The 144179-nt window shown below is 36.7% G+C and overlaps 4 protein-coding genes, 3 long non-coding RNA genes and 1 pseudogene across 21 annotated transcripts; 3 read left to right on the top strand and 5 right to left on the bottom strand.

The window, feature by feature from the left end:
* Positions 1-31686: 31686 nt before the first annotated feature.
* Positions 31687-33839, bottom strand: LOC128030434 (uncharacterized). The gene is made up of 3 exons (XR_008187894.1): positions 33752-33839; positions 32913-32996; positions 31687-32320 (listed from the first exon to the last, which is right to left on the bottom strand). It is a non-coding gene; the product is annotated as an uncharacterized LOC128030434 (long non-coding RNA).
* A 148-nt stretch (positions 33840-33987) lies between these two features.
* Positions 33988-43309, top strand: LOC128030404 (probable C-mannosyltransferase DPY19L1). Of its 2 annotated transcripts, none has more exons than XM_052617998.1 (22): positions 33988-34333; positions 34814-34838; positions 34921-35008; positions 35271-35408; positions 35528-35648; positions 36069-36162; positions 36319-36376; positions 36465-36556; positions 36762-36861; positions 39363-39440; positions 39525-39611; positions 39867-39926; positions 40006-40086; positions 40195-40296; positions 40373-40444; positions 40663-40733; positions 40841-40865; positions 41053-41172; positions 41294-41468; positions 41552-41651; positions 41749-41874; positions 41954-43309. In XM_052617998.1, the coding sequence occupies exons 1-22, from the start codon at positions 34126-34128 to the stop codon at positions 42123-42125; spliced, it is 2193 nt and encodes a 730-aa protein (XP_052473958.1). In that variant the 5' UTR covers positions 33988-34125; the 3' UTR covers positions 42126-43309. The 2 variants fall into 2 exon arrangements, with proteins under 2 accessions (XP_052473958.1, XP_052473959.1); XM_052617999.1 differs by having other exon boundaries at positions 34195-34333; positions 34751-34838.
* Positions 43310-43799: 490 nt separating this feature from the next.
* Positions 43800-91983, bottom strand: LOC128030393 (sodium bicarbonate cotransporter 3). 14 transcript variants are annotated; one of them, XM_052617966.1, is made up of 26 exons: positions 91822-91983; positions 70454-70535; positions 66296-66439; positions 66042-66180; positions 65344-65504; positions 65068-65256; positions 62380-62769; positions 59826-59941; positions 57850-58007; positions 57637-57724; positions 56785-56931; positions 54199-54302; positions 53306-53480; positions 52981-53114; positions 51888-52133; positions 51703-51808; positions 51166-51327; positions 50979-51092; positions 49967-50128; positions 49641-49892; positions 49496-49564; positions 49212-49385; positions 48413-48544; positions 48192-48310; positions 46532-46639; positions 43800-45947 (listed from the first exon to the last, which is right to left on the bottom strand). In XM_052617966.1, the coding sequence occupies exons 1-26, from the start codon at positions 91864-91866 to the stop codon at positions 45866-45868; spliced, it is 3798 nt and encodes a 1265-aa protein (XP_052473926.1). In that variant the 5' UTR covers positions 91867-91983; the 3' UTR covers positions 43800-45865. The 14 variants fall into 14 exon arrangements, with proteins under 14 accessions (XP_052473926.1, XP_052473928.1, XP_052473930.1 ...); XM_052617968.1 differs by lacking the exon at positions 91822-91983 and adding an exon at positions 91637-91806; XM_052617970.1 differs by lacking the exons at positions 46532-46639; positions 91822-91983 and adding exons at positions 47981-48032; positions 75566-75992.
* On the top strand, positions 76348-82531 carry LOC128030432 (uncharacterized). Its single transcript, XR_008187893.1, has 2 exons — positions 76348-77993; positions 80124-82531. It is a non-coding gene; the product is annotated as an uncharacterized LOC128030432 (long non-coding RNA).
* A 9376-nt stretch (positions 91984-101359) lies between the features above and the next one.
* LOC128030409 (ankyrin repeat domain-containing protein 34A-like) lies at positions 101360-112403 on the bottom strand. Its single transcript, XM_052618014.1, has 2 exons — positions 112173-112403; positions 101360-104883 (listed from the first exon to the last, which is right to left on the bottom strand). The coding sequence occupies exon 2, from the start codon at positions 104789-104791 to the stop codon at positions 103217-103219; it is 1575 nt and encodes a 524-aa protein (XP_052473974.1). The 5' UTR covers positions 104792-104883; positions 112173-112403; the 3' UTR covers positions 101360-103216.
* A 5051-nt stretch (positions 112404-117454) lies between these two features.
* LOC128030187 (DNA-directed RNA polymerase III subunit RPC7-like) lies at positions 117455-120248 on the top strand (annotated as a pseudogene).
* A 5593-nt stretch (positions 120249-125841) lies between these two features.
* LOC128030417 (thioredoxin-interacting protein-like) lies at positions 125842-129032 on the bottom strand. The gene is made up of 6 exons (XM_052618032.1): positions 128481-129032; positions 127927-128002; positions 127692-127839; positions 127243-127602; positions 126695-126997; positions 125842-126595 (listed from the first exon to the last, which is right to left on the bottom strand). The coding sequence occupies exons 1-6, from the start codon at positions 128734-128736 to the stop codon at positions 126587-126589; spliced, it is 1152 nt and encodes a 383-aa protein (XP_052473992.1). The 5' UTR covers positions 128737-129032; the 3' UTR covers positions 125842-126586.
* Positions 129033-129982: 950 nt separating this feature from the next.
* Positions 129983-131601, bottom strand: LOC128030435 (uncharacterized). The gene is made up of 3 exons (XR_008187895.1): positions 131296-131601; positions 130459-130554; positions 129983-130109 (listed from the first exon to the last, which is right to left on the bottom strand). It is a non-coding gene; the product is annotated as an uncharacterized LOC128030435 (long non-coding RNA).
* Between the last annotated feature and the right edge of the window lie 12578 nt (positions 131602-144179).

Genomic DNA, 144179 nt, shown 5'->3' with positions numbered 1-144179 from the left:
AATACATACACATGCAATCGACTGGCCGCATAGTGACTGTCTTCCTGTCAGTGCTTTGTTCTGTTTCCTTCAAGGTTTATGATCAAAGTGTGCAGAAAAGGCCATCAGCACCTCAATTAAATTAGTTTGAGATGTAGCACAGCCATTGGCGACCACAGCTTCAGTCCTGCCCGCGGTGCATGTGTGTATGTCTGTCAGAGCGAGTGCATGTAAACACACACACGAGGGCTTAGCTTTGCCCCTATAGAGAGGTGACAGCGAACACACTTGTCACTTTCTGCATTGTCAGCAGTGTTGCTAGTGTTCCTGACACTCCATCATATGTTTTTTGGGCTGGTCCGTGGGAATGGGCAGGAATAGCTTCCTCTATCAGTTAGTTCACACAGGATCCTGTCACCTTCCTAATCACACACCTAACCGCTGCCATTCTTATCCCAGCAGGGTCCATGGAGATCTGCATGCCACTATATGGACACTGTCCATACTGACCACAGGACCAGAAGCCCAGAGCACTGCATTGGGCACCACAGATAAGGGCACTCTGCTGCCTGAAAGCTTAAAACAGAGACTCAAAACAGTCTCAGTTAAGTCTAAGTCATTAAAAACTTTACACAATTAGCAATGAATGGTACTTTTGACATTTACTTTGAAGTACATATGCATACAATTAAGATGAAGCCATATTATTTTACAATGTGGTAGTCCACCATGTCTGGATCACATGACCAGCTGATTAAATAACCAGCTTTGAAGTAGATCAACAACTGACGCAAAAATGAATAAATTTCACAAACCCCTGGGGTTAATAAAGAGCTAATAATTAATTGGCAAATTAAAAAAAAGGAAATGTAATTAATAAAAAATAAAAATAATAATTGAATGAATCTCTGCGTGTGAACCGCTGAGCTGTCTGCATACAGCTGAAAACAAACAGAGCGTCGGAGCGGGACTTCTGTTGATAAACACTTCAGCAGCTGCCATTCTGCCATGTAGACCCTCAGACAGACTCAAGGCAACTTAATCCCGTCCCACTTATCTTCATCCCTCGCTTTCAATCTCTCTCTCCATTTAACTCAATCTCTCACTCTCCCTCTCTCCTCACCAAATTTAGAAGAGGCGTGTGAGTGAGCGCAAGGCGGGAGGGGGCTGTTTGTCCTCATGAATCACTCCAGGGGGGTATTCCAGAAAGCAGGGTTAACTTACCGTGAACTAAACCCTGAACTCTCGGTTGATTAACCCCAAACCTTGCTTACTCGAGGTATGTGGTTCCAAAAACACGTCCGGGAGTAAGTTCATTCAACTCAGAGTATGTTCCTGGTTAAGACTCAAGACATTCTCAACAGAGCAACGAATCAACGAGTCACTATAGAAACGGGCGCTAAGAAAAAGCACGCCAAGCTGTTTCTTTCTTCTTCTTTTGTTCATTAGTTGTTTACCTGCTTAGTGCATATCGCCACCTTACTGATGGCTGTGCAATCATTTACATTTTTTTTCCAATCCTTGAGAATGTAAATTGTATTATTTGTTTTATGCTAATTATACATTAAGTCATATCAGATATGTATTTTGATTTAGAATTCAGACATTATAGAAAATACCACTCCATGTGTGAGATATAACATGTAATAAATAAAATATATAAATATGTTAAACATTACCTTGTCATATTGTTTTATAATTTATGCATACCTCTTAATACATAATTTATAGATAACTCTTATATATGCCAATAAAATAAATAATCATATTAGAATAATATATTACCTTATTTATTACTTATATTAGCACTTCCTCATTAACATATCATATATATATATATATATATATATATATATATATATATATATATATAAAAAATAAAATAGGCTATATTACATATTGTAATAATCTGTCACCCCATTGAAGGCTCGCTGTAGTGAACTAACCCTGGAACATAACCTGCTCCGGAGCAGGTTAAGTTTAGAGAGTGAGTTGCTATGACTACTAACATACCCTGAAAGTTACCTCTGTTTTTGGAACCCAAAGTTGAGGTTGTCCACTTACTTACTCTTAAACATACCCGGGTATGTCACATAACCTGCTTTCTGGAATACCCCCCTGGTAACCTCTGGAAGCCTCCTTCCCCCGAACCACAGCTGACATGCCACAAAAAGAGATGATTGCATAAGCACCGAAACACTTGTCTTACCTGCAGGGGTCACGTAACATCCTCACCCATGCTTTTTTTAATGCAATTTTAGTCAATGGCTGATTCGAAATAAAACTGTATTCCTCTTACCATTTCTGCCATATATTCATGGTCTTCCGAATTCATCTGAAACTATCTTATAACTTACTGAACAGTGCAACGTTTATACTGTTTACTGCATAATGTTTTATTTTTATTTTTAATCTGCTAGAGCTAAAAAAAAGTTCTAGTGATACAGAAGTTATTTTTTGATAACCATCAATATGGTTTGTCAGTTGACATAGTAACTTTGCATATTCAATTCAAATGTAGCTCTAATCCCTATTCAGACCCTCTCATTCGATAGCAGAGCAGGATCCTGAGGATTAGGGGCGAGTGCAGAGTGGCAGCTCTGTTTTCTGTCCCGATCTCCCACTGTTCGCAGACACTTAAGTACCTGGGATCGCGCTGCTAGTAATAAATATGTGGAGGAATTTTGTATAGTGTAAACATGTCCCTTGTACCAGAAGGTGTAAACCTCCTCTCGGGCGGAGTTAAAAAGATGAAGGGGACTTGATGAGAAGCCTGTCTCCACCTTGTTGATTTACGGTATATTTAAACCTGTGACGTCCATGCGCTTACATGAGCACCTTGACCTCTCAGATGTTTATGTCTCTATGTGAATGAATATTAGTGTCAATGTTTCTGAGTGCACAGGAAAGTTTTTCCCACATAGATCTTTGTGATTTAGCATTAGCTTACTCGTACTGCAAGCCATGGTGTGAGCAAAAGGCATGATATAGTAGGCCTTTTAACCCCTAACTTATCTCATGCATAGATGCTGTGCATCACTCCATCAAACGGTGGTGATTGGTAGAGGACCAAGCCTCTTGACCAAGAGCAATGGTCGTCCTTCTACTAAACGTAACTATTACTGTTGCACACACTTATTGTTATGGATTTAAACAAAACCCTAACACTAAGCATTAAACTTCGGCTCATAACTCAACCAACACTGTGCTCTGGACATGAATGAACTCTCAAATCATGAGATTTTTTTTTACAGCAATCTGATATATATATTTTTGCCTGGCAGACAATAAAATGGTTCAATAAAAATAAACATATATTTACACTAAAGGAAAGATCCAATCCATGGACCAGTTGCATAAACGTAGCTGCTGTTAATGAGACTAGTTTGTCCAACTAGTAGCTAGCCAAAAGGTAATTAGACCAACTTTTTGGATTGAAATTAGACCTTTTTATAATTGACTGTAAAAAGTTATGACCAATCTTACAGAAAAAAAAAAAATAGATGAAAAACTTTTTAAGACTACTCGAAGCAGTTTATACAACCGACCCCATATCTAAAGAACAGAATCTCCCTTAGAACATGTATTCTAGCAACCACCCAGAACACCCTAGCAACCTCTTAGCAACCAACCAAAACACCCTAACAACCCTGAACGTCCATACAAATGCATGGCATTTTGCTAAAAACCTTAAAAACTGCATATCAACCCAAACATTTGTATAACTTATAAACATCCTGGCAACCATGTAATGACCTAAAGTTGCAATTCTATCTAAGCTAAGAGGAATGTCTGTTTTTGTTTTGGCACCCACTGCAAATATACCCAATAGTACTTTGTCAGCCACGGTTGGCAGCTGTGGAAAACCACAAGTATATACAGCCATGGAAGCGATCAAACGAACTGGCTCAGAGATCATGGATTCTACCCGATGTTAAAATGCAGATAAAACAGCTCATAAACTTACAGTGTAAGGCTTGTTGCCATCCATTGTCAACTGCACTCTTTCCTCTTGCATGTCCTCAATCTGATTACTCACGTGAGCATTGAATTTTGAATTCAGACTGCAATGCCCATTTCAAACACTAGCTAATGGACGAAGTACACAAATCAAGTACTAGAGTAACAGGAGATACCCTTATTAAATTATCACTCCAGTAAAAGTATTACGTACTCATTTTCAATATTACTTGAGTAAAAGTACAAAAGTTATTGATTTTTAATGCGCTCCAGTATTAAAAGAAACAGTACTGATTGATCGATGTTTAATTTGCATGAAAATCTTTTATCTGTTAAAAATAATGAGGGATGTCGTGTTTTTATAAATTGTACATGTTTTTGTAAAAAGTGTGACATTACGCTTCGGAATGTAGTGAAGTAAAAAAAAAGTGAAAGTTACCAAATATATAAATTCTCTGTAAAGTAATTGGGGCACAACTGGTCGGTGATTAACAGAGGAGGCCTGCTGATGGCTATCAGACGTAATTACCTCTGCTTATGCAACACACTCTTTCCATAATTTCACATAATCTCCAGGTGTCAGAATTATATCAGTTGAGCTTCACGCACATGCAGGTAACATTTGGTTCTTGGCTTAAACACAAAGATTGGAGACTCCTCACATCCTGAGGTGCTATTTCTTTGGTATGAATTTAGTAATGTAATGCCCACAATTATGAGACCAAAGTGTCCAAATGGATCATCTCAAAAGTGGAGTTTCTCTGCCCTGTCCCGGGGGCCTTAGTGAGGAGAGGAGAGGAAATGTAAACCATGCTTCTGTATGAGAAAGTGCAAAGTGTGCTCCATCATTGTCTCCAAATCCTCCCAGAGCTTCAGCTGTCATTACTCTGTTCCTGTCGATGTAAATGGCATAATTCCATACATCAAAGTCTCTAAATGGAAATGATGACAGTTGGAATCATGGGTAGCTTATGTTCTTACTGAGAGTGAAGTGACCCCTGAGGTACAGCAGAAATGTGATTTATATTATTAAAGTAAGAACGTTTGAAGTCTAACCTTATCTTCCAGTATGAATATAAATGTAAATGTTCATTCTAACTATCAGAAATAAAATAAATGGCTTGCTTATATCTGTTAATTAACACTTATGAGTGGACGTATCTGTTAAAAGCAATTAACATCATGTCAGGAATGACTTTTTGTGGTTTGTTTCAGAGGGTTTTATTGGTAAAACTGTATTCTTGTCACAACACAGATTTCTGAGTCCTCAGGGCAGCGTGGAAAGCCAAATGCTATAATTACTCGCTTTCACTTGTGTTTTTTGGCAATTCCAAGACAGTTTTCCCCCTCTGTTTGTTCAGACACTTTATTGTGGTGGGTTTATGCCTCCTCTCAGTGGAAAATAATTTCTTAAAGGAATATTTCACTAGAAAAGTGAAAAATATGACACTATCCTAATGTCACGTCACAAACGTTGTAAAAACAGAGTTGCAAGTAAAATAAAGATTATTGGAGCGGGTTTTACAAGAAAATGCGTTTTCAGTATTTCTTTTAATTCAGTGTGTTACTTTACATTTATTTGCAATTAGTTGTGAAATGTAGGAATTTCTTTTCTATTTATATGATTTCATATGATATAGTTCACAAAACCTCTCTGAATGATTCATTTAGGAATCAAACTGATATGGTTCTTGAGTTCAACTCATTGAATCAATGAACCAGCTTCCTGGTCACTGAAGAAGTATAATGATCACTGAATACAAAATAGTTATTACTCAAACAAAACTATCATTTTTGTCAGATGAACCACTTTTACACTGATACTCTTAAGGTGATTTGCTGTCATTTTGTTTGATCCTGAAATCTTCAGTCCCCGTTCATTATAATTGCATAAAAAAGTACAACCAGCAGAGTTACGAGCTTTAATGACATAAGGTTTGTAAATTATGACAAAAGAAAAAATTCTTAAAGTTTTTTTTTTTTTTTTAGGCAAGAGGAAAGTAGCCTGCTCTTTTGCTCTTGGCCATATGAGGAACTGTCAAGTTCTGAAAAAGAGAGCACTAACAAGGTTATTGACAAAGGGCACTTTCAGTTCCTTAGCAAAACAGTGTTGCAAAAAGGTTTAAGACAACACTCACATACATTAAGTAGCATGTAAAGTGTAAAAGCAGCAGCCTTTTTGATTCACAGTGACTTTCAGAATGTGTATAAAAACGGCTAAAGAAATTTATAAATGTTTTATGCTGTGGTCTGCAGAAGACAGAAACTGACCAAAAGAACAGAAAAGTGTTTTATGCTTACCAATGTTGCATTTATTTGATCACAAATACACTAAAAACACTCAAAAATATAGCTGCAAGCAGCAATTACGGGGCCAAGCACTAAAACTGCAAATTTATGAGGTAAGCATGGCATGGAGGACCACATCAAATGCAACAGTGAGCAGTTACAGCAATTGTAGGATGATTGTAATTAAAATGGCTGAAAAATCATAAATACAACCACTAGTAATAAGACTAAATGGCCTATCACTCTTGACCAACATGTGGCGCTGTAATTAAATCATATTGGTGTGTTCTGTCAGTGACGACAATAACACACAAAAAGATTAGTGTCAATATGCTAAAGCATTGCAGAGATACAGCCTGAAGTGTCATTTTGGCATTGTGCCTCAAATTCGTTGCGGTGGTATACGAGAACGGTTTTATCTATCGACACAAAATCTATAACATTTTGTCAGCACAGTCTAAAGATCGTCTGATTCAATTTTGGTGAAAATCGGACTAACAGTTGATGAGGAGTTCGCAAAAGTAGGTTTTAAACATTAATCAAAATGGCGGACCGGAAGTTCAGCAAACACTGGCATATTTGGTATGTATGTTATCGGCATAAGCCAGGGAATATTTTGAGACCATTCATTCAAATAGGCTAATGCAATAAAAAGTTATTAGCATTTTTAAAAGTGTAATTATTCATTGTTAATTAATGGTTTATTACTCTTGACCAATAGGTGGCGCTGTTACCAAATTTATGTGGCATGGTCAGTGTGAGGTGTTGATGACACATACAAAGTTTGGTGCAAATGTGTCAAAGCGTTGTAGAGATACAGCCTCAAATGCATTTTGGCACCCTTCCAGCAAATTCGTTGATGCGCTAAATGAGAACCGTTTCGTATATCGACACAAAATCCATAACTTTTTGCCAGCATGGTCTGAAGATGATTCACGTCAAATTTGGTGAAAATCGGACTAACGGTCTAGGAGGAGTTCGAAAAAGTAGGTTTTCAACATTAATAAAAATGGCGGACAGGAAGTATGGCCAATTTTTGCATAATTGGTATCAACGCTCTCGGATTGACCCACAGAATGTAGTGAGACCATTTTAATTTTAATAGTCTAAACTTTTTGAGTACCTTCAGGGCATGGAGCCGAATATTTTTGTAATTATTTGCGAAACGATACGATGCTGCGTTCAAAAAATACAGCATTTTGAAACATAATTCAAAATGGCCGACGCCTAAAATGGCCGACACGGGAAAATTGGATATCATTCGACTCGACATGACTCACTGAATCTAAAGAGACCAGTTTTGTGATTTTTGACCAAACCATTCAGAAGTTATAAGCCAAAATATGCATTTTTCATATCTCCTGACCACTAGGTGGCGCTGTGTCGAAACACTGCAGGTAGTCTCAGGTCATGCTGATTATAACACACACCAAGTTTGGTCTCAATATGCCAAACCGTTGCCGAGATATAGCCTCACGTGTATTTTTGCGTGCTTTTCGTCATATTTTTTCACGTGTCATTCGAGAACGGTTAGACGAATCAACTTGATTTCCATAACTTTTAGCCAGCATTGTCTGAAGATGGTCTGAGCCAATTTTCGTGAAAATCGGACTAACCGTCTAGGACGAGTTCGAAAAAGTAAGTTTTTCAAACAATCGAAAATAGCGAAAAAACTAAACCTTGCGATTTTTGAATTTTGGGGTTCATTCGACTTGGCATGAGCCAAGGATTCAGAATTTCAATTTTCTGGCTTACGGTTCAAAAGTTATTAGCATACAAACATTGAAAGTTTGGACAAGTGGTGGCGCTAGAGAGTAGGAGTTAGAGACTTCAAATTCGCTATACTAAATGTTGGGACTGTCCTCTGTCAGTGTGCCAAATTATACAACTTTCCCGCAAACGGTTCTATGGGCTGCCATAGACTTGCGGCGGAAGAAGAAGAAGAAGAAGAATAACGCCAACGAAAACAATAGGTGCCTACGCACCTTCGGTGCTTGGCCCCTAAATATTACAATTTAAAAGAACTATGAACCAATTCTTCTTATTATTGTTGAAACTCCCTGTGCTGCTTAATTATATGTATATATACTGTAATACTTTTTAAGGATTCTTTGATAAATTAAAAGTTCTAGAGTACAACATTTTGGAAATGCGTATTCTATGTTATTATGTTTTAAAGGCTTCCTTACTGAAAAAAATCATAATCTCACAAACTCACATAGTGTTCCAAGGATTGTCTTTCCATAGCAAAAAATACAAATTACACACCGATCTATTAAGTCTGAAGTCCTAACACCCAATGCAACTAACAAATTTAGATACTTGAATATACTGTTCAGTAGATATTTAAAAACCTTGGATTGCGACGGAGCAATATCATAATAAAACTGAAAAAACAATAGCCCCAAAATTTTGATTTTCATAGGCAACATACATGTTGCTATTATTTCCATTTATATTCAGCCAGCACTTCTTCAAGTTACGAGCAATTTCTAATGTAATGTATGCATGTTTAAGTGTGGTTGGTGCCTCTGAGAGATGTAAGGAATGCAAACAGACATTCAGCTTTATAACTCTTTGGCTCCAGTTCTTATCTGCCAACCCCCCAACACAGCAGGGCCAGAGAAACATGCAGTCCAAGTATGTGAGCAGGGTTAGGGTTCATATTCGGAGGTGATTTTACTCACTTATAAGGATCTTCGGCATGTATAAGGTTGAAGAAGCCTGGATGATGAAACATGAGTTATTGTAATGCATTACACCCAACAGTTCCCATGAGAACTAGAAGACTAGGACATAAATCTTGGACAATGCTTTCTGCACCAGGACTGGAGGTTCTTTTTCCGAGCCGATTCTTTACATATTGACTCTCATTCTCCTTCCGCTCAAGATGATGTCATCTGGGAGCTGCTGTTTGTTCCTCAGAAGGTGGATTCGGATCCCAGGTCCATCTGACCTCTGGAGCTTCTCACCCAAACTGTTTGTGGAGCCAGACTTGAGATTAGAGCGGCTGCGTTTCACTGCTTTCTTGACTTGCTTTCTTTTCTTTCTGCTGAACTTGTCCTTCGCCCCTTCCTCCCGCCCACAGTTCATGTTTTCCAGACATGTCACTCCAGCGGGGATATAAAGTACTTGAATAACTGTATTTTTCATGTATTTAAGGGGGATTTGTACTTTGATTGTTACTGAAAGTGAATTGCACTTTTGCTGAATCATATTTATGATTAAAATTGTTTTATTATATTTTTTAATCCTGGGTTGGGTTGGACAGTGAACAAATAAATAATGGACAATGGAAAACAGTGTTGTACCAGTGAGTCAGCATAAGTAAAAACACCCACATTACTTTTACACTACATCATTTATTTATGCATGGTATCTAACACACAATGCATTCATGTGCATAAAGAAAAGTGTAAAGTGTGAGTCATTAGCTTTAAAGTAGATGTTAGACTTTCTTTTGTTATTAAAGTTGTTTTAACTTTTTTTAACTTTAACTTCATGGTTGTCTTTCTGAGCAAACTTATTTCAACCATCTTTCAGTTGGACACCACCCCTTCTGATGTTACAAGCCAATGACACAAATATATATATATATACACACACTTATTGATATAATAATTTATAAATAATTATAAACAAATAGTTATATATTATTTATCAAATTAAAAATACATATATTTTATAAACCTATATACTGATTTGTTTGATGATTTATTAATAACATATATATATAAATATTACATATAAAACATATTTTTAATATGCATATTTATTTATTTATTTATTTATTTATTTAAGCACACACACACACACACACACACACACACACATATATATATGTATGCATGTATGTATACTTATTTATTTATTTGAAAATTAAATCATTCTAAAATTACAGAAGTTATTTAACATATGTACTTTCACTCAAATATGTTTTTGGCTGGATATTTTACTTACATTACGGTATAATTTCACAGTATTTTATACTGACTTGTGTGCCAAGGACACAAAGGCTGTAGTAATTTGATTTTCTGTGGCTCTAACCATGTTTAAAAGGGAAAGTGTGTGTGTGTGTGTGTGTTAGCCTATAAATGCATCTGTTGGCTTAATTAAAAGAGGTTAGATTTGTGGTGTTAAAACATGTTTACGTTTGTCCCTAAATAAGTGGTTGTGTTGATTTTTACCATAATTGTGTTATGTGTTTGAAAGTGATATAGCTCTCTCTCTCTCTTTCTCTCTCTGTCTGAGTGTGTGTGTGTGAGAGAGAGAGAGAGAGAGAGTGAGTGTTTGTGAAAGCAAATGACCAGGATAAGAAAAGGTCCTTGGCGCCACTGTGCTGATCTTTTTGTTCAGTCTTTCCTGACACCCTTCCTTCAGTAATAGCAATATCTAAGTATATCTATGCAACTGATCTTACAACTACTCATCTTTCAGCATTCTCTTTGTTATTGGGCACAGCTTCAAAGCGTTCCCATGCGACACACTGTATCAGCTCAAGAGACCACATATCTTTAATAAAAACCTACTCACCCACGGCTGTCTGGATACGACAGCTCACAAGTTCATTTTCCCTAATACGCCACGCAAATCAACTCGTTGGTCCTTAAAGCACTAGAAGACACTGGATACCGGCCGTTTGAGGATCAACACAGATAATCACCACGACAGCGAGCACGTGGAGAGCACAATCGATAGCCGGACCTCACACCAAGGTCAGACCGTGACATGCAAACTAGCCTGGACGTTCCCGTCTCGCATGCTAAGTAGCCGTGACTGCTACTTGGGAAATGTTTGTCTCTCGGGAAAGGCTTCGCAGTGCCATTGTCTGTGAAATCTAATAGGCTTGTGTTGTGTTCGCTCGCTTTATGCTGAGCTTTATTCCCTCATCGCCTCAGAGGCCTGTTTGTCCATTAATGCTCCATTAGGGAAATTAGTGCTGTAATTGGCGGGGCGAGAAGAGACCAGGAGACTAAACTGAAGGAGACATGATTGTAAGTCTTAAAGGGCTGCTGGATGTGGTGTGAGCAGAACCTGTGTGATTCTGAGGGAACTAACTAAATGAAAATGTCAGTTGATTTACTCTGAAGCTGACACAGAATGTTAGAGGAACATTGAGGAAATGTAATAATAAAAGATTTTCTTAAGATCATGGTTGGCTTAAAAATACTGTGCATTATACACAAAATGTAAGATGCTAGTGGCCACAAAAAGTATTTGGACATGCAAGACACACTTGAAATATACAAATGTCATTGCATTAGATAAAGAATCAAAACTAATGGCATTTAATTTAAAGAAAGATAACACTTATCTCTTTAAGTTTATTTATGTTAGCTTTGAAACATTATACCAGTGTTGTAGTTTTTTTTTCATTAATTTGCCCCAATTTCCTGTTTCAAAATTATTTCTAAAATGTACAGTCTTTCTTTAACTCAGGAAAATGTCCTGCTCTCAATATTTGTTGTTTGTTTGTTTGTTCATTCCCCCAACTTCCTGTTTCAGTAGGAAAAACATCAACTTTGGAAGGAGAACTGCTCTTGTCAAGCCATTTTATGGGGTTTCATATGGCCACTTTTAATATTTTGTTATCTAATTCAGTGACATTCATACATTATTACATTACTGTTCAAGAGTTTTAGGTCAGATTTTTTAAATACTATTATTCTTTGTTATCTCTTTGTTATAAGTGTTCTTAAAGTAGCTGTCAGAAAAGTGCTCTTTTTGATAAACTGCAAATTATTGAAAGCTAGATTAGAGTAATCCCCATTTATAGACACTGGGATATTTGCTGTAGCAATTTAAATTCAGCAACCTGAAACCTGACTTTGATAAACGTAAGCATTTGGAGACAACCATCATTATTAATATCACCTTTTTCTGTCTATTAATACTGCAAAGAATCTTTAAAATAATGGTTCCCAAAGGCATTTTGTAGCAATGCAATAGAAGAACCATTTTGAGTCCCTAAAGAAACGTTCAGGAAACAGTTCTTAAAAGAACCAATTTAACCTTTGTGTGAAGTACATTTTAATAATCTAAAGAACCACTTTCTATGTTAAATAACATTTGTGGAATGGAAAGGTTCCAATATAGATGTCACACCACACAGTTCTTATGCTTTTTTGTCTTAATAATTAAAGAACTGCAGGAAAATTCTGCGTTTGTTTTCTACAGAAGAAAACAGGTGTTAGTCAATTTGGAATGTTCTATTTTTGGTGTCAAATGAAGGTTCTTGATTCTTTCAAACATACTGTCACTGATGTGATATCATTCTCTCAGGTCACTGCTCTCTGTCCAGTAGCCGTGTCAAAGGGAGTCGGACCCCTGTGGCTTCCTGCCAGACTAATTTCCTCAGGCTTTTCCTGAAAAAGACATCAGTAGCACATTTGGAATGAAATACAAAAGCTTCTTCCTTTGCCTGGTGGTGGCATGTTTAAAATAGCTCATCTGGTGTCACCAGTTTGTCCCGCCACCCTCGTGCACGGCCAAAACTCCTATACATGATGATTCATGCTCTGTTTTCTCTTGAAACAGCTCAGCATCCTGGCATTGTGAGGATGACCTAAACCTTGGGCCGACAGAAGCGTGAAGACCATGGGTATGGATTTTCCCCTGTGGTCAAGGAGATATCTGTCACCATATCAGAAAATTATTTCTACTCATTTCCACCATGTATTTTTATAAGTTTTTGTTTTTTTGGCTAGATAATTGACCCCAGATCGGTACTCTTAAATTCCACTGACCCCCCTCCACCTGTCTTGTCCCGGGACTTTTAACACCTCAGACTCCAAGCTTTTCCTCACATTTGAAAGCTATTGATGAGCCACTAAAGGGATTAGTAGCATAAAGGGTAACTGTATTCAGATATGATTATTCCCGAGCAGGACCCACAGGACTGAGACGTGTCAAGTCAAATCGTTCGATAAGGCCTCCATTAATCTCCCTTCATAGACATCAGCATAATCAGACCAACACATATCTGGAAAACAAGTCATTTCAATTAACATCTCCTCATCACATTTCCTTTCCTTTGGAAATAGTTGCTGCACGTACTATGACTTTATGCTTTATGACTTTATAACAGGTTTTCTTTAGAATGCAAACTCTGACAACTATTTACAATAAATAAATAGATATATATTTAGAAATAAATTAATTTAGAAAAATATAAATTTGTTATAAATAGTTAAGAAATATCATTATATATTCTTGCTGTATTCCTCATTTGTAAATCGCTTTACCAAATGAAACGTAAATATTAAAAATAAAAACAACTCGCTATTTTATTTATTTATTTTAAAACATATAGATTTTAATTCCAATAGATTAAAAATCCAAATATAATATAAAGGAAATTTTACTGTATTAAAATTACTACATTTTCTGAAGAAAATATAAAACACTAAATAAATAGATTTATATTTAGAAATAAATTAATTTAGAAAAATATAAATTTGTTATAAATAGTTAAGAAATATCATTATATATTCTTTCTGTATTCCTCATTTGTAAATGACTTTACCAAATGAAACGTAAATATTAAAAATAAAAACAACTCGCTATTTTATATATTTATTCAAAAACATATAAATTTGAATTCCAATAGATTAAAAATCCAAATATATTATAAAGGAAATTCTACTGTATTAAAATTACTACATTTTCTGAAGAAAATATAAATATTGTTTATCTTGTCACAACCCTAGGGCTTCTTTTTAGTGTTTGCTAAGGTGTTCTTAGTTGAAATGTGTTGGTATGGAGTTTAATGGAGTTGCTAGCAGCTTTTTGGCCCAGTTCTCTTTAATGTTTGGTCTCTAGTTTTGGCTCTGGTCCCTCTTTCAGTGTAAGTTTATGGGAAATGGTCACATTGGTCTTTGCCGAGTAATGTTTTTGAAATGGAGTGGGGGGATTTTGGGAAAGGGCCTGTCACTTTGATTCCATTAGATGATGACAAAAGGGATTATGTGTTAAGAGGAGTGCCATTGGATGGATATCAGCTATTAGACCCTTTTCACTTTTACTGTCCAGTTTGCTGATTCTCTGAAATACTATTAGGGGGTTTGGTGGCAACACTCACCACACAGGGCTTCACTAAACTGTATGGGGGCAACAGAGCTGTCATTATGGGTGTGAATAGGGATATTATTCCATATCTGACCTTTTTATGAGATGGGGGGGGGGGGGGGATTATAGGGGCATTTTTTAGTTTCTGCGATTTAAGATTTGTCTATGGAGGATTATTTTAGGCATGACATTTTTATCGCACAATTCTGACTTTTTCCTTCACAATACTGACACAATTCTGTTAACTCAGAAAGATATATACCTGTATAAAAAAATCTGAATTGTGCAAAATAAAAAACTTGCAATTTTTAATCCCATGACAGAAACTAGCTTTTCTCTGACGTCTCAGAAAATTAACTTGAAATAAGACTTTCCTTCATGCAATGACTTTTTCTCTCAGAATTAAAAGTTAATATTGCACAATTTACCCTTTTTCTTAGAATTGCACGGGAAAAAAACATTTAATTGTGAGATAAAAATCAGAATTGCATCAGAATATCGCAATATTGCAAAAATCAGAATATATTATTATTATTATTATTAAAAAAATATTCCATGGTCGGAAATAAGTTTCACACAATTTGTGCACAGGTCACTGTGATTAAACTTTTCTATCAATACTAGCAGCACGGTAAATATAAAGTTCTTCCTCTGTTTCACGAGAGTTAAAAATTCATATAGATTTTTAGCGTAACATTTATCTTTTGTTTATCATGCAGATTCTTGTGCCATTTACAACATCACCGTTCCACTCCAGACAAATGAAGGATGGCTGTGATCCCAGATGTGCTGCAGTCATAAGGATAAAGGTGCAATTCTGCCATGCTCTTGTAATAGAATAACTCAATCCCTATAAAAGCAATCGTAAGGTTATTATCTTCTTAGGGTCCCATTTGTAGCGAGTAGCACTTAGGGAACGAGAGCTGGGGTCTAATCTCATAGTTGAGTTTCTTAGTCATCAGATTTACCTTCTGCCAGACACACTGAATGTCACTGTGGTTCTCATCCGTCGCTAATTTTAGTGGAGCGTTAGTGATAGTGGGAAGGTGAACAGTGGTGGATGACCCTGTCGAGGTGTGAATGTGTGGTGTGTTCAGATGTGTGTGGGTGATTGTCTCTGCTTACTGTAGCCTACATTTTTAAATTCATTAAGTTGCACCACTTTTTTTCTTAGTGAATTTCATCTATTCATGCAGACAGTGATTTGCGATGTGACTTTGTTCTTCTTATTTTCTTATTTTCTTTTTGTAACAATAAAAACTCCATAGTCGTCGGGAAGAAGGAGGCGGGAACCGGCGCACAATCAAAATACATTTTAATAATCACAAAATAAATACAAAACGGCGCACCAGCCCCTCGCGGACGACTGGTGCGCGCAAATAAAAGCCAAAACATAAAATATGTCCCAGGCCTGGTCCTCTCTCGTCCTTCACGGTCGTCACTCCAGTTTTATATCCTTCCATCTCCTACGTGGGACTCGATACCGACGGTGGGGCTCAGGTGTAGCTCATCTCCAATCACTACACCTGGCCTCACTCCTCGTGCCCACGCCTCTCGGCCCCGCCCCACTCGCCACACTTTTTATTTTGCTTTATTTTTTATTAAAAAATTATTTTTTTATTATTATTATTTCAGTTGTAGTTTCAGAATAGGACTGCTTATTAGAAATTAACACAGCAACATTTAATCATTGTTAGTATGAGTGGGGCTTTATACTCTGTCACTTTACACTCTCTCTGAAATGTTGTATAAATGTATAGATTAATACAAGTTTTATAAAAGTACAAAAATCATTATTTGGGCATGTTGCCATGTTTGTCGTGTGCTTTGTATTTCCCATGTAAAACTGGAAATGCTACTATGCAATATTTTCCATCATTTTTCCTTTAACTGAAATGTTTCATTTCCTATTAAATGTACTTTTTATTGCCTTTTTAAAATGTGCTGTTTTAATTGAACTCACTGGTACTATACTATGTTCTTCTTAAGGGCCGGGGCTGTCACAGGGGCTTTTATGGACGATGGATGTCACAAGTGTCAGACTAAATAAACGGAGGGCAGCTCTGCTTATTTGTATGGCGTTAACAGGCGCGCAAAACCCCAAAGAGCCATGAAAGAGCCGGGCCGCCACCCAACAAGCAGGTAAGCACGGGAGATGGCCAATTCCCACACACAGAAGAATTCACTGGCAAAATATACAGCGGACAAACGCGCACCCGCGCATACAAGCGTTTTAGCAAATAAAAAAGGTCTATGAGCGAGCCAGGTCGTATTGATCTTTTAACATAGGATTATACAGTCTGGCTCTATGGGCTTACCCGCTTTAATTCCCTCACAAAATAGATAGACTGACTTTGGCTCTATACATATATGGATCAATGCAAATGTACTTATGCCCCCATGGTTCAATTTTAAACGAATTCCATTAGCCATAAGTAAAAGTTTTCTAGTGTAATGTGATTAGGGTCCCCTCACCAACAGACTTTCTTCTCTGCAAGCGGTGAAATGTTTCTCTTTTTTTTTCTTTGCGCCAGGAGCAATATCCTCCTGAGGGGCGCTCCTGTGATTGCGTAGTAGTGCCGTTAACGCCACCTGTCTCCTCTCCTCTGTCTTCCTCTTTTTAAACAGCACTTCCACTCAGTCTCACAGGCTCTCTGGTGTCCTCTTTGGTTATTCCCCAATCAGACTTCTCCATTGGCATCATCTAATAAAGGCTACTGGTGTGCATCCTCTCTCCTTCCCTGAAAACTAGACTTCGTTATTGGATTAACTGTGTGAGTTGGATGTCAGCTGGCATCCTTGACTACATCTTAAATGCTAAATCCCTGAGCCAGCGTGGCAAGTGAGACACAGAGCAAAGCTCTATGTGACTTTGGAAATGGCTGGCCACTTTTTTATCTCTTTAGAGTGTATTTATAATATTGTAGAACTAGATTTAGTGCTGTTTTCAATTGATTTTAGCAGACAAGAAATATTGGTAATTTAATATAACAAGTTGTTAATGGTCTAAGAAAATCTGACCTAAAAAGGTCTCAAAATTATTTGTTTGTTTACATTTTTATTTATTATTTATATTTATTTATTTACATTTTTATTAATATTACTATTATTATTAACTTTTATTAGGCTATATTTATTTAGCAGGTGTTATTTTTCAAATGTATTAATTTGAATTTAAACATAATTTTTTGGTTTCTTTTATTAGGCTGTTTATTAGTGTTTTCGATTGATTTCAGCAGATGTGAGATAATGGCATCATACAATGCGAATTAGCCATAAAAACTTGTCAGAAGATATTTGTTTTTTTAGATTTTTAGATTTTTTTTAGATATTTGTTTTTTGTTAGTTTTTTGTATTTAGTTGATCTTTTATTTTTATTTTTTTATTTAATGATTTCTTTTCTTTTATTAGGCTCTATTTTATAATATTTTCTATTGATTTCAGCAAATAGGAAATAATGGTGGCAGAAATTATAATTTAGTAAATAAAAATAAAAAACCCTGCTCAAAATATTTATCAATTTGTTTGTTTAAATGACTAATTTTATTTTTAGATATACGTCTTAAAACTTAATCCATAACCCCCCCCCCCTTTATTAGGCTTTATTTATTAATGTTTCTGCCTTCGCCTGCATTGGTTTTATGTTTACATAATTCATCTCATCTTGATAATTTCAAATAATGAATAATATCTGCAAGACCTGTTACTCTCTACTTCTGATTCGATCACACAATGTCTTTTCCCACATGAAAGTGTTGATCATTATGGACCCCGATTATGATCGGTTCAATAATGAATGCATCATCAACGCATTGCTCGTGCCCTTCACCCTAATCCTGTCATGACATCAGACATGTAAGTTGTTTAACAGCAGCTGCCAAGGCATGCAGCTAACCACTGACTGTTGTCCCCGGCCATTCAGCAAATGAAAATAAACAGTCCAGAGGGAAGCTCTCCCACCCTCCCGGACCCTCGGCCTGACCCGGAGCGTGTGTGAGAGAGAGAAGCTGCCCATGAGATGGAGAGAGAGTGATGCAGCAGATGATGAGGATGATGGCTGAGGTCGCTCTGTAATGGGAGCTATACTGTGCTCTGCAACATAAAGGCCTGCAAAAAACCTCATTGTCATCGCCAGAAAAACAGGAGACAGCTATCCAGTTGTAAAAATTTGCTGACAAGGAACATTGTCTCTGTTAGAGTCGAGAGGATAAATGTGAAGATTGATTCAAGTCATTAGGCTCAACATAATCAGATCACTCCCGGCAATTCATAGCTCCTCGGGCTTGAGTGATGCAGACAATTGAAAATAATTTTCTCCCTACATCACACGCATGCCAAATTGTTAAAAGGAATGAAGAATAATTTTCTCCTTTTTACTAAATTAATCCACATCTCACAGCATTTTCTCCCTCTTTTGACTGACAAGTCTTTCCTTTTCTGCAGTGAATAGAGTGAGAAACGTCAATTGTTTTACTCTGAAACATTGTAAATTATAGCGTTTTTTATTTATTTCATAATACAGTTAAGGTGTCAGTTAAATATCACTGGCAATGTAACTAAATAAAATTGCTCATTCTTGTGATTCAGTACTCTGGATAAAATACTAAACTCAGTTCATATTGAATAGTTATTTTATTCCAATATAACAATTAAATTGTTTTATATCATTTCTCTGCATTGGTTTGAGGATGTTGTTGTTTTTAATCACCTTCCTTGGTGCTGCAACTACACTAATATCTAGCATGAAAATAGTCAGTTAAGTGTCTTTGTGTTTCCAAATATATATATAATATAATACAAGTATATAATCTGAAATGACAATACAAGGAAATCCATACACATTCAGTTTTAGAAGGTGTCATTCAGGTTTTAGAAGGTACTGAATCTATAAAAATGTCATCTTAAGGTATATAACTGAGATATGAAGCAATATTCAGCCGGCTTGATTTCATACTCTACTTCTTTTCCGTTGTCTTTTCTCTTGTTCAGTCCACAGTATCTGCGTCCAGTGTGAGAACAGTCTTGACCCACAGTTACTGGCATTGACTTCAATATAAACACCACACTAACCCAAACACGGCATCTGCTGGTGACTCTGCTCAGTAATGCTCATTACTATTTATATTAGCCATTTATTTCCTGACATATACTCCAGGTCCAACATCCCTGCAGCTTTTGGCGACATACAATTTTTCCTTTTCCCGAACGTATATGTGTCTCGGCGAGATTTAGAATCAGCAATTGCGCAAAAACAAACACACAATGACCCACAAATCACCATGTCCAAGTGCGACCATACCAAGCCAGAGGTTTATGTGGGAGAAGATTGTGATGCTGTGTGTGTGTATTTCTGAGAAAGGTGCAGGTCCAGCTGTGGGTGTTTGTTTGTCTTTGGTCTGTGTGACCCGGGACACTGACAGACGGCTGAAGCTGGTGGACGCCCGTGTGCTGCGGCCATGAGAGATATATGCTTCTGTGAACACTTCTGTGAACACTTCTGTGTCCCTCCTGGCAGCTGGGTTCAGACTAGCGCATGTGTTGGTCAACGCCCATTGCCTGTCATGTCTTGGTTTCCGTCCAGTGTAGCCAAGGTGTGAGTGTGTATTATTTTTCCTCATTGCTCATGACATTTACAGTCTCAGTGAATTGCTGCCGTTTTATGATGCCATTGTTCAGTTTTTCTGTGAACCTGGGAAGTGGGAAGTGACTGTTGTTGACTGATGCATATTGACAATTGAACACACAGAAAAGTGTACAGTATATCCAACTGCAGCAGTTTTGGCCTTATATTTCAAACTGTCAGAAGTGCACAATAGATCCTACTAAAAACACCGGTTCTACCACAAAACAGCCAGTAAGAGTAAACGACTGGTGTTTTGAAAGGCTTTTCACTATTGATTGGATTCGATTAGATTATGTAACTTACTTAACATTTTAAATGTATATATCTTTATTAAGAAGCTAAATTATCATTGAAAAGAAAATATTTCACTGTAGTAATATTGCAGTAATTTTAAATATCAGGTAGTTCATTATATTTATATTTTATTTTATGATATTATATTTATACATTAGTTTTCTGTCAAAAAAAGGCAGCCACACACACATTCATTTAAATTTGGCTTTTTTTTAAATATATTTTTATACATATTTTATATACAGTATAGCTAAATATTTCATATTTTATGTGTTTATAATATATATATATATATATATATATATATATATATATATATATATAATTAAATTATATTATATTATAAATATCATACAGTACATACAAATAATTGTATATGAATGAATTTTTGTCTATTCAGCTATATATATATATATATATATAAATATATATATATATATATATATATATATATATATATATATATATATATATATATATGTGTGTGTGTGTGTGTGTATTATTGTTTTTTTGTACGTTCACATGTTGTTACTCATTTTTAAAATCAAAATCAAATACATTTGGCTAAAAAAATTGACTACGTAAAGTGCAGTTTACTTTAGATGAAGGTTTAATTTCCAAATGAACATTTGTGGAGGATGATAGTGGAGAACATAAAAAATTACCTTATTGATTTTATTCGTAATAAATGGCTTAAAGGGAGATGTAATTTGCTCTTAAACGCTCATATGTGCGCCTTCTATCTTTTTTGTGGGCTTGATAATTAATACTAATCACCTCATTTGTCAGTACCACTAATTTCATAATAGCCTTCAGAAGAATTGCTCTGTTATTTTGGATAATTAATTAACGTCTGATTTTCCATTGACTCCGCATGTCAATATTTGGAGCAAAACAAGCATAGCTCTTTTACTCAGACTGTTTCGTACATGCCAGTGTGCATAACAAAAATGAGACACCCCGTTTTTCATCCTCCCATATAAACAGGACGGCCAGATAAATGAGTGCGGTGAATTCATACACAGGGAAATAGCCTGTGTTCCGGGAACAACTATAATCTGTTTCTCTTTATCATTCGTCCAGAATGACACCGTTTAGCATCGCTCCCCGTTCAAAAGGACTCCAGGACTCAGAATTCCAGGGCAGGCGATCCGCCTTCGGATGGCAAAACTAAATAAAGATGTTTAGTGACAGGCTAATGAACAAATGGGCCCTCTTGATTTAACCTTGATGAATGGTCCGGCCAGGTGTTTTCAATATCGACAATAAGCACTGCAAGCCACAGGCCCACTGATACTGGTATAATGCATTATTAGACCATTAGAGGCTAGGGATGGGAGACCACTTACGCGCTGCTCTATCAATAATGCTGTGTCCCAGTCTGCATTTAGGCCCGGGGAATTAGTCATACTGATATTCTATTTAATAAAAAATCACGAGAAGACGCATAAAGAATCTCATTACATTTTAACAGGGTTACAGTAACCCTGGAGGACCGCGGGTTTAATTTTCATAAGAGCATCCATTCTTCAATTATGTCAAGCAGAGAAAATGTAAATGGCAAATGGAATGCTAACAATATCTCTACAAGCGCATTGGCAGATAGAAACCCAGGGTTCGGATGGAGAGGGACAGTGCCGTGCACATGTGTGTGTACGTGTTTACGTGAACGTATTTCAGAGAGAGGACAGAGAAGTGCAGTATGTTTTTGTTGCTTGCATCAGAATACACTTTTAGAGGTGTTTTTAGTTCAGTTAGAGATTGGACATGAAAAGAATAGCATGCAAGAAATGTGACAGTTTGGTAATGCTATCAGGTTTAGTTGTTTCATATGTCAGCGGGGGTGTAAGTGAGAGGTGTCAGTCGCTCAATTCGATGCCAGCCGCCCCCAGTGACAGCGTTTACCCCTGAAGTGTCAGTAGCAGTATTGGCATGTGGCTATCAGCGCCCGGTGCTGTGGGGCCTCTGCAATAATAAAGTGCTAATTGAAAGGCGCTCTCAGAGCAGGCCTGTTAGCGGGGAGCCAAGCTGCTGAAAGATTACTGCAGCACGCCGCCTCGCTTAAGTGCTGAAAGAGTCTATTAAGCCTCTGCTCTCTACCTGTGAGGGAACCTGTGCTCTCACTTTCTCACTTTTTTAGAGGGGACCAACAAGTGAGCCTAGTGTCAGGATGGAATCTGGGAGTAATGTGGCAAAATTTTCATACAAAGATTTATGCTGAGACTCAAACACATGGTAACAGTAATAGCATGCATAAGTATAAACACATAATTATAGTAAGTTTTGAGATTTCTAATTATTTGAATCTTACAGGTTTATATGAAGCCATTCATATGTAAGAGTAATATTCACCCCCAAATCAGATGCCTTTACTTTTGATTAAAAGTATAATTGATTTTCATAAATTCTTCTTTTAATTTTTTTGTAACCTCTTTTTTTTTATTATTAGGGGAAAACATTGTTTTAATTAATTAATGACAATTAATGTTTTTATATTTGTGATCATTTCATGGCAATTAAGCAAGTTTTTTTTTTCAATAAAATTATCCTACTGAAATTACAGATTTTTTTTTAAATGATCATATTATCTTAAAATGTATAGAATATTTATATTAGTATTTTGATATATTGCCTTGTTTTTTTTTTTTTTTTTTTTTGCAATGAAGCTGCTAAGTTACAGAATATAATTTCATTTTTTATATTAGTTCATGTATATGATATTTTAGTTTTTTTGTGTTTAATATGTTGACTTTATGCAGGTAAAAAAAAGATTTAATGTTATCATTATATTATTTTTAAATCATTATTTATAATGCTAATACTAACAAAAACAAACAAGAAAAGAATTAAATTTGTTTAATTGTTATGAATATATATTCAGATATATCTTCTAGCCACCTCAAGTCAAGCTCAAAGCCCCTGTCACCCGCCCCGCCTGGGCCTCCACATGTCCCAGGGCCTTTAGAAAGCTGTAAAACAAGGGACCGTGTGCCGTCCAGCCATGCAGGAAACTCACAATCTTTTAATAAGCACTGAGAAAGGACAGATTAAAACATTTGGGTGTTGACAAGTCACAGGGAGTCTCTTCTGTAAAGCATTCCGATGGGGTTCAAGATCAGGTCCTCCACTTTAATGAAAGTAATTGGCTTTCCACATTTCTATCTATAGATGATCAGGTATACCTCTGAGTAAGAGGCTTAAAACAAAAATATATTTTGCATAATTAGCTGCTATGGGCAGCAGGACACCGTTGGCTGGATCGTATGTCAGACAAATGATAGATTTCAAATTGAAATCCTCTCTCAACCTATCGCGTCTGCGCCACCCAACTACTTAAAAGTTTGTTCTCTGTGCTTGTTCTCTTTATTAACTAAAGAGGAGCAGCTGCGACTTTGTAGAAAACCTTCTGTGTATTGTGTTGGGTTTGAATGAAAAGTCATCTTGTAGGAGTAATTGCATTACAGACCCAGTGTGTCTCAGCTGTGGTGCCATATGTGTTTCTATGCGTGTAGGGGAGGAGGTTGTGTGCTATTTCAGCAAATAATATTGTCGTAGACTGCTGACAGAAATATCTTTGCTTTTGCGGCATCAGGCCCAATGTTAATATCTCGTGGTAAATTATGTTGGGTTTTAACTGCTCTCTCCCAGTAATTACGGTCTCTCACAAAGCCTGTTGCAGTTCATTTCTCTTTATGCTCACACCCACTGACGGCTTGTGGCATAAGCCCATCACATGACGCCATGTTCTGCACATCGGTCTAATCGTATGGAAGAGATGATCACAGGGCAGGAAATCACTGAACGGGGCCAAAGGAAACAATCTTTCTGCACTGAACTAAGCCAATCATGTCCTCTCCAACCTCCAACCACATCTTACAAAGAGCTTTTGATACAAATCTGATTAAATGTTCAACTGAAAGCGGCCAGCATTTATCTCCAAAATATCTTTATTTATCAGAATTTTTTATGTAAGTGCCACAGATTGTTGTGAACGCAATAAAGTTTAGTTTAAGTTAATGGGCTATAGTTCACCAAAAAATGAAAATTCAGTTATCATTTATTCCCTCTTATGTCATTCGAAACATTAGGTATGTTGTTTGTGTGTGTGTGTGTGTGTGATTATAATGATACATTGTAATTTCTTTGGTAATCAGAGTCATTAGTGAAAAAAAAAATAGTATAAAATAAATAGTAATTTAAGTTTCACTGAAAAATAATTTTCAAAATAATTTCCCCCAAATGTCAATCCAAAATAACACTGATAAATAAATTAAATATATATAGAGATTATGTAATGCAGTTAAAGATTATTTCATTTATTGCCTTAATGTAGATTTAATATATATTTTTTTTAATAAGTTAAGAATTTGAAAAAAAAATACTATATTATGGTAGTAAGAATCACGTTTAAATAGTAGAAATAACACACACAAAAATTATTTTCTAAATCATTTATTCCCTCGTATGCCCAAAACAACACTGATGCCTAAAAAACTAAATAGATAGTATAGTAAACATTATGAATACCTGAAAAATATATCTAATACAGATAAAAAATATTTGATAATTTTTAATTGTAGTTTTTAAATGGTTTTATTTTTAATTTTCAAAATAATTAATAGGACTAAAAAAAAAAAGATAATTTGGACATTGTATAGAGAAAAATGAAAAAAAATTATGATATTATTTTTTAAATAAAGAATTACAACTCTATGGTATTGAGAATCATTTTTTACAAAATATAGGACTAACACACATACACACAAAAAAAAACTATTAAAAATATATATCTTTTTTTTGGTGATCCGTAGAAATCAACATATGAATGGTTTATTTAGAATGTATACAAAGAAAGGATAGATGGAGCTCTTGTAGCATTTGGACAAAAAATACACACACCATATACTATTAAAATAAACAAAAACAAAAAGTCTATCACCTCAAAGAGACACAATTTGAAAGTTATCTTTGCATTTGTGTGTTTTAGCTAAACATTTATGATGATTTGAGGTACTAGAAATCACCATAAGAACAAGCTGCTTTTCCTTTTTCACAGAAAAGCCCATAATAGTCATGATGTGTATCTTGGGGATAAAGAAGAGGCTGACATAACATGTGTGTGATCACCTTGGAGAGGCAGCAGGTGACTGTAGATAGTGAGAGGAGAGAGCAGCTGTATCTGGATTAAAGCAAGGTCTGCAGACTTTACACATCACTCTGAGCAGGTGTGTCTGTACAGACAAGAACAGAGAGAAACCTTAAAGGAATAGCTCACACAAAAATCATCATTCTGTCATTATTTATTCACAAAGGGTCACTTTTGAAGATCATAGTTTAATAATCAAATGAATGATTGATAAAGCATGTCGTAAAGGGAATTAGGAGCAGACACACGTTTCTTGTGCTTTGCTCAGACAGCTGATAAACTCTCAGTGTGATTGATGTTCTGTTCTCTCAGATAAATGGCATCTGTGCAACCCAGGAGGGCTCTAATTGAATTGGTTTCCAGAGAATACTAATGGGGCGTAATGTTGAGATAACTGAAGCCCTAAGAATAAGTGATCATTGACAGCATGTGTTTCTTGCCAGTAATAAACATGTCACACAGACGGGCAGTCAGTTGCTGCAACGCAATTACATCACTGCACCACACACACACACACACACACACACAGAGAGAGAGAGAGAGAGAGAGATACACAGCACTCCAAACACATCTTACACAGAATAGCACAACTATTTGTTATCACTAAAAGTGTGCAAAAACAGTTTGGGGTCAGTAAGATTTTTTTTTTTATCTTGGCAACATTTAAGTAATAAAACTAATATTGTGAAATATTACTGGAAATGCAGATGCTCAAGAAATATTTTCTGACTTCTTCATCAGTGCTGCTTAATATATATATATATATATATATATATATATATATATATATACACACATATACATACATACATACATACATATATGTATATGAATTGACTTTTATGTTTTATAATTAGATTTATTAATTTATTGCTTTAATGTTCATTTTAGTTAAAGTTTTAGTAATTCTGTTATTGTAATTAGTTTTTTTTAAAATATATGGCTATATAGTTTTATTCATTTGTATTTCCGTTTTAGTTATTTTAGTACATCAAATAAATTAAATGAGATATTGCTCTCTCTCTCTCTCTCTCTCTCTTTCTATATATATATATATATATACATATTTTCACACATATTTTGGTAACATTTATTTTGTATTGTTTCATAGTTATCTCATAGTTTTAATTACTTGAATTTGATTTTACTCATGCATAAACTCTTTTGACACTCACATTCATACTTATAAACTTAGCTCAGCAAGTGAGAGAAAGTGAGCCAGTTTTCACTGTCCCATGATTATACTGGCATGTCTTTAGCCCGTCTGGGAAATATTTTTGCAGAGTTTTGGGGAACCTTCAGGGCACAAAAGCCCTTTACATAAACACTGATCCCTGATTCACTCTTCAGTAGGCCATTCGTACATGTGGTCAGTGGGTGGCTTTGCTGAATCTCCTTTTGATAATGGTACATTTTATCATCAGACTGAACTCAAATGTGATGTCATCACCTCTTTAGGGCATTTTTGCAGAACAGATTAGACATATGCAGATGAAAATAGCATTTTAAATAATATTAAATGAGAAAGATTTTTTCATGTTATACAATAAAAATAATATTAGTATACTATGCTTTGTCATGTACTTAATTATGCATCAATTTTCGATCTATGTGCGTAACTCAAACCACACAAAAATGTGAATAAAAAGCCTCCTATTCAACCTGCCTTCCAAATGATGATACAGCTGCCTCTGCTTGTTGGCTTTCATGATGGGCCAAGTGTACTGGCGACCCCAGCGGCTGGACCGGAGAGGTGTCATCAGCTAACAGCAGAACCCATGCTCTCACCCTCCAAACGGGCCAGATCTCAGCTATGTTTGGTGAAAAAACTAATTCCCTCAGTGTGGCCACAAGCTGTGCTAACAACCACCGATATTTCAGTGGCACCCATAACCATAACTTTCAAGATGGGCACAGAGTCTCGTTATTGTATTTAAGTTATGTCTAGTGCCAATGATTCACTCAGAGGCCATGAAGGGCCATGGTGAAGATCAGTACAGCAGTGGAAAGCAATTCATCACATGGCACCCAAGACCATCACTGTCAAGTCAAGTCAAAGAGATTAAGTAAATTGTAATACAGTATATAAGGTTAAAAAAGCACTTTATTAATGTAAATCTATGATATAATCCACAATCTAAAATAAAGTACTTTTCAAATAAATAAATTAATTGTTAATTTGACTTTAATTGGATAATCTATCATTTTTAATAATCTAGAATTATCTTTTATAAAGTTATTTATATTTTAATAATAATTTTTTATAACTAATATAATTACTTTTTATTACATATTGATAATACATGTGATGTTATATAAATAAAAACAGATATTTTGTATTAGATCATTTATAACAAGCTATTTTTTTCTTCTTCTAAGGAAACAAGTCAAACTGTGAGTAAGACATTGCATTTGTCAGGTTCTCATGCATGCTTTCCAGTGAAAGTAAGCATCTTTCTGATCCCAAGGTCTACAAGTAAAAAAGACAGTGAAAACAAACAGTTCCTCCTTCAGATGCCCTGTTGAGATGTCTGCTCTGGCGGTCTGGAGATGAAGAGAAACCTCACAAGCCTAATTCTCAGCATGTTCCAGACTAAACAGATTCCTGTTGCTTTAGTTCCTTCAGCTTCACTTAAAGAGCTCTATCCAACTTATTGTGGTACCATCAAGAATTTCATAGTAAACACACACCACTTATTATAGGAGCATAAACTTTTCACAAAAAGTATTTTTAAGACACTTAAGCCACACTTAAAATGTATGAATTTTAATGCATTTGAAATAAATCTTAAACAAAATGGCACCTGAAACCAGTGATTCTATACATTTTCTCAGATCTTCTGAGATCTAAATGTACTTTTGTAAGCTATTTTAAAATTATAATAACTGGACCCAAAATCATTTTAATGACTCTAAATCTTTTTTCTTTTTATTATTAATTTTAAAACCAACAAACTAATTATGCGAAATAAACTGCTATTTTCTTCCACATAAATGTTTTGTTATGTTATGCAACATTTATACATTCTTAAGTGTGCAACTTCTAATTGTCCCAAAACTTTTTGTCGCAACTGTAGATTTTGTTTTAAAAAATAAATAAATAATTTACATATAGTGAACACGTGCATCTGAAAGTAAATTACAATTATTTGAGTCATTCCTCTTTTTAATTTGTTATGTATTAAAACAACTAATCGTGTAAAGACACTTAGAACCGCTTAAATATTATAAATATGATTGAATATGCATTTAAATCAACAAGTTTACCATAAAAGCCTAATATATCAATTATAGCCCGCTTTCAAAGCTCGTCTGGCTCACAGCTGAACTTGCTGTATCACAGCGACATCTAGTGGTTGTTTTATCTGAACGCATGGCCTCGTGTCCATTCTCCAACGGATTACTGAGCCAGTAATTTAGTGAATGAGTGAATGAATTCGATATAGCATTACTTACTATTTCTTCAATATCTTTTGGTTAGTGTATATATTTTTGTCTTCGTTTTTCAAAGGACATTTTTTTATACAATTGGGCCTGTAGTTCAAGAAATTATTAATAGCAGTTTGAAGATATTGTTCCTTCAGATTTTAAACATGCTGTGGTTCAACCTCTGATTAAAAAAATACAAAAAAAAATCCAACCTGGACGCTATTGTTCTCTGTAATTATAAACCAATCTCAAAACTCCTCTTTCTTTTTTAATACTAGAGAAAGGTGTCTGTGTAGGCTACAATTGTAGTCTTTCTTAGACATGCACAGAATTTTTAGAAAGCTCTCCATGGCACAGAAATGGCACTTTCAAAGGTTTTTAATGACCTTTTATTGGTCACTGAATCAGGAGATTAAGCCATTCTTATGATATTAGATCTTACTTTTGCATAATATCCTATTTTCCCGGTTGGAACATGTTGTCAGTATTAAGGGTACTGCTCTGGAGTGGTTCAGCTCTTGACAGGACTTTTTCTGTCCACCTTGGTGACTTTGTTTCCTTATCAGTACCCCTTCCATTTGGAGTCCCTCAACTTGAGGGAAACTAAATGTTCTGAGAATGGACCCTAATGGGAGCATATACATGGAAAATAGCAATGGGCCAAGAATAGAGCCTTGAGGTTCTTTCACTGTTATGCAGATGACACATAAATTTATTTGCCATTGAAACAGAAACATGCCAATCTTTTAAAGGTCCAGTTTTTCATGCTTTTTTGAAGCTTTGATAGTGTTTACAGTGTGCAATATAGCATGTGTTCATGTTTCAGGTGTAAAAAAACACAGTATTTTTCACACAATTCACCTTCATCTTCACACAATTCATCTGTATGCCGCTGTTTTCACTGTCATAAAAACAGGCTGATGTCTTCCTTGATCTATAAAGTCCCTTCTTCAGAAATACGTAACGAGTTCTGATTGTGCCAGCGTTTCCTGTCTTGTGATTCGACACCAGCTGAGCGCACGCTGACCTCCTGGAAACGCGATTGGACTAGATTTGATAAGCAAGAGGGTAGGATTTGTTTTGAAAACCTGGCAATCCTGATCTGAACCATAGACAGTAAAAGAACGCACATGCTGGAGATGTAGCTACTTATAATCACAGGAGCGCTTTTACTGATGAGATGCGCATTAAAATCGCATTTGATTTTTTTGCACAGCCCTAACATCTAAAGTTAAACAGGGATGGTAGGATGTAGTCCAAATGGGTCGTTTTTTGTAGGCGAATTCTGTTAAATAAAATATCTCGCTTGGCATTGAACTTTGAGCTTTAGAATATTACAGATATTATTTATACTCTAACAACAACATTATACACTAACTAAAGTTTAAAACATGGGATCACGAAGAACGGGACCTTTGAAACTTCTGTTTGCCTGCCTCAGAGACATTAATATTGGTTTTTATATTCTAATGAGACCAAGACTGAACTTATGATATTTGGTCCAAACTACTAATAAGGCCTCTAACATTGATCTGGGCACTTTGCTTCCCCATGTTAAATCCACTGTTAAAAATCTGGGTATAATAATGGACATGGATTTTAAACTTGACAAACAGATAAATTCTGTAGTAAAGTCAAATCATAAAGTTTTATCAGTTAAGGCTTTTATCTAAGATTAAGGCTTTGTTAAATGTTTTTATTTCATTTCGTTTAGACTATTGTAATGCCTTCTATGATGGTTTCAACTCTCACACATTGCAGTTAGTGCAGAATACTGCAGCTCGACTTTTAACTCAAACACATAAACGGGAACATATTTCCCCCATATTGTCTTCCTTAGCTTCCACTCTGTTTAACAATGGGTTTTAAAGTTTTAGTTATTGTTATAAATCCTTAAATGGCATAGCCCCAACCTGCCTTTCTGGTCTTATACAACTGTACGTTTCATCCAGGTCTTTGAGGTCTGCTGACCTGCTAGCTGTCCCAAGCACAGGGGAGATTTTGCATTTCCAGTAGCTGCCCCTAAACTCTGGAATTCATTACCACTGTCAATTCCCAAAGAATAAAATAGGCTACCAATTTATGTATGTGCTAAGTTACCATGGGTTATTCAAACACGTTGCCATGTTTACTCGTCGTCAAGCGGACAGTTGAGCGCAGCGTCCAGACGGGGGCGATGGCCGCTTCATTCAACAGATCAGTGGAGTCCCACAGCACCAAGTAGGTATCGCTGCAGCCCGGAGACCTCCAAATGGGAGGAGCTTTTGCCGCAAGTGGGCTGGACTTCACGGAGAGCTCCAAGTAGGAGGAACTTTTGCCGCTAGTGGGCGGGACTTTACAAATGGGCGGGGTTTAAGCGGAAATTTCACATTGCGTCATTGCCGGGGTGCCCGCGAATGAGGAGGGCATAAAGTAGCGATACTAATGAAAAACAGATTTCATTGTAGTTTACATTTTATTAACAAGAGGTTATATAATTTTGTGACAGCTGCAAACATTCAAGTATATTAAATTATATAAATTTTATAATTATATCAGTATCAAGAAAATGAATGAGTAATTTAGAGCAATAAAATGTTTACTTTATGTTAATGTTTTTCTTTAATGCAAGTTTGAAATCTGAGGGAGAAATTATATTGTTTAGATTGTTACAACCCCCTTGGCTCTAGGTGAAACAACATTATAAAAAGCCACGCGTGGAAGTAAATGTACAAATAAACATTTAATTTAAAAAAAAAGAAAAAAAATCTAAATAGTAATACAAGAATTAATAATAATAAAAAAAACATTCCAAGACTTAAGAGGAAAATATTATTGGTACCAAAGTCCAATTTAAGACACTCTTTTCCCCATCTCCTTTTTATCACCAACTCAATCACAGGTAACACTCCACACCATTAAAAATTCAAGTTTTATTTGTTATATGACATGCAAAAAGCAGTGAAATGTAGGTCTGGCATACTCTTTTTAGACTGTGCAAAAAAAAAAAAAAATAATGAAACAACAGGAAAAAATATACTGTATAAAATATACACAATATACTGTATTAAACTACTACACAGATGATTTGTAGAGATGCTACATACAAACTGCTACACAGATGATGTGCAGAGATGTAGACAATGTGCAGTGAGGATGAGTTGCATAGTTAGGTTGTCAAAAAAGCAGTGTGCAGAGAGTTATTGGGTAGCCCTAAACAACCAGTCTATAAAGTTCAGTGTGTTTAATGTCCATGTTTAGTAGTCTGATAACATGAGGGAAGAAACTCCTCCTGAGCCTCTCTGTTTTTGTCATCAGACTGCAGAAGCGTCTGTCTGACTGTAGCAGATGAAACAGTGGATTTCCAGGGTGGGTGGGGTCTTTAAGGATCTTAACAGTCCTAGATTTACATCTTCTGGTGTGGATGTCTTGCAGAGAAGGGGGAGATGTTCTGGAGATGCGCTCAGCTACTCTTTGCAGGGCATTTGAAGGTATTGAAGCTGCTCATTCTCTCCACTGGGGTCCCGTTAATGATGATTGGGGTAGATCCACTGCTGCCTCAAATAGAAAAGAGTTATTGTAAAATATTATTACAATTTACAATATTACTGGTTCTACTGCATTTCTGAACAAATAAATGAAGGCCTGGTGAGCATCAGACTTCAAAACCATTACAAAATCTGTCCAGCCCCATACTGTCCGGTAGAACAGATATTTAAGGAATCTGAGGTTTTAACCAGCTTGATTTTTATCAGCATTGGAACACTTTGCTGCTGCTTTCACTCCAAGGCTATGGATTATATTTTTACTGGAATGAAGTGTCATTAATCACTAAACATTCAGTCCAATGACATCCTAAAATAATTCACTGTTGACAAGTTAACATTAACTAAAGTACAATGCACATTTATGTGAGACTTCTACAGAATGTAATGTCATTTACATTCCATCATTTGTCATTTAGGACAGTCTCGGACCATACCCCTGGAGCAATTTTAGGGACAAGCGCTGTTGCAAATGTCCACCTTTAAAGTATGAACATAATTTATCCACACAAAGACCCACATACACACACATTAGTCAAAAATCTTCAGAAAAAATAAATGACACATCTTGATGCATAGAAAGAACAAAAAAACAGTTTACAGGAAAGTGATCCTTTGGGTTTGCAGAGAGAGGCGGTAACCAGGTCACTGAAATGTAACTTCTGGCCACCCAGACTTGAACTTTCTGTAACACAAAGTTTACACATAAGGTTTTTGTTTGTTTGTGTTTCCTACAATGACAAAATTAATTCTACACCTGTTGATATGTAATGCATGGTAGTGGACACTGCAGTTAGCCTCATATATCCACTGTTATGATTATTAAATTGAAAAATGAATTTGGTAATTAAACCAAATGTTTCAATTACATTACATTATTTGGATTAACGTTACACGTAAAAATAGATAACATTTTAAAAATATAACAGCAGGTTTTGAAACAATGACCAGCTTTGTTAAAGTCAAGCATTATCAGTTAGGAGAAGACTCATGTAAAGACTATTGTAACGAAGACTCATTCTTATGGAACACTGTACTAAATCTATTAATAGTTATTGATCGCTTAAATATCAGTGCAGTTATAATACATAGGCCTGCATATTTTACGTAACGTTAGTAACAATGCTTGCTTATGGTCTTCAGTGTCCGTAATCTGCAGCGTAAATCCTATTTGTATTGCAGAAATATTTAGCAGAAAAGGGTAACAGACACAATAAAGATGTAATTTATCTGTGCTGCTAATGCTGTCTTAACGTGCTCTCGGAATAATCGTAAATATGAGCTTTGAAGGTAAAAACTGCACATGAATGTCCTCCAATTTTCAAACTTGAATGCAATGAGCTTGTAATCATGATTTAACTACGTCAAGACTAAAACATCTACCGCCAAGATACTGCACTTTTTCACAACTTGTAATACGTTGTACAACTCTAAACTTACCCCTTCAAATTCCTCTTTCTTGACGCTGAAAAGCCTTGGGAAGTTGACGTCGTCTTTTTTTCTTTCTTTTTTTTTTTTTTTTTTTTTTGGTGGGGGGGGGGGGGGGGGTTCGCAGCGTGCATTAACCCTGTGACATTAAATAAACCAATCAAAAGGCTCTGGAGGTTTGTACAGCCCACTTGGAGCTAAAGTCCCACCCATTTGGAGCTGACCCGCCCATTTGGAGCTGGCTCCGACCTCCGTTTATACCTATCTCCACAGCACTGAAACTGTGCAGAACCACAGATGTGAGGCGCTCGGAAGAGTCAAACAACTGGTTTTATCGCGTATCTACGCTCCTGTCGCTCACCTGTAACAGACAGAAATATGAAAACATGGTAGTTAAAACCAGAAAACCAAATGCCAAGGACCAGAGCAGCGAGAAGGATAGGAGTCAGTCCATGTCGGGGACCAAAACCAAGCGTGTGAAAGATGCAAAGGGCTCGGCTTTGAGTAAAAATGGACTTTTTGTAGGGTTCATTAGAAACAAATTAGGTTTGAGCCCGTCCGCTTTTGCAAGAGGAATTTCAGTATTGGTCCTCGGTAAGGCTTTTTTTCTTAGCCGCGAACGTTAGCTAACGGTTATTCAGATTAGCATCTAGCATGATCTCAGTGTCAGTTTTGTAGCCTCTCGCGTGTAAACAACAAAGATGAAACGCTATAGAACTAATATTCGGATTTATTCTTAAACTCCAAATGACCAGTTTAAACTTTAAGGTTATTGGGGAATGCTCACATGTTTACTCTAGTTAGCAACCAATCAAATTTCATTCATAAAACTTCAGTTATTAACCAATGATGACCCAACATCAACACATTTATTTGTCTGTAACATATAAACTACCCTCAGTTTTAACACAGATATTAACTGGTTGAAATTACTGACCAGAACTACTGATTTGTTTTAAAGTAGGAAGCTTCTATCACATCATCTAATAGAGACTCATTCTGTTTGGTCAGATAAGAGTCCCGTGGCGATCAGTCTTTGGACAGTCACCTAACCTTATGTGTTTATTTCCACAGCTCTTATTGTGGGATTTTTACACTGGTAAGTAGCTTTAGATCTTTAAATTCTGAACATAGAGTAGTTCCTCGTTGTGAGAAAATAAATACTGTCCTGTGTTTCTCAGGTATCATCTCTCACATATATTTGAAAATGACAGACACTTTTCCCACATGTCGTCCTTGGAAAAGGAGATGGCCTTTCGAACAGAGATGGTTATTTTTGCCTCCTTTTTTTATTTACACATTTCCAATATGATTACTATATAATTAACTGTAATATACTATGTTTGTCCAGATAGGTTTGGGTAATTTATTGCTATTGTGATGACTGGGTCCGTATTATCCTGAGTTAGCCCTACAGTGTATATATAGCTCTCCTTCACCTTGCAACTCATTTGGTTAAATACATAGCTTGAACTTCTTGCTAAATTAGGTAATTTTCTCAAAGCAGCATTATCCTATTTTGTCTTTTTAGGGACTGTATTACTCATACTTTAAGACCATCATTGAGGCTCCTTCTTTCATGGACGGTCTTTATATGATCATGAACGACCGCCTCACTGAATACCCTCTGGTGATAAACACTCTAAAGAGGTTTAACTTGTACCCTGAGGTGAGATGAGCTCTTTGGCATCTTCTGAATATCAGTGAAATCTTTTTGTTCCCATGTATTTGCTTAAAGTCTTGAGCTCTGAAGTTAAAAACCTTTATTGCTCTGTTCTGTACTTGCAGGTGGTTTTGGCCAGCTGGTACAGAGCTTACACCAGCACAATGGATTTCTTTGGGATCCCTACTAAGATGTGTTGGAACATCAACAGAGGGGAGGGTCTAGATCCGGTGGAAAGTTGTGAAGGTGAACACATCTATTTGTTGTTTAATTTTAAAAGCATTTAAAGTACATTGTAAATAACTGTAGAGCCCCCCACACATGATATTCAGACTCAACTCATTTTAGTTAGATTGTGGTCCACATATGAAGTATGCATGACCTGTTAATTAATTTAATAGTTTTTCTTTATAAAAATCACCTTTAATTTGTCTTGCTGCCTTAGAAATAGGTCTTGAACCTTTTTTTTGTTTTTGCACTCGCTGACGTTTTTTTTACAGCTTTCACTTCTGCTAACACACTCATCATGATGAGGGTTTATTTTTGTAAAGTGTTATTAAGCTGCACAAAAAAGTGAAACCAGAAGGTGCTTTTTATTCACCGTGTCACTGACTGCCAAAAGTTCTTAATTTCATGGATATTTTACTTTGAGTGGCTTTTCCACAGGTTTGGGGGATCCCGCATACTTTTATGTCACATTTGTGTTCCTGTTAAATGGGGCAATGATGAGCCTTTTCTTCATTTATGGAACATATCTGAGGTAAGGCAGCCTAGATGAAACATCTCAGAGTCAGTTAATTGATATGGAAAAAAGTGCATATTTGAGTTAGTTTTGATTATAAATGAGTTGATCCTGATAGCATGGTTTTAAAAGCTACATCATAACATGTACATACTTTTTTGGCTGTTCTTGTAGTGGCAGTCGACTGGGTGGCACTGTTACAGTTCTGTGTTTCTTCTTTAATCATGGAGAGGTAAAGCAGATTGTTTTCTAAGCATCTCAAGCGAATTTATTTTTTCACTACAGACTTTCTGTCTCTCTTTTGAACCCTTGAATCCCAGAGTACTCGGGTCATGTGGACACCACCTCTGAGAGAGAGCTTCTCCTACCCCTTCCTGGTTCTGCAGATGCTTCTGCTCACTTACATCCTCCGGTAACTTGCTTTCTTCCCCAAATTTGGTGTAATCATAGCAATTTCACGTTCATATTCAACCTTTCATGCTCATGTTCACCCTTTTTGTTCGTGATTTGAAATCTCACCAGACATATTTAAGCAGTGTTTGTGCTAATGTTCATTCAAAGTTTGATTATTTTGTACAATTAAAATTAATCTTATTGGATTTTTTGATTTTTTTAAGGACAAGGAACCCAAGCAAGAACACCATGATGGCTCTGGGAATCTCCAATATTTTCTTCATGCTGCCGTGGCAGTTTGCTCAGTTTGTTCTTCTTACTCAGGCGAGTTGTTTGAAGAAAGCAGCTGAATATTGCATTTTGCTTCTGCAACCTTTCGTCCCTAACATCCATGAATAAGTGTTCGACTAAAATACACTAGTTGTAAGAAGTTTGGGATCAGTAAGATTTGAAAAAAGTTTTTGAAATACACTTTTTTTCATAGTTTGGCTGGTCCTGCGACTTATAGTCAGGTGCGACTTATTTATCAAAATTAATTTGACATGAACTGAGAGAAATGAACCAAGAGAAATGAACCAATAGAAGCCACGAGAGGGCGCTTTATGCTGCTCAGTGCTCATTTTGGACTGATGCGACTTATAGTCCGAAAAATATGGTAAGTCTATTACAATCACCAAGGCTGTATTTGCTTTATTTGATCAAAATGATAGTAAAAAAAAGTGACAGTGTAAAATAATTGTACAATTTAAAATACCTTTTCCAGTTGAATGTGTTTTAAAATCTAATTTATTCCTGTAATGGCAAAGTAGATTTTTCTCAAATTTTTGCAGAAATTATATATATATGTATATACAGTATTGTTCAAAATAATAGCAGTACAATGTGACTAACCAGAATAATCAAGGTTTTTCGTATATTTTTTTATTGCTACGTGGCAAACAAGTTACCAGTAGGTTCAGTAGATTCTCAGAAAACAAATGAGACCCAGCATTCATGATATGCACGCTCTTAAGGCTGTGCAATTGGGCAATTAGTTGAAAGGGGTGTGTTCTGGGATTTAGCAATCCTGTGAATCACTAAACTAATATTTAGTTGTATGACCACAGTTTTTTAAAACTGCTTGACATCTGTGTGGCATGGAGTCAACCAACTTGTGGCACCTCTCAGCTGTTATTCCACTCCATGATTCTTTAACAACATTCCACAATTCATTCACATTACTTGGTTTTGCTTCAGAAACAGCATTTTTGATATCACCCCACAAGTTCTCAATTGGATTAAGGTCTGGAGATTGGGCTGGCCACTCCATAACATTAATTTTGTTGGTTTGGAACCAAGACTTTGCCCGTTTACTAGTGTGTTTTGGGTCATTGTCTTGTTGAAACAACCATTTCAAGGGCATGTCCTCTTCAGCATAGGGCAACATGACCTCTTCAAGTATTTTAACATATGCAAACTGATCCATGATCCCTGGTATGCGATAAATAGGCCCAACACCATAGTAGGAGAAACATGCCCATATCATGATGCTTAAACCTCCATGCTTCACTGTCTTCACTGTGTACTGTGGCTTGAATTCAGAGTTTGGGGGTCGTCTCACAAACTGCCTGTGGCCCTTGGACCCAAAAAGAACAATTTTACTCTCATCAGTCCACAAAATGTTCCTCCATTTCTCTTTAGGCCAGTTGATGTGTTCTTTGGCAAATTGTAACCTCTTCTGCACATGCCTTTTTTTTAACAGAGGGACTTTGCGGGGGATTCTTGAAAATAGATTAGCTTCACACAGACGTCTTCTAACTGTCACAGTACTTACAGGTAACTCCAGACTGTCTTTGATCATCCTGGAGGTGATCATTGGCTGAGCCTTTGCCATTCTGGTTATTCTTCTATCCATTTTGATGGTTGTCTTCCGTTTTCTTCCACGTCTCTCTGGTTTTGCTCTCCATTTTAAGGCATTGGAGATCATTTTAGCTGAACAGCCTATCATTTTTTGCACCTCTTTATAGGTTTTCCCCTCTCTAATCAACTTTTTAATCAAAGTACGCTGTTCTTCTGAACAATGTCTTGAACGACCCATTTTCCTCAGCTTTCAAATGCATGTTCAACAAGTGTTGGCTTCATCCTTAAATAGGGGCCACCTGATTCACACCTGTTTCTTCATAAAATTGATGACCTCAGTGATTGAATGCCACACTGCTATTTTTTTGAACACACCCCTTTCAACTAATTCAACTAATTGCCCAATTGCACAGCCTTAAGAGCGTGCATATCATGAATGCTGGGTCTCATTTGTTTTCTGAGAATCTACTGAACCTACTGGTAACTTGTTTGCCACGTAGCAATAAAAAAATATACGAAAAACCTTGATTATTCTGGTTAGTCACATTGTACTGCTATTATTTTGAACAATACTGTATATATTTTTTTATTATTATTATTTTTTATTATTATTATTTTTTTAGGATTCTTTTATGAATAGAAAGTTAAAAAAAAACGTTCATTTAAAATCTAAATGTTTTGTTCCATGTTTACTGTTTCTTTTGATCAATTTAATGCATTCTTGCTGAATAAAAGTATTAAATTATTCTTTAAAAACAAAAAAATCTTACTTATCCTAAACTTTTAAACAGTATTGATAGTTTCCTAATAGAAATATAAGACAGTTCACCTCCACCTGAAGAAAACCTACCGTAGATCAGCATAACATGATTGCCTGTCTCAGGAAAATCATGCAATGCACTTTTCAATTTCATCCGTAATGAGAAAATTGTTTTGCTGCAAGATAGCAAAGGATGCTATAACAAGAATGTTTGCATGTTTTACAGGTGGCATCACTTTTTGCTTCATACATCTTGGGATATCTGAGTCCGGCAAAAATGCAGTCCGTCTTAGTGACACACATGGTAATGTATCGTGATCTAGACTTGACTGATGGAGCCACAATATTGCTCATGTTGTCTTTCTGATTCACCGACTGCTCCTCACAGATCTCCCTGGCTGTCTGTTTTCTTCTGATGTTCGGGAACTCGATGCTGCTGACGTCCTTCTACGCCTCTTCACTGATCTCCATCTGGGTGAGTTGGACAGATAAAGGCTCATTTGCTACTTGCTCAGGAAAGCACACTGGGACGTGTAATCGGTTTCTAGGACACCAGAAGCTGATATGATTAATGCTGTCTCGTGTAGAAAATGCTGGCAAAATAGTGCCATAGTCTGGCCAAATAAGTATCCACGAGTAAGTACAAAATACCTACAAATAGGTGACCTCAAACACAAACATACTGTGAAGAAACATGTCAGTTTTACTGGATGGTCTGCTTTCATTTCAGGGCGTAATTTCACTCAGGGATCGTTTGGTCGGTATATTCAAACCTGGATTCTTCACATGGGTAAGAGCACCAGTATTGACTAATGCCTCAGTAAAATGTGCCTGAACTGACTACCAAAAAACAACTGTGTTCGTGTTAGGTCATGCAGTGCCTTGCATGGGTGGTCTCCACTGTTGTTCTGAAGTTCATGCTCTCAGTGATTTTTGGGGCATCAGATGATGTGAGTAAAATGAGAGCAGTGCTGTTTTCTCTTGCTGTGAACATCAGTTAGCTTTAGCTTCAGGGGTCCGTTGGGCTTTTGACATTTTCATTTTGTTTTGAAATAAAGGCCCACATCAGCAGTCTGATCAAATCCAAGTTCACAAGTTACAAAGACTTTGACACAATGATGTACACGTGTGCGGCTGAGTTTGACTTCATCGAAACAGAGGTGGGTAATGTGATCTATTTCCTTGCAATCAGCCATCCGTTTCCCCTTTTTTTCATTGTGCTTGATGTATTTGCAGACTCTCATCCGGTACATCAAAACCATGCTGCTTCCAGTTAACGTGCTGATTGTGGCTTTTATTGCTGGAAGGGTGAGTTGTTTTCACTTCAATAATGGATGATTTCCCTCTCTTAAGTTTTGGTGTGCGTGTTCTGCTTTTATCTATTTGCACCGATATTCTATGTTTAAAGTTTTCTGTCAGTTTGGTGTTTATCAGTTGGTTTAGAGTTTAGCCTTTTCTCATAAGCATAAGGAAATCTACACACTAAAGTTCTCTCCATATGCTTCCTCCTTGTTTCCTGAGTACAGACTATCCAGGACATCATTGGGTTCCTCAGAAATGAGAAGACCGAAAAGTCAGATCATGATGAAATGGAGCAGTAAGTATTTTATATATCTTCAGCACTTCACTGGCATGCTTGATTTGAACAGTAAACAGACAATATGTGAAATACAAAAGGAAAAAATATAACTGTGTCTTTTGCAGAAGCCAGATGTTGGCAAAGGGAGTGGTAAGATACTTCAGTTTTATTATGTATAGCTTTTTGTTTTTGTTGTATTATTTTTTCCTTCTGAATTTTTATATATATATATATATATATATATATATATATATATATATATATAAAGAAATGAATGTGACCCATGGCACACAAGTTGATATCCAGAGGCTGTATTTATCTTGTGATGTTTGTCTAGCTGGTTTATCACAGTCTGCAGCTGGTGGCGTTTGCAGCGCTGGCTGTGCTCATCATGAGACTGAAGCTCTTCCTCACTCCTCACATGTGCATCATGTCCTGTCTGATCTGCTCCAGACAGGTGACTGACCGTTCACGCTCTGTCACTCACCCAAAAATCTCCACAATGCAAGGAAGCTGATTTGAGCAAAAGCTTTTAAATGAAAAATGTGATGTGACTAATGTTTTGATTTCGTCTGCAGCTGTTCGGCTGGGTAGGAGAGAAGTTTAAACTCCAGCTGACTGTCGTGGGAATATTGTCTATCATGGCAGTCCAAGGAATCGCCAACCTGCAGAGTCAATGGGACATCATAGGAGAATTCAGTAACTTACCTCAGGAAGAGCTCCTGGAGTGGATCAAGGACAACACAAGGCCTAGTAAGAAACTTTTGCAGTTCATCTGCACAGAATGAAACAATTGAACAGTGTCTGACTCCTGCATCCATGTAATATTCCCGTAGATGCTGTGTTTGCTGGTGCAATGCCCACCATGGCGAGTGTGAAACTGTCCACAGGAAGAGCCATAGTGAACCACCCGCACTATGAAGATGCAGGATTGAGGTAGACATGATTTAACATACATTTTTCCCTAATATTTAATTCTTATAGTAATGTTCTGCCATTGTAAAGCGTTTGATTTAATTTTGTCCTTATTCAGAGAAAGAACAAAGATGGTGTATGCCATGTACAGCCGAAAGCCAGCTGAGGTAGTGAAGCGAAACTTGATAAAGCTGCAGGTGGACTATTTCATCCTTGAGGACTCGTGGTGCACCAGACGCTCCAAGTAAATGCCGCATACTTTGACTTAATACCAATGTTTGAGCATTTCTTTTATCTCATGTGTGTTTCTTCTTCACCTCCAGGCCCGGTTGCAGCATGCCTGAGATCTGGGACGTGGAGGATGCCCAGAATGCAGGAAAAGTGCCACTTTGCACCATCATGTGGAAGGATTCACGTCCTCACTTCTCCACTATCTTTCACAACAGCATTTACAAAGTCCTACGAGTTCCCAAAACCATGAGAGATATGAGATAACAGCAATTTTTCCATCACCTTGCTGTTTTCCTGTCTTTGATATGGTGTGTGTGTGTATATACACAGCTTTTTTTCAGGTCAGATGGGTTTTCTGAAGCCCTGCTTCTGCCACTTTGGTGTCCGTTTTGTTTTGATAAGCTGTAAGAGATGTTTCAACCGCAGCGAGAGAGTCAATCAGTATTGAATCAAACCCTTTTCAATTAAAGGAATAGTTCACCTAAAAATGAAATTTGCCAAAAATTTACTCACCTTCAGCTCATCCAAAATATAGACTTTTGTTTTTGAATATAGAGTTTGTTTCCATCAAAACATATTTGTTCAAACGCATGCTCATTCACTGCTGAGGATCCATTGGTGAGCAAGTGATGTAATGCTAAACTTCTTTGAATCTTTTCTGATGAAGAAACAAACTCCTCTACATCTTAGTTGGCCTAATTTTCAGCAGATTTTCAGTTTTGATGTACTATTCCTTTAACCATCTGCTCTCATGCTTGTTGAAATGTCTTTAATGGGATGACTGTGATTCTTGCCATCGATGGTGCTGCTGTTTGACAGTTGTGTATTGGTCTGGAGAATTGTTAACTTAAATCCTGTGCAAAAATGTTTTATTCAATCTCTTTTCAACCTGTGAAGTATTGTAAAACACTTTTCATGTATAGTTTTAACATTTACATTTGTTGTGGTCAGATGCCGTTACCAAAGTGACCTACAAAAAAGTTATATATATAGTTTGAGGGAGGATTATGATAGAAATCTGAAAACTCAATTTAATTAGTCAGTGGTTGTAAATAAACTGCTTTTTACTCTATATGTGTGGAAATCATGGTCAGTATTAGAGAATCTTAGAGTATTGTTTTGTTTTTTTGATCTTTTGAATGTCTTGCTCAGCTGTATTTTAATTTAGATCATGTTGGTGTCTGTACTGAGGTTTACCAATGCTAGCTAGTCTTGTGCTCATTTCCCAAGAGTCAGGAAATATTAACAGAAAAGTTTTTGTCCCAGGTTCTTATCTGATGTCATGTAATAATAATCCTTTTAAAAACCAAGCTGAAGGTCTGGAATCACTGCCATAGTATTATTAAAGATATCAATTTGTACTGTATTCTGTTGTAATTTAGAACTCGATTTTTCATTTCATCTCAGAACATTTTTTATTGCACCAATTAAATGTTATTTGAATCATTCATTGGATCTTTTCGTTGTTTCTGAGTATAATGTTGATGTTAAAATTGATGCAAAGTGTGTGTTTTCATCCAATGACCACAATGTGGTCAGATTATTTCTCTGATTAAGTTTGTTCCTTTTTTATTTGTATATTGCTAATAAGAGTAAAACAATTTTATATAGTCCCCATTAATGCTCAGAAAAAAGAAAAAAAAATTTTGGGCTAGTTATAGTGTGACTTATCTTATTAACTTATGAGTTCTGCGGTTGCACTTCTGTTTTTTTTTTCTTTTTTTTTTTTCGTATATGTGGTTCGAGGCACCGGTGAATGCATGGATAAAAGTAATCTTATCAGAGCATGTTCAAAACAAAACTATAATCAGGAACTTATTTTAAATGCTGCCATTTTTAATGATCTATTGTCGTTTGAAGATTCATGCAACCCGCAGTAGAACTATGGATTATTCAGGAAAAATCCCACACATTAAAAACCAACACAAACGCTTAAGACACATTTCCATTTTTCCTTTAATAGACAACTTCAACATTACAAAAGACAGCTCTCTCCCCTGTGTGTGTATTTTGTACAAATTCAAAACTAAATGTTCTACATTTTCTTAAATATTGATTTGGCCAAAAGGGAAACATCGGTCTAAACTGAGCAGATTTCTGTCAAATTACATGTACATTGTGCAGACAGAAGCTCAGAACACCACGGCAGCAATACTTGTTCAAAGTCTTACTTCAAAAGGCTAAAGGAAGGTACTAACTGCATATGACTGAAAATCTGAAGGAGGATATTACATTTTTATTCCCACCCACAGACTCCAGCATTTATTGGTCATCATTTAACAAGCAACTTGCAGCAAGAATGAAAGTGTACAGAATGAACCTACTGATTTACAAATCAAAGAGTGCTTTCACATACAGTATAGCAGTCAGAGGTATTTCATTTTCACTGTGGGATCTATGAAGGGCTGTGAGCAAGCTGGTTTACTACTGCATGTATACCAAAATACAAATGAGCTATACTTGTCAACTCCTAAACCTATGGAAGTTTTCACCACAGACTAAAAAATACAAAGTAGATTCTACCTTTTATCTAACAATTCAGACTTTTCCCCCTTGCAATTCACAATAATTTTTTTATTTTTTTTTAATTGCAAGAAAAGAAAATCTGAATTACCTTTTTTCTTTTTCTTTTTTATCCATGGTGGAAATAAGCTTTCACGCAGTATAAACCAGTTCAAAAGAAATTCTCTCTCTCTTTATATATATATAATTGACACTTTGCAAAAAAGGTCAACATCTGTAGACTGTTAAATGTTTTTGGCATGAACAAAATGGCAATGGCACAACTATTTTGTCCAGTGTAATATTAAAAGACATGTCTCATTAAAATGAAGAGTAAAAAGGAGGACATGTGATTTTTTTTCAAAGTGTGGGGAAAGAGTGCAAAGTTTCCTGAGACTACTCTAGATTAAATCAGTTGTTGTCAGGCCTACAGCCGCGATGGCAAGCCTACCTAAAGTGCACATTAACACCAGTAACAGAAGAGGAAAGAAATGACAGGCCAACAACACTGCAGCAGTCCTTCCTCCATCATACCTCTGCATCGCCGGCTTAACCATTAAATGACCATTAATAAATTAGTTGATTAACACATTGAACAAATCATAAGTACTAACAATACAAAATTCTCTTTTACAACACTAAAAAGAGAATTAATATAAACACTTAAAAATAAACGTGGGGGAAAACTCTCAATTTACATTACTTAAGGTTGAATTTTCTGAACTGCTATTTATTTTCAGAGTGACTGCAAGAATTGATCTCACTTTGTTCTCAATCTGACTGTTATAATATAGAATTTGTACATAAATCAAGTAATCTGTCAGACCGTCAATTGGAATGACATTGTTACAAAGCACAATAATAATAATTTACGTTGTAATTCATATTTAAATGTCCTTCATGTGACATTTTGAAGTGTTCGCTTTGCACACTCTTTTTCCAGTAGTTCGGAAGGTCTGTCATGCAGCCTAATGTCACCAACTTTGGTCTCAGTGAGACGTTTTCTCATATATGCATTTATATATAAAAAAAAAAAAGCGGCACCCTGCAACAAACATCATTTTAATGTACTTGAAAAACATCCAGGGTGATAATCAGAAAACTGTGGTACCATGAGAAATAAGATTTTGGAGTGTAAAACTAATTCTAAAAGACTTCGTCTTCATATCTATCTCAAGAAAAAATAAATAACAAAATGAAATAAAAATATGAAACCTAAGAGTCTTGAGTTCTACATAACATACCCTACAGTATATGCTAGAAATCATGGTGCTTTATTCATATTAAAAACTAAAAGTACAAAATAAAAAGGTTTGTTGGTTTGGTTAAAAATAGAAACTTAGATAAATATACCTGGAAGTCATTTCTCAGCCCTCTTTCGGGCATCTCTACCTTTGGCTGGACTTAGGCAGGTTGGTAGGGCCAAAGGAACAGAGCAACAGATTAGAGGATTCTGGGAAGGGCCCTGCAAGTGTCCACAGTGAGCTCTTAAAGTCTGTCTATCATAAAGATGTCTCTGTATCCACACATTTATCCCCTTGCTCGTCTTCTACATTGATCTTAATACAAACCATCTTCTCTTCTCTGTAAAACAAAAACAAAAGATTAAGGAAACATTTATTCGAAGCAGATTCCCAGCAACATTTTTCTAAATGTTAATATCGTCATACTTGTAACACACAATATCACAACCAATGAAGCGCAAACAACGTCATTCAAAGGAATATTTAAAAGCAAATCCAGCAAATTTATAAACAATGGATAGAGGCCTGGTCACATGAAGATAATAAATAAAAACATGATCAATAAAAATAAGCAAACTAATATTTTTTATAAAATGTATTTTTTTTATTTATTTAAAAATATACTTTTATAAAATAAATAAACAATATTATAATTTTTAGTTTTAAATTGATGTTATTGTTTTCCTTTATGCCAAAAAATTTAATATAAACTAATAAACTTTATGAATATAACATTTTTATATATTTAGAATTAAATAAACTATTCATAAACACTGTCCTGTATAAGTAGTTGCACTGAATCAAATTTAACAATACAGATTAAAATGTAAACTTGGGCAAACAGGCTGATGAAAAATATACCATTGTTCTGTACAGCTATGCAGGAGAAAAACAGGCACGAGGTTAGAGGGACAATGGCTATACCTGGCACTAGGTTTCAATACTTTGGCACTGTCAGAGCTCATGGCAACAGCTTTCCACACAGCAGTTTTGGGCATCTCATCAGATATGTTAACCATAGAGGGGTCAGTGCTGCAGAAAAGACACACCAGAGCACTTACAGCTGGTCGGCCACACTTTAACACACTCATTTCTCTTCCTGTTCACCAGCACTGTGCTTGATGGCCTTTTGATTAATAAAGCAAGGAAATCACATGAGATGAACCAAGGAAAGCCTTCCCAGCGCAGAACCTGTGTGTTATTTCAGAGGTGAGCATTTAATGTTGTTGTGATGATGTTCATGAGCAATTGTCATGTTAGTAATCAAAGCACCTTGATTGAGTCATCTCCACCAGCAGATAGACAAAGGTCTACTTGCTCCCTTGCTGAAAGCAAATCAACCGTTTGGAATAGTTTTTCTTCAATAAGACCCCTCCAGATAAGATAAAGTAACTATGAAATGAACACTAAGCAGATCTGAGACAAAATGGACCGAACTTCCCAAACAAGAACAACAATCAATCCTCGGACTCTCAAAGAAAAATCATATTCACAGTGCAACCTATAACTGAAGTAATGGTTTAATAACACCAGACCATTTAAAAATGTGTACATTTATAAATTGTAATTTATTCTTAATGTAAAATCAGAGTATTTTCTAGATTTTTAGCTCAAATTTAAGACTTTAAGAACTTTTTTAAGACCTTCACAAATAAAATGAATGAAATTGAAATATATCAGTCTGTGTGTAATGAATGAATTTAATATACAAGTTTAACTTTTTGAATGGAATTAGTGAAATCAACTTTTTGATGATATTCTAATTATATGACCAGCACCTGTACCTAACCACATAACTGCATAAACTGACTAGGGCTGCAAGATTAATTGCATGCAATTGTTATGCGTGTCTCTTTAGTAAAGCTGGTTCTGTGATTAGCAGTTAATATCATCACCTGTTTTCAAATGGAGTGGCACTTAATATACAGAGCCGTAGTTCGCTAACAAGCTACGCAATATCGGGTTCATAATCGCAGATGAATCACATTAGATTATGAACGTGATATTGCGTAGCTTGTCAGCGAACTACAGCTCTGTGTAGTAAGTGCCGCTCCATTTGAAAGCAGGTGGTAAAACATTTACTGCTAATCACAGAACCAGCTTTACTGACGCGACATGCCTGACAATCGCATGCGATTAATAATGCAGCCCTACAATGTAAATCATGAGCAACAAGCATCATCTGAAGCTGTTCTGCATTGGGAGACGATGAGTGGAGCTGAGCTGTTAGAGGAAGATTTGACTCTTAACAATGCACTCACACAGTGTAAAATACTCTGCGTTAATTAAATGTAAGTGATGATTAATAGCTGTAAAGAGAAAGTATGTGGTAACCAGAACTCAAGCAGGCCTGCAAGTAGACAAAAGACCAACCAATCTGCTCGTGTCTTCCTCGTATGAGGTGTCGGAGACTACGCTGTCAGATCTGTTTCAAAAGAAACAGGCCAAAACTTACTGAATGAGCCCCTGAATGAGGCCAACACAGGGTGTTTGAAAGAAACCCACATCAAAGAAATGCCTTAGCTGCAATATGTAAGACATCCTGTGAAATCTAACCATATATAAGCAATCTACTTTCACCAACCTGACTTTAAGGCTCTTCACTGGGATTTCCAGGTGATCACCATTATCATAGGGGCCCTCCATTGCTCCTTCAGCCTCCATCAAGCACTGTGCTTCCTGGTTACACACATCAAGAGGTCTCTTTTTTTATCAAGAGAAGATAAAGTTAAATGCCTATGAAAAGGGAATGGGACAGCTATCTCTAAACTTTCACTGTGCAATATCCACATCCTGAACAAGTACCTCCTTAGCCTTTTTCTTTTTGTCGTCTTCCTTTTTCTTCTTGCTTTCTGGCATTAGGTCATCCAACCAGCTAAGCTCCCTCTTCAAAAAGCAGAAATCCAGAAGCTTCCTCACAAATACCAGAGCAAGAACCTACAGAAGGCAAATACAAGACCATGTAAAACAAACTAAAACATGTAATAATTGATTATTAGCAGTAGAATCTGAATGAAGTTTAAAAAAATAATAAATTCTAAATGTACTCTACGAGCATGCATAGATTTGATCGAATTTATGTGCTTAACTCTCTCTCTGAGATAAATCAACTTATGTAGCAAGAGCAAAATAAATTCGATTTTTTTTTTATTATTAAGAAAGCTGCACAAATAATATGCAATAATGAGGTTATGCTACAAATTATCATAAAATGTACATCACTTTGATGGAGCTGTCATTTGTATTTTATTCTTGCAATGTGAAAAAGATATCTAATCAACAATATTTCATTATATATTGTAGGACTTTACTGGATTACACTTGAAATGCAATTTTTCTACCCAAAAATAACTCTTTAAAACCATTCCAATCCCTTTGAATTGTTTGTAAAGAAAAAAAAAAGCAGCAAGAAATGACAAACTATCATTTTGAAGTGTTTTGAATATCGGTCAGGGTTTCAGTTTACACAACATCTGAAATGGTGATTTTTTTTTTGTGCAGGTAAGCGTTATCTAATCACACTGGAGACACAACACAATATCAAATACACAAAACGCTTGTTAATACCAGGTGTAAAGGGGAACTATGTGAATTTTAAACGTACCATCATAGGGAAGACCACCGCGGCAGCAGAAGCTTTGATGACCCACAGCAGTACCAGGCAGGTGAGCTGAACTATTGTGAATATGTGAACCTTCCACAGCGGCACATATCTCAGGTAGATCAAGTCAGGCTGGTGCTTTGCAGGCATCCCAAACAGCTTAATACGGTCAAAGAACTGCAGTGCAACGAATACACAAACAATATGACCCCCATCCATCATAGCCTTCGTTTCAGCTGCATGTATAAGACGTGCATCAATCCTGTAATTAAATAAAGTGTGCTAACCTGTATGCCTTTGAGTGAGGACACACCCATGTAGAGGAACACTCCATACAACACGGGCATTGGGATAAACTAGAGAGAAATTAGAAACAAACTCATTAAGAAAAATAAAAATGACAATTAAAAATACAGTTAAACAGAGGCATACCTTTAGAATAGATGTCATGAAGACAGACAGACCCATAAGCACGAAGATCATGAGCCCAGTGACTCTCTGCTCAAGAATACCCAAAAATTTGGGCTGTTCTCCCGGGGCCGAGCACTCAGACTCCACCTTTAAACTGTTGACATGAGAGATGGAGAGGACGGTGGCAGCGACAAACCAGGGCAAGCCCATCACAGAACACACACCGAGCATCACGGCCACCACTAGCAGGTCAAGATGATACCCACAGCCTTTCTGCAGAAGAACAGAATCATGAGCCCCAGGATCACTGCAGTACTCTGACAGACAGGATCGGGGCCCGAACTGACCTTGAGCTTGTGTTCCTTACGGTTGATGATGACAGCGGTGATCTGCTGATCCATGAAGATGAGGATGGTGCACAGAAGGGCAGGAATGGCTGCTGCAAACAACGTCCATGTGGGGTTATCGCCCAGAGGAGAGATCAGCCAGCCCCGGCTCTTAGAGGTGGGCTTTTGGACAGAAGGAAAACACTTTACATTAATGTTCTTTACTTTATAATAAACATAAAATGTGTTTTAATGTGGGTGCACATTTATTTGTGTAATATCAGTTATCAGTTTATATTAGAGAATGCTTACTTTATTGGTATCTGTATTGTATTTTCAATTTTATATATGCTTATTTGTCCTATTTTTACATTTAGACCACCTTTGCCATTATCTAATATTCAAATAAAGCTAATCTTTAAAAACACACACAGTTTAATGACATTTAATGACCAGCATTTATTTGAAATTGAAATAGCTTTTCTAACTTTATAAATCACTTTCTGTCACTTTTATTCAATTGAAAATGTCCTAGCGGAATAAAAGTATCAACTTCCTAACATTTTAACATTATTAAACTACTGAGCATTACTGATAAAGGGCAATACTTCCAAAAAAAGTGAAGCACCTGGTTCATAGGCTTTACAGAAAAACAAGAGAGGTTAAATCAACAGTCAAAGCTCAGCAGGATAACAGAAAGCAGAAACAGCTGGAGTGGCTTAGAGTCAACGAAGACCTGCTAAGTGCCTTTTCTGTTTATTATGGACTATTTACAACAAAGTTTTGCCTCCATTCACATGATGATGCACTCATTTAAACTGTTTTTTCGAAGATATATAGCTTCTGAGAAACACTGTACCAACTTTTCTTTGTAAAATAACTACTGGGCAAATTTAGAAGAGTGGAAAGGTCAAAGGTCAAAGGTCAAAAGTCCAAAAACCAGACAAACATGTTTTGTTAAATCTAGTTCAACAACTCATCAAATTAAGATGACCAAAAACTAACTAATAATAGACAATTACATTTATAGTACCTCAAAGGTATCTGGGACGTGTAGTTTAGGAGAGGGGACGCCCACCAGGTAATCAACCAAGACCATAATCAAGATGGTTAGAAAAACTGCAAAGTCACTGATTGAAGAGCGGACCTGGAGGACAGAAACTAAACGTTAGAGTAAATAACACTCTATCAGCACATGATCTGCACATGACTCTGCTGACCTTAGTGGGGAAATAGCGCTTGGTCTTGAACTGCTTGAGGAAGGATGACAGGAAGAAAGTGGTGAAGAACAGAATGACAGACCAGAACAATACGTCAGGGATGTACGGGCCATTATGCCCGCAAGCAGGACCCACAAACTCGCCATGGAGTTTCTTGCAATCCTTTAAAAAGAGAAAAATGAATAGCGAGTGATAATTAAATATATTCGATAAAGATGTTAAGCTTTAATGATAAAAAACAACAGTACAAAAAAAAAGAAAAAAAAGAAAATTAGTTTACTTTTGTTAAAAGCTCCACAGGCATTTGATTCAGAAAAACAAATAGCTGTAAAAAAGTTGTTTCTTTTTCATTTACTAAAAAAACATACTTAAAACTGTCCTTATTCTGACTGTCCACTTTATTTTGATGTCTTTTGAAACTGGACAGGTAAAATTAAGTCAGTGTTTAATGCCTTTATCATACTTCTCCTTCTAATGTTAACTTTGGCAGCATTGTTAAAAACACTTCAACCGTAGTCTGACGAAAGAAATGCTTACTGGCACATCGAGCTCACTCCAGTTTATGGTCTCAGGATTAAAATCTGACTGATTCCAAGCCTGAACCATCTTCTCTGTGATATTGGATGGAGGTGAACACTGACATCTAAGAAAAAAAAAAGTAACACATAATAAACATACTGCATAACATAAAACAATCAAAAGCAAGGTAAATATTTCCTTACGTGTTAAACGTGAGGTTGTCCAAATTGTCGTGCATGTTGAAAGGGAACATCTCCCCCAGCTGGAAGAGTTTCTCCAAGGCCTCATAAATGAAAATGAGGCAGATGAGAGCAGCGAAGGCTTCCTCTGTGAATCTTGTTATATAGCACACTAGAGAGCTGGCGTCTGTGGCAACCAACACAATGCACAAGAAGGCCGTCCACAGGCCAATGCTAGTGCGCAGAGGGAGGTAGGACAGACCGTAGTCACTGAGGAGAGACAAACAGATGTTATATATCACTATCTGGATTAAAGCATCTGCTAAATTAAGAAACCTAAGTATCTTCTGTGGGATTCATATAACCAGCAATGTGTTTTTGTATAGAGAAGGGATAAAAGGACTTTTGAAACCAAACAATTATGCATTTTTATTTATGTATTGCTGCAAAAAACATACAGACACTGATGGGTTTGGATAATTGCACAGTAGGATCAAAATGAGGCTATACTGAACTTAAAATGTGTGTTGCTCCATCAACTCTTTCCTGTACCAGCAGATGGCGCTATGGTACTCATAGTATAAAAATCAACCTTTCACAAAAGAAGGCAATCAGAACTGTATTTATATTCTAAATTGTAGTTATGTAGTTATGTCATATGTTATTCTTTTTGATAATTTTATATACTTTAACTTTTTTAAACAATTGTTAGTTAAAAGCCAATAATTTGACTGGACAAACAGCATGACAAGAGTGCTGATATTTCATAAAAATTTCAGGGTGAAGTACTCAACATTCATTAATATGTAAGTTTGCAAGCTAAATAAAATAAAGGATTCAGTTAATCACAATGATATTCATTAGATTGTTATTTGGCCAATACGTTGGTAATGTAAGTTTGGTTTAGTTCGAGTCAGTTCAAAACTGTTCATCTTAATGAATCATTTCATGGAACGTAATACAACAGCTCAAATTTAACCACATAAAACTTCAACTACATAAAATAGTCACAAACTTTTCCAGTTTTTCAGCATAACCTCTAAAATGTGAGAATAACATATTAATGTAATGTAAAATGAGAAACATTGTGTCATTCATGAAAGCGAGTCTCCCTCACCTGCAGAACTTAAACAGAATCTTCTCAAAGACTAGAACTGGCCCAGTGCTGCCCAGGATAGTGAGAGGCTGACCAGAAAACAAGGAGAAGGCCACACCAGTCAGTGAAGCTCCAAACAGAGACTCGATGGCACTCTAAAACAAACACAGACAAAAAAATGTTAGCGACGTGGGAGAGTTTCAAACAAAGAATAAACACATTCTGTGGAAGCAGAAATGATATCTTTTAAGGCATAGATAGGGAAGGAGTATGATCAATGCTCAGAGTTCCACTCAAGAGAATGATCCTCCATTACTCTTTCCAGACAGAGGCAAGTCTGACTCACTATGTTGTTTTTGGTGGCTTCCCCCAGAAGGCCTCCGAAGGTGATGACAGGGGACATGCAGGCACAATAGAGGAAAAGGATGGAGGCCAGACACTGCAGGCTGAGAGCATCTCGCACATCGCTCCAGTAAAACGGAGCTTTCCTCTTAACATCTAACACCAGACCCCCAAATATCCTGTGATAAAGAAAGAAAATAAAAGGATAAAATGTAAAAAAAAATTGGTTGTTAAATGTTGTTGTTATATATTTTGTCTTTTTACATATCCACTAACTTCTAATAAATAGAAATGATGAATGACTGTTGGGTATAACAGTGAAGTTAACTATGTAAAATACCACCGTTAAAACACGTCTTAATGGACGTCTCTCTTACACAACTGTCTCCAGCCGACCATTTTAAGCTGCACATCAAAGGATGGGCGCCACTGTTAAATATACCGCCTTTATTTAATACCTCCAACATGAAAGGCTTACAAAATTTGCACCATAAAAACATTTTTACCCCCCTCCATTTAATGCCCATTTAATAAGGTTCTCCTTCATCAAAAGAGACTTAAGTAAATCCAACACCACCCCCTTCTCTCTCTCTCTCTCTCCCTAACACTTTGTTCACCAGGGTTCAGGTTTGACACACATTTATACATGTCCTCAATGTCCAGACACCTTACTGGCTTAATATAAGAGAACAACACCTCTAAGTAAGTCATGTATATAATCCCATCAGCCATATTTAGGGCATGAATTTCTCTGTGCTTTGCACCTCATATGGATCCAAACTTGTAGTGGTACCTGCTTTAAATATAGATAAACTCAAAAAATAACATGGCTTATGCAAAAAAATAAAATAAAAAAGCATGCAGTATAGAAATGATGGAGGTTGGACTAGCTCTGACCGTCCTGTCCTCTGGAGTTCAGGACCAGTGTGGTGTTCCTCTTCTTTGATAATCTCTGATAGTGGAGAAGAGCCATTAGGCATGGAAGGCATCTTCCTCTTCTCCTGCACACATGAAAGAAGACAACAACAACCCCATTAACCCTGTTGCTCATAGCTGGTTTCTATGGAAGCATATGGGTAGCATTATTCAATTTGGAATGTAATATGCAAAATGACAATGCAATATGTAAAATGGCAATGCATTTCTGTATTTACATTTACATTTTCCAATACATTTGTGCAACGTTTGGTGCAAAATGAAAATGAAAATTAAATTACATAATTTTCATTTGCCATTTACTACACCAGTTTTAATATGTAAAATGAATATTAATTTTAAAGCTTTATAAGTTGCAAAATTAAAATGAAAATGTATTACAGAAATTATTAGATATGTCTAACATGTTAAAGCAAAAACTGTGGCAAAATGATCATTTAAATGCTATTTTTCTTAATTGCATTAACACTCACAGTCAAGACACTTACGATTGCATTTTCATTCGGTGTCCCGCAATAAATGTAGCAAAATTCAATGTGCACATTGAAAATGCATTCCGAGCCGATCACGTGTCCCCGCCCTCGCGCCACGTCAATCATTGTGTGAACAAGGCGGGGCTTACAGAAGGTCAGAGACTCAAATCTCAAGGAGCGGATTCAAGTGAGACAAGATGGACAAGACAGTTGGTCCGTGTATGTTTTGATCATTTCGGTTTATGGCTTCAATATTTCATTCGCACTTGTGGGCAGAGCTGAAACGCTGCTTTCATCTGATTGGTGTAATCGCTCCACCTTCAGCTGGGTCTTGTCATTCTTTCAGACAGAATAAGAGTCAGTGCGAGTGAAGCACTGTAATGTCTGAAAGCACTCACTGTTAATTAGCATAATATTTGAATCAGATGTAGCTGGGCACATAATTCGTGCTGCTGAGACCTGCAAATTATTTCTAGGTCGTAGTATTGTATGAATATTGTCCCACTGATAAAAACAGTGCAAATAGTTCTGTCCTTTTGGATAACAGTGAAGTGGAAATAAATATAGTTAAATTTATGAAATAAAATTAAATAGGATTTTTTGGGAAGGTAAGTCTGGCCAGTTATACAAGCAACACTAGTCAGACGAGTCTGAAGATCTGAGCTGAATTGGGTGAAACATTAAAGTTCTAGTCTGTGTCAATTACTCTCATAATAAATAATAATAATAATGTTACCTGTATTTTTCGGTATAAGTTACATCAGTCCAAAAATACGCCATGACGAGGAAAAAAACATATATAAATCTCACTGGACTAAAAGTCGCATTTATTCAGGACCAAGAGAAAACATTACCGTCTACAGCCGCGAGAGGGCGCTCTGGGGTAGGCTACAGGAGCACTGAGCAGCATAGAGCTAATTTTAGTATTTTTATTTAGAAATGTAACTATATTCATTTTTACAATTATTTATTAATGTCACACACACACACATACACACACACACACACATACCTAGTGCCTTATGACTTAAAAGATGAGAGTGGTAAATGTTACAGACATGGAACTGTTCAGTCTATTGTTGATTTTTATTTCCACTTCACTGTTATCCAAAGGGACAGAACTATTTGCACTGTATTTATCAGTGGGACAATATTCTTACAATACTACAACCTAGAAAATAATTTGCAGGTCTCAGCAGCACGAATTATGTGCCCAGCTACCTACATCTGATTCAAATATTATGCTAATTAACAGTGAGCGGTGGTTTCAGACATTACAGTGCTTCACTCGCACTGACTCTTATTCTGTCTGAAAGAATGAAAAGACCGAGCTGAAGGTGGAGCGATTCGACCAATCAGATGAAAGCAGCGTTTCAGCTCCGCCCACAAGTGCGAATGAAATATTGAAGCCATAAAACGAAATGATCAAAACATACACGGACCAACTGTCTTGTCCATCTTGTCTCACTTGAATCCGCTCCTTGAGATTTGAGTCTCTGACCTTCTGTAAGCCCCGCCTTGTTCACACAATGATTGACGTGGCGCGAGGGCGGGGACACGTGATCGGCTCGGAATGCATTTTCAATGTGCACATTGAATTTTGCTACATTTATTGCGGGACACCGAATGAAAATGCAATCGTAAGTGTCTTGACTGTGAGTGTTAATGCAATTAAGAAAAATAGCATTTAAATGATCATTTTGCCACAGTTTTTGCTTTAACATGTTAGACATATCTAATCATTTCTGTAATACATTTTCATTTTAATTTTGCAACTTATAAAGCGTTAAAATTAATATTCATTTTACATATTAAAACTGGTGTAGTAAATGGCAAATGAAAATTATGTAATTTAATTTTCATTTTCATTTTGCACCAAACGTTGCACAAATGTATTGGAAAATGTAAATGTAAATACAGAAATGCATTGGCATTTTACATATTGCATTGTCATTTTGCATATTACATCCCAAATTGAATAATGCTACCCATATGCTTCCATAGGTTTCTTTCAAACCTCTGGTTACACTACTAAACATCTGCTCTAACACCACATCTCTGAGGCGTTGATTACCTGAGATGGGACACTCTTTGGCGGCTCGATTCGTATCGTTGGGTCCCATTCTCCTGGAGGCAGCACTGTCACCTGGTCCAAGAACTCATCTATGCCAGACAGAAGGTCATTTCTGTCTTTGGCTTTGTATGCTACATCATGAAAGATCTGGCATTGTGTTAGAGAAAATGTGGAAATGTGATTATGAAGAACTAAATGGAAGTGTTGCAACCATAAAATTATGATTATGACTAAAGACAAGCTGAACTTTCGTCCTATTATAATATATTTTGATACAGTATGTAATATTTTCTTGTGATGGCAAAGCTGAAATTTTCAGCAGTGATTACTTCCAGTTTTCAGTGTCACATCATCCTTCAGAAATCATCCTAAAATGCTGATTTGGTGCTCAAGAAACATTTCCTACTTTTACCAATGTTGACTGTTATCTGTGTAACCTGATCATTTTGAAGGATTTTTTGATGAAAGTTCAAAAAACATAATTTTGTAACATAATAAATTGTATTGCTTTCACTAGTGGTAAATGTATGTATACTTGTATAAATAAATGAACAGATTTCTTAAAAATAAATAAATAAAATAAAATAGAAAAAACACCTTACTTACAGTATAACCGACTGAACTTGTACTTTTTTATCTCTGACAGCACTCCTTTCATTCATTTCAAATAACATTATTATTTACATTTATGCCATCCACAGATGTTTTTTTCCCTATTGTAATCAAGGTATACATCTTTTTAGTTCATACGTTCTTTGGTAATTGAACCAATGCTCTACTGTTATAGCTATACTACTACTAATATAACTATACGCTAGAATAGTAAATACTTATTCAAAGTTGATACCTCACCTCATCTGTCATTAAAGTAGCTATTGACCTGCCAATCTCATGGTATTGGCCCCCTTTACCGGAAGGTCCCAACAACAAGAACAGAAATCTGTATAAAAAAAAAAAGTTGCATAAAAAGCTTCACATACAAAGCCAGCAATAAGAGACAGACTGAAGCCATTCATGGTTGTTTGTGTAAAGCAAGCCATGTTTTCAGGGGTGAAAGAGTGCTACCTTGTTGAAACGGGCACTTCAGTCAGTCCGGTGAGAAGAACAGCAGGTGAGAGACGGATAAAAGCAATGATTGGACGCTCAAGGAAATCAACCTCCCCCACCAAAACATTTGAAGCCTCAGCGCCTGGAGGAATTTTCTTCATGAAATTCATGTCCACCTAAAAGAGCACGGATAAGTAGAAGATCAGGTGTGTAGTGCTTATGTGTTTATGAACCTCAAGAATGGTTTTGGTTACTGGGGTTATGTAGTTACAAAAGTTACAAAAGCTGGCATTTAAAGTAGTCTACTGGCAAATCTGGTCATTTCTGGTAACCATGCATCAATTAAAACAGGTTTCAAGACTCCAGGAATTGAATTTCCGCATAACTCTGGTTAAGCCAGTTTAACATGGTGATCAACAAACTTCAGATGAACTATGAAAAACACAAATATAAATGATGAGAAACAATTCTATGATAACCATTGACAATGAACAAAAACATCAATTGCACAACCACGTCATACACCAAACCACTGACACATGAGAGAGAAGTGATATTTCACAATCCACAGGACAGCAGAATCTAGACCAGTTTGGCCTGGAGAAATGTTTTTCCTCTTAGCGAGTCACGTTTTTCTAACCAGGATAAGGCTTCATGGGAAGATGTCACTTAAATCCTAACAAAACAGGCCATCATCTGAAGTGCAGGACCAATTGCAAAATCAAAATAAACTATCAAATTAAACCAGGTAAAGAACACTGCCCATCTTCTTCCAGTGAGGTTATTCATCCAGAACCAGGAAGACATTTGTTGAAAAACAGAAACAAAAAAAACCAAAAGATATCGGTCTATAGTTTGTTTTATTTTGAAACAAAAACAAACATAAGACTGTGAGATTTTCAAACCAATAATTCACAATGTTTTAACAGAAACAAATTATTTGCTAGACTTATGTTACCCTACTGGCAACAGAAGATTTAATACAGCCTCAGATTTAGAAACACAGTACTACAATATTGTTAAAAGAAGCATTGCTCCTTCTCGCAAGACACTTCAAACAATCATTTAATCACAACACTCAATACAGTAATGAAAACCAGAAGACATCACAGAAGACCAGAGTCACAAACACATCCTCATGAAGCACTCAATGATGAGACGGCACACTGCAAGACAGGTTATAAACTGTAACAGCGTTGAGACTTACTGCAGGCCTTTTTCCGCACCCTCCCAGAGAGCCACAACTACAGTGAAAAGGTGATTGGCTGTCCTGATACCAACCAGACAGACACGGAGAGCGTTCAGTGTTTGGATCAACTTGCCATGAGACTTTTTATGGCGAGAATAATCTCCTCACCAGTAATTAAATGGGTCATTTGATCCACTTACAAAGCTAGTGTTTTGCACCAAAAAACAGTCATAATCTCCAATTTAAATTTAAACTCCATACTTTACTTAATCTGCTTGCAAATCCTAAATTACATTATAACATGTTTTAAAAATAGTTGGTGGTGAAAAGAATGCTTCCCAAACAGTTTGAATGATTTTGTGATAATTATCTATATTTTGAACCTGATTACTTACATTATGGTCTATATTAGATAAGCATTTTCTGAGACAAAAACAAAACCCAGGGCTGAACAATTTTGAGAACCAAAAAAAAAAAAAAGACAGAAAAACTCAAGGTTTGTAGAAATGCACACTTGTGAAAAAAAAAAAAAAAAAAAAAAAAAAAAAAATATATATATATATATATATATATATATATATATATATATATATATATATATATATATATATATATATATATATATATAAAAAAACTTTATTATAAACTTTCTTATTCCACAATTATTTAACAAACTCTCCTACTAGGAAGCAGAGGAATACAGGAATGACACATGTGATGGCCAGCTTTCTTTTATATAAACTATTCCTTTAAGTGATAGCCATTAACAATATTTACAACAGGACATGATGTAGAGGCAGCTCACCCTGCTAAAGTCCACAGTGCTGTTCTCCCTGCTGCCACCGCCACCGTTCATACGGCTTTCACTGGGTTTACTGTTCTCCAGGTTCCCCGGGGCCGACTGGGGGGATGCAAGAAGGCCTGTTGGGATGAGAAAAAAGGAAAGTGGTAGAGGAAGGCAGTGTTTAGATGTTCATTTGTGACTCAAAGCTTTGATATGCAGGGAAGGTTAACTGCACACTCATCGTGTGGTCTGGAGTGTGGACATGCAGAGTAGGTCACATGCTTTCTGGATAACATCACACTACAGTGAGTACATTCATGGACGCTATGCTGTAAGGTTGAATTTTAAACATTTAAAAAGTGATATTCCCAGAGAATTTGCATAGACCTTTTTATGGAATGAAAGAATGGGTTAAGGTTAAGCCATTAACTGAGGTATAACAAACTGTTCCTGGCTTCTGCATGAGGATTGTAACTTCACACAACACAATCATCAAAATCCATCTCCCAACATCCTTAAAGAGGCACTGTAATACTATTTAGCCCTGGGATAACATTTCATGGAAACAAGCTCCCCTGCTATCTGAGCCTGCTGCTCGATCTAACAAACTTAAAAATAAAGGTAGCAAAAAGACCCTCCTTCTATGGTCTTCCATGTTAACACATGGAACAGACAAATCAGTCATTACAATCGTTTAATGTCAGCCGTTAGAGCCTGGTCAGGTTTGCAAACACACTGCCAAGGTGAACACAGCAAAGTACAACAAACAGCGACCCTATGACCCACTCCCATATCAACAGGCTCTCGTTACTTCTTGTATTCCAAGAGTCTGATGAACTAAAGCATCACAGGAAGCTTTCTGCTCCTCAACATGACAATTTATTAGCACCTGTGAGGTACTACCACCATTCAAAGTGCACTTTATTTGTGGCGATTCATTTTATTGACCAGGTTTCTGGTGTGCATGTGCCCCAATAGCTAGCAGCAATCTGTGACCTCATTGAGCGTGGAAGACCTTTAGCAAACCCAGACACGAAAGTTTTAAATCAAAATGAGGTACCTTTAAGCTTGCATGATACAGAATTGTATGCAAGAGATACTGTGGCTCCAAATGGTATTTAAACACTTTTGAAGCATCAATTGTGTGATAATGAGGGATTTTGTATTTAATGTATGAGCACTGCAGGAGCTATGTATGTTCTGTGTTCATGTGTATTCTCAAGGAAGGATAAAACAACAAGTCGAAATGTCTCATATGGACAGTCAAGCTCTCATGGAAACATCTGGATTGGTCATGGTCATAGTCATGGCAGGGTGTGAAAGACAGGTTTGGGAAAGAGACAGGAGAGAATGTGACAATGTTGGAGGTACTGCACTGAAACTACACAGTATAAAAAACCTGTGACATTTACAATAAAATACCAGCAGTTGTGTTTGCCAGAAATTCACCGTAAGAAAATGGTAAAAATATTTTAGGTTTTACAGACTTAACTTGAATTCACAATAAACGTTATTACTGTACCGTATTTTATTTACTGATAAAATATTACCGTAATAAGTCAACATATTAAAAGTACTAATATCTGTTTTGAACCATTATAAATGCACTGTTAAACCACCAAAAACTGGTGGTGATGAGCATTGTCACATGATGAACCAAAGCTCATCACAAACAGCTTTTCTACGAGCTGAGAAGGGCAAAGTCTCATTCACGCAAACACAAAACACCATCATGGTAACACACAGAATGTTGAAATATTCCAATAACATTAATTTAACAACATTAGATGTAAGATAAAACCATAATGCACACAACCGAAAAGAAAAAACTAAGAAGAAACAGTTCTTTCAACAACAACAAACCCCAATAAAATATGAAGGGAATTTCTTTTTCACTTCCAAAACACTCTTCCAAAAAGTCTTTTAAAATCATCAGTCTGTTAAAATCACAATCATATTTTATAGTGTAGCATGCATAACCAGATTGTTTAGGATGTGTTATTTATTTATTCAAATATTGTTTTTCATGTCAAAACTACAGGTTTGGTTTTGTACTTAATGAAAAATGAAACTGTAAATATTTTAAATAAAGTCTCATAAATTCACCAAGGCTGCACTTATTTGATTAAAAATGCTGTAAAAACAGTAATATTGTGAAATATTATTAGAATTTAAGATCCTTCAGAAATCATTTTTGAGGAAACTGAGATTTATTTTTTCCAGGATTCTTTGATGAATAGAAAGTCCAAAAGAAAAGCAATTTTTTGAAGTACTATTTTATTTTTATTTTTTTTATGAAAACGTTTTTGTTGTCACATTGATTAATTTAATGCAGCCTTGCTAAATGCAAATGTTTGAACAGTAGTGCATGTGCCATCATCAAAAATAATCACTCAAAATTCCCATCGCTAATTAGGACATGGTGTAGAGCATTGTCTATTAAAAAAATAAAATAATAATAATGTAATTAGTGACTGTTTCCTTGACTCAAACACTAATGACAAATATAAAGAGTGAGAGGCTGAGCAAATGTATCATGCAGGTGACACATCATGCTAATGGGCTGGATATTTGCCTGACTGCGGTGGGGACAAGAGCTGTGCCAGCCTGGCCGGGTCATGCACCACCCGCTCTTCCAGAGTGGTGGAAAACCATGATTGCGGATCCTCCTCCTCCTCTTCGGGTGGGAAAACCACAACCTCTGGAATGTCCCCTCTCCGTCCCTGTGCCACCAGCAGCTGTGGTCCCTGCTGAGAGGGTTCTGGGGAGCGGAGAGATGATGAAGCGCGGTGGGCAGTGGGCGGCGTGTTTTGAGGGGAGGAATTGGCACTCGTCAGTAGGTGGTTGAGAATGAGGGAGAAACGGGAACCGTAAGACTCTCTGGAGGGACAGCGCGATCTGGGGGGAATAGAGGTGGAGGAGGTACGTCTAAGGAGGGACAGATGGGAAGCTGAGAAACCCTCTCCTGATGAACCAAAGGAGGTCAAAAAGGATGAGGGAAAAGTACGAAGAGAGGAAAAGAAAGTAAACAGACTGCAGATGGAATAAACAACATTGATGAATAAAATAAAAGCAAATATGTTGAGATGAGAGAGCTGGGAGTGTTAGAATGAAGTCAGGAGGTGAGATGGTGGCAAGAACGGACAACGCAAATCAGTTACATGATCCAACACCCAAAGACATGACCATCACACACTGATCATAATTAATTTTGCTAGCTTGTTTTTGGTTGTAAACCATCACAGAACACTCACTCAACTCTTAAGAATCTGGGTTAGACCTGTTTCACAGAAGTTTCTGAACGGAGCCTATTTTAGCATCACAACAACCTCTGAGCCAAGCAGAAAACATGTTGAAAATGCGCTGTAAACATGTTTAATCAACACAATCAATACACATTTTTCTATGAAGCAAAATACAACAATAGTGCGAAATACATACAATGTTTTGCTTGGTTTGAAGAAGGTTACACATGCAGTGACATAAACCAGTCCCTCCAGGATTTCGCGGAACTTTGTTCAAATTTTTTACAGCCTAAAATGACTGATTTTGCTGAGGCTTCTCTCAAAATTTCCAATATTTGCTGCATTTCTTCTTGTTTTGCAGTGAAAACATACCACAGACAACATTCTTCTAACACTGTTATGACTTTTCTGACTTCGAGAACCACTGTAGGTCTCCAGACTAACGTTTAGCGACACCAGCACTAGTGCCATTAAGTTCTACAGAAGGTGGCTCCAGCACCTGACAGTAAAGCACTCACGCCAATCACACATGTACATCTCGGAGACATCCATATTTTTAAATAATTGTTTGCTTTCCTACATTATGAAACTTTTAGTTTTATACATGGGGGAAACCTATGAAGAATGAACAAATAGTCACATTAAAAATAACTTTCAAATTCTGTAAAACTTTGTTGTGTGACGCGTTTAAAAACACTCGCATGAGACCATTTCTGCCACAAGTTGTTCCTGTAGTTTGTTAAATCAATGGTGAATGGTGGTGGAGATTGGTGTTTATTGAACAATGTTATTCCTGGTTTCCACATTAGTGGCATTTGTTCTGTAGCTTGCTGTAGCTTTAACTGAGTTCTGCAGCAAATTCCCACAAGATTTAACAGAGATGTTGATTCTGTGGGGAACTCGACGGCTTTCTTCACATTGTATCTACCAGCGCTGTGTACTTCAGTGTCTTGTGATCGAGGTCAGTCCGCGGCTCCAGCTTGAGCAGACAAACGGTCTGCGCTGCGTAGACCAAACTAGTAGCACAGATTCGTTCTGCTTTCAGTTTGTTTATCCAATATAGCTCTTGTAAATACAATATAGCTCATGATGAGAACGCAAGGCTGTTCATTCCATTTTTTGGAACTGAGAAACAACCTTTCTTTGACTGAATGCACATTGCGATGATGTCAAGGGACGCGACTCGGCCTAAATTCCGCAGAAAATTTGCGGCAATTACGAAAATGTGTTATTTTTTTTCGATTTTGTGGTAAATTCAGCGATCCTGGAGGGACTGATAAACATGCAGTGCTTTCTGTTCATCTGTAATTCTGAAATTAGATTATTCTAGCAGTTTAAAGATAAATTTTGGGGTCCGAGTTCTCATTTACATTAATCAGTTCAAAAATTTGGGGTCAGTATTCTTTTTTAAGAATTGAAAATTAGCAAGGATACAATAATTTATTTGAGATAATTATGTTAAAAATAAATGTAGTTCTTATGAACTTTCTATTCATAAAATCATTCTTATTATTTCACAATATTACTGTTTCACTGTATTTTCGAGCAAATAAATGCAGACTTGGTGGAGCAAAAGAGACTTCTTTCAAAAACTGTTCTGTTGTGCAGCAGGTTCACACTATGCTAATGCGTTTGGTTTGAAACAGGCCTGATGCACACAATATTAACACCATGACTTTAGCTCTTTCCTTGAGGATGTTGTGTTGTGAGTAAAGAAGGAAAAATACAACCAACACAGCACACAGAGATATCAGTCAAATCATTCAAAGAAACGTCATCAAATGTTGCTTTTACCGCTGAAAAGAAAGAGCATCTATTCACATATACTCCCTTCCGGTCGTTTTTAATAACTGCTGGCCACAGACTCAAGGACCTTGTGCACCCCTACTTTCCTTCATTTCTTGTTTTTGAGAGTGAACAAAGGATTAATAAGTGGTGGTTTTAATGGAATGTGAATCAGAAGTTAACTTTTGAGTAAATATTAGAGAGAAAAAGTTAATCACAACAAATGCTCTCACCATTCCTCTCAAGCAAGTGTGGGTCTGAATGTTTCTTGCCTATGTCGGCGAAGGAGCGCACGAGCGGGATGCGATTGCTGAGTTTCTTCTCATTCTGGTGGTGGTGTCTCTTCAGCACGGCTTCCCGAACCTTCTCCCTCAAACTCTCGTCTAGCTGCTCAGAAGCCACCATGTTGTCTAATACCATGTCTAGGAACAGGTAAAAGACATTCATTTTTCAGACGTTCATTTCGCTCATCCTGAGATATTAGGGTTTATCTAACAGCAGAACGTTACCGGTAATATCCTCAATAGTGTTTGCTCTCATGTCCAGCATGACTGTGCCATTGAGAATGTAACTCCGTAACTCAAACAGGCTGTGCAGGGAAAGTGTAGCGACGTAGGGCTTACTCCAGCGCTCTCCTCCATCCTCGACGTCCTCCTCAAACTTCAACCACCTGCACCAGATAGGATTTGACGTTGAACAAGTATTAAATCAAGTATTCTGACACTTTCTGGTGGTCAAACATTTAATGCTCATATAATGAACTAAACTGTTTAAATAACATAAAAAGCAAATGATTAAAACCACCATGGAATATTAATAAAAGTACAATAAATAAATAAGTCCTGAAATACAGTTTATGTAACATGAAAAAGGATGTGACTTGAAATGTCTTAAAATGAGAAAACTCATGTAATGCAAAATTAAATACACCTTGAAATAAAATAGACAACATAAAACAAATCAATATCAAATCACAAAATAAATAAAAAACATAATTTAATACTTTAAATCAATAAATATAAGCCTAATAAAGAAAATCCTGTATTTCACACCTTATTAATTCATGCTTACATTTGTACTTTTATTTATTGGAACATTCCACAGCGTATTTAATAACATCTATTTATTTTTTCATTAATTCATTGTCAATGCTGAATCACTCATGACACACACATGAACATTCTCAGGCTTCGTGTTTTTTCCTCACCTGGCCGTCTCCTTCCACTCGTAAGCCTGTCCATCCCGGAAGGACAGCTCATCGAGCTCAGTGAAGAGATCATGAGGAATATGCTCCTCATCATCATCCTCAGTGCCGAGGATAAACTGGACCCTCTGTGAGGGAGTGTCTACAAGCATTGAGCGAGGAAAAACACAGCCAAATGAGTCAAGATACTTAAAGCCAAACAAGGCATTATTACCACACATTTATGAGAATTAGACATTTTAGTCAGTTATTCTTACCATACACTGGGGATTCTCTCCCATCCTCTCGGTCGCACCCTCTGTCCTTCCTTTTCCGATGGTGCTTGTGACCACGGTGGCGATGTCTACGCCTGCTTTGTCTTCCAAAAGGAACATGAACGCCCACGTAAACTGCCCTGTGACCTATAAAGAGAAAGGCTTTATTACTCTGCCCTGTGCTGCAAGTAAGAACACGTTTAAAATCCTATTGGTATGTGAAAAGGCATATTATTTTGTCTAAATAATTTAGAAATAAAACACTAAATGAGTACTACTCGACGTTGGTATAATGGGTAGAAATTGTTTAGGAAATACAGAAGAACCAACATGGTACCGACATAATCCGCCCAGAACACTCTAGCATCATAGCATCATTATTTTACAAAACTCCTAGAGCAAAAGGTGACACAAATGCTCTTATGTTCTAGTACAAAACTTCCAAACTTCTGCTGAACAACCCTCTTAAACTTCACGAAAACCAAGCTGACACTGAACAAACTGTACAAGAAAACTGGCTTGTTTTCAACAAACACATAACATATTTCTCTCTGGCGTGCTTTAAAGGAAGCTTAAAAGTTAAATGTGCCACCCATGCTTGAGTTATTGTGTTGAAGGTAAACTTCTGGGAAGCAGACGCTGCATGCGTCACAAGAAAGAGGTGAACAAGGAAAGAAAATACTAAGCAATTTAAAGGTAACTTCATTCAGCCGGCTTGTGTGTGTGAACGTGTTACATGTGTGTGAACACATGTAAACGCCTGCTGTGTCTCCACCAATTTCACACGCTTGTCTGCGTAGAGAATGCAAGGAAGGCTGAGAGCCAAGTACACACTTTGTCAGTCACAACAGCTCTTGAAAACATCTTGCATTTTTTTCAGACACACAGACGCAATGAAATTGCATCACAAAACCAGCAAAGAACTTATCTCTTGTGCTTCAATCTTTAAAAGCACTGCTGACTTCTTCAGCACCTGGATCAAAGGTCTCCAAAACACATAATTAAATAAATGAAATGGCAACTATTGGTTTTAGTTTACATGGAAACCATATTTAGATTAAGAAGAAAACAGCCGTGCGGATACAAAGCAACACATTGTGAGCAATAAGGAATGGGGGGTGGAAGTGAGTCGACCAATACTAAAGCTTCCTCCCATATTATCTTGACACTCCCCTAAACACCAGCTACAAAACAACAGCCCTATGCAGAGCTGCAGGCCTGTAAAAAACCCATCCTCGTCCTTACTAATTACAACTATGAGCCAAGGCACTTAGATGGCAGGAAAAACAAGAAAATGATAAAGATATCAAAGGGCATAAGGCTGAGGAGTTCAAACTGGCACTTAAAATGACATGACAAAAGCCAAGTTATCTGTCTGTTACGATAAAATCATCATTCATGTCTACCAGAAAGTCATGAACAAAGGTAACAAAAGAATCCCATCTGAGATCTAGAACTTTAAGCATTATTCAAAAAAAAAAAAAAAAGAAAAGAAAAGAAAGAAGGAAGGTAGATTTTAGGCAGAATGCTCATGCTGGTCCATACAGTAAAATTAAATGAGGACTAGGTCTGTCAAGCTCCAAACAAGTAAATGAAAGTAGTCCATTCTTGTGCTATATTCAAAGTGTTTTAAAGCTGCTCGATAGGTTTGTGTGATGTAAAATCATTCAACATTTACTGGTTTGAAAATCTGTCTGTCTCTGCTCAGTGTTGTCCAGTGAAACAATGTTTATATATTAAAGACAATGAAAACGAATATAGTGAAAGTCTCCAAGTATGGGCAATTATGTGCAAAAAAGGGGCTAAATCCCATTAAATTGTAACATTACAATCTAAAAACAATGCTTTTAAAGCAGAAGATAAATTCACTAAAATAAAAATGAAAAGAAATAAAAACAAAAGCACAGATTAATTTTATTTTATTTACATTACCTCATTACAATAGTCAATTCACAGGTACTTCCATCATAAAATACTCTACACATGGCACATTTATTGTCCAGCTACACATATTTCATAATTATTGCGCTTATATTCTGTGGCGCTCGTTTGTCTGTGAATTTTAGCAGGAAATTACATGCAGAAGGCTCATGCTATCCTGAAAACAAAATGGAAATATTGATATGACTTTTACAACACTTAAATATGAAGAATATGAGAAAAGCAGCACATCTCAAACACATTTAACAAGAAGCGCCTGTCAACAGCACATGTATCTGTCAGAGCAAGCCACTTTAAACTATACGTGTTAACTATATCTTACGAGTTATTTACAAGCCCTAAATATAAGCATGTCTCATGTTTAGGATAAACTAGATTATGGACTTTCCCCGCAGCAGTTCACACTATGTCCTCTGCTATTTTTGAGTATGCGCTCGTATTGAACTGTATATCAATATACGTGGTATTGCCTCATACCATATAGTTTATAAATAATATATTGATATATTGTACTGTTCAAACTCGATATACTGCCCAGCCCTAGTACTTTTTTTTTTCTCCATACTATGGAAGTCAATGGCTACCATCAACAGTTTGGATCCCAACTTGATGGGGTAAATCATGTAAGAACTTAAATTTTTGGTTGAACTATCCCTTTAAACATCATGCTTAAAAGTAAGTCAGTCATGAAATGATATAAGATTGAGGAAATTACTAATTTTTCATTTTTAAAGTGAACTATTCCTTTAAAGATTGTATTGAATAAATATTCCAGTAAATGGAACCGATTCCATTTGAAAAATATGCTTCATCATTATACTGAATAGGGCAGAGGGCTTCCTGTGACTTCCCTTAAAATGATGTCACCTGTCAAAGTGAAAGTGAAAGAGGACAAACAAGACAACTAGTTTAGCAAGATAAGAAAATAAGGCTGTGAGGGACAGAAGAACAAGTCATTATATTTAGTTTTGAGTACCTTAGTGTCAATTCAAAGATGTCTATTTCAACTCTTCATTATTCTTGAAAAAAGTTAATATAATTTTTTTTTTTTTTTTTTTAATTATTGTTTACACAAAAATATTAAGCAGGACAACTGTTTCAACACTGATAATGATAAAACATTTGAGCAGCAAATCAGCATATTAGAATCATATGACTGGTGTAATGACCAATACAATAATTGCCAGCACAGGAATAAATGACATTTAAAAAACAGAAGTAAAAAAAAAAATTAAAACAGTTATTTTAAATAATGATATATATTTTTTTAATAAATATTATGTTATTGCATCTTAAATAAAATATGCCCAGCCTTGGTGACCATAGTTTACTTCTTTCAAAACAATTAATAAAGTCTTACAAACCCTAACCTTTTGTATGTATGTGAATATATAAATACATAATACCTTGGAATTAATTTGATACAAAATCTAAATATTAAATTTGTATAACATTAAACACATTAAATAAGTTATATATGTAGCAGCATTACATGTATTAAATATTTAGGTTTTACTTTGTAATGACTTACGAGTAGGAGTTTGTCTGATGTAATTAATTAGTCTATTTTGAATTATTTACGTATATATCAGTACATATCGGTCAACCACTACTCGCACAGTCTTGTTTCCATTCATGCCAAAATAAATATCCCACTTACTTTGGCTAAAGTCTGTGCAACTCTCATGCTAGCAAGGGAATCAGTTCACAGACTATGAATGCCATAGTTGTTAGTCGTAGGTCAGATGTTCCCTCACACTAAAGGCACAAGTCACTTTAAGAATGAGATCTTGTGAGTTCGAGACATTTCTTGTCTTACTCTTCCGGCAAAGCACTGTTACCAAACACCTAATGCCTCTTTTACAACATGCACATGCTTCCAGAACACACTCAGAAGGCTGACAGCAGGATCGGATCACCAGGAAACATACTGCTGACCCATGGGAGAGCCCTCAGAGAGGAAGGGGGGCAGTTTAAAGTCAAAAACCTCAATGAACTCAGCCAGAGAGTGAAACGAGGTTGAGTGGGAGGGATGATTCGAATCATTGTGCTTTAAAACACACCCAGAGTAATGAATGAAAACACAGCAGACATTTATTGCACACCTCCATGTGCCAAAAGACCAGATGGTATGCTTGAGGATAAGACAGCACACACACACACACACACAAAAACAACCAAGCATATTATTATGTGGGGTACATAAAAAAAGTGACTTACTTTCAAGTTCCTCTTTTTCAAAGTTCGTGTGGATGGTAGAGCTGGTTTTCCCCTGATCAACAACAGCTTCCTCATCATTGCCCTGAATAGAGAGAGATAAAGGAGGATATATTTATGTCACACCAGAGTAAACATACCATCCATAGCAACACAAGAGGGTGCCATTACAGTTACTTTTGCTTTCGTCTGGCTTTAACTGAGAATTGTGCAAGAGTTTATACCATAAGTTGGGCTTCAGACTTTTGTTTTTGACAATGTGCTCCTTGGCACAAAACTGAAGTCAACAGACTACACAAAATAAACACCTAGAGTTAATTTTGTCAAATGAACCAAAACTCAAACAAAACTACTGCCTCAGCCAAAATGAACATAGTAGCTTAGTAGATTTAGGGATCAGAAAAAACATCTTACGTAAAATATTAAACTTTGCATGAACTATAACTCATCCTTTAACTGTAGCCAAATTAAAAATATTTAATCGAATAGCTCGACCAATCGACCATTATAATGTAATTAATAATCCGGTGTTAATCTGTTTAAAGTCATACTCAAAGTAAACACAAATTGAATTAAGACATGTGGAGTATTCCTATTTTTAGTCACATTAATGAAGTGCAGTATAGCCACGTACACACACCATAATCAACTTTTACCATCGTGTAGGACTTTTCGCCGCATTTTGGGGCAGGATACACACACGGCAGTGGTCAACAGGCAAACAAAAGAGAATGGCTTCTAGCAAGAAGGCACATTTTTATCTGTTTGCTCATATATCATGACATGTAACTAAGTGCACTTAAAGTTTTCGCAAAATGAAAAATTAAACATTTGGATGGTGTCTGCCATTAATCGATCTATGAACTATAACATGACAAATGGGAACATGAAAGGAAAATTTTAACTGAGCCATAATAATGTCTTATTGAGAATAAGGTAAATAATTAGATCCATGTAAACATATTCAGTGATCAATATAATGAATGATAAATAATATAATATAATATAATGTATACCATTAGATAACATAATATACTGTATATAACGGTAGTAGTTCTCATAGAAATATTAACAATAATCACATTTAATATTCATTTGCTAGTTTCTTTTTATGATTTATTATAATGATCATTTACATATTATTGTATCACAAAATGCTGAAAAAAGGTTTCTGCTTATCAGTTATTGGACACTTACATTTAAATATGAAAATATGATGTATTGCCTCAGTCACCATTCAAAAGTTTTTCAGGAAGTTTTAAAAAATATAGTATTTTTTTAACCTCTGCCCATAATAACACGTCTCTAAAATAAGATGTGCTTTGAAACTCTATTATCATCTAACAGCTGCTGTCTTTTGGCACCTGTCTTGTGTGCAGGGAAGCAGGATGTGAAAAGCAGTGGGGACACATTAAAGCAAGAGTCTTTGAAAAATAATGATTATATACTAAAGTGAGGAGGACATGTCCCCCCTTAAATGATAATGGTTTCTATATCCTTGATTATCGATGCTCAATCATGAGGACCTAGGATAAAGGACACTTCAATAATGTATAATTTTGTCTAAGACAGGGCTTAAACTAAACTTCTTTAAATGCATGCTTCAGATGTCCACTTCCAGTCTATAATACGTCTACTGCACAATATTTTCCAACCACTTGGGTTTAATAGGTTGAGTGAGTCACATTTGGAGACAATATAAACAAGTGATTTTATTTGTTATATGCAGACAATGAGCTTTAATTGGGCACAAACAAAGTTAACTCCACATCCGCCATTTTCAGGACCAAGCCACAATCTATGGACACTATGATTATTGTGAAATGAGGAACATTTTCCACTTGCATACTAGAATACACTTAAGTGCACTTGGGACAAAAGAGAACGCACCAGTTAACCTTGTCCTGAATTTCCCAAGAGACCTCTGCGTGTCAGTGAGAACATTTTGGTGGTCGCTGTAGAAGGAGCTGGTGTATTAGAGACTGTGATAATGTGACATTTTTCCAGATGTGACCCAGGGTATTCTCAGGACTATGCCGGAGTCCCTCTACTGCATATTTATGTCCCCAGACAATAACTCAATTCCCACAATTCCCTTCCACTGCTGGTGCACAGGCCAAGTCTCCAAACAGAACACTGCATAGATCTGTGAGAAGACGGAGTAACCTCTTCCATTTATGTGACACCACTTAAAAAGACCAAAAAAAAAAAAAAAAAAAAAAAAAAGTACCTTTTCTAAACCATGTAAACAACTAGTTAACTACTCTGGACTGTCAAATAGGGACAAACCATCTAAAAATAAAAATTTGGTTAAAATGAATGAATGTGATCTTGTAGTAGATTGTAGTCAATGCACAATAATATTATTATCATGCATTAAGAAAATACATGTGGTGACTTTTCATTTTATGACTTTTCCAAGAAAGAAATCTACGCAAACGTTCTAAAAACTAAAGCACAAAATGATGTCATGTAAACGCATATCTAAACTGAATTTCTAAGAGTAATTTAGACAAATTAAAAAAAACACTAATCGACTAGTTGGCTCTTGGATGACTGTTTGACTATCATTGCACATTCCTGCTTAGAACTATAAAACAAACAACAGACGTTAAGTATGTCCTCTGGGCAGCTGCATGACAAGGATGATGTAACCATAGTTAGATCACATTCACAGCTATTCTTACCCCGAAACTATTTCAGACCATATTTTTCTAAGCTCACTCAAAAGGAGCAGAGTGTAAAAGTAAATCAAGCCACAACTAACCGATATTGCATAATATGTTGGCGATCATGGTAAGAGAATGTCCACATAAGTCTTCCGTTTTATTTTATTCTTTTCAAACATTATTTCCTAAGCAAGTTATTACAAGTACGGAACCTGCAAGGACTGGGCAATATATCGAGTTTGTACGATATTTTGATATTTTTAATAGGCAATATGATATGAGACAATAAAGCCTATATACAGTAGTTTGATGCTTACATTTCACAAGTATATTCCATCTGAGAATGTTAGAAAGTAATGGAAATATTTCCATTTTACTGTTAGGAGCCTTTTGCATGTGATTCTCCACTAAACTTCACAGACTTTAGTGAACGAGCGCAGCCACGTGCCTGCAAGCCAAACAGACCAAACAGAGCGCAACAGAATAGGAGCTCATTAATTGTGTCACATGTAGAATTTTAAACCTACACTAAGTGTAGTTCATGATAGCAGATGGCTGTAATGGGGTAATCAAAAATAAATTGCAATTAATCTGTGCTCTTGTTTATTTACTTTAATTTAGAGAATAAAACTTCTACCTTTAAAAGTATTATTTTTTTAGATTGTAATATTACAGTTTTAGAAATAGACTGTAATGTGATTTTAAGCCCTTTTTTGCACATAATGGATAGCATAGCCTACTTTCACTATATCTGGTTTCATTGCCTTTAATATAAACATTGTTTTATTGCTGCTGCGTGTGTAGTAAGCAAAGTGTACGTGGGTTGTGCACCCGCCTATAGGCGCATATTACATACTTGCTCTTTAAATAAAGAATAAATATTGTGCCAAATTTTAGACCAGTTTGAGTTGGTCTACGGTGCAGTCTATTTTCAGTTCCTCAAAATAGCAATGTGCCAACAATGCAACTGAACACACCTCTTTTTCAAACCAGCACGACTATGGGTGCACAAATGGACACAAATGCATTTGCCATTTAAACATCACGGTGCAGGACCAAAAAATGAGAGCTGCATCGGGCTGAAACTAAAACATTTGAGCCACACCTTGGAACGTATTGTGCCGGGCAAATGATAGGGCCCTTTGTGTTTACATAATATATGCGTGTGTATGGTGTATATAAAAAAAAGTGAAAGTGAAAGTGACAGTGAAAGTGAAAGTGACATACAGCCAAGTATGGTGTAGCCTGACTACGTCAGACTTCTTACTTCTGCTCAATTTCATTTCGCTTCTGTACTCAGTCTGATACAGCGTCAGAGCTTTCTGTTTGCCACCGGTCTGGAAACAGCCGGGCCAATCAACGAGCAGAGGGCGGGCTGAGAGCCGTGACGTAGATGCGTAGATTAACTTCGCATAATCTGCAAAAGTCGTTTACAGCCATGTTCACTCCGGTATTTCGCTCGCATCATCATGTGTTTACAACAGGTTTACAGTGGAAGTTCAATCATAGATTTGAGTTCGATGCATGATGTCTGTGCTTCGATGGGGCTGTACAGGTGCATAACATACGTCATAACTAAACGTATCTGATTGGCTTACGGGTAACCAATGATTTTAAACTTCAGACAAGCGCCCCCTAGCGAGAGAGAAAACACTTCTCTATTATGCCATTCCAGACTCTGTCTACGAAGCAAAGTGAAGTAGCAGAGTCTGGTATTACCAGGCTAAGTATGGTGACCCATACTCGGAATTTGTGCTCTGCAATTAACCCATCCAAAGTGCACACACAAACACACACAAACACACCGTGAACACACACCCGGAGCAGTGGGCAGCCATTTTTTTTGCTGCACCCATGGAGCAGTTGGGGCGTTGGGTGCCTTGTATGTGTATTTATATATACACATAATAAATATAAACAAACAAATATACTATATAAACACACTTTTATTTTGGATGTGATTAATTGTTTGACAGCTCAAAAATATATACATATATAAATACATATACATTTCTATTCATATATATTATGCAGCAAGGCTATATGCAGTGAGATGTGACATGTTCTCTTCTAGTACATTCGCAGAGAGTCTCATGCATTTAAAAAAAAAAAAAGGTGGCCCTGTCCCGCCACGGGCCTCTGTCCAAGCATTCCTGAGTGCCGTGGCATCAGATATCACCCCAAAGGGCAAAACACAGCAAAGGGTAAAATGTGGACTTGCCTCTTTTCAATGAAATGCCATCAAATGTCACTCATGTAAATTCAATTTAAATCTAAATACACTATACTGTGTTCAGGCAATATTTTGAAACCAAGCACACAAAGCAAACACTAACACCAAGACAAAGTATATTCAGTGAGATATGCAGAATCTGAATCATGCACCAAGCTCAAGTAAAACTGCATTAAGTCATTAGATAACACAAGAGTGAGCCCAAAAACATACCGAGAATCTTGTAGCTCCTCTGATGGTCCTTAGATTTACGACCTCTCCCCAGAAGCCTTGCATCATTCACAGACCCTGGGGAGGGACTTTGAAACTTCGAGAAAATCCAACAGCACTTAAGACCACAAGAGCTTCAATGATGCAGGTCTGGAAATATTGATTTTCAGCTAGTACATAAAAACAGTCCACTACTAAAGCTAAAGATGAAAAATAATCAAAGATCAACCTGAAGTGTTAAATCAATTAACTAAAATCAAAAAGGACGGGCAAGCTACAAACAGCATCGGTGGAAGAGATAGTGTCCACACACTTCCTTAAAGCAGCAGTCTACTTCTTCCAAGAGAAGCAAAAGTGTCTATGTCACACTGAAGCTGAAGTAAGAGAGAAATGCTGCAAGACACTGCCAGTGCACGCTTCTCATGCTGACGTTGGATGGGTCTCACTCCTGGTTGCAAAGACCTAAACATGAGGAGTTATTTATATTTGAGTGTGACGGTGTGTTGTTGTGAGTGTGCATGTGTTTTTCCACGAGTAGGGGTGAGTGCATGGCCTCAAACAACACTAGAGCTATACATGGCATGAGCGAGCTGCCCAGGACAGTGTGCTATTGCCCTGAGGTGTTAAAGGGGTCATATGATGCGATTTCAATTTTTCCTTTCTCTTTGGAGTGTTACAAGCTCTTGGTGCATAAAGAAGATCTGTAAAGTCGCAAAGACTAAAGTCTCAAATCCAAAGAGATATTCTTTATCAAAGTTAAAACTCCATCATGCCCCCCTAAAATGTGTAAGAATTACAGAAACTTCAGACACTTTGATCTTCTGAGATATACTAAGGACACACAGTGCATTAACATACAGACATCTGTTCTCACATCTCACTGAGAGAAAATGCAGGAAACGCCTCTCTCACATATGCAACAGTTCCTACTCATTCCATTCCTTCCCTTCACATAGCTCACTCAGAATGGTCAATAGTAGAATATAATGGTATATATTAATGCAAGTGATATTTACAGTCATGTTTGGTGTCATTTGAATTGTCTCAGTGCAACTGGTACAATGGTGTCTGTCTTACAAAAGTAGATTAAAAGATAATTCATTTCCTAAGAATTAAGAGATATTCTGTATATCTGTAATGGGAGGGAGTGCCCCTTCCTAGGGTCCTCCATGTAAATTACCTTCTGTCCCCATTGAGGTGTAAACTACCCTGGTCTGGGACCTGACCTAATGCAAATTCCAATTGTTAGTTTCTGTCTTCATCTCGGGGGATGTTTGTGTGAGGTATTTAAACGATTGCAGCAAAAGGATCAGGGCCTTCTGTAGCTGGAATGAGCCCATAGCATGAAGTGTGTCCACACACTTCATACTATGTATTTTTCTAAGAGTCAGGTATGCATCTTTTACTATTAGATTCATCTTTGAGAATTTGGTGTCTAGTATTGATTTGATATCTATGAATTGGCTATGTAATTGGCATAATCCTTACCTGACTGATAATAAATTGTTACATTTGATTTACTCTGACTGACTCTGAAACTATTTTCTCAAGGAGATTAAGTGAAGGCTATGTTTCCGCAAATCTGCGTCCAGGGTTAAGTGCATACTAAAACTCAGACTAGATGGAGCATGGGGCGCATCAGGTGAGGTTTTAGATTTCTGGCTAAACCGCTTGACTTTAGTTAAGTTGTACTCAGTTGCATTAACTATGGGGGGCTAGTAACAGTACTGGTCATAACCGCTGGTTATTGTCTCAGCTTTAATTAAGTTGTACGAAGTTATATGACTGTCGGGGGGGGGGCTAGACAGATAGTGCTAGCAGAACCGCTGATTATTGTTCTGAGCTTTAACTAAGTTGTACATGGGTAGCTGAGGGGGACTAAATGGATTAGACATAAACCTCTGACTACTGTTGAGACTGGCGAGTTTGTGATCGTGGGGCACACGTAGAAGAACGCCCGTCGTGGGGCACCCTGAGCGACATAGATTACTAATGAACGAGTAAAATAAAGTAAAGAGTTAAATTAGAATAATCAAATCTCAGAAGAATAACAATAATAATTAGAGACCAACAAACAACCAATTTGCCTTTCAACCTAAATTCGAGGTCATACTAAAATGGAGTCAGATTAGATAAGAAAATGGAGTCAGATTAAATAATAAAATGGAGTCAGATTTGAGCTTAACCTAAACTGAATAACTTTACGCGCTGAAAGACAGAACACGCAGGAAGCCTTCATCCAGCACCGGATACCTTCCTTGGGCCGAGTGCCTGGACCTTACAAATTGGTGACCCCGCCGACGTGATCTCCTTACAAAGTGGTGACTGGTAACGGGATCTGCTAAAAAGGCGAGTGACGTCTTTCAGTGCAATATGGATTTGTACCGAACAAGAGGTTTGACCATCTCCTTCTCTTTCTCCAGCTGCTGTGGTAAGTCAATTCTTTTTTTTGCCTTTTAGAAATATTGAGGGAAAGACAGACGCATCCCATACATACACATATCTAGAATGAGTCGGAATACTCATGTTGTTAGACCGGAGGCCGGATCCGGTGGGTTTGAGAATTAGACGAAACCAAAAACTTGTCAGGGACATGATAGCCGCAGCGTAGATGAGGAATGAGATCCCTTGTTCTGAAGTGGAAATATCTCTTTGCATGCCTAAGCAACAAGAGATGAAACTTAAAATTGGAATACCATCATCCAAATTATTGTCTGGTACGCAACGGAGAGTTCAAAATAGAACCTAAAGCTTTACTCAACAAACTGTGTTCTATATTGTTTTATTTGCTTAATTGCAACAAATGAGCAACAATTTAAGGAGAATGAGCAAACAGAATAAAAATGCTAAATTATAAACAATTGGAAAACTTGTTATTTGATAAAGGAAGATCAATTAAGTTGATACATTTGAATATGATATGGAAGTTGGGAAAAACAGAGTGATAAAATCACAACACAGATAAAAGAGCTTCCAAGAAAGCTTAATTGAGCCCAAAATGATACATAAACTTTTGAGGACTTACTACTACAGAGCAGAACTCCTCTTGATTGCAGTCAAACAATAGATGATAATATAAAACAAATGGCTTTGTTTCTGAGAGTGGATCAAAGCACTCACTCAGAATGTTTCTCTCCCTGTTGAATGGGAGGTGTTTATGGCCAAATAGTAACACACAATTAAACATATCACAACTTATACCAACCAAATGCCTAGTGGACCTTCATTTAGTCTTTAAACAGACTACATTAAATAAGCAAACCTTTGAGACGTAAAGACAGTGATTGTGTATTGCATCAGCCCTGAGCTTGCCCAGCTCCTCAGCACCTTTTCATATTCAAATGTATTGACATGAGAATGCAATTTGTGTAAACTTAGACCTTATTGCAGATGGAATATTTCTGACAAGTTGTGATTTGACCATGTACTCCAAATATGCTTGCTTGCATTAAATGTTAACAACTTCAGAGTCTCTCATTGGCTTTGAGAAGGACTAGTTATTGTGCATACAATGTACATGTGTGTACTACTGTGACTGCATGGCCAAATCACAAGGTCTTCTCTAAGACAGAAAAATTGACAATTAAATTATTCCAAAGACTCTCCAGAGACCAGAAATAATATTATTCTAATATATACTATTTTAATATAATATAATTATATTATAAATCAATTTATAATGTACATTATATTATAATCGCCAAGCATGGCACTACATGGAGGAATGTAATTTGCTAACCGTTAAAATTAAAATTCATTGTTCTGCTACCCAGTTCTCAAAAAAAGGGAGGAGGTTTATTTTCATTTCAATAGTGTGGCCCCCTTAACAAAAGCCATTGGTGTGGAAGCATTTTGAGCCAGATCACACCTCATACTCACATTCTCATGCTGGCTCCCTGTTAATACAGGACTAAATTTGCATCGCAATTGTAAAACTTCCTTGCCTTTGTTTGGAGCATGACTGTATTTACACAAAGCCACAGTCGAATGCAGCCACAAAACACCATTCGATCTTTTAAATTGACTTGAAAGATAATGAAAGGAGGGTGTAAAAATACTAAACGTCATACCAAAATACAAGAGGTCTTCATGTGCCACAGATATCTAAATGTGTGAACAACACCATAAAACAACATTTGTTAAACAGACAACATCGAAATAGATGAACACATTTCTGCCCACAGATCTGACTGTAATTAGAGCAAATGCAACTAAAGCCATGGACATGGGTCCATTGGAATTCTTGAAGACATGGGTGATAAAAACACCAACTAATCTAGAAAATGTCCCAAGCTGGACTGGGGTCTCTAATGCTCATGACACAGCAGACTGTGAGGGCTCTACTGCAAGAGCAGCATCAGGTGTTACACACTCAGACTGCACTGAAACAGGAGCAGTGATTCAGATCTGACCAACCGAACTCCATTTCATGTGACATCTGGAATTAAAACTACAATACATGAGGATGAATGTAGTTAAAATAATTCCACATGCCTGTACATGAAAGTGATGAAAAGTTCAAAATTAACTGTGGTTCTCTTTGTATTTGTTTCTGTCACAGGTTGACCACTGCAATTCTTTGGAGGACAGATACCAGGAAAGTGTCTGGTCCCATCTGCACCAAGACAGGACAAAAGAATTGTTACATAACCTGAAATGCGGGAGATGAATGTGAAGACACTTGAAGGGGCCGTTCACACCTCACAGTAGAACATCACCACGCAAATATCTACATGGCCTCCCGGATTAGAACCGGAACTAAATTTTTGCAACACAGATTGCTATAGATTAGACTCCATTCATCTCCAAGACATGACCATAGAACACACACCTCATCCATTGCATCACCTCATTTAGACTATCCAGTCTGTACACTACACACAGAAGACAATGATGGCTTAGATTACAAATGAGGTACTCCTCTAAAGATCTATTGTCCATCTTCACACTGACAGAACCACATAGCCTCACACACACAGGACAATATAATTTATCCCATGCTAAAATAGACACACAACATATAACTATTTGCAACTGTCTGCAAACTCATGGAACAACACTGTAACACACATTTGCATGAATAGTCACAGATTGATGGCACAAATTTTGAACACAGAGGCAGACAAGCCTTTACAATTTAAAATATTGAATCTTTATGATTGTTATTGGGGTGGTTGAGAAGCCAGAGGGCCCCTGGTTTCCCAACACATCACCAATGACAATAAGCATTATTAAAATGATTAAATGTGAAGTGCCTGCACTTCATTTCTGTCAGTCAATTATAAAATTTACAATTCTACCAAACAATCAACTGTGACTTAGCCTTCATATCAGATACCATTCACACACACACACACACACACACACACACACACGTTAGGAATTTAGGATTTCCATTGTAGGAAAATGTTTTAATCATGTTCTAACCTTACATCTTCTTAAGTGGCTTGCAATAGAAGATTCCTGAATTAACAGTGTGATTATTATATATATACCTTCATAATTGTGATTGAATATGATTCTTATTGTCATTATATGACTTGTTTATTGATGCATACCTCTAAATTAATGCTCAAGTTAAACTGACCTCTTGCTGCATTTTCCTTTGAGTCATTCATACCAAAATGTACATTGGACCACTCTACCATATTTGACCTTGAAAGACTTTTAACATCAGATGTACCACTTGCACTGGCTGACATGAATTCATCAGGTTTCTTTTTTGTTTTATTTTTCTTATGTTAACTTATGACTTTTCTATTTTACTCCATGGGTGATGAAATTTTAAGCTGATCAAAATTCAGTCATTGGATGGCCACTAAGATGCTTTTCAGGTGTCTCACACAAAGCAGTGTGTAACCAGTGAGAACCCTTCACCTGTTGGAGCCTGCCCAGAAATCTGCACAGTTGGAAGTGACAAGATTCATCAAAAGAGGCAAGAAAGACAGAGGGAAGGTGTCACTAAAGATGGAAAGACACGTCAAGCTAAAAAGGCCTGGACTGATTCAATGAACTATGCACATGGGTTGTTCCCAACCAGACAGGTGAATCTCTTAAACCTGTTCATCCACCTGCTGAATTCAAGCTACATGCACCTGTTGAGAATGGTGTACACAAAGGCCTTTCTCAAGGCCTCTACAACAACAAATACTACATCACAAGGACTACAAGAGCCTGACAAGTGACCCCTATGAGAATCATCTGTATTCGTGTCATGTGGTCAAAGGGCGGACTGTAAGAATTACAGAAACTTCAGACACTTTGATCTTCTGAGATATACTAAGGACACACAGTGCATTAACATACAGACATCTGTTCTCACATCTCACTGAGAGAAAATGCAGGAAACGCCTCTCTCACATATGCAACAGTTCCTACTCATTCCATTCCTTCCCTTCACATAGCTCACTCAGAATGGTCAATAGTAGAATATAATGGTATATATTAATGCAAGTGATATTTACAGTCATGTTTGGTGTCATTTGAATTGTCTCAGTGCAACTGGTACAATGGTGTCTGTCTTACAAAAGTAGATTAAAAGATAATTCATTTCCTAAGAATTAAGAGATATTCTGTATATCTGTAATGGGAGGGAGTGCCCCTTCCTAGGGTCCTCCATGTAAATTACCTTCTGTCCCCATTGAGGTGTAAACTACCCTGGTCTGGGACCTGACCTAATGCAAATTCCAATTGTTAGTTTCTGTCTTCATCTCGGGGGATGTTTGTGTGAGGTATTTAAACGATTGCAGCAAAAGGATCAGGGCCTTCTGTAGCTGGAATGAGCCCATAGCATGAAGTGTGTCCACACACTTCATACTATGTATTTTTCTAAGAGTCAGGTATGCATCTTTTACTATTAGATTCATCTTTGAGAATTTGGTGTCTAGTATTGATTTGATATCTATGAATTGGCTATGTAATTGGCATAATCCTTACCTGACTGATAATAAATTGTTACATTTGATTTACTCTGACTGACTCTGAAACTATTTTCTCAAGGAGATTAAGTGAAGGCTATGTTTCCGCAAATCTGCGTCCAGGGTTAAGTGCATACTAAAACTCAGACTAGATGGAGCATGGGGCGCATCAGGTGAGGTTTTAGATTTCTGGCTAAACCGCTTGACTTTAGTTAAGTTGTACTCAGTTGCATTAACTATGGGGGGCTAGTAACAGTACTGGTCATAACCGCTGGTTATTGTCTCAGCTTTAATTAAGTTGTACGAAGTTATATGACTGTCGGGGGGGGGGCTAGACAGATAGTGCTAGCAGAACCGCTGATTATTGTTCTGAGCTTTAACTAAGTTGTACATGGGTAGCTGAGGGGGACTAAATGGATTAGACATAAACCTCTGACTACTGTTGAGACTGGCGAGTTTGTGATCGTGGGGCACACGTAGAAGAACGCCCGTCGTGGGGCACCCTGAGCGACATAGATTACTAATGAACGAGTAAAATAAAGTAAAGAGTTAAATTAGAATAATCAAATCTCAGAAGAATAACAATAATAATTAGAGACCAACAAACAACCAATTTGCCTTTCAACCTAAATTCGAGGTCATACTAAAATGGAGTCAGATTAGATAAGAAAATGGAGTCAGATTAAATAATAAAATGGAGTCAGATTTGAGCTTAACCTAAACTGAATAACTTTACGCGCTGAAAGACAGAACACGCAGGAAGCCTTCATCCAGCACCGGATACCTTCCTTGGGCCGAGTGCCTGGACCTTACAAATGGCTCGTTCATACATGCCCCCATATGTCCACGTCGCTATGTGGCAAAATTTGCATAATGCCGCCCAAAGGTTCACACAAAGAAAGGCGGCGTGGTTTTAGTAACAGAAGTTAGTGTTGAAGCAGCCATGTCACGGACATGCTGTGTGTATCTAGGCGAAAGCAAAAGCACTTTATTTGTAAATGCATTTAGGAATCTTTAAGATTACTTACAAAAGAACAGCAACGCATTTTATGGACGACCGTTTCGTGAACCTAGGATATGAGGTACTTCTGAATTTGCTACTAGAAATCTGGCGCTTTTGAATCAGCTACTGTAAGTATATTTTGTTTATTAGTTTAAGTTTTTGCTTTTGAAAGTTTAAATGCAGAGTTTTGCATGTCGTGCATTTATGTATGTGTGTGTGTGTGTGTGCGCGCGTGCATGTGCGTGAGAGAGAGAGAGAGAGAGAGAGAAAATCACACAGTAGAGTCAGCTGTCTTAACCGTCAGTGGCTTGTGTACTGCAAGAACATACGAGCTTCATCACTGTGTCTGTCACGACACACTGTTCCTCTTTTGTACTTGAACTGATGATAAAACTAAGGACATTATTAACTGTCTTTACATTTATTTTGAAAGATGAAGCTCGGGATTATGGAAAGGGGCTTTATATTTCCAATGAGTGCTTGCAGTGTTCGGCCAATCACAATGCGGGTCAGTTGGCCAATCAGAGCAGACTGTGCTTGTCAGAAGGAGGGACTTTGTAAAAAATGTTTGAGAGAGGCGAGACATAGAAGACCTGCAATAATGTACAGTATTTGAAAAAGAAAAAGTGTTTTTATGAACATTAAAGCATGTCAAAATATCCGGTTACACCAAATACACAAAATAATGTTTTTTTTTTTTTTTTTTAAAAGCATCATATGACGCCTTTAAAGGCATTCAAGGTTTGAAGCAAAAACTATTTCACAGGCTACTACCAAAGCTAAGATAATCATATAATAATCAACCAATGCGTCTACACTGCACAAAAAAATCTCTTATTTACACAGTGTCTACACCTTTTAGATTATTATGGAGGTGTTCTATTTTTGTTGCATTGCTACACTGTAAACTATAGGGGAAGCTACATCATCAATATTGCAAGGAAATTATGTGAGAAGTAGCAAATATAAAATCAGATTTGTTCAGACTAATTTAAATGTCCCTTACTCACCACTGCACGCCACTTAATCACCATTGTACTTTTTAAAAAACACCTTAAAGGCATGGTTCACCCAAAATGTACAATTCCGGCATCATTTACTCACCCTCGTGTTAACCTGAATGGTAATGTTCAACACAAAATAAATTATTTTGAATATTGATGGCTATTAAACAGTTGCTGGTAGCCATTGACATTTTTTTTTCCCGGAAGTCAATGGCTATAAACAACTGTTTGGTTTCCAACATTCTTCAAACCATCTTCTTCTGTACTCAACAGAAGAAACTCATACAGGTTTGAAACAACTTGGGTTGTGGGTGAGTTTGATGACAGAATTTTCATTTTTGGGTGAACTGTCCTTTTAAGAGAACTAAATCAATATGGCATAAATGTTAGAGAGAGTAAAATATAAATTATATTTCTTTCACTAATGGTCCCTAACAGTGTTGGGCGATATGCTCATATTGTCAGCCTGGGAGATTGCTGATGCATAATACCATAATGCTAATTTAATTATTTACTTAGATTCATAGCCGGAGAATGAACCATCTCCAGGGTAAGACTATGGCCTAATGTTACTGTAATCTAACTACAGATTATATCTTTTTTAGGCAAGCAGCGTATGGATGTCATGTCATAAAATATTTGAATATCTGAATTTGTATTTAACATGATAACAATTTAATAGAAACATCGTGAGTTACTAATTATAATGCTTAAATTTCCTCAGTTATTCAAACAGCATCTCAGGAAAATGAACAAAGAACATCATCACGCTAGCCTGAGTTTATGCAGCTTAAAAACACTCCTATTATAATTGCATTCATAAACTCAACGGAATTGTGTGTGATTGGTAGGGCTGCAACTAACGATTATTTTGATAATCGATTAATCTGTCGATTATTTTTACGATTAATCGATTAATCGGTTTATGTACTTATATTTTAGTTTTTTCCATTTTTTCCCCAAGTAAATTATTAATAAAGGGTCTTTATCATTCAGCATAGATTTTTAAGAGATTTTAACCATTTTGCATTGTCATATCCTCATCAAAAATATACCTGGAGTTGTTTTATTATGTTAGTAATCCTTTGTAGAACTCTTCTGCAATCAAAACACTGACCCATACTCTAGCAAAATTCACAAGGAGATTTCAAATATTGTTTTCACCATGGCAGTCCTTAGAGCTCCTAAATTAGTTTAACATCCCAAACAAAGCTTAAGGAATCTTTGAGAACATATTTTCACGAAGTATAAGGATAAAACAGAATAAAATTGCAGTGCATTGTATTTTATTATTTACTGGGAAAAAGCTTTATAGCTTATGCTGTGAAATTGTAAACAATCCTTCGAAAAAAAGTGCCAATGGCATGAAACCTGAATGGAACTCACAATTTAAAGTAAAATCCATCAGAAGGTTGTCCAGAAAAAAAAAATTGGGACACACAAAAAACCTGCTGTGTGAAAAAGAGCAGTGAATACTTAGAAAAGAAGTGCATTTTAAATATACTCAAACATTTACCTCTCTCATTCAGTCATAATTAGGCTGCAAGTCTGAATTATGAACTGGTAAACGACAAACTGATCACACAACATGTTTGTAAAGCTTTAAATGTTAACTGTTAAAAAGCAATGTTATCAGCTTTTACGACTAAATATTTGCAAACAACCTTGTACTGGAGAATCTGCACAAATAGAATTCTTAGGGGCCATTCACATATCGCACCTGAAAACGCTAGTCGCGCCGCTTTCTCCTTCTTTCCAAAGCGCTCGGGCAGAAGCGCCCCTGAGGCGTCTGCCTTTGCTAAGCAACCATGACGTGCTCTCTCCATGACGTGCCCTCTCCATGAAGACCCGGAAATTTCAGCAAAGGATAAATGGATGCGGTGTGGACGCGCCTGGAAAAACGGGCGCATCGCACCGCGTGCGTGTCGCGACCGCGTCGCTTCCATTATGAGAGTGCATACTGCGCCTACATAGGAAATAACGAACTTGAGCACGCAAAAGACACGATATGTGAACGGCCCCTTAAACAGTTCAGTAGTGCAGAGTTTACAGGTTACTCTTCATTTTGAAGGCTCAAAGTAAAGTACTCCCACTTCCCGCTGAATGCTGCAGAGACGCTGTTCGGGAAGCACGTGACATAAAACGAGGCCAGCTATTGGCTATTCGCTACTTCACCTGCTGTACTGGCTGAGTAAAACCTCCGGTGGCTCATTACTGCCACACTTTGGTCACCGCAGATTTGAAATATGCACGAAATGAGCCGCTTATGGCAAATAAAATTTATTTAACGACGAATCGATTACTAAATTAGTTGACAACTATTTCAATAATCGATTTTAATCGATTAAATCGATTCGTTGTTTCAGCTCTAGTGATTGGTTATAATTTTTCCATAAAAAAAAGATCAAATTATCCCTAATATTATTTAGGTAATAATACTAGCCTGATATAATCATAAAATAATATTAATAATAATAACCGTCTTGCTATCGTAAAAGGTAACAGCCACAAGTGATATCTCTGACTACCATTGATACACAATACTACTGTCTTCCAGCACAACCCTACTCCCTTATAGCAAGGATGGGGCGGAAAGTGCACACAATGCAACTAAGCTGTAAGTAAGCACTGATATTATGCTCATAAAGAGAAAGAACAAGTACCTGTTGCCCCGACAACAGAGTAACCTTTGTGGGAAGTCTGTGCCATTTAGCCAGTGAAGCTGTTAATGCCTGTAATTAAATCTGAGAAGCTGCGAGAATGGAGGGGGTTTCAAATAAATAAAATAAAACAAGTCACATTCTAATCTAGGAGGAACCATTGTTAGATGTTTTCTGAAAGACAATGTGGATGGCTTCAAGAATTCACTCGTTCATTTTATTATCAGTTGATGTACTATTAAGAATTAATAAAAAATACAAACTAAAACTCAGTTTTAAGTATGAACGGTGTTAAACATGAAATGGGATTACCCAAGATCACACTTCAATTGTGAAAAGTAACAGGTTGCACATATAAGGTGACATAGCAAACACAATATGAAGAAAGAAGATTGAAAAACAATGAGAGCTATAGAAATTATAGTTTTAAAGAAAACTGAGGATAACAGCTTTCTTTAAAAGTTGTCTTTTTTACTGTGTTTGTTTATTTTTAATGTGTGTGAGCACAATTTGATCTGTGGACAGACTAGATCTAAAATTTCCGATGTATTCAGCATTATAGTAGCTTTACGGATAAAGTAGTTTGTTTAAGCAGCGTAATGATGTTGAATGACAGTCATACACAAGCCAGCGAGCTTTGCATGGGGATTTCTTTTCAACGTTGGTTCCGGTCTGGCCCATTACACCAAACTAAGCATTATAAATCTAATTCAGCTATTTATGAATACAATTCTGACTAAATCACAATCATTTTATTAGATAAGCTCATAAAAACATAAAACATACCAATACTACTAACAAGCATTGGCAAACAGACTTTGCACTGTTTCATATTTACATATATCTATATAAAAATGCCTCCCATAAATATTTGTGGTACAAATAAAAATGCAGTATTCTCAGCTCCATTCTGCAGATTGTCTCTCAAAATAAAATGTTTCCAAATTCCCTCTATATGGACAGTCATCAGGGGCGTTGGACTGGGGGTTAAACCAGTACTGATTACCAGGGCCCCAAATGAAGAAAGGGCCCTTGAAAAGTCTGGAATATATATTTTCAAGGGGAGGGGGGCCCATTAGGACTGCCTATGCATAGGGCCCGGGATCTTGTGCAGCACCCCAGACAGTCATTGTGCCAACATTACGCCTGATCAATGCTGAGTTAATGAATTGCATTTTCAAAGAATCACTTTCAACAGATGTCAACAAGTGGGACTGGAAAGACTTGTTGTGAATTAGCTGTAGCAGAGCAACTGTGTTGACTACTGCACACAGACAGGTCACAGCGCCTCCTACTACTGTCCCCAACTACTCTAAACCTGCTGAGCTTACGGCTGTGCCCTCTGTGGCTATATCAACAGCATTGTCTGCTGGGTCCGAGAGCTGCTGATCCTCCTGCCAGAGAACAATGACAAACTTCCTGTCTAATAATCTTCCATCTGAACAAGTGAGGTAATGTTATGATACCACACACTCAACAAACCCTGAATTCTTTCCTCATCGCCAATATCCCGACAGAGAACAGAGGAGCATCACTGTCCTGAAGACACCTGAGTGATGGATAGCAATGAAATAAGCAACAGGTAGAAATCCAAAACAAGACTCGTTACACAACAGGAACTGGCCATTTCAAACATTTGCAGATAAATAGAAAGCCAACTCTGTTTAGTGACATCTAAACATGCAAAAACCCAAAACCTTTTCCTCATCTGAATTCCAGTCTCAGATTTAAACAGTATTACATAATATCGATAACATACACTGTTAAATTTTTTTGAAGCTGTGAATAAATCAAAGATTAATAAAGTAGGTTTTACAAGAAAATGCCATGTCACTTTTCTGCTTGCAAATTTTCTGTTTAAAAGGGGGGTGAAATGCTATTTCATGCATACTGAGTTTTTTTACACTGTTAAAGAGTTGGATTCCCATGCTAAACATGGACAAAGTTTCAAAAATTAAGTTGTACGTTTGAAGGAGTATTTCTGTTCCAAAAATACTCCTTCCGGTTTGTCACAAGTTTCGGAAAGTTTTTTTCGAGTATGGCTCTGTGTGACGTTAGATGGAGCGTAATTTCCTTATATGGGTCCTGAGGGCACGTCTCCCGGAAGAGCGCGCGCTCCAGTATAGCAGAGCACTGAGAGCACAACAGACTTCACTGATCAGAGCGAGAGCGTCACGAAATGTCACAAACGAAGTGTGTTTTTGGTTGCCAGGGCAAGACAACCCTGCACAGATTACCAAAAAAAAACAGCATTAAGGGACCAGTGGATGGAGTTTATTTTTACAGAGCATCAAGGGAGTTGTGCAAGTGTTTGTGTTTGTTCCCTGCATTTCGAAGATGCTTGTTTTACAAACAAGGCCCAGTTTGACGCTGGATTTGCGTATCGTTTATTTCTTAAGGATGATGCAATCCCAACGAAAAAGGGTCACGATCGTGTGTTGGAACCACAGGCGGTGAGTAAAACTGCTTCAAATATCTCTGCCTCCTTGTTAGTGCGTCCCCTCCCATGCCGAGACCCGGGTTCGAGCCCCGCTCGGAGGGAGTCGTTGCTGCTGCTGCTCTAGTTCAGTTTCAGCCTCGGGATCTGATTCTGGATCATAAATATACGCTGAATCTGACTGTTAGCCATGGTTTGTTTTGGTTGGTTTTTTCCTCACGGTGTCACAGCTTCCAAACTCTCTCAACGCAAAAGCCTAATGGCGCTCGTGATTCTTTAGCTCACACGTCACGCCTCCAGCCGGTCGTGTTTTTCCGGGAAAAATCGGTACAGACTATCTTTCTCTTATGAATATAATAAAACTAAAGACTTTTTGGAGTTATGAAGGATGCAGTACTACTCTATAGGTACTCAAGATTAACAGGATATTGAGTGAAAACTAGCATTTCACCCCCCCTTTAATTCAATGTTAGTTGCCGTGTCTTTGTAAAAAATAGTGAAATTTAATAGCATCTTTCTACACCATTTTTAAGTGTACCTGCACCAACAGGTATTAAATCTTATTTTGCCACAAAATAAAAAATAAGACTTTTTTTTACTCTAAATTCTGAATCTGTCACACAATTTTGACTTTTTTCTCAAAAGTCTTAGTTTACATCACAATTTATTTTTTTACAGAATTAAAATTATATATTCTGTATTAAAGGTAATTGTGACTTTTTTTCTCACAATTGTGATTTCATATCTCATAATTACCTTGTGTATTTTATATTGAATGGCAAAAAAAAAGTTTTCATAAACAGACTGGCAAAAAAAAAAAATCAGTGCAGCGAGGGCCCACTGGTTAATGTTTATATGAAAACACAAGCCCTTATGTTCTGCTTTTGAAAAGATAAGAAGTAACAATATTCTTGAATGTAAATAAAACAAGCATAAAATAAAAAAAAGGAATTTATCCTTTGCATGATCTTAAATGTTGCGAATCAAGTAAAATATCATGCCTAGATGCACCAAATGTAACACTATCTTTGTATTAAACAAGCCATCCAATGTCTGTTTTGGCTATGTGACTCATCAAATCTATTGCATTTTGGATGTTATGAGACACAATACTGTCAGCTACCGCTTACTGACATTTAGTTTTCCACTTAAAGGATTAGTTCACTATCAGAATAAAAACATGGCATGGGATGAGTAAATTGTCAGGAAATATTTATTATGGAAATGAACTAATCCTTGAATTTCTTTCATGTATTCATAAGAAAAGTGTGCATATAAGCTTATATATTAACAGAGTACTTTAATCAATAGATGCTACGTTGTTGATATCTGTAGAAGATGTAGTACTGTTCGTATGTAAATATACACAACCACTGGAAGCGCATCAAGGTTGTTAGTATCTATTGACAGCACAAATGATTTGTGAAGGGAAGGAAATATTTACTTAAGTTGTTATGACTACATGTAAATTAAGCTTAGAGAAAACTGAAAGAGTGGGACAGAGGAAAGGGCGCACTTACTCATATACTTAAATAAATAATTATAGCCAGAGAGAGAGAAACAATCATCAATTGTTTCCTATACAAATTCATGTTGGCTAGGTTGATATTTTAGTCTCCCACTGACAAATAAGTGCATTTCATTGTCAAGTGTTCATATCCTGAGAGGATGTTATGACATCTTATCAGAAAGTCAAATAAAAAATGTTTACAAATAAAAACTGTGGACACATTTCTGTTTTTAAATAACAAATCGTGTAAGCGAAATACATAAAGACAGAAATAAACTCCAAACTCTTGCTTTAATGTTCATATATTTTCTCAAAGTTTTATCAAAAAAGAACATTCCTGTGAGGAAAGACAATAAAACATTCAACACAAGTTTTAAAGTGTATGTTTCGTGGCAGACAGAGAGAGAATCATAGCCTACTGCGCTCGTCTTTCACCGTTATTGTGACGCAATAATAGAACGACACTTCCTGGCAGACGCGTGCTCACCCCAAAACAATGAAAGTACATTTCCACAGCAATACAATGTCAAAACAGACACCTACCAAGCCCATTAAGACAACGTGGAAGCTCCTTGGTCGTTAACAACCCAAAGGAAGTGATGCTTTATACCAGTCCGCATCCATTTCCCTCATCACCGTCCCTTTTCTTTCTTTGAAATGAACGCGCGGAGAACCGCTCCCGCAACCACTCAAATCAGAAGAGACAACAAAAATAACTTTATGCTTACTGTGGTTAAGAGGGGTTTCATCTGTTCAGTGCTATCTTGCTCCATTTGTTCAAACTGTGCACTTCCTCCGTCGCCGGAGACTGATTTGAATAAGATTTTTCGAAATGCCCCTTCGCTCGTGTCACAGCCACTGAGAGCGTGTGAATGGTATTTTTACATATATCTGGGCTTGGCAAACCCCGCCCTTTCAGAGATTGACAGGTGATTTCATCCGCTCACTCTCCGGCAACCGGCTTTTTTTCTAGCCAATCACATCATCGGAACGACGCTTGTATTTGAATATTAATGAGGAGCGGAAGATTTGATTGACTATTGATTGGCCTGCAAAATTCCCAAGAGAAAAGAGAACTCGCGGTGAGGATGAGTATGTGGATACCGAAAGTGTTGGCCTATTGTGTTATACAGTGTGAGAGTTAACAGTAAACAAAAAGGAATTTTGAAACTATCTTAACATCTCAACATAACTTTTATAATATATATGGCTATATATATATATATATATATATATATATGTGTGTGTGTGTGTGTGTGTGTGTGTGTGTGTGTCTATAGATATATGTTGTTGTAACTTATGGTTTTTCAATCTTAACCACAAACTGTCTGCAGACCCTAAACGTGGTACTGTACTTCATGTCAATATTTTTTGTTGTATCATCATTCAATTTTACTTTAGATCCACGCTGAAGACTTTTTTAAACCCTAATGAAGGTCCATCATATTGCATATCGCAGCTGTAGCTGGTCACTATTTCTTTTCCTCAACAGTTTTTAGAGGTACTTTGTTGTGGCAAATGAGGACTGAAACAAAACAACACGTGTTCTTGTCCCAAAGTATATGAAAACGTCTTTCTTTATTATTGATGGAATAATAGATAAAATAATTTAGTTTTATTTTAAAAATCCTCTAGGCACAACTATGCATGATTAATAATAGCATTGATTCTGAGAAATGCTTTGAAAAAGACAAAAATACATCAGAAAAAGACCGATTTTACTTTTTAAATATTTTAAATAAAATAGTAATTTCTTTATCTTTATTTCTTTATCAATATCGTTGCCAATCTGAGAATTGCTGGACAAATTATATCCTTGTACTGCATCTCCTCCTAGTGTTTGAGAAGTTCTCTGCATCCATTTTTCCTTTCATCTGTTCTATATTGATAAGGTCTTTTAAAACATAAAGTCACATGACATTGTTCTGAGTTTTATTACATCATTTAACTATTTAATTATATGTGATGATTATTATAATATAAGTAGAGGCATTTAAGGTTCCCTGTATTGTATTTTAACAATCAAACTGTTTTTAATGTTTAATACTACATTTATTTTGTACTATTAACTTATTTATCACTCACTTGTTTCTTAATCACCTATTCTGATACTGAAGCTGGGACATCTCGTCCTGTCAATCCAAAACACTTGTCACAAGTGGGAATTTAACCCACATCTCCAGAAATCTCAACATTAGACATTAAGTCTGGCACCTTAACCACTAAGGCATTCTGACACCGCAGTTGGACAGTAATGCAAAAGATAATAAGCTTCCTTGATTGCATAATATGCCATACTCACTTTTTTGAGTTGACCCTTTTGACTCAAAATGCCCCAAAGTCTTTAAAAACATCCAATATTTTGTACATTTTATTTCCTATCCTTTAAAATCCTATATGTATAACCAGCATTCCCCCAGTGTTTACATCAGTGTGACGTTTAAGATGAATCCTCATATTTTGTGGAGGTGGAGTCATTGCTTTTGGCAGAAAGACGACTTCTTATTAGGAAAAACAAAAGGAAATTCTACTAACACATACTACTAATCTGAATGGATTTTAAGTTGGTGGCTGAAATATTTTTTCTTATTCTAAGTATTCTGCACATTTATCATCCATCTCTCTGTGTTTGTGGGTTAAGTAAAAGCTAGAATAATCAGCTACAACAAAATACCAGTTTACATAAATCATTTTTATTTTTTCATTGTGGTTATTGCAAAAATATACTGTGTAGATGGTTGATTTGTAAGTTAATGCAGATCTTATGTGTTGTGACTGGCAGGATCAAGAGAACATGTTCTTTCTAAACTCTGTATGGAGCACCAGAAAATAATGACATCTCCTGTGCCATTATCTTGAAATTGCGCTTTGAAGTTCCATTGAAAAAAAGATTGACAAACAAAATCTAAATCAGCTGTCTTTACCAACTGTTTGATTACCTTGTGATGTGTCGTCTGAGCAAACTCTTCAGTAAATCCTGATTTTCAGCTTTGGGAATGTGCACAGTGACATTTGGTTTCTCTTCCTCTTGGTTGACAGCAAAGAGAAAAGCATGCTTTTAACTTCTGTAGGGTCCATAATTTGGAACTGATATTAGTACATTAGTTTGTAACCGAAAACATTAAGTGCATCAGATTCGGAACTGGATCTGTGACAGTGTCAGTTGCATGTAAAAGCTACACATGTTGGGTTAGTCTGAATATGTAATAAAAATTATTTCATTAGACTACACTGCATTACATTTTTAGCATTTCAGGTTAGAATCTCGAAATTTCTAAACTGTTTGAATGCCATAGCAGCTGCTACCTCCATCCCATTTCTAGACAGTGATGTAAGGGTCTGAATATATGTCCTGCTTTCATTCGTACAAAATTAAAGGGGTGGTTGATCAGCTTTTTTCGAAAGCTTGATTGTGATTATAGGGTGCATGTTTCATAAAAAAAAAGGCATTATTTTCATATATTCTACTGCTGTTTCCATTCTCTTCAAAACGGTCTGTTGCGTTCCTGGTTCTATGAAGCCCCTCCCTCAAATATATACGCAATGGGCTCTGATTGGTTAAAGGGCTCGGTTAGTTTTTGATTCGTTTTTTGATGTTGTCCGGAAATGTCACACCCCTTCCCATTATGGGTACCTGTGTGTTCCCGGGGGTGGGGTTTATGTAAACATGGGGGTTAGTAATGTCACAAACCCAGGAATTTCTTTAAAAGAAAAGATCTCCCTTTGCATTGAACTCCAAACATCACAATTTTGCAGATGTTGTTTATGCTCTAACAGAAACAGTACACACTAACTAAAGTTCAAAAGGTGAAATCGTATTAAACCACCCCTTTAAAACAACTTACGATCCAACCAGACTTTTTTTTTTTTACCAGACAAGGAGCTAATATCTTATCAATGTTGTTTTAATTGTAGCCTACTTAAGCTCTACACTAGACCTTTATAACATTTATATCAATCTACACTAGACCTATGTAATTAACTTTATATCAATTATATGCCATTTCTGACCGTTTCATAAAGAGAAATATTTATTATATATATATGTATGTATTTTAGTTTGTGAACGTCCTGTCTATAAACTCACTCAGGGTGTGATTCTGATTCTCTTGGTTTTCTGTGACGTTCTGGTCTTCATCATCTCTGTAATTGTTGCCTCATCTTCCTGTGACTGCTGCAGAATGAAGGTAAAAAGATGAAGTTCAAAAATCTTTTATCTTAAAATTGAAAAACTGACAAATTTACTTTTGCAATGTCAGCCTTAGGTCTTCTTTTAAAAAGAGTTGTGTTCAAGCTCACAAATACTCATGAAAACCTACAAAAAGCAGTTGGACATAAAAACAGTTACATTTAATGTTCTTTTTTATACTCCACAGAAGCAACTGATTCAAACAACAATGATATATAAGTTTTTTCTTTCAAAATGAATCACTGTGTATATCAAGATAACCACCATCATAATAGAATCATTTATTTTTAAATGTGGAAATGCTGAATATTTTTATAGAAATTAATATTACATTTACATATTGGTACTTTCATGGGCACAGATAGAGCCACTTATTATTAGCCACTTTCTGATTAGCCACTGTCTTGTGATTATTTAACTGCATTTTGACACAAACAACTTCATCTGCATGTGTATCCATCCTGATATTTAATTATAAATCCCGGTTAATTATCTGGCACTAGGTGTCGCTACATCCCATTCAGATTTACATGCAATAATGAATGCAACACAATGATGCTCTATTCTTGTTGTGTTCTTAGTCTTTATCTTTCTCTCTCAGTCAAGGCATGTTGCATTCACAGAAACAGAGATGTGTCTTACATGACTGACAACAATATTGTGCTTCAGGGCCAACAAGGCCCTTTTGCACCTCCACCAAACTATGACCCAAGTCCTTTAGAACCTCCACCGAAATACGATTTGTATTGTTCTGCACCTCTAGCAAACTACAACCCAAGTCCTTTAACAGCACCTCCAAATGACAATCCAAGTCCTTCTGCACCTCCACTAAGCTTGAACAGGTCTTTCTTAACCTCCGCCAAGCTACAATCCATGTCCTTCTACACCTTCAGTGAACTACTTGCTGGATATAATGTATACTATCCAAAAGATACACTTTTAAAACAGTGTGACAGTTTCACATTTCAGCATTTATTTGTGATAGCTCATAAGATTCTTTTATAAGTGTATATCTGTGTTTTCACAACCTTGGAAATGAGTTAGAAATTCTGTTTTAACAACATGTCACAGATACTAGCATTAAAGATCATACTGTATTTAATATTGTAATGTTAAACACATTTGTATGTTGTGTAAATATAAGCTGACATTATTCATCATAAAACATTATCAAAATAGTCTCTGCCAACATGTATTTGGTATTTTATGACATTTAATCAGCGGATGTGACTAAAAAGAAAAAAAAGGAACAAAAAGAAAAGAAAATTTTTTGTATTCTCTCATAAAGATTGTATGAGAGAATACATCCCAAATTAGTGGAAAGTTTCTTAAACATTCATTTTCAAAACCCCTTGTAGGGTCAAGGGGATGATGGAGCGTCTAAAAATGTTGAGCATTCTCAAATTTCTCAGAGGGAAAACACAGTAACGTGCTGTAAACATTAGTAAATGATATTGTTTACACATTGTACTCATTGCAGTTGATTATATTCGCCGTCTGCTGGAAACCACAAAGATTACTGACACTAGCTACAGACACAAAGGTCTCTTCCGCTGCAGTGTGAACACACACACACACACACACACACACACACAGTTTACCTCCTGCCTGTCACGTGAGAGTAACCGCGGGACCAGGTGGAGTTCCATAAACACAGAAACCTCACAGACGTGTTGAACTTCTTGTTCAACGAATATATATATATTCATTCCCTGTAGTCAGTTTTAAAAACATACCTGAAAACATACCAATCATGTGTCTGGTCAGTCAACTTAGTCAAATCCTTTTTTTACATTTTCCTCTCAACATGATGTATGGATGAAATGTGTTCACATGGATGTGAAACAAATGCGCCATATAGGTTCAAATCTCTATCTCGTCCTTTAGCATAGAGTGGCTCGCTGGCAAGGCATTATTCAGTTTTATGACAGAACCAGATCTAGTGTGACTGCACAAAATACTGTGATTGTACCCGACGCATCTGCACTGCCAACTTTTACAATTCAGTTTGTTATGTACTGCCATCAGAACACGGTCCAGCCAGACGATCCTATTATGAAGAGCTTCAAAAATTAGGGTGTGTGAACACAAATATATAATGATATTTATCATTCATCTGATCATAATGGTATTTAAAAATTTGCAAACCTCACTTCTATGCTCATCCTTCAAAAACTAACTCCACTGTTGTTTATATTCACCTGTTGCATAATATAAAAATAATTATAATAGTCCATGGGGTAAGACTAGATGTAACCTTAAATGGATGCACTTCACCTTTTTGTCAAATTATTGTTTTTAAAAGAATAAGAGACACAGATTTTGCTGTGAGAAACTTGAACTAGCATGAAACATAGCAAGTCTTAAACACATCAAATGTCTTCAAATGTGTGTGTGGTATATTTAATTCTTTGAAAATAAAGATAATGATGAGCATTTTTAAAGGTTAAGCATCTTGTTTAAGAAGAAATATAAGACTTTTATATTTTACCCTGTTTATTGCTTGAGTTCAGTTTTGGGTTCAAGCTCTCCATCAACAGCAAGCCTTATATCGCACAAGGATTAAACTCAATAAACAAAAAATGAAGACTAAAATACTTGTATACCTGTACTTTATATACCATGTCCCAGTGTTAATAACAAACATTGCTTGTTTTGCTTTTGAACCTTACTCAGCCATAAGGGAAAATTGCATTTACAATACAATAATAATGTTTAAACAATAAAATTTTATTTCATTGATGTTAAATGACATCGCCTTCTACCAGTAAAATTATAATCTATTTACACGTGCTTCACATTTTTGGAATCAAGAGGAGTATACTTTTAAGGCATCTTATAGTGAGCTCATTTTAAAATAGAATATATATATAAATTCAATTTAAAAATAGAATTGTACATCCACATGTTTTTTCTAAAGTCTTTTTGTCATTTCTAATGCATATTTTATAAATACAATAACTCAAAAGACCAAAGAGTCAGTGTGTCATGCATAAATGATTAAGTCCTTTTATGGGAAATATATTTTGTGGAGCTGTTGACCAGCACTGGAATACAGTATAAATGCCTTTTTCAAAAGATATTGATGATAGTGATAGGAGATGTTGGTGGATTTTGATATGAGAAAAACAACAGACAGTAAATCACAACTCATTCATTAAACAACATTTTAGTGTAGAGTCCACACAGATATTCTGAAATGTAAAAAAATTCACTTCACACAAATTTTATGTATTTATTTATTTTGAATTAATTGTTACCTATAGGTCTATAAAACATAACATGCCTACGTTGTTATAGTATTAGCTATGAATGTTATTATTCAAAAGTAACAGGTCATGCATTTCAATCATTCCTATTTAAAGGCTTGGAACTCATTAACTCATTTTGTTAGTTGAAGTTTTGGAGTATTCTGTTTTCAGAGTGTTAAAAACCTGTTATCATGGGACTGTTTTCACGACTAAAGAAAGTGTTTAAAGTAGAGCGAACACACGAATGGCTCGATGAAACGTCTGGTGGTGCTGATGCGATAGATGAAGGGAAAAAGAGGCAAGGAGACAAGAGAAAAAGAAGAGGTTTTGGAGATGTCGCCTTTTTCACTTTTTTCACCGAAGAGCTGGAACATACAACGTGGCTAAAGCTGAAAAAAGGGTACCTTGCAGGATCGTTTCTGAGACTTGGTAAAAACATAATGATATAAGTTTAGATTAAAGCGATTCTTAAAATTGTAAACTTTTAGCGTTCCTGTGTACTGGCCCAGAACAAAAATAAATAAATACAAATAAACTACGCAAACTTATTTAAAAACAAAACATAAATTAATGAAAATGACAAAAAAAACTTTAAAATCAAAATTAAAACAAAAAAAATTAGATTTAAGATTAAAAGATATTTTTATTAATATTAATAACAGCATCTCAATGATAATAAAATAACTTCTGATTCTTAAGATTGCTTAAGGTGTGATTATCAAATCAGGCAATATTTGTGAATTTATTTATTTCACAAATAAATAGATTTACATTGTCTAAAAAAGTTATTTGTCAGTATATATATATATATATATATATATATATATATATATATATATATATATATATATATATTGCTATTATAGAGGTCTTTGATCATCAAGAACCCCCACCCTCTGTAGTCCTCCCTGCTGTAGAAGAGCAGCTGGAGCAGGACGTCCTCCAACATCAGGACATCCACACTCCAGTTAGTTTGACTGAAGAGGACAAGTCGGAAGAGCTGGACAAGGGTACGATTACTGCCATAATCTAAAACAATGCACACATTCTCAGTTTTTCAACAGTTTGCCTAAATGAAGACCCACTCTAATTTGAGTATATTTCATTCATATTATTTATGTGATTCCATATTATTGTTATTCCCCTTTTAGATCAGACTTCTCTACAGCAAATTGTAGAGATTCATGATCTTTGAGAGGCTCCAGCCTCTGAAGTCCTCCGTGCTCCCGAGGACCAGCTGGAGCAGGACGTCCTCTAACCACACTCCAGATAGCTCGTCTGGAGAAGATGAAGCATAGGAGGCAAACAACAGTATGAATAATAAATACTATGAGAATTACAAAATTTGTTTCAAAATTCTGAAATGCATGAAAAATTAATGCTCAACATTCGTTCATCTTTTAATAGACCACATTTTTTGGCTATATGAATTCGGTCACAAGCTGGGTGAAAGAGGCTATGTGCATGCAGGAACTCGATGCAAGGATGGCCTGAAGGTTTCTTTCTTTTTTTTACAAAACTTTCCATACCTGTTCAGTATTCATGACAGGAATGATCTCTGTGCACATGCTAAGTCTTTATTCCTTGTTTTGTTGATCAGGTGGCTCTGAAAATGGCTGACAAGACACCAGATATGCCATATATCAGAGTTGTAAGTTGCCTGTACTCTATATTATGGCTTCTTGGTCACTGTTTTTAGTTTCTAACATCTTATATTATTGTTAATCTGAGAAAGCAACTGCATCTAAGCATCATATGTCCTTTCTTTTAGCCTGGTCATCCCAGACGGCTCCCCATAGAGATCGGCCTGACACTCATGGCCAGTAAGGGCCCCAGCGTTTCACAGATAATTAAACTCCTGGACTGGCAGGATGACCCGGACCACTACATCATGGTCTTTGAGTGGCTCATGCCTAGCATGAGCATGTTTAACTTCATGAAGCTCCGACAAAAGCTTGATGAGAAGATGGCACGACATGTTATGTGGTAGGTCATTCGTGCCACTAACATTTGCTGCGAGCGTGTTGTTTTCCATCGTGATATTAAATTGGAGAACCTCCTGGTGAATAATTTTTCCTTCCTGGCCACCACCCTATTAGAACAAACCTTAAACATAATGTACCACTTGAAAACCACAGATTCATGATAAATTAATGATTCAGTCTTGCATTTATTCAAATATTAAGAAAATGATCGCCTCAGAGAAGTAGCACAACAGGGATTTTAGTTTTAAATAATTTAATACTTTTTAAAATTATTTGGTTTACTACATTTGACCTGTGTATCACACTAAACATACAAAATAACAAGAAATAGTTAATCCATAATCCATTAAATGATGCACTGACAGTGTAACAGTGACCCTTCTATGTGAATGGAGAGCAGAACACTGGGGTACGGCTCAAACTACCCAACAACAGATGGAGGTCAATTGTGTACAGCACCTAAAACACCCTTTACACTATTAACATCTTTTCAGGTACACTTGAACACAATTTCAACTCATTTAAATGTTTTTGTACAGCAGGTCAGAAATAATGGAGATATTTAGATACAAACATTTAGAAACAAATCAAACTCCCGGTTATCTCACTTGTGTGTTAAATGAAAAGAGGAGAATCGCTAAAATCAATGAATACACGGCAAAGTGCCAAGATTCTCGTAATTGCACCAGGATTACAAATAGCTAGGTAGTCAGAGATCTGGATTTCAGTCGGACAGTTGTGTTTTATCACCATTGTTTTCAGGAAGATTGCTGTAGCCACTGAGCTCCGGCTGTTCGTATATTATTTCCTACAAACATCCTGGAACACAAAAGCTACGTCCAAGTGAAAATGCACCACCAACAATTCTGTATTAAACATTAAAATTTGTTTCAATAAAAATAAAAAATGACAAGAATAAAACCCTACAGGCATAAAAAAATATTCCTCTTTTTGTTTTCATAATACATTTCAAGTACACTAAAAGTTTAATTCACATCAAGTAAAGAACATCTCAAAGCAGAAGCACTAAATTCACTCACATCATAAGCTTGAGTTAAACTATGTGTTTGACACGGATACACTGTGCACTGCAGCTCTTTAGGGAAATTGATTCTCATGTATTTTGTGCAGAGATTCCTCCTCTGAATGTAAACTGAGCTCCAAGCTCGTCTTTAACTATTTGCAGCATGTTACCACAGACACACATCCAAGTGATTGTTCACATTCACAATAATAATATGAAATCAGTGCTGAGGCAGCATAGAATATTGCACGTTCAAACGCTTGAGACACATTTGTATTCTGTACAGTATGTACACAATATCTGTGCTCTGTGTCTCTCTCCCCTCCACTGAGTTGGGTCAGGGTGGATCTGTGTGGTTTTGGATGGGCTTGGTAGAGTTTCTTTGGGATTTTGAGTTTCAAGAATTGCACTTCACTTATTTTGTATCACTTAGAAGACTTTAAGAAAGATAAACGACCCATCCAAAAGCCCTGAAACATGCAGTATGTTTAACTGGTACAATTATGTTTTTAGTTATATAGCTTTTTTTAATGTTTATATGCTAATTGATTCCTCTAGTATTTCATTGCACTTTGATAATGCAATTAAATTTTCTTCAGAAATGTGTTCATCATCTAACACTATTGTTTGTTACAGGAATATTTATCAGACATCTCCGATACTCTAGTGTACTACCAGTGGGGGAAAAAAAAGGAAGCTTGTCATTGCCAAATTAAAAATCCTTCAAGGACTACAACTCCTAACCTTCAGTCCAAAACAATCACGCAGTAATAAATATTGCATTAAAAAGAATTGAGCACTATTATGTACAAGTAAAATTAATCTCACATTTGAATGTGAAACTATTGAATCAATTTAGCTGTTCTGTAATGGCAGAAGAAATTAATTTTAGAGAAATTTTGAACTACATTTGATGTTGAGGGATGTGCATTTTATCAGGAATATTAAGAGTATTAACACAATTATTCCACAGGATCATCACAGAAAAAAAAAACATGCAAAATTGTGCTTTTAGGTTTACATCAGCTTATTGGGACTCTTATTGTAATAATTTTACCTTATTTACCCCTAAAAATGTAAAATAGTAACTAAAGTGTATATATTACTATTCTTAGGTACAAATATGCACATTTTGGGGGTAGATAAAGTATAAATGGGTCCTTTTATGGGTTACCTTCCCATCAACAAGCAACTGTACCCCCTAAATGTAAGATTTTTGCATTTTTGTTATCTGACAGTGCGCAACAATAAGAAGGCTGATAGCCATAACAGCGCTAATACTTAGAGAAACCTGTAGAACACAAAATCTGTGCGTTTTTTTATCTGAGGGTTGCAGCAATTTCAAACACCAACAGCACTTCGATTGACACTAATGGGTCCATCTTCAAGTATTCTTAATGATCAAGGAATAATCATAAATAACATTAGAAGGGTCTCCAAATTGGGAATAACTGATCCCTTTTATGATCTTGAATGACCGTGACTCATTTTCTCTTTCACTGTCTGGATTTGCAGATGTGTTTGTCTCCACAATGCATATTTTTGATGTATGTATTGATTTCTAAAGGAGCTAAACTGGACCAGAGAAGGTTTGCCTCAAAGATGATGTAGATGAACCCGGTGATGAAAAATCTCGGCCAGCTCCGACTCTCTTGTTTTTCTTCTCTCTTGCCCTCAATCTCCATTCATTTCCATCACCTTTTCTGTGAGGATTTCCCGGAAAGTCGAAAGCTGCTTCATCTGCTCTGTCTGCATCGAGTGTCTTCTCATCAGTTTCTTCTTCATCTTGAAATCTGGTCCACGTTTTGGGGATGTTGGCGCAACCGGCAGCAGGATCTTGCTCCCAGAGTGAACGGGAGATGTGGGCTTTCCATTGGCTCGGATATCAGGAATTGGTCGCTGAGGGTTGACGTTGAGAGGAGGAAGGAACCCAGGTCTTGTGTGGGAGATGTGGTCCAAAAGGAGAGTGCCTGATCCCCGCCTTTCCAACAGTCCTGTTGGACGTCGCCGCATTGTGATAGGAGACACAGAGTTGGGAATGCTCTCCAGAGACTCTCGAGAAGAGCTGGTGAGCAGCGACAAGGGAGAGGCATTGTACTTGCGGCGCTCCACTGAGACACGTCCAGAATCTGGAGATCCGGGGATGGAGGCAGGGCACAGGTGGGTGTCCGACTCGTAGTGTTCCATGCGGGTGAGTTTGGGGTGTGGTAAGCCACGGATCCCCGTCGGTGCCTGAGCAACATTGTCCTGAGTCTCAGGGGCCGTGTTTCTACGATACAGTGACTGATGCTGATGGACTTTATCCGCCCAGGAAGAGCCACACAAGGCTGCATAGTCTTCCGAACAGGACCGGTCCATCAGCTTTGGAGAAGATGGGTCATGGGTCTCAATACTGTGCCTTCGGGACAGGAGAGGTCTACCTGGACCAGAAACTGTCATCCCATTCATCTCCGAAACCAACTTGTCCTCCTCTGTTAAATCACCCTCTATCCGCTCTGCTCTCTCAGCAAGAACAGAAGGAGCCACCAGACCCCATGGTTCAGAGTTGAGTCTTTTCAGAAGCTTACGAGGTGGTGGTCTCCTCTCCCCTTGTGGTCTGCTGGAGGGTAGTGGGAGTACTGAAGTCATGGCGAAGCTGAAGATACCTTCCTCCTCCTCACCGGGGGCAGAGCCAGAGGTATGGATCTCCACCTCAGATGGAGACATGCAAGCAGGGGAGAGCTTGTCCACTATACCCGGAGAAGGTGGGGAGTTCAGGTATTGTTTGGTCTTTTTAGTACCAGAGGGAGATGTATCGGTAGTAATTATGATAACCTCTTTACCTTTGGCTTTGCAGGCATCCAGCAGAACCTGGAGAGTATCCCTGTCACCCTTATTGATGGCGTGTACAAGTGCTGAGGCCCCAGAGTAATCCTTCAAGCTGGGATCAGCGCCGTTTTCCAGTAGCAGTGACACCACCTCTTTGCCTGCCTGTTCTGCACACGCATGCATCAGGGCAGTCCGACCTGATTTGTCGGGGATGTTCGGGTCTGCTCCCTTCTCAAGCAGGTACCGCACCATCCTCTGCCGGTTCTGTGGTTCATCGTATCCCGCCAGACAGGCTGCTATTATGGGCGTCTCCCCTCGCTCATTCCCTTCATTTATATAGGCTCCGCCCTCCAGGAGGAGGCGAGTGAGGCGGAGTTTACCTTGGAATACTGCCTTCAGAAGTGCATTGCCCTCTGTGTGCAAGGCCCCTCCATCACCCATGATGTCTCGCTGTCCACCTCTAAAATCCCAGAACCCCTCTCCTCCTCCGGCCTCAGAACTGTTGGGACATCCCAGCTCAGACTCTGGTGAACCTGGAATGAAAACAAATAAAAGTGATTTATCATGGGGGTTGTTTTACATTTGACTATGGACCTTTTTCACATTTCTGGGTTTCTCAGTAGCGGAAGTCACCATAGTTGGGTTAACTTAAAGAGCAGTAAATGGGAGAGTACCACAAATATATTTTTGCATTCCCATTTGCTGAAATAGCAAAAGCAAAACTTCTCAATAGTGTTTTCATAACTTTTAATAAAAGATAAAAATTGTGAGAGACTGATAACGGCAGTCAGAAGAGAGAACAATAAAATTTACCATCTCTCCCATAGACGCTGCATTTCAAAACACCTTTGCATTATCATTAACGTTTTTTTTTTTTTTTTTTTGAAGTAAAGGTGACATAATACAAATAATAATGTAATGTAATAATGTCTGTCTGCCTGCTTGCCTGTATGTCTGTATGTCTGTCTGTCTGTCTTTCTGTATTTCTGTCTGTCTATCTATCTATCTATCTATCTATCTATCTATCTATCTATCTATCTATCTATCTATCTATCTATCTCTTTCCTTTTTTTAAATGAGGCTTTGTCAAGCCAACATTTAAACATTCGACACATTTTAGTCTGAAATCTAAAATTATTTTGATCAGATTCAAAACCTCATTATCCACAGCACACAAAACTCTCTAATTTATCTATACTGTCTCACTAGTAACATTTAACTATGAGCTTAAAGCATTAACTAAAATGAATGTATACAGCCTTATTGTAAGGTGTTGCCATCTTACTCGGTTGTGTTCTGAACACAGTGTCTTGTGGACTGACACTTGTACTACCCAGTACTCTTAAACACAGTCTCCCCTCCGTCTTTTCTGTAATGAAGGCAGGAGAGAGATGATAATGGTCTAGTAAAGAAAAGAAAATGTAATTCCTGAGTGGTGCAAAGAGCATCAAGACATGTAACGAGCTCAGTCAGCTCTGCAAATGTACAAATCATTTATGACATGCATTCATCTTACACACAGATACCAGGCATTTACTAACACAAAAATTATGTTGTTTGAAATTATTTTTCATTTGTTATCAGATATATTACAATTGCAAGGTACGGTAAATAAACCATAATTCAAATGCTTAACAATTGTTCTTGAGAGAACAGGATTTTGTTTGGACTGAAAAAAAAAATGTGCTAGTTATAATGTGAAACATGATCATAATACCTAAAATATCCCATGCTTTCGGGTGCACATTCACCCTCAATCAGAAACATTCCCATCATGCAATCCTTTAGCTATATGGAACGTAGGCCATCAGATCATTACACTAACTATCTTGGTAAGATGATTAGAACAAACGACAGGGGGTTTGGCAGGAGGGCATCCATTCCAATAATAGCATAATTAACATGCTGCATCCTTCAAAATCAGCTTGAACCAATTTGAAATTCATTGAGCCCAAAGTCACATAGCATACTGATATAAGCACTGTGAGGACAAAGCTCTGCCTCTTCTCAAACAGAAACTGAGCTACATAAACCGGGAGGAAAGGTGAATGAAATTGGTTTGCCTTTAAGTTGGCGGTCGATCATGTATTGTCACGGAGAGTTGTCAGGGAGGTTCAGCTATGGATGCTGGTGACGTTAAGAGAGTTATTATCTGCGCAAGGTCAAAAAACGAACATGTTATATATTGTATTTTCTTGCTTTTTATGTTCATATTCCTTCACAGTCGGATTAACTGGAGACAATGAGACCTATATTCTTCTATATATAATTTGTTTGATTTATTTGTCTTCCTCTAGCTCCATGCACTCCTGAGCACTGTTATAAAGCAGAGACCTATGCAGGCCCAGGACAACACATTATGGATAACAGCCCATTACAGTATAGATAATTATAACGTTTGACAAACTATTTATGAAAAAAATTTATCACAGTTTCCACAGAAATATAAAGCAGCAACTGCTTCGACATTGGTGGTTATAATCAGTGTTTCTTGGGCACCAAATCTGATCAGATTTCTGAAGAATCATGTGACACTGAAGACTGGAGTAATGCCTACTGAAGATTCAGCTTTGTATCAATTACAATACTATTTTTGATTGAAAAATGCAGCAAGAGACATCTTTACAAAACATTAAAAATATATAATAAATAAATACATAAACGTGTATTGTATTGCCTAATTAATTGACATTTTTATATACAATGCATTTTACCTGTGCTTTGACAGGCTTTAAATAGCTGATAAATAAAAACAGTCTCTAGGAAGTGATGATTCCTGTGTTGCACCCAGTGCTGCTTTACAAAACACTGCATATATCATCTGCATATGCCAGGATCTGTGGTTTAAAAGAAATGGCCTGAGGATGGAAAAATACATTTTTCCTTTAAACCTTTATATATTTACATTATATTGTAACTTGACCTCAACAACTACCCCTAAAATTGACCAGCCCCCAAGAAATAGAGTCAGTGCTTCCTACTCTATCTCTGGCAATGTGAAAAACATTGGGAACGTCAAGAGTGTGTACAAGCTGTGCAGAATTAATATCCTCCTGAAACACACCAACACACCCACCGAACCCAAGCTGCTCCTCCTGCCTGCCTTCTTAAGGAATTCTCTGTGATTTCTGAGCCAGCTCAGCCCAGAAAAGCAAGAGGAATGCTGTTTTTGCATACTGATTATGGGAAGTATAGAGGAACATTGATAAAAGAACTGTACTTTGAAAATGTAATCGCAAAAAAATCCATCTTTAAGAGACTGGGGTCTCCAGGATTCGAGACGGTGAGGTTAATCTCCTGTCTCACACACACACGGTGCAGCATGGATGACTCATCTCCATGATAGACTCACTAGAGAGATGTGGCGGACATCGTCTCTCAGGAGATCATCCTGCTGAAACCCACAGGCCTCCTTACATGCATCCTGACCTGACATGTGCATTGTGACCAGTGTGTTTTAAATGATCCAGAGAGAATTAAAGAGGAAAAAAGGAAAAAAGGGTGGATGGGGGGGGGGAGTCTTCATTTAGGGTATGTTTAAATGACTGATGTATTAAAAATGGAAAAGCTTTTACTTTGCGTTTTAAAACGTTTAGATGAAAACATTGTCAAAATGATTCCAATTCAAACATATCTGTGAGAACAGGTTTAAAAAATAAATAAACCGAGACAATGACAATTCAAAAACCTGCAAGTGGAAATTTGTTTTCAAAGGTTTGCATTTTCAAGCCCCCAAAACATAGTTAGTGTGTAACAAATGACTTTGTATACTGATAATATTGTTGGCATTGTGATTGTTGGCTTAATAATAATAATTCCTTACATTTATATAGTGCTTTTCTAGGCACTCAAAGCACTTTACATAGTCAGGGGGTTTCTCCTTATCCACCACCAGTGTGCAGCATCCACCTGGATTATGCAACGGCAGCCATATTGCGCCAGAATGCCCACCACACACCAGCTTACTGGTGGAGAGGAGACAGCGTGATGAAGTCAATCAGCAGATATGGGGATTGTTAGGAGGCCATGATGGTCAGGGGCCAATGGGCGAATTTAGCCAGGATGCCGAGGTCACACCTCCACTCTTTTCTGGGATTTTTACTGACCACAGAGAGTCAGGACCTCGGTTTAACTTCTCATCTGAAAGACAGTGCTTGTTGACAGTATAGTGTCCCCATCGCTACACCGGGGCGCAAGGACCCACACAGACCACAGGGTGAGCACCCCCTGCTGGCCTCACTAGCACCTCTTCCAGCAGCAACCTAGTTTTCTCAGGAGGTCTCCCATCCAGGTACTGACCAGGCTCAGCCCTGCTTAGCTTCAGTGGGAAACCGGTCTTGGGCTCCAGGGTGATATGGCTGCCAGCTTATGCTCTATATTTTAACTTGCTTAGAATAAAAGCGTCTGCTAACTGCATTAAATTAATCTGTTAATTTCAAGACCTTTATTTTGAAGTTTAATACTATTCCTCTTGTCTGTGAACATAGTTTACAGAGTTCTTTGCTTAATCATTGGTCTGTAAAAACATTCCTCATGTTTCCCTTGTCTTTGGTCAAGTAATCAGTTTCACAGTGAAACTCACAATGTTTTATGATATTAAGAACTAAATTGCAGTTTATTTTGTGATTTTCATTTCAATTTAGATTGAACAGTTGAAACAGTTTCCTATGTAGACAGCTTTTTTTGGTTTTATAGCAGAGCTAATGTATATGGATATATGTATAAAATATGCATACTCCAGCATCTGTGATTTGTAAATAATAAATTGTACTCTAATGTAATTTGCATACTTTATAGATACTCTAGAACCACAACTGTTATTTATACACAGATTGATTAAACAAGCAACACCTGGTACGATTCAGGGAGAGATTGAGAACACTACATTTGCCGATGTTTTTTTGCAAATTGACTTATGTTGCATTGAAGGTATACACTTGATCAGTTTTGTCTTTAACCCCATAAAACACAGGCACAAAACCACAATAACCTTTGCATTCTGTAGATAAAGGTTCTTCTCAGAACTATTGATGCAAATAAAGAACCTTTATTTTTAAGAGTGAACTTATTTGCAGCTATGTTTGGAATTCACTCAGGCTAAATAACCATTAGGCAAATGCTGCAGATGATTATGCTTAATAATTGGAGAGAAACTAGAAATATGATTTATGGATTTATTGATGCATATCAAGCAGCTTTATGACTTCCATAACTGATTCTGTTATTTTCCTGTTAATCACTGTAAAGCTGCTTTGACACAATCTATGTATAAAGCACTGTAGAAATAAAGGTGACTTGACTTTACTCATTTTCTCTTGCATCCATTATGTATTGAAGAATGTCAGGATGACCAGTCAATATTTGATGTGTAAATATATCAGATATTTCCTACACTGTTTGAACAAATGCATCCAATTTTAATCATTTGAAAAATGACAGAAGCAGACTGCCCAAAGATTGAATCTGACAGATAAATTGGATTTATGTGCCATCTGATCAAAGCTTTTGTCCTTTCCAGAATTCCCTATGGACCTTTGAGTGTGTACACATCAGTATAGTGGAGAGCCATTCGACATGACCAAAATAAACATGCCAATTTTGCAGCATGTTGAATAGCACTTGCAGAGGGTCTGCATTTCAGCACCCCACGGGTGGAGGGAGGTGACATACCGAGCTGTCTAGTTGGGACAAATTGTATCTAATTCTCCATGCTTTTCCTGACAGAAGATGGAAATGAATAGCATGTCTTCAATCTCACGCCTCTGAGAGCCCCCACCCCTGGCTTTGTGTTTTACAGAACAACAGTGTGTGTGTGACTCAAGGCTACATTGGGGCCCATGACTAGAAGGGGCTGCGCAGTCAAGCGTTATTGCCCCACCGAGAGTGCCGTGGTGCCTTTGAGCCACTGTTTGCCTCATTAGATCACACGGATCGAGGAAGGTCCAATCACTTTTACAGCAGCTGAGTGAAATGCATCCATCAGTGTTGCACCGATGACCCTTTGACCCAGTCGCATCAGAACCGCTGAGGCAATTCATCACTCATATTGGCAGCTTCAAAGAGAACCATCCTGCAGAAGGGCAATGAGATTATCTCTTTCATACTAAGTGTCCTAAGCGATCCTGCCATGTCCTATGAACTGTTGTACATTTATTCCGTATTGTTACTGTGGAATGTTTAGGTCATGCTGTCATTTTTAATTCCTTACATGTCGTGCCAAGTTCATTTTTCTTCTACACTTGGTCTTTAATGAGATGAATGACAGCTAAACCACTTGACTTGACTAGACTGAGTGTTCAGTGATTTACAGAGCTGAGACTGAAATTCTCCAATTCGAGAGCAATCTGTCTCCTTTCACATAACTGCACACAATCGCATACCACTGCATTCTTCACTGCCCTCGAAAAGCAGATCTGAGAAATAAAAAAAGGTTTTATGCAGACAGGAAAGCGACTTCATGTGATCAATGCAGAAATACGATTATTTATATACTGTCCAACATATAGGGGATACATCATGCATTTAGGATCATTATGTTTGTTTTTACCATTGTGATATCTCATTGAACAGTAAAAATATTGTCCAATTATTTTATTTTATTGTAAAAAACGAAACAAATTGTGCAACAAATAATATACGAGCATAATGAATAAAAACTTAACATCTTTTTTTTCACATGGCATTCATAACTTAGTATTTTATATTACAATAATGAGAACTGGGGTGTAAGATGTACTTAACTGTCAAGAAAATCAAGAATCCTAACCATTCTAAAAATAGGCTTCATTTTCTGTATGCAAAATAAAATTACTTTTGTGGAGTGAAGTATGACTAGGGCATCTTTTTGCATTTTTTGTGAGCTTCTCCTACATACCTTATCTACTAAAAGAATGTATGCATCATAGTATTTACACAGTGCTTCAATAAACTCCAAGATTACCATGGTACATGTCCAAAAACATGGTATTGCCATTGCTGTTCAAAAACCTTGTTAACAGCATATTCATTCCAGTACAATGATATTATTTTCTTCTAATATAAACAAGTAACATGTTTTGATTCTGCAAGTGGAAATTTTGCTCAAAACATACTGAATGCTTTTTATATGTGTCGCTGTCCGCGGTGCTGAATGTCATTCGCAAAGCGGAGCAGATACAGATTTTGAAGCGTTACAGACCCGACTCACATCTCCAGCTGCAAATATCTTCAGCTCAGGACTATTTTTAGTCTTAAAGCATCAAAATTGGCGTCTATTCACGTCAGCTCTCTGCCTGACGCAAAGCTTCAGCGTCCACAAATGAACTTCCAAACAGCAGACACACACTTCAAGCTTCTGTTAGAGCAAACTTGCACCAATCACCACATAAACGCTCAAATTGTAAGTTTTTGTCAAGTGAAAAAAAAGCGTCTTGAGGAAATGCCAGCAGACATTCAGTGTAACTGAGAATCCGAATTGCGGTGCATGAATTCGCAACGAACGCTCATAAAGGCTTATGAACAGCTGCAGTCACATGCACATCGGTCCTCCAACTCACACCTAAAATAAGCAACCAGCAACCATTTCTGATCAGCGCACATGCCAACAGAAAATCGTTAGCATGCTTCACAACATCGAAAGACTCGAATATTGCTCTAAGTGGTTTGCTGCGTAAATAATAAGAAAGACCGTGCAATGGAATGTTAATATATCTCTTCAGTTATGACCACGCTCAGTTGAGAATGATACAAAATTAAAATGAAATAATAATAATACATGTTATCTTAAACATGACAAGCATTTTGAAAGCAACATTTGCAGGATAGTATCTTGACAGAGTCTCACCGTGTATCTGCGGTATTCACTCCATCAGAGCGGGTGATTTTAGCCCGAGAATCCAGCTGCTGTCTGCTGATCCCGGTGTCTTACACCCCCCACATCATCTCTCCTCCCGCGACCGAGAGTTTGGGAGACTCTGCGGGGGCGTGGAGTGGGCAGTGAGCTGATGCGAGGCTCCCACGATCACGCACAGACGCACTGATGTCCAGCTTCACCGAGCAAACACTGACTGACGGACTGACTGACTGTTCACATGCACATGACCATCTCCGCTTGCGGTGAATTTATTAGATTATTTCAATTCTTTAATCATTTTAAGTTTATCATTGTATGATTCCCTGATATTATTTATTGATTTATATTATTTTATTGGTATTTTTTTATGCACCCATGCATCTGTGCCATAGTGTGCTGTTTCTCACAAGCAGATGAAGATAATTTGATGCAGAAAATGTAAATGAGTTTAATAATAATAACAGTTTTGTCTACGAAATAGACTAAATTTAGCTTGTTGTGATTTGATACATGAAAACATTTAAGCATTGTGTGTATTCGCTTTACATGCATTGCCAAGTTAAGGCTGCTCAGAGCAGGCTCTAAATTCCTGCTTAAAGGCGCAATGGCGCATTAAACCCATGCAAAATATAAAATATGCCTGCCTTGACCCACTTAAATACCCTTTTATGAATGTAAATGATGCAGCATTGGTGCAGCCTGTTGTTGTCATGACAGAGCATTTATTTTAGAATTTAGCATGTTCTATATTCATAATTTTATTTTTGAAGTACTTTAATGACATACTTGTGCAATCTTTGTAAATGCATGTATGCAGCCTCCATGTCAGCTTTGCAGAGTAAAGAAGGCATATATTAGGTCAATTTAACCTTTAAGCTAAAATGCACTTAACACACATTTTTAGAGGAGCATATTCTCCCTCAACACAAATCTGGATTTTTGCTTGACTTTTTTTTTCTTTTTTTGGGGTCTAAATATATATCAAGGCCCTCTCTGCAAGAAAGCAGGGGGTGTGAAACAATTCTCAGACTGCATAAATACTAATTCAGTGACTATAGCTATTATTGAACACTGTTTCTATGGCAACTGATTCAGTGGATTCCAACAGAAGCGTTCCCACGGTGACATGCACATGCTGCAGGAGAGAGAGAGAAAGGTTATAGTATGCGCTCTAATTCTACATGTTTAGGTTTAAATTATAGTTTGAATATTATATCCCAATACTTCAGTTAATGTTTTTAGGTTTTATGTTATGTTATGTTTTGTTTAAACAAGGTTACCTTTTTGAAATCAGCACATGCCTAATTTCTGTCTCTCATACTCACACACATAATTTCTGATTTTGACGGGGGAGGCTGTGAGTCAGCAATATCATGGTTAGTTTTCCTTTCATTGTTTTTTTCTCTCCTTCTCTCTCTCTCTCTCTCTCTTTTGTTTTTTTGTTTTTTTACAAATGCATATTTTGGCTGAACTTCAACTGTTCTCAGGTTTTCCAGAAAAGCATAGTGCTGTGAGCAGTTTCACCCAAACAGATGGGAATGGAACTGCATTGATAAATTATTGGTGCTTTTGGACTTTTAGAAAGAAAAAAAAGCTTTTTTCACTCTGATTATTTTATAACCTTTGTCAAGTAACAATCATGGACACACATCAGAAGAATTGTGTGATTTATATTTGATAAATATTTGATATGTTTGATGCTATTCTAGAATGACAATTTAAACAACTTTTATATTTTTTAAGTATCCTATAAACACATTTAAAAAATATTTTCACACTTTTTCTTCACAATATGACAAAATTATAGCTTGATGCACAATAAAATATGTAATGTCTACACAACACATGTAATGTCAAGCTTGCTCTTCCCCAACACTTGTTTGTTCCTGGCAACCAAGTTCATTAACTTTTAAGGAAACTTTATTATGAGAAATTACATTTAATAGATTTTTGGATGAAGAAAAAAAAAACGATTTTACCATGTTTCATAGTAAATAATTAAACTTTTTTAGATCACAGTTTCAAACGTAATAATTATTTTATTTATGTTTTAATTGTTAGTTTTAATTCAAATCAGCCCTTGGAATAGCCTATAATAAAAATGAACAAAAAATCTTATTTTTTACAATGGTCAGCCATCAGAGCAGTTCCAATAAACCCTTTTATTATAATTATTATTAGTTCTGCATGACTCACTTTCACAACAGACAGAGGCGGAACCATAAGTGAACACGCGCTCGTTTCCGGCAGGAACATTTTCACAGCAGGAGAAAAAACAAATATGCAGATGTTTGGCGGGTGATTTGGATCATAGACATATAAATACCTAGACGCCTCATTGGCCGCTCGACCGCACGTCAACGTCGCCGCCATATTGGAGCGGACAACTCTCATAACTCTCACATCAGGACAGAAGAAAACATACCTGACTCATCGACAGAATGGACACCTACAAACCGTCACACGATAATAAAAACAGACTCCGAAGTGCTGATCTGAATCAACCGAGTCGCGAACAGGCTCCGAAGTCCCGATCTGAATCAACAGAGTCGCGAACAGGCTCCGAAGTCCCGATCTGAATCAACCGAGTCGCAAACAGGCTCCGAAGTCCCGATCTGAATCAACAGAGTCGCGAACAGGCTCCGAAGTCCCGATCTGAATCAACAGAGTCGCAAACAGGCTCCGAAGTCCCGATCTGAATCAACCGAGTTGCAAATAGGCTCCGAAGTGCTGATCTGAATCAACAGAGTCGCAAACAGGCTCCGAAGTCCCGATCGAATCAACCGAGTCGCGAACAGGCTCCGAAGTGCCAATCTGAATCAACCGAGTGGCAAACAGGCTCCGAAGTGATGATCTGAATCAACAGAATCGCGAACCGGCTCCGAAGTGCCGATCTGAATCAACCGAGTCGCGAACAGGCTCCGAAGTCCCGATCTGAATCAACCGAGTCGCGAACAGGCTCCGAAGTCCCGATCTGAATCAACCGAGTCGCGAACAGGCTCCGAAGTGCCGATCTGAATCAACCGAGTCGCGAACAGGCTCCGAAGTCCCGATCTGAATCAACCGAGTCGCAAACAGGCTCCGAAGTGCCAATCTGAATCAACCGAGTCGCGAACAGGCTCCGAAGTGCCAATCTGAATCAACCGAGTCGCGAACAGACTCCGAAGTGCTGATCTGAATCAACCGAGTCGCGAACAGGCTCCGAAGTCCCGATCTGAATCAACAGAGTCGCGAACAGGCTCCGAGGTGATGATCTGAATCAACAGAGTCGCGAACAGGCTCCGAAGTGCCGATCTGAATCAACCGAGTCGCGAACAGGCTCCGAAGTGCCAATCTGAATCAACCGAGTCGCAAACAGGCTCCGAAGTGATGATCTGAATCAACAGAATCGCGAACCGGCTCCGAAGTGCCGATGTGAATCAACCGAGTCGCGAACAGGCTCCGAAGTCCCGATCTGAATCAACCGAGTCGCGAACAGGCTCCGAAGTCCCGATCTGAATCAACCGAGTCGCGAACAGGCTCCGAAGTGCCGATCTGAATCAACCGAGTCGCGAACAGGCTCCGAAGTCCCGATCTGAATCAACCGAGTCGCAAACAGGCTCCGAAGTGCCAATCTGAATCAACCGAGTCGGGAACAGGCTCCGAAGTGCCAATCTGAATCAACCGAGTCGCGAACAGACTCCGAAGTGCTGATCTGAATCAACCGAGTCGCGAACAGGCTCCGAAGTCCCGATCTGAATCAACAGAGTCGCGAACAGGCTCCGAGGTGATGATCTGAATCAACAGAGTCGCGAACAGGCTCCGAAGTGCCGATCTGAATAAACCGAGTCGCAAACAGGCTCCAAAGTGCCGCCCAACATACATGAAAAAACAAACCACTGTTTCAGAATGTGTGTTTTCTGCATGAGTGTGTGTAATGTGCATTATAGAACAAAATGTCAAGCATCGTCAAGTTTTTTACATTATCTGTCTCATTAATTGAATAAAATAGAAAATCTTGAGGGAAGCGGCGGGGAATTAATGTTTATTAGTCAGGTTTTGTCTTCACAAATAAATCACTCTATTCCCAGAGAAAGAAAGAACTGAAAACTTAAATGTGTTTCTTGAGCTGAGATTGATCCAGAGGATTTTCTATTATATATATATATATATCTGTGTGTGTGTGTGTGAGTACATGTATATATTATACTTAAGGAGCTCATTAATTAAACACAATTTGGAACTCATGTCCACAATATTTTTGTGTTGTGTCATTAGTTGTGTATTAATTTGATTAATAATTAGTATTTTAAAATTACATCTCAATTTTTTTTTTATTTTACTATTAATTTATTCTACATTTTTATCTATTCTGTATTATTCCACCCTTTATATTACATATTCTTCTTGCTATTATTAACCTATTGTTGTTCAGTTATTTATTTTGGTATTATTCATATTATACATAGAATTTTATAAATCTATTATATCTCATATGTTATTGTACCGTTGTACTCGCTTTTCATATTATTCACTTTACTTTAAGTTGTACTACATATACTTTTTATTATAACATATCACTTTTACTATATTTCTACTGTGCACTGCATCAGTGCATATTTTCATTTTCACTGGATCCATAGCCTCATCAGTTACATGTGTCATTATTTGTTGTGTTATTCTGTAGGCTAAAGTGCTATCAAAATGAAAAGCAGACTTCAAGTGTGTGATTTGTATTTACTTTTTTTATAAAGTTTTCTCAACGATAGTAAATTATTAGTGTTTAAAGATGTATTATTTAGGTTTTATCCCAGTACTTCAAAGGGAATGGGCTGTGTTCTGACCTGAGACAGAAGAAAGAGAGAAAAAAAAGAAAGAAAAATGTTGGGATTGAACACAGAGAAAGCAATAATACAACTACATATCATGTAATGTACATTCAAATTACATTACATGAATATGTCACAGTTAAACTAAATTAACAGATTTGTAAACCGAAAAAATCAACGAAATCATGAAGTGAGACAAATGTGAGCTTTCAATTAATAATCTAGTCTAGGTATTTATATGTCTATGATTTGGATTTTACTGCCCAATTTTACAACATCAGTAAAATCTGAATTTCCATGAAAACAACTGCGTATAATATTCACAGATTATCCAATAAATGCTTTGCACAATGAAATGAAGTTTTAAATAGAGAGGGATTTTGGCGGAACTTTGTCTGTGAGTGAAAGGAGCGTGTTTAAATATTACATTTCGGTTTAAACAAATACATCTCAGTGTCTCAGATAATGGCAGGAAGAGGCAGAGGGCACCGCACTTTCTCTAGGCCAATGGAAATTGTCCGAATAGGTCAAGGAGAAAATCTCCCTCCATCCTCCCCTGTATGTGTTTCAAGATAGAATAAACCCTCGTCGGACTGATACGCATCATTTTACATTACATCAATGCACTTGGCAGACGATTTTATTTTAAGCAACTTGTACTGTATTCATACTTGCATTACCGGGGAATCGAACCCAGGATTTTGGCGTTGCTGGCAGAACGCACTATTGTTGGAGCTACAGAAATTCGCTCCTGTCCTGTTCAACTGTCGCATGTACTGTAGAACAAATAAAACAAATACAAAAAAAAAAAAAATTGTCTGATTGTCATCACAACAAAATATTAGTGCCACACTAATACACGTTTATTCTGGAAGTGTACTAAGCCTTTTAAGAAAAATAGCAAAAAATAAATATAAAAACAAAAATAGCACTAGCAAAATATTTGTACAAACATAAGGACAAGTTTAAAATTATTAAATATATTGTTATTAATTAAGATAAAAAGTGGTTGTTAAGACACTATTAAGACAATTTGATGAAGTCACTGCAAAACATTTTATGAATAGTGAAGTTATTTATCATACGCAAAACATATCTCATATCCATCAGATATCCTTTAGTAAAAGCTCATTTATATAAACATTTCGTTTAGTGGAGAGTTAACTGTCCCAGCAGGTGTTTGTTTGACCCCTGATTGTAGCCAGATGTGTATCAGCTGTCCCTCCGGACGTTTGTTTGATGTTTCAGCCCTTGGATCAGAAGCCGGTGCCTCTGCAGGAGGGTGAGGAGGCCGAGTACATGCTGGCACTCAAACGAGTTTAGACGAGCCATGAATACACACCCCTTTTACATCCACCCTGCTGCACCCAAAACAGGTCAGTATGGGGTCAAGGATGAGCTCTGGCATCGTTAAGACATCCTGGACAAAACACTGGGTTTTTGAGACAGATATTCAATCTGTATTCAAAGTTAGTTATTTATAAATTAATGAAAATCACCATAAGTGTAAATACTCCTTTCTATAGCAATGTGTGATTATCAATTTGAAGTTATTTTGTCCTCTTGACAGATGTGGAGAGTTATTCTGACAGATACCAGAAAATGTAAACCTCTGACAACAGTCTGGAATGGAAACCAGGTGAGTGATTCACTTCAGTGCTATTTAAGTATTGTTTATATATTGTTTTAGTTTTTAATAATATTTTAAAAGAGCTTTTATTTTTAGATTTTACAGTTTTTATTTTTAATTTCTGTCATTTTGTTGCATTTTTGTGCTTCTGACATTTTTAAATAGTGTATATGTTTAGAAAAAAATTCTAAATAGCTTTAATTTATTACTTACTTACCTACTATTACTTACTGGCATAATGTTGAATTTTGATAAGCCCCTCCTTTTATTTGCCAAAAATGGGAAAACCCTGGGTTACAGTAAGATACAATACAAGTTGATAAATGTTAAAATAGAAAATGTTTTAATAGTATAGTTACCAGATGTAAACATTATGCTTGAATATAAATCACTTACTTATATTTTCTGTATATAGTTGCATGCAATTTTACAACTTTGTTGGCAACATTAAGCCTAAACACTAAAACTGTAAAAATCATGAAAACAACTTCACAGCTCATAATACACATGAAATGTTTATGAAATGTTTAAAAAAAAAAAAAAACTAAATATCATTTCTGAATCTATTTTTAGTTTTAGTTTTTTAGTTATAATTTTTTTTCAGTTATTACATTTCTAATTTCAGTTTTATTTTATTTAATGTGTATATATATAATTTTTTTTTTAGCTTAATTTCAATTAAAGATGTTTTTAATACTTTAAGTTAACAATATCAACAGTGATTCACTTGAATGTGATACTCTACATCCATTTGCATTTTGGATTGGAGGTGTTTTCCGAAGAAGCTGCGCATGAGGGACAAAGAGACCCCTGAGAGACAGTAAGTGTGTCTGATGCTGTTAACTAGCTCTTACACTCTAATACTGGACACTGTGTTATACTGCAGTGACACCCAGTCCTGGAAGCATGCGTTTGTAAATGTGTTCTTTTTAAAGCCCTAGTAAGGGAGCAGGTGAGGCTGATGTCCTCATGAATGAGTGTGTAAAGACGTGCTTCGCTCTCTGACTCATCAGCGTCTCTGGAGAAATCAGAGATACGACTCTCAGCCTCTCTGCACACACATCTCCAAAATGAAAGGATAGAGAGAAAGAAGAGATGAGAGAAGGATGAAAGTTAAGGCTTGAAGAGTGTCTGTCACCAAGAGAGAAGCGAGATTATTTTTAGTCCTTCTGTGTCTTTTGTCAGAGGAGCTGTGATCAATGAGTTGATGTTATTTTTGGAGGATGTTGCTGATGTCATTTCCACTGTCACAAACACGGTTTTGCTTATATGGTTGCAGAAAGCCCAGCTGTTCCCAGACAACCCAAACAGCCACGAGTGAACAAAGAGGAGATGATACGCATACTGGAGGTGCACAAATACCTGTTTTGGGTGCCACTGTGTAACACACTCAGAAATAAGGCGTTTTAATCTATGTTAATAAACATGTGCATATATAATGTGACAGACTGTATGTGTTTCTCTGTAAAGACTCTGGAACAGAAAGAGGAAGAGGGGAGTTCTGATGAAGAGGAGGGAAAGAAAAAGAAGCCAGAAGAGGAAGAGGCTGAGGGAGAGGAGGAGTATGATGAAGATGAATTTGATGATGTAAGTGACTCCTTTGTTAGGATATTAAGTCAGTATGTTTGAACAAGAAAAACAGGGAATGTAAATAAATGGTGTTTAGTTTAGAGGAAAAATTAGCCTGCAATTTAAATATTTACAGTTTTAATAAAATGTATACCTCGAATGCATTGTAAGTCACTTGGATAAAATATTCTGGTCCATTGATATGAAATATTCTTGCTTTAATACAAAATAGGATCAATTGGAAGCAGAGTTATTTTAGTATTATTTATATACTCTAATGCAAGGATTTATCAGTAACACTTTACACTAAGGTTCTCTTAGTTAACATTGGTTACTGCAATAAATAACATTAACTTACAGAGAGCAAGAAATCTTTGTTAACATTAGTTAATAGAAATTTAACTATTGTTAGTTCATGTTAGCTTAGGTCCATTAAATGATGTTAACCCTGGACCACAAAACCAGTTTTAAGTTAAAAATTTTCGAAACTGAGATTTATAGATCAGTTGTAAACTTTGCAGTTGTCTTTTGTGGTCTTCAAAGTTGCCTTTGAAGATGTCCAAAAGAATTCTTAGCAATGCATATTACTAATCAAACATTAACTTTTGATATATGTAGGTAGGAAATTTACAAAATATCTAAATCTATAATTTTGACCCATCCAACGTTTTTTTTGCTATTTCTAAAAATATATCCCAGCGACTTAAGACTGGTTTTGTGGTCCAGGGTCACATATTTCAGTTCATCTTTATTTCAATCAATGGGTTTTAGTTAACAATAACAGATTGGTGGTATATGTGGCATAATGTTCTATGAAATAATTATTTCAACTTGTCCCTTCGTTTATTTACCAAAAAAGGGGTCAAATCTGAGTTACAGTGAGAACTTTTTTTGAGTCTGAGGCCCACGGCTGGAGGACACAGAGAAAGACACGAAGTCACAAACTTCTCTCTTTTATACATCTTAGATTTGTGAAAAAGACTAGTGAATGTTTATTTTATTATAAATTCTCGTGTCAAGTGTTTGTAAATATTCATGTTAGTGCAATTTTATGAGAGATAAAGTCACACTGTGTCAAGATAGATAGATAGATAGATAGATAGATAGATAGATAGATAGATAGATAGATAGATAGATAGATAGATAGATAGATAGATAGATAGATAGATAGATAGATAGATAGATAGATAGATAGATAGATAGATAGATAGATAGATAGATTCATTCATTCATTCATTAACAGTTCTGTCATGTGGCCTGTAGGGGGTGTGATACTACATTACTTAAGTACTTGTGGCACAATCATTTCTACTTACTGTTTATGTGTAAATGTGTAATCAATATTAACACACATATCCAATAACCATACATAATTTTAAATGGGAACATTAAGTGTATAAAAATTGAGCACTTGAGAATAACATTTTTAGCTTGAAATAATGAAATTGGATTAATAACCATGCACCCTTTCATACATTAATAACAGGACAATCTGAAATTTTATAGATATTTTATATTGTAAATAGAAACACTGCATAAATATAAAAACTTCATTTGTCATGGATCAAGCACCTCAAATAAAATTTTCAATACACACACACACACACACACTATATGTATGTATGTATGTATATGGATGTGTGTGTGTGTGCGTGTGTGTGTGTGTGTGTGTATTGAAAATTTTATTTCAGGTGCTTGATCCATGATAAATGAAGTTTTTATATGTGTGTGTGTGTGTATTGAGTACCACAATAAATGTCCTTGGTTAAGCTGAATCAAATGTCTCACTCTCATTACTTTTGATTTATTGTGTATGATTCTTTCACATTTCTGGATTCTCATTGGACCAGATACACCTGAAAAGAATCCAAATAGAAAATGTCATGGTCTTTGGAGCATATGATCAACAAAGGAGAAAGAATTGTTCTTGACGTGACTCTTCATCCCGAGAACACTCCATCGGCTGAGCAAATTTGCTGAAGATGAATTTAGTAGCTGTCTCAGGCATGCTTTACAGTGGACAGGCAGAGGAATCCTTCCAGGAATAAGTCTGGGCTTTTATTCAAGGAAGCAGAAGGCTGTTCATCTCCAGTGGAAGATTACAGCAGCTGAAGATGACTGACATAAGAGCAGTCAAAAGAATGTGCTGCAGTGATACAGTATATTCACACTCAATGCCAATAATCAGAGAGGAGAAATCTGGAATGCTCAGTTAAGTCAAAGATATCCTGATTTTAGTCTAGCTATACTGTTGAGCTCAGGGTTAATGACAAATGTCAATAATAATGAACAGCATGTTTATGCTTAAGAAATAATGCCAATTCTGGCAGAAAATTTGGGCACCACCTCACCACCATAAGAGGGCAAAATTAAGTGGTCATACAATACAATACAAGTCTAATTCTAAATCTGTCTCCTACAGCCTAGGACTAAAGCCTTACAGTGTATCAATAGTTTAATATACTATATATTAATATTTATAAAAATAGAATATTTATCTATTTCTCAGATATAATTGCACCACACTACAGTGGTTTTTTTTATAAAAAAGAACTATTGAGAACAAAATGGCCAAAAATAAATGTGTTATGTTTAAATCATTTCAATTGAAAGTTTTGAAATTAAAAAATTAAATGCATTAAAATGTCATGGTGGATGACCTGAGGGTGAATAAATGTTTATATTTTGGTGAACTATTTCTTTAACACATTGTACCATGTTTAAAATCATTCTGCACATTTTATATCAACATTCAATCTAGGCTTGGTGAATACCCTGAGGATCCTTTTAAGATGAAGTAAAGAAAAGCACACACACACACACACACACACACCTACCAGACCAGTTATTTCACCTAAGGAGGCGAGGATATGTCCTCTGTGCTTAAGCTCTGTTAATTAGGATGCAGCACTCCATCTGGATGGCCATGTAGTGAAAACAAAAGCAACGCAAGTACCCTACATAACAATCTCCAACCTATCCTGCCCTCAGTAGAAGGGTGAATGATTGAGTTTTATACAAAGAACTCTCGGTCCACAAACACTTATTCCAGGAACATTATTCTTTTTGACACTTGAGGTCTTAGACTCTAGGACGCTCTGCATAGTAAAAGCATTATCCATGTTCACATCATCTCTCATACCACATGAATAAGACTGAGAATATAAAAATCTGCTCACAGCTTCAAATACACTGCTAAAATGAGTTTAGGCTATTCAATTGAAATGGTTAGTGAAAGCATCATACGAGTTGAATATGGTACTATTGGCGTTCCATATCACCTGGGCCCACAACAGTGCTCTTCAGTGGAGAATTTCTGTGGCTGCATCACAATAAATAGGGCCACTTGAAGAAACAAGCCACCGCTCTCAGCTGCGTCACCCGCGTAGGAAGCAGGAATGGCCATGGAACTGACAGAGTCATTCTTTCACAACACAAGCCAGAGACAATAGGTCAGTGATTAAACAGGATTGTTTACTGAGCAGCAGAGCAGATCGTGGAAGCAGAGGGCACGTGTGTAAATAAAGACAGATAATAGTTCTTGGGTTCTTTGCTGTTATGACTGAAGTTATGTCCTTTTGCAGGTGGATAGAAGGTGAGTGGGAACGAAGGAGAGCAGGATTGAGGGAGCATTGGTACAACTAAAGGAAAGAGTAGACAGGTAGTCAGTTAATTTTCAGCAAGGTAAACGGTAAACCGGACAGTGTGGGCCTGAGTGCAGAGATACTAGATGGCTGGTGAGTGGCTGCAGGTTCTAATCTCGGGTGATTAGAATTCAGGTGATCTGGTGTGTTTCGGGGTTGGTGACTGTGACTGCAGAGATTCCCTGACAGTTACCATGTTAAAATGTGTCATTTCTTTAACACTAGAATCACCAAACAGATTTTTAATAACAAAAAACCCTCAATCCCTCAATTTGGAATGGTGTGGGGGTGTAAACTGTAGTAGATGTCCCAAAACTGGACCTGTAATTGTTGTGCGCATGCATGAGTAAGTTTCAGTAAACAGAACCCACCGTATTAGCTGTGTGTGTTATGGATGTATTACTTCATAAATTATTTTTTGGTGTACAATCTGTTTAATTTAAAAATAAATGTGCATTTTACCTTTCAATTGTTTATTTTACAACACCACTGAGATGCTATTGTATATTTATTCTACGACACAGGAGAAAGAAAACAATAAACTATTTTGACTTGAAGTATCAAGGCACATACAATTCCTGTCAGTCACATCATTAAGTCCATGCATGGTGCTAAGCAGCATTTCTCAGCAGGAAGACCTGGACTACACCACTCAAATTACTCCCGAGAAACTAAATCTGGATAACTGGGCTAGAACAAAATAAATACATAAAAATAAAAAACTGCACACTATATTGCTGAACAATTAAATAATACAAATATTATTTATTATTTCTACAATAGATAAAAAAAGCTTTAAGATTTAAGGTGAATTAATCATGTTTGGCTTAACTGAACATAAGCGTCAATGAGATGTTATAACACAACTATACTGAATTTAAATAAATCTATGCTGCCTTGCACCTCTGTTTAGTCTGACATTTTCACTTTAAACTGCTCAGGAAATGCAAAGAGTGATAAATGCCAGCAAAGGTTCAGTCACGTCCCCCTTTCTGACCTATGCAGTGGGCTTCAAACACTGATTTATTTGTCTCACACAACATCATGCAATCACATTACACAACACATTCCAGTCTGATGGAAACTTATAGAAAAATCAAGAGAATGAGAGTAGACTCTGGATTTCTGGGAAAGGTTCAAGTTCAAGAGCTGCAAATAGTATGTGAGTGAGACGGGGGTGGGGGGGGTGCTTTTTGAGTGAGCGCTATAAAGAGAAACAGCTGCAAGGTGAGTAAACAGCCGCTTCAGGTTGCTTATGTCTGATTTAATGGTTACAGAATTGCTAACCTCGGCTTTGACTCAGTTCCATCCTTGCATGCATGCAGTCCTGCACGGATGATTGCAGACAGGGCAATACCTTTTTGAGTATCTTCACATTTTATTTTATTCTGTGCACTTTATAATTTTTTTTGGTACTGCATATACTTATTTAGCAACACTTTTAGTTTACCAAACAGTAAGAAATTCTTGGAAAAATACTAAATAGAAGCATTTCCACTAGTGGACTTTTAGACCAAACCCAACCAAAAACAAGGTATCAATATATTTATCCATTTGATAAAACTCACAATAAGCACAGAATACTCTAAGTATACTCGGTTTGATATGTTTGGTGAGTGAGTCATAGTTACCAGCACGTTCACTTTGCCCATTGGATTAGAACATACATAACTGAAATGCTATTCTGAACACAGCCCTATGGATGGAAGTGCTTTGACCGTGAGGAAATAGCTCTTGAATGTTTTCCAGCCTGAAGATACTCCCTTCAGATGCAAACAACTGGTGCTTATAACACTGCTACATGTTTTTGTCTCTGGCTAACAACCTTTCCTCTACATTCATCCTCATGCCAGGAATGTAGACAGACTTTCAGCTAATGTATTTACACAGATGTTTCATAAAACAAAACTATACTCATAATACAGTAACTATGGAATTTCACAGTAATCAGACAGACAGACAGACAGACAAACAGATAGATAGATAGATCACATACAAATGACACTTGATTGCATTTGATCATTACATTTTTTTATTGTATTCTGTTATCTGTAGAACTGATAAATTCAAATAAAAATCAAAGTACAAAAGCACATAACAATCAACTTCAAAGTGGAATAATCTGACACTAATACTCAATTATATACTAGTAAAAGCTGATAAGATATACAAACAGCTATATAGGCATATTCTATATAATCATATAAATGCATATTCTAATTTCTGTATTCAATTAGAAATACACATGCTGCTGAGAAAGATTGTAATACTAGACTAACAGCTAATCAACAGCTTAACAAGTAACTCTGTATGATATACAATCTTTTTCACTCACAAAACTGCATCATATTTTAATGCATCATAAAAATATTGTTCATAATCTGAAGTTTTTTATACCACAAGCGCTTTCCAATTTGAAGTGCTGACAGAATATTACACCAATATGGCAAAATCAGAAATAATAAAACTCTCTCAGATGCTGATGATTGTTCAGAATTAAACATGAAGACGTCAATGGTTATTTTCAAGAGGTGAACTCTTACATCAGCAAAAGAGTCCGGCTTCAGATGACTTTAGCAACTTGCAATCGACCAGTTCTTGGCATGACACAGCATTTCATAGTCCACAACTCTAGAGTAAACCATGCATGGTCCATTAGCAGCGTCATTCGGAGATCTTCCTGCATTTTATCTTTTGTTGGAGTTTAAAATTTGGCGACAGCAAGTGAAGGAGAACTCCACGTCCAATGCAGTCTTAGTTTTGCTGTTCAATCACAAGAAAGAGAGACACAATCCTTAGTGCAATCTCAACTAGGGCTGATGCTGTGTTTATATACATATCTATTTATATGTGCGTGTGTACCTCAGTGTATGACGGGGGAGATGGGGGGAGATGATGCTCGCTACTGCGCATGAATATAGGACTGTCATCCTCATCATAATCATCTAGGAGGGGAATGAAGGAACTATCCATGCGATTGTCCTGGGAGATCTCGCTATAGCTGGGTGGACAGGATGGGAGTGACGCGCAGGTGCTGGAGGTATTATTGTTGTCCTGGCTGCTCATGCTACTGGTGCGACTGTTCATGCCATTGTAGGGGATCGTCCCGATGACCAGAGGAAGATCTAGGAGGAGCTTCTCACTTCCTGGGATATGCAAGTAGATCTAAGCCGGAGAGAAAGAGACACCATACACTCTTTAAAAAATTAAGGTTCCAAAAGAAGGTTTTTGCAGTGATGCCTTTGGAGAATAATTTTAGGTTCCCCAAAGTAAGGGAACAGTTGTTAAAATATGTTGTTCTTAGTGTGAAGAAGGTTCCATCTATGCTCATAAAGAACCTTTATTTTTAAAAGTATAAACCGCCGGTGGAGTATGAAGCATTTGCATTGATTATCAAGGATTTAACTCACCCTTAGACAATAGTCAACATGGATAATGTCACAGCCAAGGATAGTTGGCTTCAGCTTTGGCACAGGAAGTACTCTCCCCCGCCACACATCACACATGCCGGAGATGATGTGGTTTCCTCTGACAGAAATTAGTTTCTTGTGAAACTCTTTGGTGCGGCCGTTCGCCCGGTAAATGTGCTTAGCTATGATGGCGGCTTTAGGAACGACAATCCGAGAACAAGAGTTCTCAAATTGAGCATCGATGCAAATGTCTTCTCCTTCACAGTAACCCTTCCGGCCTATGCGAGCGGACACGGAAACACTGCCATCGGGAATAAACATGCAGGTGACTTTCTTGTGTTTTGCTCCTGTAACTGGATCCTGAGAGTAAGCAGAAGGGGCTGCGTTAGTTTCTTTCATTTGAATCATGCCATTTAAAAGAAATGTGTCATTAGTCTGGACTTAATCACCGTGAGCTCTTGGGTGTTGACATCAATGGGTTCCACCACCTCAAAATACTGCTTACATTCCGCATATGGCTGGCTGGATTTCTCTATGACTGCCTTCACGTAGTATTGGACTGAGCCAAACTTTCCCACATAGGAGGAAACAAGGCACCTGGTCAGAAGGGGTAGATCTTACATTAAAATTGTGGATTATTTAAATGCAACATTTGTAATGGGGAACTATGTAAAGAAAACCCACCCTGCCGGTGGAAGTTCGAACCCGAACATGAACTCGTATCTGTTTCCAGGCCTGAGAGTGATGGGTCCATCTGCATCTGCGAATGAGAAACATTTGATTCTCATTATTTACTAATGTTCATGTCTATTGAATTTTCAATTTAGATAAGATTTTAATTTTAATAAACAATTGTTAAATTTACATTCAACTCCTACCAACCTCCCTCATTTATTAATTTACCACCTTTTGATTTTTGCTCTATGCACAATACTAAATTCTAACAAAGAGACCAATTAGACACTAAAAAGGCACCAAAATCTAGGGGAGAAAGTTAGTCAGAGCCAACCATTAGAGTTCTTTAAATTCTGCATTATGTTTAAAATAAGTACATTTACGATTTCAAAATGTTTAATTACAACTTATCACTTAGATTTAGTTAATATATTTCAATATAGCAAGTTATTTATTTTTGTTCAACATTTCTTTAAGACTGTTGACGTTAGATAGCTTTGCAAAAACAACGTTAAAAGCCCTCCGGAAAATACTGATTGAGTTAATCAAAGCTTGTGTCTCACCTGTTGGCTGATGATCGAGGTGAAGAACTTCTTCATATTTCATGTACTCAATCTCCTCCCTGCAGTGCATCTTCCCTTTTTTATAATCGACTTTAGCGCATCCGATTCCGAACAGTTTAACTGCGGAGATGTGCACCACCTCGGCCACCTCCACTATCACCCGCCCGGCCACTTTATCTCCGCCGCTGTACGCGCTCTTGTTCGGGTCACTAAACTGAACCTCGAAGGCCTTGGGTTTCTTTGTTAGTACACCCATTTTGCTGTTTTATTAATATTAACTCCAATAATGTCACTAAACGTTTTATTATAGTCCTAAAGGTAATTCTTTCTAATGTAACTGATTTAATAAGCTCACCACTATGGCTGATATTATTAATTATTTACTTAGTATTAGATGCTTTAGTCGTTTGTTGATGATCTGATCTGTCTGTAAACACTGAGTGAGTGGTTTTATAGTTCACACGGCCGCTGTGCCGATGATGCGAGCTGGACACACATGGGCATCAGTGCTGGAGAGCCACATGCGCCTCGTGGATCTCTCCGAGCACGTCTCTCTCATAGGACACACAGGCTGTTTGCGTCCACCCAGGCCAATGAGAGCCCGTCCCAGGCGCGTGGACTGCTCGTGGGTAAGGGGCAGGAGTTGTTGAGGGGGTGGAGTATCAACGCGCACTGGATACTCCTGTGCCCAGCTCCAACACAACATGTTAGAGAATTTATGGCACCAAAAAATATGGTTTTCTTAGAAGTACATAGAGTTCCATGTAAATGCATTGCGCAGTATTATTATATTATTATGTTACTGTCGAAGTATGACGGTGCTGTCACATTATGTTTATTTAAGGGTATACCATAGTAACAAATGATGACCAGATGCATTTGCCATAGTATTTAAATGGCACCCCATATACAGTATACTTAAGATAATACTATGGTATTACCTTTTGGTAGCTATGTGTCCAAAATATTATTGTATTGCAATAGTACAAGTATGAAATATCATGGTGTTACCCTAGTACATGTCAAAATACCATGGAATTGCCTATGTTCATGGTCAAAATATGTCATCACCCTGGTACATGTCAAAATATCATACTAGTGCAAATAACATGGTATTACCCTTGTATGTTGTCAAATTTCATGGTACAATCCTGATACATGGCTAAAAATTACAATATTACCTTGGTACATGTCAAAAATACCACAGTTTTACTCTGGTATATGGCCAAAAAATCATATTACATTGGTACATGTCCAAAATACCATGGTATTATTCTGGCACATGTCAAAATACCATGCTATTCAAAGGTGTATGTCCAAAAAATATGGTATTGCCCTGGTACAGGTTAATTTTGTTTAAAAAAAATTTTTATCATATTGTATTTTTGGTACTTGGTGAAAACTAAATATGCTAGAGATATTAAACTGAATGGACATGTACAGTGAAGTACAGTGGTCATCAGATATGCCCCCCCCCCCCCCCCCCCCAAAAAAAAACAAACAAACAAACAAGCATGAACAGTCCACATGGTCAAAATGTGTGATGAAGACTAAGTTCATATTGACTGTTCCGTTTGGATGAGCACTGCCATCTGTTGACTGATCCAACACACGTCACTGCACGGGTCCCTACAGAAAGTTTAGGAGGAGTCTTTTTATCAAATCTTCATGGTGATAAAAGGACATAATCAAACACATAATTCATTATGCTGTCTGTCTTTAAGCCTCCATCTCCAGTTACAATGCTGTTTAAGGAAGGGGGACATGCGTAATGCTTGACTCCCTCTGTTTTAGGTGGCTGTCTATATGTATTATCTGTCCTATACACTGTATGAACATAAAACTAGCATAAAAAGAATAGTGAGTTATCTTTTTAAGGTAAGGGTGCAGGGAAAAGTCAGCTTTCAATCACATAACCCAGACCATTATAATATAACATTCAATTTCATACAAATGAACACCATCCAATGTCACTCACGTGTGAAGAACTTAGTAGTCACCAATTTTTGATCATTCACAAGGAATGAAACCTCCATCAACTGTGATCCTCAGATACTGAAACTGAAGCCTCCACCTCACCCATTGCAAACAATTATTTAACAGCATAAATGATGCATTACTGTAACTTCAATCAACAGATGATTCAGAAGGGTCGAAGATTATTTATGGGAGAAAAATAACAGAAAAAAATTGGATTCTCTTGATAAATTTCCCATAATTTACAAAAAGAAAAAAAAAATAATAGAACTAGTTTGATAGGAAAATAATGCAGTCCTTTTAGTTTAGCTTTGTATAATTCAATTTTACAATAATTCATTAACACACTAATTGCAGTAACAGAAAATGTATAAAAATGTACCATTGCTTATCAAAGATTTTTTTTAATGTACCATAAATATAGTAATATCTCATTACCATATTGTATAGCAAAGCAAAGTATTACCATTATTGTACTATGGAACTGATAAATAATTTTTTTTTGTGGACACAATCCTTTACAAAGAAAATACCATGCTGCAGTAGTAGGCTACTATACTCCTGGTGGTAATAATACTAGAAAAAAATACTTTAAAAATACTTTAAAGTAACTTTAGTACTTATGCTGTTTTTTTCTTTTTGTTTGTTTTTTTTATAATTAAATGAATGAATAAACATAACCATTGTCAAACACATTAATAGCATTCTTAAACACATTGAACGTGAAATCCTGCACTTCGCAAAATCATGTTTTACCATGTAAACACAAACATTACATTATATAATTGTATTGTTAATTATTTACTACCCATGCATATAAAATAGACTAGAAACTCACTGAATCAGAGGATTCTCTCCTGTATACCGTCGCTGAGATCTTTCCCAGTTATTTGTGTCTCTGACGCGCTCATGTGATGGACTCACGTGCGGTGTGACCCCGGCGCGTCACCGTCCCGCACGAGGGAGACGCGTAAATCACCCGCTGCGCGCACCTGCCACACGCGCACCAGCTGCCGGAGAGCTGGTCCAATGGCTCTGGGAGCTGTTTGTCAACACACAAATATGTAACTTTCTAAAGATGTTATGTGTCTTTTATTGATTTATTTAGCTATTTGTACTTACTTTGCAAGGCTCCTGGTGCTCCAGTTAGGTTACTTTTCCTGTACAACAACAGCTCCTTTCTATTGTAAACTTGCAATTTATGATCATATTATTTGAATCTATTATCATTATCATAAACACACCGGTTTTCAGCGCAAACAGCTGAACCTTTACTGCACTTTTATATATATTCTTCTAGCTATTTACCTACAGCGGTTAATAGTCCGAGCATCTCGCACATGCGAAGAAAATAGGGTGAATACTGGTAAAGTGGGACACTTTCTGATAATTTATATTCTGCATACTTTTTTATTATGATCCAAATGTCTTAGCCGCTCATATGATACTATTCTGGTAACACTTTAAAATAATGGTCCGTTGTTAATAATTAACTACGCAGGAAGTAATAGGTAGTACTACATTAACACTTAACTTAATACTATTAACTAATACAGAAGCAAGATTAACTAAGCAGTAAGTAATAGCTCATTTAGGACATAGGTAGTTCCTTATTAGTTATTTGATAATTACTAAAGAAAAATATCGTCATTGAGAACTACTTTGGAACTATGGCCAACTAATGAAGAATAACTAATTAATTACTAATCACAACAGCTACGTCTATAAAGTGAACAATTAGCTTATTTATGGAAACGTATATATATATATATATATATATATATATATATATATATATATATAGCCTATCCATATGATATATTTAATGAGCTCCATTAAGTTCAATGTCTCCAACTCTAATAACTTGAACGTTAGTGATATTATGCTGGGGAGGGGTTTTCTTTAGGAAGTGACAATAAATAATGATGTTCTCTTGTCAAAACATATTTGCATCCTTCATGAAAACATTGACTGCATTTATAGTGTTAAGCACAAAACAACATCTTCCAGATTACAATGTCTGGTAGAATATCACCAGTTCCTCACAGAACTATATGGCTGTACAGTATGTGTCAGATAATTTTATTGTAAATTACTTGTAAATCACAAGAAAACATCTACATAACATCAAAACATTCACAAAAACATTCTAATGAAAATCCAAAGGGCTTTAAAGGGGTCTAGTTGAAGCGAAGGGGCTGTTTGTGATTTCCCTGCCTCTTTTCTTTGTTTGGTGTTAAATGCGTGTCTTTGAGGATCTGTTTGCCCATCTCTAGGCTCATTAAGCGGGCTTCCTACTTCCAGGACGCTGCAAAGAGCCCCTCTTTCAATAATTTTGGACGCACACATTGCACTTATTATATTTGCTAGTGTTCAAGTAAACAGAAACGAAAGCTCGGATGCACCCGGCAGGTGGCGGTGTTGACCAACGCGGAACGAGCGTGCGCAAAAAGAGCGAGTTAGATGCAAAATACACGAAGTTTTGCTTCAGAATAACTGTAAACACTGGAATAAATCGCGGGCACCCGCTTTTTAACTATTATAAGTATTTATATATATGTATGTATGTATGTATGTGTATGTCGTTAGACGTGCTGTGTGTGTGTGTGTGTGTGTGTGTGTGTGTATACTGCCCACTGATGCATGCATTGCGTACTGGTTTGGCTGGCATCTTCAGTGCGCGCATGCATCAGAGTGTGATAGCCTTTAGTGTGATCTGGGACTGTGACAGTGTGTGTGTGTGTGTGTGTGTGTGTGTGTGTGTGTGTGTGTGTGTGTGTGTGTGTGTGTGTGTGTGTTGAGTGTGATCTGCTCTGTTATCTGCAGTATGCATGCATGCATCAGTGAGTTTCAAGCTCTTTGTTGGCTGGATGGAGGCGGGGCCCTGTGCTGCGCGGCCGCAGGTCCTTTTGTGCCCCTCACATTTTGGGCAAAATCAGAACTACAGAGCTTGCAGACGCGCCAAAAGCATGAAACAGGACTATATATATATATATATATATAAAAAGTGATTGTAACATAGCGTTTGGTTTAAGGAGCTTTTGTGAAATTGTAGGTGAGTCATGTAGGCTACTTCTTGTTGGGCCAGGAGAAAAACTTTTGTATTTTATGATTATTATCATTATTTGTTGAGGATATTAAGTTAAGTTACTCGTTCTCTTTAACAACTTTATTTTCTTCATTGCACATAGTGTTATCTTTTGTGTTCTGTTGGGCTATTGACTGGTCAACAGATTACTCCGTTACTAACCAACCGGTCTCTGGAACAGTGATTCTCAACTTGTTCGTCAGGAATACTTGGAACGATTACGATTTCGCGTTTTTAAACTTAAAAAGCAAAAGAAAACATAAGTTAAACGTAAAATATGTGTCTGTCAATATTATATATTAAAAATATCAGTAATGCCATTGATGCCCGAACTGCATCACAACTTGAGCAAACTGAAAATGCACAAAAAAAGAAGGGGTAAAAAATATAACTTTTCCTACACAATATAGACTTATTCATATTTACGCAAGATGTCCTGTTTTAACATGCTTATATGAGATAACATGCTTATAAGAACATTACTGACTGATTGTCTTTTAAGTCAAAAAAAAAAAGGTTGTAAAACTTTGGTGGTAAAGTTCTTCCTAGTCATAATATTTTAGAAGATACAAACAGTGTTTGGATTTAGTGGCCTCATGGGCTCCAAAACCGACCTGCTGCATTATCCCTCACTACTGAATTAAAAACATTTACCTTTTTTTATTTTAAACAAGATAAACTTTGAAGTTAAGAATAACTTTTTTAGTGTTTTAAATGTAATACATTACAAATTATCATTGAAAAAAAAAACTGTATTTGTGTTGTAGCTCTCTGAAGAAGTCTGAAGTCTTAAGGAGAGTGTGTTTATAGTCCTGCGGTCTGGCAGGTGTGGGATGTTGTGCACTGTTGTTTAATCTCCCGCCAATATTGCACTCGTCCCGGCCTCCCTGACCACGAGGAACACGCGACTCCCCGCTGCAGTCTCCCGCCACTACAGCAGCTTACGAAGAACTCGACCACTAGAGCGGCGCCAGACTGCAGGTGTATATATTCAACACCACTGTGAGTATATGGCTATTACTAGCTTACATCAGTATGCATCGTATACTCTATACTTTTTTGCACTGCATACAGTATTCCATACAGTGTGTACTCATGGTGTTCATGAAATGTATGCATCCAGAAAATTCACATACTGTGTTTGAGAGAATACAAACAAGCTATTCCAAACATAGATTTCTAATTTGAGCGTATTTGAATATCAATTAATATATTCAAATATAATAATGTTTATGTTTAATATAGTTTTATTTAAACTAATGTTAAATTGATATATTTCTATACATATGCCCCTCATCCATCGTTAACGGCATACAGAACAGGAGAATTCTGGGGTTGAAATATCAAACGTAATAATTTTGGTATTTTTAGAATTTATTCTGTTTTTGTCATTTATTAATAATGATTATAGAACCATGGTACTGTTGGGTATTTGTTGTGTTCTAGAAAATACATCAAATCCCTTTATTTCAAGACATTTGTTAATGTAAACACATGCTACAGGACTCTGTCAAACATACACTCATACTCACACATTATACGGCCCCGCAATGACACATAAATACATAAAATTTGAAATAAACGTTTTTTCTCTCCTTTCATTCAGTTTCCTCATCCGGAGTGACACAGACGCTGGGTAAATCTCTCATCTGTCCTGGTTGTTGGGCCCCTCGCAAGCAGGAGTTCTGTGGCACCACGAGGGGTTTCATAGGGTCTAGAGAGAGAGACGGAGGGCATCTCACTCCCCTCACACCTTTATGTGCATTAGAACCTGTTTACGGTGTGTAGTGAAGTCCTCTGGAACAGTATCTGGAAAAGATGTTACACTTGCTTTGTGAGTGTGCTGTTTTTAGTGTTGTAATGCTGAGGGTTTTTTTTGTCAATAAACAACTTTTAATCAGAATTTGTTGATTTTTGATTTCTTAAAGACTTTGTGAGTCTGGGGATTATGATATAAATATCAAAGAGTGGATTAATCTTTACCGTTACAGCGGTAGCGCAGATTGGACCAAATGATGTTCTCTTGAGAGATGCAGAACACACCCAGACGCCCCCCTCTCATACTGGTGTCAATCACAACATCAGAGTCAGCCACCATCTCTGTGCCTTCATACAGCTTCACCCTGCAACAGGAGCACAACATCAACACACATGAAAGCCCTCTTATATGGGACTGTACAATACTACTGTGCAGGAGTCAAGATCAGCAATTATCAACTGGATCTAGATTTAATATTGGACACCAAGTAAACCACACCAAAATTATTTATCATGCAAAAGTGTGCAAAAACGCCCTTGAGATTAAATGATGAAATGCATTAATATTACCACAAACTGCAAACAGATATATATTTATAATTTTTTAAAAATATTTTTAATACATCATCTGACACCGAAGACTGGAGTAATGATGACAGTGAAAATTCAGCTTTGCCATCACAGGAAGAAATGACATTTTAAAGTATATTAAAGAAAAAGTTATTTTAAATTATAATAATGCAAAGTAGTACTACTTTACAGCATTTTTTGATCAAATAAATGCAGCTTTGGTGAGCATAAAACATATTTCAAAAACATTAAAACAATCTTTATTTCAATCTGTCTCTGTAAAACTATATTAATATAATTATTCAAATGTAGAAAATTGTCTTCTACCAAGTGAAAAATAAAAAATGTGCACCAAAGTACTTTAGAGTCTGGTCGGACACAATCAAAATGGGAAACATTTTCTCCTCCCACATAAAACCCTCTTTATTTTGCCATCATAAATGCACACTTATAAGGTTAGTTGATTTTCATTATTCGCATTTAGCATCGCTGACCCAATTTTGGGTCACAACCCAGCAGAACCCAGAACAGTTGTTCTAGAATATTCGGGTATGATTGAAGCCCAGAGCTGCTTTATGCTACAGGCTGCTGCTAAACTCCACCTGCTCACCCTTTAATTACCTGATAATAAATGAGATCTGATTTGATTTAGCAGCAAGCCGGACTTGAATTGCATTATGTATGAGTGGAGCATGTCTGCAGCACAGTCCAGTGTGAGTGTGTGTGTGCGTACTGTGCTCTATTCACTCCTCTCAACTGAATACAAAGCAGGTGTGTTTATTTGTGTGTGTTTGAAAGGGCCCTTACAAAGCCTCAGCTACACATTGTCTCACAAAGCTGTGCATACACTTGTACGTACACACACACACACACATTGAGCACCGTCCACACAGCTCTCAATCTTCTTGTAGGTAACTACTAGAAAGTGTTTAGTAATCATGTAAACTCAAAGTTTGAAAGTTTCAGAACTGCCTAACCATCAAATGAGAAGTTAGTGTAGACATTTTCTGTTATGACACATTTTAAAAAAACATTTTTGAGCATTTTCTGGAACTCACTGACACAACACAATGAAAAGAAATGACTCATTACAGGAAATCATCCACGTTACATGTTTAACTGTCCTCTGTGTTCTGTTCTCTCTTTTTTTTTACGGCCCGTCCACTACAGTAGTTTCTGTTGGATCTGCATAAGAACAGCCACCAAGAAAATTCTTGCCAAGGATTTCATTGGCATAGCAACCACAACAAAGGGTGGCCAGGGGGCCCAGCCACTCAGCAGAGTCTCAGGGGTGTGAGGGGGGGCAAGAGGAGGGGGCAACTGAGAAGAAATTTTAAGGATAACTATGGCGTGCATTTTGTGACACATCTAAGGCCTTAGCAGGAGAAGGAGAAGGAGCAGTCGACCCTTCCGTCGCCGTCAGTCCGTGTTCATTTTTGAATGGGATTGAATGGGAGGGCAGACGACAGACCCGCGGCGACGTCGCGGCGACGTCACTGTTGGAACCAATCATAGGCGGCGACGTGACGACGGCGTACGTAAGAAATTTAACAAAAATAGTACGTGTTCTCAGTACGTCTGAACCTAGCTACGTTGCCTTAGATGACGCCTGATATATACGCCGTCTCAATATACGCCGCCTCACAAGACGCCTGATATATACGCCGTCTCAATATACGCCGCCTCACAAGACGCCTGATATATACGCCGTCTCAATATACGCCGCCTCACAAGACGCCTGATATATACATCGTCTCAGTATACTTCGCTTTACACGAAATGTAAGGTTTGCATTACAGTAGATGCATTTGTAACAGGTTGTTTTTAAGATATTTCCCAAAACGTGGTAACAGTGCATAATAATAACTGCATAAAGTCTATTTTATGTTTGATAAATTATGTTTATCTGTTAAGTTGGTGTTGAAGTGAAGTACAAGCACATTAATGTTCAGTTTGCTTGGATGCTACAAACAGTAGGGAAAAACTGAGAGGAAATGCATGATTTCTGCTTGAATTACATTTCTTTCTTGTTTCCTTGTGATCTTGACATAGAAGAGTGTAATTTTAACAGAAATAAAGTTGTATTTATAATAGATATTCATTAGACATTCGATCTTTAACATTAAATGGCATCGAGAACAAAGTCGTTCTAAGCAAACATGCTTAATTTTATTAATTTATCATATTTGGGACGCTAAGGCAGTGATATTAATGTTGTCCACTAGATGACGCCATGGGATTGATTTTAACCCAAATATAAGAAGTTTTTATTCTTATGAATTGAAAAAAAAACGCGAATGATTTACTTAATTTGGATAACTATGGTAAACTGACAGTATAGTTTATAATTACAGTACATAGAATGCTTTGAAATTTATATTTATCATTATTATTTTTAACTTTTATAGACCTCAAGACATAAAACATCTCGATAGGATTAAATAGAAACCCATATTTAATATTTATTTGATTGACAAAACTGCAAACAAAATTTTCAATGTTTTCACTGACTAAATAAACAGTAATCTGTAAATATAAGATAAATGGGACAGAAACACGTTTCACACTGTGTCACGTCAACTTTCCTTTTAATTTCAGTGTTCAATTGTTTGTAAATTGAGGATAATAATTGTTTCTTCTTCAGCTGCTCATCAGTCTGTGGTCATCATTGCCTGAATGTCCTTTTCATGATCGGTCACACATGTTCAATATTCAGACAGATCTGGACTGAACATTCACTCTGTCTACCGTGCTTCTGTAGCACATGCAGAATGAGAGCTGGAATTGTCTTGGTCTAATAACCATGGACTTCTCATGAAAGATGTAATCTTGATGGCAGTATGCATCTCTGTACAATGCCAATATAAAGCCTCCATGTCTGTGTACCCTCACACATTCCAGTTACCCATACCTGATAAACCCCCATCCAATGAGAAATGTTAGCTTTTTGCATCTATCACTGGTAAAAGTCTGGAAGACCCCATTTGTCTTTAATTTTTATATCTCCCTTATCTTACACACTCAGTTCAGTTCACGGAGCTCTCTTTTACCAAGCTAATGAACTGAATCGGGAGTGTTAAATAAGAGAGACATGCAAAATGTGCATAGCAGAGGGTCCACATTCCTTTAAGACTTTGAGACTTTAGATTTTTAATTTTAAAAATCCTTTAAGATTTTTTTTTTATCCTCCAATGTGTGGATATTTCTTGTCGAAGTGAATTTCTCGCTATATCAGCATAGTTTGTGGCTAAACATTTTGTAAAGCCTGCATTTTTCTGAATTGTACCAATATGTTTCCAATAATATTCATTGTTTCACTGTTATGTGGAACACATCTCTTGCAGCTCAGTCAACAAACTCATCTGCAAAGTTCATCTGTTGACTTAAAATGTTGAAAACATTCATATATATGAAATATATATATATATATATATAAAACGGCAACACAAGATTACATCAATATAGATCTAAATATGCAAACTTGCTCAATCACTTAGGCTGCTGGCGCCCTCTATAGGCATTTACATTACATATTGTACATACGTTTATTGTTTAGATGAACATTCCTTTATGTATTTTAACAGTGTTCAGTGAAACCATATGATTACTCGCTTTTAATGTTTTATTTAAACCAATTATTGCCTCATCGTTACAGATATTTTAAGTCTACTTTTAAAGATTTACAGTTTAAGCAAATATTTCAAGTCTTTTCTGTATTACAAAAAAAAAAAAAAAATCATCAGTAGATTGCTCATTTAACAAAATAATCGTTAGTGACAGCCCAATTTAAAGTGTTTCAAAATGCACCTGAATTTTTAATACACTTCTTTAACAATTTTATTAAAATACCTTTTCATTACCTTCTATTGACCAAAATTATTTAGCTCAATGGTTGATATGCACATTTTATGGTCGACATGTATGGAGTGAGTTTTGGTTCTTTATTACATGCGAGAAAATAAAAGATCTGAGAGAAAAAAAAAAGTTTGAGAGAAAAAGTTATCACACTGATAGCAAAAAAACATTTCATGAGAGAAAAAAGAATATTCGAGAGAAAAGGTTTTCATGCCAATAGCAAAAAAAAATAATATTTGAGACTAAAAAAAAGTTTTGAGAGAAAGTATATTCTCATAGAACATAAAAAAATATACATTTGAATTTTTTTACATTATTTCTGAGAAAAAAAATCTCTCTCAAAATACTTTGAAAAAAAACTCTCAAATATATATTTTTTGCTATCAGTGTGAAAATATTTTCTCTAAAAAAAAAAAGTGTTTCTCTCGAAACGCTTTTCTTTGCTCTTGATGCAATTTCTTGCTCTCGTGTCAGGATTTTGCTTTCACTGTGAGAATTGTGTCATGGGCGGGGCCACGTTCCTATTGGCCAGTCGGGTGAGCATCGTCTTGTCTTGGGAGTCGAACTGAATCATTACATCATTGTTCGGTTCACCTGCATAGAGGCCGCCTCTGCCTTATGGATAGTTAAGTTGAGCACGGACACTCCAATGTTTGGGTAAGATGATGACACACAGCTGGCTGAGCAAGTTCAGTATCACTGAAGATTAAACATTAAAAAATAGCACTCATATTCATGAATGAATGTGTATTATATTATTTGCTTGCTAATCGCTAGTAAAGCTAACCAGCCATCATGCTAGGTAAACTTGCAAACTCACCTGGTTTATACTATGTTTAAATCAAATGCCAAATTAATGTTTTGATTTAGATAGTTTCACGCCTTATTTAGTGAGTAGTGAGTGAGCAGTGATTGATATAGGCCGGTGACACACTGGCTGCGAGGCGTGAGCGCCGCTTGTCTGAAGCGTCCCAGAAGCGTGGCGGATTGTGTGTCTTTACACACCAGAAGCGTGCCTGACGCGGCGCTGGCGCGCTGCTGCTGTAGAGGGAGACCGTTGACAGACCAGGCTCATGTCTTCATTACAACAATATATACTTTTGTTTACACACCTACACCTACGCCTATTGATAAGACGGCGAAATAGATTATTTGACAGGTGCAATATTTGAAAATTGATTATTATGTATTTATTTATTTTATTACCTTTATATCTGAATTTATGTCAACCTATAGACTATCAAATATCAAAATATCAGGAATTCATATGTATTTGTGTACAAAATGACATTTAAACACATTTTCCTATTATATTTTGCCTGGAAAAGCTTCCAACACGCGCGCGTGTCGCGGTAAAAATAGGCGTCGGTTCTATTTCTAGCAAGCAAGCGTTTGGCGCGCGGCTCGAGCCGCGCCTGAGACGCGCGTCTCACGCAGGCGGTCTGTAAGCTCTAACCTGTTAACATAGGAGCCGAATTAAAAACCGACACGCCACGCGGCTGAGACGCTTGCGCCACGCATCCAGTGTGTCACCGGCCATACCGTTTGAAAGTGTCCCACCTAGTTTTGTTTAAAATAGTCTTTGTATGGTTTTTGCACTACATGTTTAGCTACACTGCATGTATAGCTCACAAACTCAGCTACACGGGGCTTATTCTAAATATTTTTTACCATCTAGCCGAGGTCTAGAGCAGACAAGGTAAATTGCAGGTCTAGAACTAACTCTTACATTAGCAACCCACAAATATGTTTGTGCCTGTACTGTCATGGTAATTATTTTTTCTTTTAAATCTTTCAAACGGTTTATAAATCACTGTCTAACGTTAGCTAGTTGTAGGGTTGCCACCTTCCATGCATACTAACGTTAGTTGAAAGTTGTACGGGAGGTTGTATGAACAAGCAGTTACTCTTCAGGTGCTTTGAGGCTAGCAAGTGCAAAGGTAGAAACTAGCTCACTACTCGCTAAATAAGGCGTGAAACTATCTAAATCAAAACATTAATTTGGCATTTAATTTAAACATAGTATAAACCAGGTGAGTTTGCAAGTTTACCTAGCATGATGGCTGGTTAGCTTTACTAGCGATTAGCAAGCAAATAATATAATACACATTCATTCATGAATATGAGTGCTATTTTTTAATGTTTAATCTTCAGTGATACTGAACTTGCTCAGCCAGCTGTGTGTCATCATCTTACCCAAACATTGGAGTGTCATATGTCCGTGCTCAACTTAACTATCCATAAGGCAGAGGCGGCCTCTATGCAGGTGAACCGAACAATGGTGTAATGATTCAGTTCGACTCCCAAGACAAGACGATGCTCACCCGACTGGCCAATAGGAACGTGGCCCCGCCCATGACACAATTCTCACAGTGAAAGCAAAATCCTGACATGAGAGCAAGAAATTGCATCAAGAGCAAAGAAAAGCGTTTCGAGAAAAACACTTTTTTTTTTTTGAGAAAATATTTTCACACTGATAGCAAAAAATATATATTTGAGTTTTTTTCAAAGTATTTTGAGAGAGATTTTTTTTCTCATAAATAATTTTAAAAATTTCAAATGTATATTTTTTTATGTTCTATGAGAAAATACTTTCTCTCAAAACTTTTTTTAGTCTCAAATATTATTATTTTTTGCTATTGGCATGAAAACTTTTTCTCTCAAATATTCTTTTTTCCCTCATGAAATGTTTTTTTGCTATCAGTGTGATAACTTTTTCTCTCAAACTTTGTTTTTTCTCTCAGATCTTTTATTTTCTCGCATGCAATAAAGACACATTTCTAACTCCATAGACATGACTCTGAAAACAGGACAAACTGAGAACCGTAACAGAGTGTTAAGTAAAATTATTAACATAACCAATATATCAAAAGTAAAACCTCAGAATGGCACAAATCAGAATAATGTTTAATAATTAATGTGTGTGAATTTATGTTGATGTTATTGTGAAAATACAACTAATTTTCAGCTCTGTTGATGGTGTATAATTTGTAGTAAAATAATGTAAAACCAAAAAATTATTTAATTTAACTCTATTTGAGGTATTTTGTGTCACAGTCAGTTGAGGCGGTTTACTTATCACGCGTCTGTTGAGGTGACGTCAGTTGAGGCGGCGTACTGATCACGCGTCTGTTGAGACGGCGTACTGATCACGCGTCTGTTGAGGCGGCGTACTTGTCACGCGTCTGTTGAGGCGACGTACTCTTATGACACGCAAAAGTACACGACTGTCGACTTCGGCAGGTAATCCTGTCACATTCCACCCGCCATAGATAACTAGTCATACGCCCCACCACCCTCTCTCCACTATACCAGCACAAGCTTTCATCAGCTGCCAGTGCAGTCAATGACCGAGTCTGGTATTGCGCCCTCTTGTGACGACAAAAGCGACTCACAATTGGACAGACAAAAAAAGTTGTTCCAACAGGGATGAACACCCTATAACTTTTACTAAAGGAATACACCAGTTATAATATAATAATAATAATATATAATAAAAAAAATGGATAACAGTGACATTTTTGGCATGCAGTCAGTTAAAATATTTTCTAAAAAAAAAAAAAAAAAAAAGAGAAAATTTACACCACCATTCAAAAGATTTTTTCCATGTTTTTGAAAAGTCTTATGCTCAAAGCTGCATTTATTTGTTTAAAAATACAGTAAAACAGTCATATTTATTTTAGTATCATTGAGATACTAAAATAGATTGTATTAATATTTTGCATTGAGTATATTTTTATATTTCTCATTTAAAATTTTTAGTAAATTTGTTTTTGACAATTTGATTAGTTTTTGTTTTCAATTATGTCTATGATTTTTACATTTAGATTTTAGTCTTAGTTTGGTACATGAAGTTCAACTAAATGAAAAACATTTTCTAGGCAAGTTTTTTTATTTGTATTGATTTTAGTTTTAAAACAACTCATTACTCCAGGCTTCATTCTCATATGATCCTTCAGAAATCATTCTAATATGCTGATTTGGTACTCAAGAAACATTTCTTATTATTATTAATTTTGATAATAGCTGCTTAATATTTTTGTGGAAACCTTTTATTTTTATTTTTATAAACTTACTTGCAGTAGACATTACAATTGTTTTATGACTGCAAGTCTTTCTCTTCAAATGCTATTGAGCTTTAAATTTGCGTTTGAGCCCATGTGAAAGAGTAGCATAATTTACATATGATTTACAGATTATTTTAATAAATATCAAACATTAAATTCAATTGTGCATTATAGCTGACACCTACATGAACAATTACAGTTGTTTTTATGACTATAAGTCATTCTCCTCAAATGCTACTGACGTTAGGAAAGTGTAAACCAATATCGCATGTAACTTTAGAGACGGTTCCTAAATTTGAGACTCGTCCAATGTCCAACTTCAAGCCAACTTTATGTCTGTTTTTTTTTTTTTTTTTTTTTACTTTTAGTTTTTCTCTTTGCTGG

The sequence above is a fragment of the Carassius gibelio genome, chromosome A16, assembly GCF_023724105.1.
Source record: "Carassius gibelio isolate Cgi1373 ecotype wild population from Czech Republic chromosome A16, carGib1.2-hapl.c, whole genome shotgun sequence".
Taxonomy (NCBI): Eukaryota; Metazoa; Chordata; class Actinopteri; order Cypriniformes; family Cyprinidae; genus Carassius; species Carassius gibelio.
The sequence above is the reverse complement of the archived record's forward strand: the minus strand, read 5'-3'. Positions and strand labels throughout refer to the sequence as shown.

Excerpts from the sequence above, each read along its gene's own strand:
- LOC128030404 (XM_052617998.1), top strand. The coding sequence starts at position 34,126 with ATGGTAGTTAAAACCAGAAAACCAAATGCCAAGGACCAGAGCAGCGAG. Across the intron at positions 34,839-34,920 it reads ATTGTGGGATTTTTACACTG|GTATCATCTCTCACATATAT; the intron begins GTAAGTAGCTTT and ends TGTGTTTCTCAG. Across the intron at positions 36,377-36,464 it reads TCTTCTTTAATCATGGAGAG|AGTACTCGGGTCATGTGGAC; the intron begins GTAAAGCAGATT and ends CTTGAATCCCAG.
- LOC128030393 (XM_052617965.1), bottom strand. The coding sequence starts at position 75,631 with ATGATGCAAGGCTTCTGGGGAGAGGTCGTAAATCTAAGGACCATCAGA. Across the intron at positions 66,181-66,295 it reads GAGAGAATCCCCAGTGTATG|ACACTCCCTCACAGAGGGTC; the intron begins GTAAGAATAACT and ends CAATGCTTGTAG. Across the intron at positions 54,303-56,784 it reads CAAAGAGTGTCCCATCTCAG|GAGAAGAGGAAGATGCCTTC; the intron begins GTAATCAACGCC and ends TCATGTGTGCAG.
- LOC128030409 (XM_052618014.1), bottom strand. The coding sequence starts at position 104,791 with ATGGGTGATGGAGGGGCCTTGCACACAGAGGGCAATGCACTTCTGAAG.
- LOC128030417 (XM_052618032.1), bottom strand. The coding sequence starts at position 128,736 with ATGGGTGTACTAACAAAGAAACCCAAGGCCTTCGAGGTTCAGTTTAGT. Across the intron at positions 127,840-127,926 it reads TTCGAACTTCCACCGGCAGG|GTGCCTTGTTTCCTCCTATG; the intron begins GTGGGTTTTCTT and ends CCTTCTGACCAG. Across the intron at positions 126,998-127,242 it reads ATGTTGACTATTGTCTAAGG|ATCTACTTGCATATCCCAGG; the intron begins GTGAGTTAAATC and ends TCTCCGGCTTAG.